The sequence below is a fragment of the Mytilus galloprovincialis genome, chromosome 1, assembly GCF_965363235.1.
Source record: "Mytilus galloprovincialis chromosome 1, xbMytGall1.hap1.1, whole genome shotgun sequence".
Taxonomy (NCBI): Eukaryota; Metazoa; Mollusca; class Bivalvia; order Mytilida; family Mytilidae; genus Mytilus; species Mytilus galloprovincialis.
The window spans coordinates 95,008,173-95,130,111 of NC_134838.1; the positions used below are offsets into that span (position 1 = coordinate 95,008,173).

Consider the following 121,939-nt stretch of genomic DNA (forward strand, 5'->3'; position numbering starts at 1 on the left):
TGGATTGTAAGCTTAAAAAGGGTAATGGTTGATTAAATATATAGGTAGGGTATAAACCAAAGATAGTACATTTGTCATACTTTGTTTTACTGAAAAAGTAACTACATGTACTAGTAACATAATGATTTTTGAAAAACCATAATCAAAAGTCTGTTTACGGATTTTTTATTTTTTCAGCTGTAAGGAGATACTGAATGATAATATGAAGATAAAAGACAAGGAGAAGTTAATATTATGATTCAAAATAAAATGTAGACACACTCTAGTTTTAAAAATTAACAATAAGTCAAAATAGCGGGTAAAATTGTTGGTTACTTTTCTCGTTGATTCTATATAACACTTAGAACAGGTGTATAGTTAACTGTATAATATATTACAAAATGTAATATTTTATCTTATATCCCCTCGTAAATCATTAAAAAAATAACTGCATTTCACTATATATCATACATTAAAACAATGATCATATCGTCATTTGAAAGAAAAATCGTGCATTTTCTTGTCAAAAGTTATTGTAAAATCTGATATATTAACGATTTATGAATGACAATGTTTTTCCCTAGTCCTTAACAAATTTAATTTATTCAGAAAAATCGAAATCTACAAACTTCAGTCCCTTTATGAGAAATAGTGGTCTCTTACATAGCACTAAGTGAAGCATTTATTTCTTCAATTCTATGTACAATATCAGGCTTCCATGAAAGCATTACATGCTGGGGTTTTTTTTTGGGGGGGGGGGGGATGGATTGGGGGTGCAGATTAATGTCTGTTATCATAATGCACTCCCATTTAACTTTGATGCTTAGTCTAACTATTGTATTGTTTAAACACGAGAAAACAATTGCACTGTAAATTCAGTAATAGTATTTTAAAACATGTACATTTTAATTCAATGTTCGCCAACATATACTTAATTATGCATTGGTAGTTGATAATGTAGAAATCCGAAAAATACAAATAGGATTTTCTAGCCCTGTATCTTTAACATTCAATGTTCGCAAGTATAGATTATAAATAATTATGCAGTCAGGTACTAAATATACAGTTTTAGAGGACGACATGAAAAATTGTTCGTTAATTAATTTTTTGATTCATCTATATGGTAAGATTTATTTACCTGATACTGCCTGTCCTGTAACAAAAAAATAGACCAAATGATTAGTTTCAATGATATACAAGGTTATAAAATAGCAAAATACTGATGAATAAAACGGCTTATAACTTATAAAAATGTAGGATAAATGTCAGATATCGTATGGCGCTTCCTTCATTCTCGTGTCTTTTCCAATTAGCTTATTCACACATAAGAAACAAAAACAAACTCGTACTATGTTTCAAGCTTAAAAGAAACAAACAAGAAAGCGTACAAAAACTTAAACATCAGGTATCAAAACAGAATTTTTGTGAACTAAATTGGTTGGGATTATAAATGGTTAAGAGAAATTTATATAACGTATTTGAAGATGTAAAACATATACTGTATGAGTAACTGACAGTGTTCACAACCTGAATACAAATTCAATCCACGAGAGAGAAAACACATGGAACCCCGGATTTTCCAGTTAAGTTCTTACTCAACAATATAGCTATCCGTCCCAGAGAAAATTGGCGGGTTTTACAATTCAGGTTCAAAGGCTCTAAATATTGATTAAATGATATCATTACTGACATTACTCATCGGGTACATACTACATATCAAAATAAACAATTACAGTTTGGTTTTTTTTTCAAATATGATCCAACAGATTATTTTTGTTGTTATGTTCTGTTGTCGGCTCTTTGTCGTGAATCCCAATTCTATTATTATCATCGAAACTATTGTGAGAGAATAACATCACTATCGCGTTATTAAAAATGTTCGCACGTTCAACAATTTAACAACCTTATGAAATTATAAAAAAAACATTCCATTCTTATGATTACATTACTATGTAAAAACCATTCTAACGAGTTAAATCAAGCCCTGTATTGTTTTACATCCGATTTCAATGGGTATGTAGCTAAAGGTAATATCTCTGGTTAGCTTGCTTGCTAGCTGAACCGTGAAGTCGTTGTTAGGTTAGGTAAACTATCCTCCTTTAAGAGTAGACTAGTCCGACATAAAACCAATCTGTCTGTCTGTAGGACTAGGCTTCTTCGAAAGGAGGGTAGTATACCTTTCCTAACAATGACTTCACGGTTCAGCTAACAATCAAGCTAACCAAAGATATTACCTTCAGCAGCTACACATTGAAATCGGCTGTAATGTTGTCACGAAAAGATAGTTATTGATTTAATATTTATACGGAAATAAAAATATTGCATTTCGAATGCATCGGCCAATCAAAATTACGGTATCGTATGAAATTTTAATGAAAGGAAATAAGAAATCTTGGGATGATGTTTTTACCGTTGCTGATATGAAAATAAATTGTAACTTACCAGAAATTAAACAAATAGCCAATATGAGAAAAGATGCAGTTCCGGCCATTGTGGTATATTGATGATTGATCCTGAAAGTATATGATGAAATGGAGAATACTAACTGCATAGTAAGCTTAAAGTTAAAACAAATGGTCAATGAAATCACATTTAACACTGTGAACATGTACAGACTATAGAACAAAAGAAGATGTAGGCCTAACATTCAATAGTACCTACACGTATTATGGATCTGCACATCAAACAAAAAATAAATGACAAATATTCATAATCAATTTCATAATAAGCACAATAAGTACTTCCGCGATGACAATGTTATATCTTCTTGTGATAGTTTTTCAAAGACCATTTGTTTATCAGGAAAAAGGTTCCATTTACCCATTGTAAGATTCAACTGATAGTTCATCCAAGTAAGGCGTTAATGACTATTCTTTCGATTTGGTTCTCTCAAAACTAAACAATTTGCTCAAGCAAGTTGTAGCCTTTTTTAAAGAAATTTACAAATTTAAGCATAACATTGTATTAAATATGTAATGAAAATCATTAATATGCTTCCTCAATATTATTCGTGACTTACCTTTTATTTTGATGGTTTGATAATGTACAAGTAGGTATAGTAAATTGTACCTTTTATACCATTAGTTCCGGTCAAAAGTTCAAAAATTTATTTGGCATAATAATAATAAATCAAAACATTTTCTGTCATAACATGTGACAATAGTTGAAATCATGATTCAAAGTTACTTTTGATTGCTAATTGAAAACAACCTCATACATTGTACATGCTACATGTTAAACATAAACATAAACATATTATCTATACATAACCAAAATACACAAAAAAAAAACAGTGCAATTTATCATCTAGCTTGTGACACGTCCTTCAACTGTTAAAAGTTTATACGGGTAAAAGAAAGAATAACAGAGGAAACTCTATATGGTGAAATGTTCTAAGAATTTTTTCATTGACATTCTGTCATTTCTTTTAACAAAATGATTTAAATGGAGTTAATAATGCTAGTACAAAAACATATTTCAAAGTATTTTTTGGAACTCCGTGCCGTTCTTTTCCCATTTTTTAAATGTTGTCCGTTTGATTCCCAATGCTTAGTAGTCCCAGGCACTCGTGTCATATCTTCCGAATATATTGGAATAATATATTTCCGTTCAAAATGATACCATAATTCGAATATAATCAAAATTGATTTACTTTACCTATGCCTCTCAAACCCGATTTTGTAGAATACTTTATTTTCTTTGGGCTTAACTAAACATATATTCGGAATTTCTTTTGCTGACAATGATAATTTAAAATGAGAAAGGTGCTTCAATGATTCACACAAATAAGACATTAAGTAAAAGTTAAAAAGGTAATGTATTTAGCTTATGAATAATATTAAAACAAAATTGCATGCACTTCATTTTTTGACAATTTTTACCTATAACGTCTGTTTGTTTTATTTACACATTGTTTTAAAAAAAATAATTTCATGTAACTGTCATACAAGTAAGAGTTCTGCATGCTATAAAATCAGATTATTACACCTTTTTTTCTGGATACGAAAATGCCTGTACCAAGTCAGGAATATGACAGTTGTAATCCATTCGTTTGATGTGTTTGAGCGTTTGATTAGTCGTATGAATATGGACTTCCCGTTTTGAATTTTCCTCGGAGTTTGGTATTTTTGTTATTTTGCTTTTTTCAATTATACTGAACTGAAATTTCTATTTAGCTATTATGGGTCTGAATGATATCAGTTATCTAAAACATTAAACATATTCGAACTAATATTAGGTAAATTATATTTTATGAAACGAAATTTTCAGGAGAAACCTAATCACGATTTAAACTCATATTAATTTCCGAATATGCATTTGTAAAGTGCATGTTCAAACAGATGAAATCAACATTTAAAAAAAATATTATTGTCAAAATTAATGTAGTCGTTTGTTTTTATAATAGGTGAAATAGCCACACAAATAAACAAAACTTATTTAAAACAAATTCCTGCAATAACACACAAAATACGAAATACGAGAATAAAATAAAAAAAAAAGTGCAAAATTAAGGAGAAAACTAGAATAGAACTTATACAAATATGCAACCAAGTCAAAGTCTAGTGTGTTTTCCATGGTTGGTGTCCGGCATACATAATATAGCAAACTTGCAAGGAGAGGGTCGATTATTAAAGAAGGCAATTACAGCATTTAGATGTATCCTTTTAGTGTTCAGAAATCAGTAAAAAGCCCATTCAAACTTAATGAAACCGAGACAATTCTTTTACGTTTATAAGACAAGCAACAGTCTACAAAAAACTACACAGAAAAGTAAAGACTGGTCAATACTTACTCGTCAAAAACTTGGATTGGGTCAAAGGAGACCTGATAGGGAAAACAGAATATTATAAGGCACATGTCCTGTTCTACAACGTAAGAACAATTTCTGTGATAACTCCCATTAGTACTGTTACAATCGGGGAATGGTATGATAGGAACGTGGCTACAAAAATTGAAAGAGAAGCGAAAGATACCAGAGGGAAATTCAAATGCATATATAAGGTCTTTGCATCGGAACTAAACACATTTATTCTAAAAACAGTTGTTGGCATGACACGGGTTATGTTCTTCTCATATATGTTATGATGGTATGATACTAAACCCCTAACGGGAAGGATTGTGCCTGATGTTCATATGATGAAATCATAATCTTTCAGTCAGTTTAGTTGAAGTCTGGAGCTGGCATGTCAGTTAACTGCTAGTAGTCTGTTGTTATTTATGTATTATTGTCATTTTGTTTATTTTCTTTTGTTACATCTTCTGACATCAGACTCGGATTTCTCTTGAACTGAATTTTAATGTGCGTATTGTTATGCGTTTACTTTACTACATTGGTTAGAGGTATAGGGGGAGGGTTGAGATCTCACAAACATGTTTAACCCCGCCGCATTTTTGCGCCTGTCCCAAGTCAGGAGCCTCTGGCCTTTGTTAGTCTTGTATTATTTTAATTTTAGTTTCTTGTGTACAATTTGGAAATTAGTATGGTGTTCATTATCACTGGACTAGTATATATTTCTTTAGGGGCCAGCTGAAGGACGCCTCCGGGTGCGGGTATTTCTCGCTACATTGAAGACCTGTTGGTGACCCTCTGCTGTTGTTTTTTATTTGGGCGGGTTGTTGTCTCTTTGACACATTCCCCATTTCCATTCTCAATTTTATAGATAAAAAATAAGCTGACAACGCCATGGCATCAAAAGAAAAAGACAAACAGATAAATAATAATACACAAAACACAAAACAAGACTGGAATAAGAAACATTTCCGTGGTCATTCGTGACGCAGATATTACATAACGGTCTGCAAAATTCATGATGTAAACATTTTGAAGAGACGATTCAATATTACCACAAGGTTTCAATCCACTATTTTCTACAAAAGAAAATATCTGTACCAAGTCAGGAATATGACAGTTGTTATCCATTCGTTTGATGTGTTTGAGCTTTTGATTTTGCCATTTGATTATGGACTTTCCGTTTTGAATTTTCCTCAGAGTTCGGTACTTTTGTGATTTTATTTTTTACACGTGTTTCAGCAACCGTCCATCAATTAAATTCCGATAGATAACACAGATCCACTACATATAAACCGCTTGTCTGAGTTTCATATTAAGGTTGATGACCCTATTCTGTAGCCATGTGAATTACAAAAATTTCAAACTGTTAAAGTATCAAAACACCAAAAATAATGAATGACAGTAAATGGTCATTTTGTAGAGATAGACTCAATGATATAAAGCCGGACATTGGTTTTATCGAGCCTGTAAAACATTTCAAACGAGTAAAATAAAATGGCAGATTTATGTACAAGAAAGGGAACAAAAAACGATTATGAAATACCTCTGAATAGTAGGCTCTTGGTTTAGGACGTTCACCTCCAGAATGTGGCGGAGTTGAACTAGTTTGTTGGTACAAACCCCCTCTCAAAACCTTGGGCAGTGGGGTAACAGTACAGCATCAGAACAATCTATAAAATCAGCTGAAGAGGACTTCAGATCGCTTCAAAGCAGAAAAAAACATGAAATAAAAACACAGACCGGACGTGTCGGAGTTAAAACATCAACACAATTAAATACACAAAGTACAGATATAAATTCGGAGTACAAAATTTGTACTCAATCATCAAATCATGTTTTTGATTGGTTATTTTTATACATTTTTTCATTTTGTAATGTGTAACCCCTTCTCGTCAAGCTGTGTTAGACTTTATTCCAAAGGTGTTGTTTTTCTGTGCTGGAACATATTCTCGCCGGTGTTTTAAGTACAAGTCATAACTGATTTAAGTGCATTGGTAAAAGAGCGTAAGAGAATAAGTCGTTGGACAATTTACCCTCTGTCAAAGAGACAACAACTACACTAAAGAACAAATAACAGCTGAAGGCCACCAAAGGCTCTTCAACGCAGCGAGAAAATCACGCAATCAGAGGTAGGCTCCTGAATATAAAGATGTGTACTAGTTCAGTGAAAATGGACGTAATTATTCTTTTTATATCTACTCCACCTATAAACTATTTTAATAAAAATGCAGGGTTTTTTTTTCGGTCGATGGTTTCTGAAATTTATTTTCTTATTAACGTTTAATATATTTTAGTCTTTTGCAGACGACAGTTCGATTTTACCTGAAATAGCTAAATGAAATCACTCCAGTCCAAAATTATCCATAAAATTAAAAAATATCACATATAAAATTTTGAACAAATTGTTTGATAAGAATCACAAGTTAACACATCAAATTCTGATGATAAAAGGAAGTGACCACAATGCACTTACACGTGAACTCGTGCTGACCCGCAAGATCATTGACCAATAAGAAAGATGAAATCCAATCATGCATTGGTCATAAGTGACATTTCTCTGCACGTGAAAACATGTTATCTAATTTCAACAATTTATCGTTTAATTATTTAGGACATTCTGACCCTTTGACCAGACTAGAGACATCATACATTAAGAGTATTTATAGCTCACTCTTTTATTTAAGTCGGTTAGTAATAACCAATTAAAACAGAATTATCTTCTCTGCTGTCTTAAATTATTTTATTCCGCTTAATTTTCATTTAGACAATATAATTGGTTATAATGCTTTTGGTAAGTGACTCTAACTTAGGATGTGCACATGAATGAAAATACCTGATTTGCAAGTAGTCCAAAAACGTCTAAAAAGAAATGTTTTGAATTTGTTTCCTTATACGAAGGAAAACGTAACATTTTTTTTTATAGAAAAACGGTACACAACTTTATAATTTGGACTAATTTGCAAGGTAGACGATTGTACATTTTAATAAACATTCGTTATAAACCATGGTTAAGCTTACGAGAAAGAAATTACTCGACTTGCGAAATGTATTTTTATTTGGACTAGTTGATCAAGTACTTCGTTATTAAGTGGTTGTATGCAATTGCAGGCGGATTTGACATGATGTCACAGATGCATTGGTTTGTATCATTATTATGCCTTGATATTGTATGTGTTGCTATCGTTATTAATCTCGGCAACTAGCCCAACAGAGCTTATGTTTGTAATGTTCTTGTGATCCCGACTTTAATAAAATTTTCTATTCTATTATATTGTATTCTAAGAAAAAGAAACCATTTGCTAACGAAAGTAGAAGATTCAACATTGTTAGGATTAATTTGAAATGAAGTATTTTTAGTTTGTGGTGTTCACCCTATTTAACCTTTGGTTATATTATGGAGAATATCAAAACATAAGTATCCTTACTACTTTTATATTGAAGTCGATATTGAATTGTGTTTTTTAAATAAATTTCAAAATTTGAAAATTTAAAGGTATCTACATTGCGTTGGGTGTTTTAATTCGTATATCAATACATTAAAAAATATAATGATAACGATCTAGAATGTTTTGTAACTAATGCCTGGCTAATAGAAAGAAACAATCAAAGATCTAACATATTACTGCACGTAAGTGGTTACTAATTTTGTAAAGACAATTGAACCTCTGTGAGATCTTAGCATTATACCTACTATTAACATATTTAAAAAAAAAGTTGAGTAATAAACAAAAATTAAATCAATTTATGGAACGTAGAATGTGTGCTCGTATAAAAGAGGGACGAAATATACCAAAGGGACAGTCAAACTCATAAATCTAAAACAAACTGACAACGACATGGCTAAAAATGAAAGACAAACATACAACAGCACACATGACACAACATAAAAAACTAAAGAATAAACAACACGAACCCCACCAAAAAACTAGGGGTGATCTCAGGTGCTCCGTAAGGGTAAGCAGATCCTGCTCCACATGTGACACACGTCGTGTTGCTTATGTGATAACAAATCCGGTAAATAGTCTAATTCGGTAGATCACATTCATGAAAGGGAAGGGGATTGTAGTTACGACGTAAGGAACATATCCGATATCATTTGTGAAACGGTTATTCCATAACGGTCAACCAACTCGTGATGGCGTCCGTAAAATTTACGAAGGGATGATTTCAACTTCACCATTTGGAACTATAAACTTTTCTAAAATTATATTTTTATTGATCAAAGCTCTTAGTTTACATATTCGTTATAATTTTCAACATTCATTATAAAGTTGTGTTTTTCTCACATTGATAAACACCAACTTTATTCATTAATTTTTACGTGTCTGTTAAAATTGAACTTCGCACAAAATAAAATTATCACCAAGCCATCTTCAAGTAGTGAAGACCTTGGACAATGCATTGACCTTACAGCTCATATACAGTTTTGAACTTAGATGATGAGTTGAAGGACATATGCGTCGAAATCATGAAAATGTCGTGTTAATAATGCCTCAAGATAGTTTACATTAATATCAAATTAGATGTGTCATCGCATACCGTTAGTACTACACTAATTTTCCGTCATTTATTACATTTTCAAGGATAATAACAACAACAACACTTGATATCAATATTGATATAAAAAAAAAATATTCCTGACAAAATCTTCGCCATGTACGTTCAAAGAGCGAACTGTTTTGGAGTAGTGCTTGTAACAGTAAAATTGGTCCAGTAGGAAAATTTGTCCGCCAGACTTTTTTCCCTAGTTAATGAAGTCCATGTCCATGATTTTACTAGGAATATAAGTCCTAGGACAAATTTTCCTAGGAAAATAAGTCCATAGTTAGTAAAATATGTCTGGCACTTATTTTGTTTCTAGGAAAAAAATGTCCAAAGACTTGTATTTCTGTCAGTTTTTATTATATCATAAAAACTATTATAAATGAAAAAAATTATATTAGTTAAGATTGGAAAGTTTCATTGTTTTTTTTTTTTTTCTTGTTAGAATAAGACATGTACGTTATAACCTAGTCCTTTAAAAATTTATATGGGACATAAATTTAACTAAAATATTGATACACAACTGTAAAACAATATTAAAATATAACACTTAGATATACCTTTTTAAATAAAGGGCATGGACATTTTTACTTAGAAATATAAATGACATTGGCATGATTTTCTAGGAAAATTAGTCTGGGGACATGCATTTCATCAAAAATATAATATATGCATCTCTTAAACAATATTTAAACAAATATATATAACATTTAAATTTCCATTGTTTATAAGTATCTGAATGAGTTATAAATAAGATTTTATAAGACATGATTTCCTAGGAAAAAACTAGTCTGGGAACATAATTTACTACTATCAGACTAAATATACTAGTAAATTCTGTAACCATGGACTTTTTATACTAGTAATATTTGTTCGCCCAGACATATTTTACCAGGACAAATGTATCACTCTTGCACGAAAAAGACACAACTAATGCATATAAAAATAAATCAGACTCATCAGTATATGAACATTTTATAATTTTACAGGCTTTAGGCACACGTCTAATCAATTTAATTCGTAAAACGTTTACAATATGACCACCACTGGGTGTAAAACCAGTACCATTTCAGAACGTGTACTACTGTGCGCAACATCATTTTACGTGAAAGGGGATTGATATGTTTCACTCGTGTTCAATATCCTGAAGCTAATGAAACATACCGACCAATGCCTTTTTTATAATGTCTATAACAGAAAATGTTCCATAAATTCCAATTCATATTAACTTATGATATTGTAAATTTCACATGTTTATGAAACATGCAACATCGAAGGAAATACTAAATACAACGATATCGTCTTATTTTCAAATCATCGAATGCGGCTTATCACAAAATTTTAACTTTCATGAGAAAATGATGACTTCCAAATAGGGAACTGCTTACCCCTGCGAGGTACCCAAGTTTTGTGGTCGGGTTCATGTTGCTTAATATTGAGTGTTCTAACTAGTTTTAAATCATTTTGTTACAACTTCGAAGTATGCATATGAGGCTGTGATACCGTATAATCCTGGTACCTTTGATAACTTTTTACACCACTGGGTCGATGCCACTGCTGGTGGACATTTTATCCACGAGGGTATCACCAGCCCAGTAGTCAGCACTTCGGTGTTGACATGAATATCAATTATATGGTCATTTTTATAAATTTCTAGTTTACAAAACTTTGAATTTTTCGAAAAACTAAGGATTTTCTTATCCCAGGAATAGATTACCTTAGCCGTATTTGGCACAAATTTTTGAAATTTTGGGTCCTCAATGCTCTTCAAGTTTGTACTTGTTTGGCTTTATAACCATTTTGATCTGGGCGTCACTGATGAGTATGTAGACGAAACGCGCGTCTGGCGTATTAAATTATAATCCTGGTACCTTAAAGAACTTTTTACACCACTGGGTCGAAGTCACTGCTTGTGGACGATTCGTCCCCGAGGGTATCACCAGCCCAGTACTCAGCACTTCGGTGTTGACAAGAGTATCAATTATATGGTCATTTTAATAAATTTCCTGTTTACAAAACTTTTTTAAAAAAAATTCAAAAAAACTAAGGATTTTCTTATCCCAGGAATAGATTACCTTAGCCGTATTACCACAACTTTTTAGAATTTTGGGTTCTCATACGCTTCAACTTTGCACTTGTTTGGCTTTATAACCTTTTTGATCTAAGCGTCACTGATGAGTCGTATGTAGACGAAACGCGCGTCTGGCGTATTAAATTATAATCTAGGTACCTTTGATAACCTTTAACACCACTGAGTCGATGCAACTGCTAGTGGACGTTTCGTTCCCGAGGGAATCACCAGCCAAGTAGTCAGCACTTCGGTGTTGACATGAATATCAATTATATGATCATTTTTATAAATTTCCTATTTACAAAACTTTGAATTTTTCGAAAAAATAAGGATTTTCTTATCCCAGGAATAGATTACCTAAGACGTATTTGGCAAAACTTTTTGGAATTTTGGGTCCTCAATGCTCTTCAACTTTGCACTTGTTTGGCTTTATAACCTTTTTGATCTGAGCGTCACTGGTGAGTCTTATGTAGACGAAACGCGCGTCTGGCGTATTAAATTATAATCCTGGTACCTTTGATAACTTATTATAGTATAACATTTTTTAATAGTAAGAAGGGTTTTCTGTTTAGGACAAAACTGATGTCTTTAAAAGCTTGGCGTCTCTATATTTGGTAGAGGTGCTGATGTTTGCGATGGTTTGACCGTTTCTCGATTCGGAAGTGGCGTCTCTATATTTGGTAAGAATGAAGAGCTCTGCGAAAGCAAGGTTGTTTCTCGGTTCGGTGAAGAAGTTTCTCGATTTGGTGAGGGTGTTTCTCTATTCGGTGGAGGCGTCTCTACACTTGGTACTGTTGTAGTGACTTGCGAACACAGGTTGCAAGATTTTCTACATCTAGCCAATGAGAATTCAGTATCGTTACAAACTTGAAAATGTTGTATCAGTATTTCACATTCGTTCGAAGTATCTATACATTGGTTAGATGTATGTGTTGTTGCTGAAGTATAAGCATCACATAAACCGCATAATTTTGGACAAACAGTCTTTGCAGTATAAGAATCTGTACATATTGGAAATGTCTGTAAAAGGTGAACACAGTTAGAATGATCAACGCACGTGGCGGAAGTTGTATGAAAGTTTGACGTCATTAACTGCTGGTCAGATGTAGAACTCCCCGTCGTTTTCGTAGGGGTGGTGGTTACATTCATTTCTGGCAATCCTTTAGAGAGAAAAACACACTATTACGTTACAGTATAAACAATAGTGAGATGTGGTATAATTGCTTATGATACAACTATACATAAAGACCAAATGGCATTGAAGTTATCAACAAATAACAGTTCACTGTTCGGACTTATAAAAACCGGAAAAACAACTCTATAATGATTATTTTTATTATATTTTATCATTGACAAATGGAATTAAAGTATTATGAATACAGGCACATACGTAAACACATGTACTCAAATATATTTCAATCTAAATTAAACAATCATACAGCAAAGTTTCGTCAGTGTCAATCCTTTTACGTCAGTTTACGTATATACTTGTGCTAATACCTATATCAGATAAAGGCAACGGATGGGAATTCAAAAGTAGTTGATATTAAAATATAACGGTATAAATTCGAAAATTATCTTAGTATAACCTGCAAAGGGTTTTCGTGTTTTTCCATAGTAAAAAAAGGTTGACGCTGATGAAGGCCGTTTTCAATACAATATTCATCACATGTACACATCACACCAAATATACGTCATTCGGAGTAATATATGATACAATTCAAAAGCAAGCATGTCCTGCAAACATTGCTATTTCTTTATATTCGGGGTCTCCCAATATTAATTTCCATTATATAATTACCTGTTGTAACATTATTTGGATCGATATTACACATGTCTGTATCGCAGCATTGTACTTTTACAGTTGTTAACTGTCTACGTTTTCCAAATATTTTTATAGGTGCGTCTTGTCTTCCTTCGCACACCTAAAATTAATCAAATCTCAAATAGTTTTAAATGAAATAACTATATACATTATCAGATTAAGGTTTTCAAATTTGTCCCTTATTCTTAATCTTCATATCTGCAAAATTCAGTTAAAAACATTTATAAAATATTTGACTGTTTGCTATAAATTCCTAACATAACACTTACATCAGTGGAAATACACCCAGCGTGGTACGTTTTCACTCCATTCATGGAAAATTCATGGATACCACAATGCTGAAATATACAAATTGTATATGCACAATAACAACAGCCGTTCAAAGTAATACAAACTAGTAATTAACATTATATCTTTAAAAGCTCACTTTTAGAAATTGGTTATATATTTTTATTTGCTTGGAAATAATAACTGTTGGTTAAAAATCGTTAATAAACTTAATTACAACGCACAGACAAGACAATGGACGAACTAAAGGATGACAAAGACTACTGATTTTCTGCGCAAACTTTATATACAAAAATCGCCCATCAGACGACACAAGTCTGTGTCCACACTTATCTACCGCAAAAAGAACAGATACATCTACATCAACTCTACATCTTCAAAGTACTTCCATTGACAAATGAGGAAAGATTTACAGGAAAACAAATAATGATGTACATAACCTCATCTTTTGGACATTGTGTTGTAGCTCCACACTTTGTTACATCTTGTGCATAGTAACAAACTCGGCATGTCAGACCTGAAATATAGAAATATTTATTTGGGGTACTATTTATTGCTAAAAAGCTACAAAAGCGCAAAAACAAATAGCAAAAATCGTTAATCCAATAAGGGAGTAGACTGACGAATTTTTCTGGTCTTGCTGATCATTTTTGTCATTTAAAGTTTCTATCGGTGAATTTCTTTCTAACACAAATGGTGCAAACGGATAAGCGCGCACAAGTTTTGCTCATTTGTTTCTAACATACGTTTGCAAAGTTTACATAAACTTTAACAAACTATACACTCGCTTAAAATGCGTCAACAGTTTGACGTTCATCATTGTTAGAACATACGCTACATTTGTTGTTAAACACGTAGGCGATGTTGCTTGACAGGTAATGTCATTGACCATAATTTTAAACTAGATACTCAAATGGTGACTGTGGCCACGTTTTGTAAATTTTTACCCTGTAAATTCAGAGGAGAATATTTTTGAAAGTTTACGGATGACGTACACCACATGAGAAAACGCAATTCGCTTTTTGCGCCAGGGGAGCTAAAAGTGGAATTGTAACGATTAAAAAGTAAAATCACAAAAATACTGAACTCGTTTTGTAAATACACAAGGCTCGGTATCTCTATCATTCTTTTTAAAAACATAAAATGACATTTGTCTTTTTGTAAATATAAAAAATGTATTATTATGAGACTGACTTCATACAGGAACTTCTTAGGATGAAAAATAGCAAAATCCATTAACTGGAATAGAAAATACTAAACCTAAATCGATAAAATAATGTCAAATATCAAAATACAAACGGTAAATTAAATTCTAATATAGGAAAAATATTATAAAAGAATAAAGAATATGAAAAACTCTTTGAAGTAGTCTAACAAACTAAAATATACAATGTTTCAAAATATCTAAAACAATATTGATATGTCATTAGTTGGCATATTTGCCCACAGTTGACTTAAAAATAGTACTGTAATGCATGGTTATATATTACAATGTTTTATTTTTTCACATTACGGGGAAATAAAATAAAATCATTACAGATGCATGAATCAATAAAAGTGTATGCATGATGTTCCGTAATAACTTATTTCGAATGCTAAGTTGGTTATTCGTAGAAAAAAAAATTAAAAAAGCCTGCGTGAATCATATTTGGTTTTCCTTTGTCGTCTTTTTGGATTGTTTTACGATTTGTTGTGTCGGTGCCTTTTCTAGCTTGTGATAAAGGAGTTGATTATTTTTGATGGCCGTACGGTGACCTATAGTTGCTAAATTCTATGTCATTTGGTCGCTTGTGAATAGTTGTCTCATTGGTAGTCATACTACATCTTCTTATTTTTATCAATAATAATTTTATGAGTGGTGTTCCGTTATAACTTAATTATTAATTATTGCGAAGACGAGGTGGTTTAACCTAAAAAAAAAAAGAACAGCATAAAGAAATCACAAAAACAAAATTGAACATTATAAATAACCAAGAATTTATTAAATATGATGAATTTATTTATCCAACAGAAAATTAGCACAATAAAGCAAATAATAACAGTTATTAATATCCATTTTTAGACACGAATGTATCTTGAGAAAATGGGAAAAGGATACAAATTTTTACGACAAAACAGACGATTTCTACTTTGGCATCATACATTTGACTTTTTTGTATGTTTTTAAGTAAATGAAAATAACACTCTTTGAATTTCGTGCGTCCGAAGCGCTTTTCTAGATTTGCGTTCATTAGGAACGATCAAACCCAAACAATTGAAAACCAGAGATGTATAAGTACATAGAAACATAAAGTGCTCTGACCAACCAATTCTAACACTATGTGAATCTCTCACTTTTTGCCTTGCACCTCTATTTTATTCAATCTTGTTATTTTCCCACGCGAATATGTTTGCAATCCTTACCATGTATTTTTTCAAACACAGTAACAAAACATGTATGTACTACTTAACACATAAAGGGATATGCATAAATGGCGATCTGTGTCAACAGTGCCATCCCGTCTAAAGCTGCCTTTTTTTTCATTTTCAAGCCTTTTTGAAAACAGAAAAACTCTTGAGAGGTTCGAAATTATGCCCTTTTTATACATCAGATGAATAACGAAATCACACGACCTGAAATTGTGGGAAAAATTAAGACGACTAATGGACCGATCTTACGAAAATGTTCTTTGTCAAGATTGTCAAGTAATGGGAACGTAATTATTTGCCAATTTTATGAATAAATTATTCCATTGTAAATGTCCCATATTATGGACCTCTTTTAAGACAACTAGTCTTGAACTTTACAAAAATAAAAAAAAAAAAATAGTATGCCTGATAAATAAACAAAAAAATCACGGAATATTTTATTTTACATACTAGTACTGTATACGTATATTAATTAAGTATTTTTTATAATATTCATATGAAGGTCTTTCACAGCTGACTATGCGGTATGGGTTTTGCTCATTGTTGAAGGCCGTTTAGTGACCTATAGTTGTTAATTTCAATGCTGTTTGAGTTGTCCAATTGGCAATTATACCCCATCCTCTTATTTTAATATTAATATTGGTATCAGTACTGTTTAATTTTGTCACTGTGTGGGAGCTTCTGGGAAAATTAGCAATATTGTTTCGAAAATTTCTTACATCAAGTACTTACCAACTGCGAATTCAAATCCATATACGGCGAAGAAAACTGTTGAAATACAAAAAACGGGAACTTTGAGAGTTAAATTTTCAAATCAATAGAAATACAATATAATGATTTTTATTAGCGCAACATTTTCTTACAAAATTGAACAACCGTATGTATAAAACTCTATCAGTCAAACGTTCTTTGTTTTTGACAATCTCGTTTTAAGAGTAAATGGAGACTTTCCCATGATGTTATTATTTGTCAAAGATTTTGAAGTGGCAAAGGCAAACATTATAAAAAAAACTATAACCATGTGTATACGAACATTTTCTGATATAACTTAACTATGATACTGAGAAGATCCTACACACATTTTCTATTTTATGTGGAAATTCCCAAGTAAGAAATGAACACCTCAAAGGAACAAAAATAGAACCATACAAATTTTACATTGATGCAGGTTCTCGGACATCATCTCGCGTACTAAAATCACATCAGAAATGCACCAAATGTGGTCCTCATCTCAGTTTAAGTTTTTACTGCTATCCAAAATCAAATTTTGGAACTTATTTTGTCGGAAACATTTGGCAATCCTTCCAATCTCCCGCTTTTTTTGTTTACGTAAAACTGTCTATCGTTGGAGCACACTGACTAAGCTAGCTGTGTTCCCTCAACGGATCATTTTTTTTTAAATGCATTCACATAGAAGTTATTTCAAAGTTAAAATGTTGAAAGGAAATCATCCAATGTAACGTTACACATGTACAACATTTATTTGCAGAATTTTACATATTATATACACGAAGCACTGATAGTACGTTGGCCAATATGTAGATTTAATATTAAAAGCAATGTCTAGCTAAATAATCTCTATAAATGATCTGTACTGATTTAAAGTAGTGTCTCCTCCATGACAGTCTTGGACATTAAAACTCATATTAAATTAAAAAAAAAAACATTGCTAGTTTCAGTATTTGGTACAGGTTGGCTGTCACTGTGCACAACAGTTCAACATAGAGGCCAAAGGGAAAACCAGAAAACTCTTTATGTCAGAAAACACTGTCAAACATCCAAAAATACTATCCACACTGATCTGTGTCCATACTTGTATTGCATGAAATATTTCCTTGTGGGCGATGCAAACAACAATCGATCAATCAATCAATCATGTGTTATTATTCGTTATCATTGATGTACACACTTATCGTAATAGATTAGAAAAATGGAGACAAATTCAAACGCAGCCTTGTTACTTTGTTGTAATGGACCAAGACGTGTCATTACTCAGTAAAAATCCGTATAAATTCAATTTGATAGATTTTTTTCAATTTATACTTTTTAAAAATTTGCATTCTTAAAGGTTATCAAGTGCATCATTATCGGTTCTAACATTAATTTTATTTTTATTAATTCTTTTAATACATTACTAACATGGCCCTGCGTCCCGTTGTCAGTTATATATTTTTTTTAAATACGTGCTATCCATCATGTATTATCACCTGTGGGCAGGCATCCTGTTAGTACTTATATTTAGGCATTGCAAAAGTTCCATTATTTTTCTCAGACTGATAATGACATTTTTACACTTAATCCGTTGGGGCGTCCTGAATGTGCGCTCTGTCGTTACTTGCATGATTTTTAAAATACGTGCTATCCATCATGTATTATTGTAACAGTAAATTTGGTCCGGTAGTAAAATGTGTCCACCAGACATTTTTTCCTAGTTAAACAAGTCCATGTCCATAATTTTACTAGGAAAAGAAGTCCTAGGATAAATGTTCCTCGGAAAATACGTCCATAGCTAGTAAAATATGTCTGGTACTCATTATCCTAGAAAAAATTGTCCCAAGAATTGTTTTTCTATTAGTTTTCCTGTTTATAAAAATCATTCAAAATGGGGGAAAAAATCATTGTTAAGATTGGAAAGTGTCATTATGTTTCCTATTAAAATAAAGGACATGTACGTTATTATTTAGACATGTTAAGGACATGGACATGATATCCTTCGAAAATTTATCTGGGACATACATTTAAGTTACCTAAAATATTGATACACAACTGTAAAAAAATATATAACATAACAGTTTAATTTACCTTTTAAAATAAAGAGCATGGACATTTTTATGGAATATTAATGACATGGACATGATTTCCTAGGAAAAATAGTCTGGGGACAAAAATTCTATTAAATGTGAATGCACAACTCTTTACCAATATTAAAACATGAATAGTGAGTTTCCATTGTTTATAAAAAGTTCCCTGTTAAAATAAAGGACATGGACATTTTTATCTAGGAATTTTGATAACATTAAAATGATTTCCTAGGAAAAATTATCGGCCCATAATATTTTCATTCTTCTTTTAAAATTAAGAGCATGGACGTTTTTACCTAGGAATATTAATGACATGGATTTAATTTCCTAGGAAAATTAGTCTGGAGACATTAATTTTATCAAGGATATAAATATGCAACTCTTTAAACAACTTAAATTTCCATTGTTTATATGTAATTGAATTTATTATAGAATTTTATAGGACATGATTTCCTAGATAAATTGGTCTGGGGAGGTAGATTACTAACATAGGACTAAATATACTAGTAAATTCTGTAACCATGGACTTTTTATACTAGTAATATTTGTCCGCCCAGACATATTTTACCAGGACAAATTTATCACTTACATTATCACCTGTGGGCAGGCATCCTGTTAGTACTTATATTTAGGCATTGCAAAAGGTCTATTATTTTTCTCAGACTGATAATGACATTTTTACACTTAATCCGTTGGGGGCGTCCTGAACATGCGCTCTGTCGTTACTTATATGATTTTCAAAATACGTGCTATCCGTCATGTATTATCACCTTTGGGCTGGCATCCTGTTGGTACTTAAGTTTTGGCATGGACAAGGCAATTTTATTTTCAGACTGATAATTACTAAATATCCACGCATTGTAGGCGTCCTGATTGTGTCATTTTTGTCATGGATGATCATGGAAAACACGATTATACTAGATGGAATTGAACTTTGAACTATATCTTAGTAATTTGCGAGTACTCTAGCTTAGATTGGTGCTGTGTGTCTTTCGTTTTTATGTTATTTTAATTGTTTTGTGCTAAGTACTTATCTTATAAATTATGAGTCAAGCCCTTCCCAACCGAATGTATATAGCTACCTTGTTCTTGTTTTGTTACACCACAGTCCAAGGTTCTATATCCCAGTCTTAATGTAACTTTCCCGAGCCACTATCCTGAAATGGCTGCATTTGGTTGATATCTGTTTTTCGTTTATTATTGAAGTATACATTTTGTCGTCCTGTTTTATTGGCTTTGTGTACGTTTTGTGTTTTGCTCATAGTATAAGACCGTTTGATGACTTGTGATTGTTTATATCTTTTTCCTTTGGTCTTTAATAATGGATAGTTTGGGGTCTTGTGTGTAAAAGTAGGACGGATGATGCGCACTTGGCGCATCTGTTTTAACTTTATTGTTTATTGTATTTGAAGGGGCATATGTTTCTAATCTTACACAATGTAGGAAGAAAATGATAAATGTGTTTATCCCAATATGATTGTACAATATACAAACAAAGCAAACAAGCTAACCAAAGTCTTCCTCTGCATGCAGTAGAAAATTAGCTGTAATAACTTTTCGAAATTGATTTTGTATTTAAAATCAAATCAGGTGAATGGATATTTAACTTTAAACATGTATCTGCCTTAGAACCAAGTAGTTGTTATCTGTTCCAATGGAAGTTTCATTCTTAAAACTTTGTAATCCGGACCATATGTTTATCTTAATAACAAATATGAATATGCGACAGGAAATGGAAACTTAGAAGTTCAACAGTTACAGTTCTAGAAGCAAGGCATGTCATTTATATGGTCCATACAATCTGCATGTGTTCCCATCCCATACACATCATTTATTGAGCATTTGTTAGGTTCATGCAATGCGTTTGTTTTTCCTACCCATACCTATCATTTATTTTCAATTTTTTAACAATTTTCAAATTATTAATTAATCTGAGAGTTTTTTTTTTAAATATAGTATAAATATAAAAGATATTTGCGATGATGATGTGGTATGATTGCCAAAGAAAGAATTATTCACGAAAGACCACACTAAATGTATGGGCTTTCAATAATAGTTAAGCTCGAAAACCCATATCGTATTGATACGGAGCGCCAAATGAGACTTGAACTTTTTGTAATCAAAATCAATTTTGTCACGGTACACAAAATTCAATTCTGTCATAACAAAATCATTTTTGTCTTTTACAAAACTATGTGATACAGACTTGTTTTATGAGAACTTCAATTTTGTAATGACAAAATTCATTTTTGTAGACAAAATTCATTTTGTCATAGGTATGCAAATATAAACTTATTTGCATACAAAATTGACTTGTGTTCCCTGATATGGAAATTAAAACACAAAAGTCAATTTTGTGCCACGAAAGTCAATTAATTTTGTGCCACAAAAGTCAATTTTGTGTCACAAAAGTCAATTTTGTATGACAAAAGTCATTTTTGTCACAAAAGTCAATTTTTGTCTACACAAAAATAAACACAAAATTGAATTTTGTCTAACACAAATTTTCACTTCTGTTTAACCAAACTAGATTTTCTCTACATAAAAATAAACACAAAATTGAATTTTGTGTCAAAATATCAGTTTTGTATGCAAATTAGTTCACAGAATCCAAACTAAACTAATTTGAATACCAAATTAACTTTTGTCGCCCAATTTTCAAATTAGGTCTGTGTTGCAAAAAATGAATTTTGTCGTGACAAAGGTAACTTTTGTCCACTGAAAGATAATTTTGTATGACAAAATTTAAATTCGTAGTATGCTTCAAATTTTGTTAAACTGAACTCATTTTTGTTGAACAAAACTCACTTTTGTCCGTACAAAATTGAATTTCGAGTAAAAAACCGCAAGAGTCCTATTCGGCGCCCCGTAATTGAAAGCTATAACCGTGCCCGGCATAACTCAAACGAGGAAATCAAACAGTACGTTGTTACAGTTCGTTACGGTATGTAAATACATAAAAAAAATCAAACATTATTACGAAGACATCTTAGTAAAGAAAAAACATAACATTGGAAAAGTCTTCATTATCACATTTAAATCTTGTAATATTCGTTATACATATTCGCCTTACCAAATAAAGACAGCTGAATGTCCATTATCTACCTGTGTTGTGTAATATTACGCTGATAGTACATCTCTTATAGTCTTATAGCCAAGCATAAATATAAGTCAAAACAATTCCACAGTTACAGTCAAAGAACCGGAATCGCTTTATTAATCTGCTTTTAAAAACAAGAACGTGGCCACAATCAGAATTCACCAAAGCACTCCAAGGACAGATGTTAGTTCAATATCAATTCTGAGAAAAGAAACCAATTAAGTATAGTTCTGTGAATGTAGTCCAACTTCCTTTTACAGTTTTACATTTATTTGCAACAGTAGTTGATTAATTAAACCTGATTTACGTATATTTTTTTCGAATATAGTGGAGAAACTACAAAAAATGCATCTTTACATAAAATTAAATTGATACAATCCAAAAAGAATACTTGTGTAGAATGATAACTGTGATTGCCAAATTCGTTTCTATTAGTTTTGATCCGTCTATTTAATTTTTTAAGATAATAGGAAACAAGAGTGCACACGCTAAAATATTTTGTGTGATTTACATATCCTTATTAGAATGATGCTGAAAGTCTGTAATATTATAGTTTGAATAAAAGTATAATATTAACTTAACATTATCAATGATACATGTAAATGAGATCAAGGTAGGGGAAAATCCAACAGACAGACAATCACACCTAATGGTCATACCACACATCACATAGTTATAGCATCTCAGAAACATCGGACAATGAACCATACAAATGAGGTCAAGGTCAGATGAACCCTGCCAGACAACATGTACACCTTATCATTCCAAACACCAAATATAGTTGACCTATTATATATTATCAAATATAATGGCCCTATTGCTTAAAGTATCTGATAAAAAGACCTAACAATATAAACAAAAATGAACCATATAAAAGGTGAAGGTCAGATGAAATCTACCAGTCGGACATTTACACCCTTATAATTATTCCATAAACTAAATATAGTTGACCACATATCCAAGTAAAATTGTTATCCAATATAATACAGCCTGGACTCATTTTCTGCACATATTCGGTCTTATTAGGTAACCTTGACCATGACCTTTATCATAGTAGCATAAAATTCGAAAGGGATCTTTCTCTTATTATAAGTGACAATATTTCTAAGCAAAATTCCAATCATTTATGTTCAATTCAATTAAGCATCCAACAACCTGAACAAATTTTACTTAATTTTTTTAGTAACTATGACCTTGACCTTTGATGCATTGATATTAAATATGATAGGGATCTTTCCCTTGAGATAAGTGACAATATATCCAACTTAGGTTGAAATTTGATATGTATTATTGGATTTTTAATCTGGAAACACATTTTCTTACAAATTTCTGTATATTTTTAGCAACTAACACCGTGATGTTTGCCATGGTGACCTCAAAAGTCAATAGGGATCTTCCTCTCACAATAAGTGACCATATATACAATATTATATAAAGCATTTGAGTTTGCATCCTCAAACGAAAAAGACTGCCAGCTGAATATTTAGGTAAAACTGTATAATCCAGCTAGTTTGTATCAATGGATTAGTAAAGCCAAGTTTCTCCTTTGCCCAATAGCACCTTGAACATATTGGTTAACAAAAGTACCATTTTTGTTAAAGTTGTTAAAGATATATGGATTGAAATCAGTCAAAACATCTTCCGCTAACTAATTAGTTCTTTGTTGATTATATAAGATAGAGTATGGTGAAACATTCCACCAGAAAAAAAATATGTGTGGTTAGGATTAGATATTTGGTTTTATATACTTAGCATTGATATGATAGTTTTTGCACATGTGTAATGAGCGGAAGTACACAAGCCATAATTTCCCACCCGAGCTGATAACCCATATCAGGTGCATCTTGTGCACAAAGCCCGTAATAGTGCCTCTCGTGCGAGTTACTTGCGGTGTTTCCGGTATCGGTTGTTTACTTTTCCATTGTGACGCCTTACACATTTGTGTGAATGGTACTTTTTTGTGTCTTTTTATTTAGCAAAATGTACACATTTGCACCTATTGAGCAGACATTAATTGTAAATTATATATTCAGTTTTAGTATACTAGTAACAGTTTAAGCACATTTAAAAAAAAGACTCGAGCAGAATAAGAAAATATCTCTGAAAAAAGCATGGCAGGTAAAATTAGTAATTTTATGTTCACAAGATTACAGATGGACTTGATCTCGAGAATATTCAAAGAGATCATAGCATCCTTGCAACATGATTCTTTGGATATAATGCCAAGAGTATAATATGTAGCGGCTAGTTATTATTGCATTCTGACTAGATGTTGAGTGTATTATTAATACATCCTGCATAACCAAGGCGGCCCCTACATCATAAAGAGTACACATTTAGGGTCGGAGAAGACGTATCTTCTATACCATGGACATGACAGGGGTATATCAATTGACAAAACTGTTTTCAGAAAATTGTTGGAATAATAATAACAACACTAAAAAGTTTATGTTAAACTTTTTTTTTTTTATGAAATGTTTATTCAATGTTTTTTATAAAATTTATGCAGTTCACACTGTATGTCCAGAATATCACATTTTATAAAGATATATTAATTCCTGAATAAACATCTTTATCTACAATCAAAAACACTACTACCTTGTCATACTAGAATGTAATTTCATGGATAAATCACTGGGTTGTAAATTTCCTTTTTTTCAAAAACTGATGTCATTTTGCTAATTTTTAAATGAGTAAAGTAAGGCTTTTTAATCTTGAAACAGTTACATGCTAAATCAAAATCTGTTTGGCTTTGATAGATTTTCAAATATGGATTAAAATTATTAAGTTTGTTTTATAATAAATTTGTTTGGTAATTATTCACATGCTAACAATTAATTAAAGATATATCACCTTTATAAAAATAAAAAAAGACTCATTATGCTTTTAATTCTAAAAGGTCTTCATTTTTTCAAGATTTAATTATAGTAGATAAATGTACCATATCAAGTACAATTATTCCATTGAAACATCAATGTTATCTACAATATAGCATAGCTGGACTTAAAACAAGATGTCTTGTTACATGTGACAAATCTCATTTGCATTACATATCCTTCATACACAAATCATTAACATCATTGTTTTACCTTTTCCATAACAGGTTTTTAAAAAGATTCAGAGAACTCTATATGATATTGAGTTAAGTACAAGACATCAAGCTGACAAATGATTTACGATTGATACACACATTTAGAACACTAAATACTATTAGGCTAAATATTCAAGATATCTGTTGGGGTCAATCTTTAAAACACTAAATTATTTAAGTCTGTGCCTCAGTTGATCACGCAAAAATGTACATGCAGGGCCATTACAATTTTCTAGTTCAGAATAATTTTGGACAATTAAATATGGTAGTTTAATTGCCTTAAGAGAGTTTACAACCACTAAGTTTGGGTTTTTTAAAATCAGAATTCAATTTATGATATATTCTATAGCAAATTTCATAATAAGAGCACTATGGAATTTTTTGGCATTTGGTCAGTCATTTAAAAAATTGAGGCTGACAGAAAGATTATGACACATGGAGTAAATTTGGAATTGTATATTCGCTATATATAAATTTGGTAAGATCATCTACATTTGAAGCACTGAACAAAACTGCGATCCTATTCTAGCTACTCATTTTGTTGTAAATTTTGAATTCACAAAAAGAAAAACTCAAAAGTTAATGGTTTTTTTTAAATTAATAAAATAACATTATTACATCCCATTTCGTAAAATAATATGCACATCTACATATCTTGTACAACTGTACAAAAATTCAACCATGCCCTACTGATACTTTTTGAGCGTTTCTTAAGTTACTACTACTTGTGTTACCGGTAATCTACACAATACAATACATACATAAATTGTACAACAATAATTATTCCCAGCTTAAACTGAACACAAAAAATAAAGGCAAGCGTTTTCTCCCCTCTTGTAATTTTTCCATGCAAGTCTTCTGCTTTTGTTTCTATCATTCTATAGTAATTGCTTTGGATGCTTCTTAATGTCAACATATCAAGATCAATTAGCCAGTGAGATAATATTTAACAGTTGCATCAGCAGAAAAAATATCAGTTGCTGAGAGAGGAGTCAGCTTTATTTGCATTGATGTATAATTTCCACAAGTTTACCTTCAATGCATTACTTAAATAAAATGAGCACACAAGCAGGAATGTCTACCATACTTACTGATTAAATATTATTGTTGAAAATCTTAAAAACAAGCTTTTTACTACAGGTATCAATAAACTTAACATTATCAATTATGCATAACAATGTGATCAAGGTCAGATAAACCCTGCCAGATAGACATGTCCACATTCACAATCATTACATACACAAATTATAGTTGACATTTTGACTACAGTATCTGAGCAACAGATCTATCCATGAAAAACTTAACTTTGACCAATGAACCATGTATTTGAGGTCAAGTTCAGAACAATCCTGCAAGACTGATGTCTATACCTAGCCATCTGAATAATTCCTTAGACAAATACAAGCGACAAATTGCTTATAGTATCTGAGAAACAGATGATGATCTAATCACAAAAACTAAATGTTGACCAATGAACAATGAAAAGGAGGTCATATTGTATAGAAAAATGGAAGAAAAAAAAACTAAACTTAACATGAAAATGAGGTCAAGGTCAGATAAACCCTGCCAGATTGAATCTTTTCATAGACTTAAGAGATAAAAGTTGAATTATTTAAATTTAAAAAGGAAACTTACCACAAATAGTTTCCATTGGTCACTATTCACAGAAATAAACATTACAAAAAAATACACAGTTGTTTAAAGCAGTTGCTGAACCATGAAAATTGGTCAAGGACAACAGACTTATACCAGATAAAAATTTCTGTACATGAGGCATCTGTATATACTATATGAAGTATCTATATGAAAGATCAAGTTTATACGTCGCCACCAGATTAAAATTTCTACGTCTCTCATTCTGCAACATTTGCCCAACAATAAAACAGTCTATTGCTGAATAAAAATATTTTTGAATACTTATAATAACAATAAAATTACATCATATGTAAGGTATATCCAACTCTGATAAAAAAAGAGCACTTAAAATTTACAAACTATCTTACATGTAATAGGTTTATAATAACCTATATGCTAAGCATCAATAATATACATTAAAAAGATCTTAAAAGTGAGAGTAAGAGTGTCACCAAAACCAAAAAAGAGACCACCTAGTGAAAAGGAACTAGAAACCAGTAGGATAATTTCAAGTTGCTAAACATATAATTAGCAATGTCTAAAAGACAAAAGCAAAAAAAAAAAATCATCTTGAACTTATACCTTCTGATCCTCTTCAAATAAACAACTTTTTTTCTATTACATCAGTCTTTCAGACACAATTAGAAAGAAAGTGAGGGATGTTGTCTTAAATATAGTAAGTGCTTAATATAAATGGCTAATTATTATAAATACAAATTAAAAACTTATTAATAAAACACATGAAAATAAATCACAATTTCCTTTTAGTGCACTTTATAACTTCTTCATCCTTGCTGATAGGCCTAGGTCGTCTAATGGGAGACCATTTAGATTGTACTTTCTGAGGAAGTTGAGGGGTATATACCACTCTGGATTTGGCCTGTAATTAAAAATAATAAGTATCATCTTATGTCTGACAATCAATTGTTTATCACATTTGGAAATTCCCTGATAAAGATTCAATTTGCATAACTTTTTTTTTATGAATGCAAAATAAATATTTTGGTTTAGCTTTAAAAGTGGTAAACAATATCCCCATACTTCTTCTAAAAAACTTCCAATTACACACTCCCACTTTTCACACATTTACTACAAATCTTTAAACTGAGTGTTAATCTTTTACTGACATTTGGCCATGAATTTGTATAGAATGTCTGATCTTATTATTGTAAAACATTGTGTTTACAGTCTTGTTCTCTTATGATACAAAAGTTATGTTTACCTTTTAAAAATAAAAAAATTCTCTGATAAACTTGAAAAAACACATACTATCATTTGTAATCTCCATCTTTTCATTATGACTAGCTATAACAATTATACACTAAAAACTAGCAAAATATAAAAACAAACAAATATATTCTAGGAATCCCTTTTTAAATATTAGACTTCAATGAAAAATGGAGAAAATAAAAACAAATGAATCAATTGATTAGGTAACAAACTTGAAAGCTGAAATGACTTATAATTCATTGAAGAATTTGTTATGTACAACTCAATCAAATTTTATTTTAAAAGATTATTTCAAAAATTTAACGTAACATTCACCTATAACATGCATTGATGAAAATGGAATTCATTGCAAATATACAATAGAAATAAAAATACAAAGACTTTTTTGAAGGTTGAACCGTTTATATACCACTGTTACCAAAATGTTTAAGAAATTATGTTTGATTATGAATAAAGGAAATGTTGTATATGTACATACAATGAGACGACAAACAACCAACATGCAAGCTGTAAGCCTTATTTTCTTAATCTTATAGTATTGACATCTGCAATGGCAACTAGATAAGAATCGTGCATAAATCATAGCTAATTGTGCTACAAAGATATTTATTAAATGTAAGGCTATTTTGCGACTACAAGTATCTGTCATACCTATAGATGCTGGAATGCATAAAACAAATAGATATGCCATAGCCATATACCCCCTGTTGTATAAATGAGGAATTAAATTGAGTGTAAAAATGTGTCAATGTGGTATAAGAGTCAAAATATGGTAAAAATCTGAAAACAAAGGAACATTAGTTACGAGATAATAAAAAAATCAAAATAGGATTTTTTTTTTAGTCCAATCATAAATGCCAGTGAATTAATGAAATAATAAATCACTTTTGACAGCCATTTTGGTTCAATTTTGTCAAAATAAGCTAAGAAACATCTTTGATGACCTATTCACTTGCAAGAGAATACTTTGATCATATTGAATTCATATTCATGTGATACATTTATACATGTTAATCACATATGAGAATTGAAGTCAAATTGGTGAACACGAATTTGACAACTAATTGTCCATTAAAGAATTAACTTTATGTTTTCAACACCAGACACTAGTTATTATATGCCGGTTATAATATAATGTTTGTTTAGTCTTGAGTATAATTGGCATATACATGATATAAGGTTAAATATGAAAATAACCATGCAGAAATGCTGCCTGTCGAAGCATAGTCAAGATTATATCATTCTTACCTGTTAGTGAAATCTGTTCACCTAACACAAAAAAATCCACAAATGAATTTAAGAAAATTATAAAAATAAAAAATAAATCATCAATTCAAAACCCACAGTAAACATTAAAAGAGAAACTCTTCTCCACAATGTCTACTAAGTTAAAGTATTGTTGTTTTCCATTGAAAGCCATTTTAGCTTCCATTTTACATATATGAAGTTTAGCTATGCAAATCTCATACAACTCAAATGGATTGGAACCAAACAATAAAATTGCTTCATAACATGTACTATTGTGCATTTAAGATTTTGTAAGCATGGGACAATTTTACAGTATTACTGTCCTTTGCCTATAGTCACTCTATGTTTTTAAGCTTGCACATAGTCTTAACAAAAATTTGTGTGTAATATTCTACATATAAACTATGGTTAATTACAACCAAACAAAGACTTACTTTCATACTGCTTGGTGACTTGTCATTTATTTCAACCAAGTTTGAGCACTGAAAAAAAAAAACAGAAAAAAATATCATTTCACTGATCAAATATGTGACTGCAAAATGACAGGGAAAGCAGATTTATCATATATTTATTAGTTTCATGTTAATCAGGGGCAATATCTTCTGAAGGGAATAAGTGATATTAATAAAATTCACAAGAAGCAACATATCAAAATTGAAAAAGAATTGGATGAAGCATAATTTATAATAATTATCTAATCAATCATTGACAAAAATTTTGAACAGCAAAAGCGTTTTATTTTTTTTGCGAAAACCTGGTTAATAATGGAATACTATAAATCTTTCATCAATAGACTAAGACACAAAAGATATGACAGTTAAAATTTCAATAAAATACCCAACATTACTGAAAATTATATGCAAAATCCCCAAAAATCTAAATTTCTTGGATAAAAAAAACAAATGGAAATGAATAGCATAACTCAAAATTTTTCAGGGGTTTCCAGTCACACAATAATTTTATTGACAGACCTAGAACATCGCTGTTTCTTATTTCTTATTGTAAGAGGAAACTACAGATTTAAAAAAAAAAAAACAAACATCTAAATCAATCAGACATTTTACAATACCTGTCCTCCATTTTTCTTGGTTGTTGATTTTGACACACTATTGTTAAACACAGGTGATTCTGTTATACTACTGTAGGATGAGAGTTGACTAAGTCGGGATGAATTACCACTCCCACCTCTTCTTGACAAAGGACTGAAATACAAAATGGTAGTTGGTTTAGTCATGACAAAGAGCTCAAATCTCATGAGTCATTTTCTCACTTTTAAAAGAGGGGCGTAAAGGGGGGTAGCTGCACGGAAGAACGCGAAAAAAATATGCCATTTCACGATGAATGAACAATGAACTGATTTCACGAACACGGTGAATAACAAACCTTTTTCACGGCTGTACGTGAAATAAAAATGGCAAAACATGTTCCACCGAAATAACCCTTTACCACCCTCTTAAAAGATTGCTTCTGAAGCTATAAACAAAATACACTTAATTTGATAAAAATCTGTAATTCACGATACAGACCTAGCTGTCATTAATATAGATTGATACATGAGATTTTTTATATATAAACTTGCAACATCCTAAGTCAAAGTCATGATACCGGCCAGGGATCAAACATCCATGTGGGCTAATAAAAGATTTAATATAAAAAAACTGCTATGTTATGATATGTTTATATTGTGTACATGAAGAACAGTATATTACTTATTGCAAGCTATATTTTTTCAACTCTCTAGAAATATAAGAAATATCCTTTAACTTTAGAACTATCCAAGTAATCACATTTAAGTGTTGCAGTCAACATCCCATGTTGTTCAAGATAAAAATAACATGCCAATTACAATACATGTACTAGATTGATAACAATTTTCATACTGTAAAAATGTTAGTTATTTTACGATATGATTACATTTAAAACTTATACTGCTTTATATTCCTTGCTTAATTAAATAACAGCAAATATCAAGTTCAATTCTTTTTTATATAAAATTAAGGAGATGTGATATTATTGCCGGTTAGATAACTATCCACCAAAGTTAAAATGAAGTGGATGTAAGCAATAATAGGCATCCTTATGACCTCAACAACAAGGAAAACCCATATCGTATGGTCAGCTATTAAATGCATGACATGAAAAATATGAAACAGTATAATTGAGAAAACTAACAGTCTAATTTATAACATTTTTTAGGAAAAACAAATATGACAGACATGAACTAACGACAACCACTGAACTACAGGCTCCTGACTTAGCAGGCCATACATGTTTGTAAGCGCTCAACCCTCCCCTAATCTGGGACAGTGGTGTAACAGTATGTTTTTCAGAAGCAGTCGTACCTTTCTGGTACAGATCCAATAGAACCTCTAGATGACTTCTGTGGTGTTGGCAAACAGGATCTCCTTCTGTTAGACAAAGGTGTACTTGTTGAGCTAAAACATAAGTTAAACCTGACATTTAGATGATGATAATTGATGGCTGTTTAACATCCAGTGAAAAATTCAATGCATATTTAGAGTGAGGTTATCAATATGTTAATCATGTTAATGTGATATGAATATGTAACCTGCTGTGTACTAGATTTACACACAGTTTTTATTTCATTTTTAATTTGATAGTCCACAAGGTAACAGTCTGCAAGAATTATTTGTTCTTAATCCTCCCTCTTAGACTGCTTCATGTGACTATTGACAATCCGATATAATTGTCCACTGCTGAAACCAACAACTATGTCATTTCCATAACTCGTTTGTTTACTTTTTTTCCTAAATCTAAATAAGTTTTTACTTATCTGAAATTGACTCATTGAGTCTGTCAGCAATATTAAAAGAAAAGTGGTGTACCAAAGTCAATGCAGTTCAACTTCAATTTACAATACTGCTAAGAAAATGTTAATTAAACCTATATAAGAGCTTATAATAAATTCCTTGTAATTAAGAATATCATAAAATATGATTTTGTTTTGGATATGAGTATTTTAAAAATAAACAGTTGCTCTATCATAATATCCATACCTTGAATTACTTGGTGTCCTAAAATTATTAGCCAATAGTTTAGGTTTGACACATTTGTCCTGTTTAACTGGAGTAGAAATACTGGTATTCATTCTTGTGGTGGCTTTTTTGTCTGAAAAGTAAAATTTAAAAAAAGGTCTGTTGATATAAAAATAAAAAAAGCTCTTCACCATTAATACACCAAAGGGTATATCAAACAGTTTTAAATATTTTATACCAATCAAAAGTTTTCAGACAGAACCAAAACTACATGTTCAAATCACACTTACAGAATACACTTGTAGGAAATTTTAGTTTTAAGTGCATAAACCATTAACACTGAATATTGTGGATTCATTATTATTCGTTGGATACCAATTTTTGTGGGTTTTGTGAGTACAGGTGAACCACAAATTCAAATATCCAAAATATATTCGAAAATTGTTTAACGAATACTATATTTTCATTAGGCTTTGTTTACAGGGATTGGCAAAAGCACAAAATCAAATATCCCTGAAAATTGATACCCACGAAAATAAATGAATCCACAGTATACAAGTATGAAATCCATGTGACCTATCTCACCTGGTTTGCTCTCTACGGGTTTATTTACTATATCCAAAGGTTGCGTAGCTTTCAATGGACCATTACCAGTCACAGTTTTATGGGCCCTCTTTTGCAATTCTCCAGGATTCATTAGACTTTGCTTAGCAAAAGTCCCCTTCAAACTAGGTATTCCAGCCTTTTGTTTACCATCATTCAAACCTTGCTTGGCTTGAAGTCTTGGTGAATTCCTTTTGGGTGGTTCATCTGATTTCTGTTTCTTGTCTACAGATTTTGAAAGTTCAACTTTCTTGACACTAGCTGAGCTGCTGCTTTTAGGTGGTGCTCCAAATTTAGGAGTGACTCCTCTACTTGCTGTATTACTTGCAGACTTTGGAACAGCTAACTGCCTTGTCTTAGGAATGCCCCTTGAAATGTTTGTGGATGTATTGATAGAATTATTCATAGAAGAGTTAAAAGAGCCATTTAATCTACTTCCTGGAGCCTTCAATCTTGATGTTTTAGGAATGCCTGTTTTTCCTATACACTAAAATAAAAGAAAGGAAGAAAAAAAATATTAGAAACAATTATGTAGAGTAAAAGAGGTAGTTGCCTTTATACTAATACATAACTTGAGATTGAGGCTTTATTAATTGATTTGATTGATTGGTGTTTGACACCATTTTCATCACTATTGTGTTATTTTGTGGTGGAAAGTTTTTATTGGTGGAGAAAGCTGGAGTGGCCTTCAATTAGAAAACTAATAATCCTAGTTAATTAAGATTGGTGTCAAACCAACCTAACACAGGGTGGATATATAAGAATTCAAAATCTTAGTGTTGACAGGCTAGTGATACAGTAGTTGGACTACTTATACCCCCCGGTCACCAAGCCCCCTTTGATATCTTTTAAGTACATATATAGAGTTACTACCAAGAAGTAGTTTAATCTTACTATTTTTACTGTAAGGTATATCACTGCAGTCAAGAACTTTTTCATAGCTATAAGGCTGGTAGCCAGGTAAATACCTTATTTTGATGATTTTCACTGTTTGAATTTTAGTCAGGGTTTTTGTAGTATGTTACATAGTTTTGACTATTTAAGCATTTGAATAAACCACAAGAGTCCAAGGCTATAATGCTGATACTGTGTAGTAAGTTACATAATCTGGACTATCTTAGCTGTTGGATACGCCACAAAAATTTGTAGCTATAATGCTGATACTGTGTAGTAAGTTACATAATCTGGACTATCTTAGCTGTTGGATACGCCACAAAAATTTGTAGCTATAATGCTGATACTGTGTAGTAAGTTACATAATCTGGACTATCTTAGCTGTTGGATACGCCACAAAAATTTGTAGCTATAATGCTGATACAGTGTAGTAAGTTACATAATCTGGACTATCTTAGCTGTTGGATACGCCACAAGAATTTTTAGCTATAATGCTGATACAGTGTAGTAAGTTACATAATCTGGACTATCTTAGCTGTTGGATACGCCACAAGAATTTGTAGCTATAATGCTGATACAGTGTAGTAAGTTACATAATCTGGACTATCTTAGCTGTTGGATACGCCACAAGAATTTGTAGCTATAATGCTGATACAGTGTAGTAAGTTACATAATCTGGACTATCTTAGCTGTTGGATACGCCACAAGAATTTGTAGCTATAATGCTGATACTGTGTAGTAAGTTACATAATCTGGACTATCTTAGCTGTTGGATACGCCACAAGAATTTGTAGCTATAATGCTGATACAGTGTCGGCAGCTACTTCATCTGGACTATTCTAGTTGTTGGATATATCACTACAGGGACAGTCTGAGGCTATGTAGCTGAGGCCCAGTCGACAGTTACCTTGCGGTTTGAAGCTTTACAAGATTCTACGTCTACTGCAATTAGTGGGTAGACATTTTGAATTTCGTTATTTTGACTAGTTTTAAAGTTTGGTGCATCAGTATAATCTGAGGCTATACTACAGAGACTGGGTGTACAGTTACCTTATTTTGACTATTTTTGCCAACAGATACATCACTGCAATCTGATGCTATACTACAGTTACTGTCAGATTCATGTCCATTTATCCTATTTTCTTTCCCATCCAAGCTTTCACAACTACTGCCATACTAAGAAGAAAAAGAAAATGATAGCAATTACAATTTTCAACATATACATAATTTCAAACTACAATTGGTATCATATGTTAACTTTATTGATATAATTTTATCATTCCCTTTTTAGCTTAAGAAGTCTAATTTGTAAAATTAAACACTTGTTTTATTACCAATCCTTTTAAAATACAAGTAAACTATGTAAAACATTCAGAGTCAATGAACAATGACTGAAAGGTGCCAGGCGAAATAATTTACTTGGAAAAGAGAAATGTCAATGCTAGTACAAGTGTATACCAATCACAATTGACTTATCATAAGTGGTTCTCTTTGAAAGTTTGAACTTACCTAAATACAAAGTTTAACATGTAAACTATGCAAAAGTTACAAAGTCAATGAACGTGACGCAATGCCATGCATGTTATCTCCATGAAAATGACATGTATGGAATGCTTATGCAACTACATACCAAAAATCATTGACATCATATTAAACTGGTCTAATCACAAACTTTAATATGTAACTTATTTAAATGGAGGTGACCATCATGTGGGGAAGGGCTAAATAATCTCCATGGAAATAGGATGTGTCAATGCTAATACATGATAGGTCACTTGCATACCAAATATCATTGATGGACCACTGGTGTCTCCCCTTAAAATGACCTAATCATAAACTAATAAATTGTTAACACCACCTCTGATGCTGCTGGAAATAGCACACCTAGGACTCTGCCATGGAGAGACTAAAATCTCATAAAATGAAAAAAAAGACTAAGAATTTAACAATGTGAACTATTATCATTATATTTTTTACCTTAAGTGATGGCTTGGCTAATTTTGATGCCTGAAGTTTTGATGGAAGTTGTAATCGGCTGCCACTTGTTTTGTGTTGAGTAGGATTAGCATTTATTTTTATATTTCTATTATCAGTCACTCTACTTTCCCTAACATCAGGATCAACATTTTCTGTGCACTTTTTTACATTATTAACAGCATACTGACTACTATCTGGTAACTTTTTACAAGAATCATCTATTACTGGTAACACTTTCCTTACTTCCTCTGGTAGCAGTTCTAATGGACTCTGACATTTAGTGAAGGTACCAGATCTATTATGTTTTCTTATTGATGGAGATACCTCCCCATCTGTTGAGGAACAAGATTGTTTTGATAAAGATGGTGATGATTCAGATCCTGAACTTGTCTTAGAATTTTTTATTCTATATGCTAAATCTTTAGCTTCTTTCACCATCAAGGCAAACTGTGATGCATTTAGCGGGCTCAATGGAGGTACCTCTACTTCCTGAACGACAGTTTGTTTGAGCCTCTCCGTAAAACAAATTGGTCCAAAAAACACCTCATCCTCCTCCTCGTGTGAAATATTTTCAGGTCTGCAAATAAAAATAATTAATGATAAAAAGCAAAAGGAGCCGAAAGAACATAATCATGCTTAGATAGACTAAAAAATTAAAGAACCTGTAAAGGAAAATCTTTCACACATGGTATTATCTTTCATAAATGCAATGGAACATGCAAGGTCCTTGAGGATACATGTTATGTGTACTATTGTTTGTCTGTTTCATTTTTAGCCATGGTGTTGTAAGTTTATTTTCGATTTATGAATTTGACTGTCCCTCTGGTATCTTTAGTCCCTCTTTTATAAGACAAAGGTATTTTTTTTTAACAAAAGGTTAACATTGTTTATACTAGAAAAATAGCAACAAACCAACAATGGTCCCAATGTTATTTTTTCCCTATTTATCTTATAACGTACTTATATGTTAATACCAAGTTTTTATCTCAACAGCTACCCATCAAGAGAATTTTAATACCAAATGCATCAGTGATTTTCCCATTAGAAAACGTTTCCATAAATGAGTATTGTCAATTATTAAGTATTTTTAACAATAATTTCTCAATGGAAAACCATGAAAATTGATACTACATACATCCAGTTTCTGATACAAATTTTAACACCAGGAAAATCTATATTTTTCAATAGTACATCATATACTTGCCCATGGTTTGTTTGATATTTACCATGGGTATGAATTATCTCCATGTAAAACCTTTAAATTTGTTAAATGTTTGCTAATAAGACCATTCACAAAAACACTTGGTGATTAAACTATTTATGCTGGCTGTTGTTTGTAGGTTATTTAATCATCTAGTATGTCATAGAATATAGATTTGCATTTTTATTTTTAAATTATTGTACTCACCTAACAGCTGGAGATGCAGCCAAATCAAAGTCAAATGTTTCATCATCTATTAATCTGAGACCTGCAATCAAAAAAAAACAAACAAAAATTAGGTTTAAACGCCAAATTCAAAGTGCTGCTGTGACACAATTGCCATACCTAATTGTTTAATGTACATTTCTAGGAAATTTTATGAAAATTAAGTTTACTGGAGGCATACTGGTTCACTGGCATAATTTTCTTTAGCTCTATCATAAAAATTCAGTACCATTATGACAAAGCATGCAGGTTAAAAACTAAATATGAGAACCTATGAACATCTTCAGGCACACTGGTAGACTTCAAATACTAGGTGTTGATATTGGTTTTGCCTATTTTACAAATACTGATAATATATTTTATCTGGCAAAATTATAATCACAGAAAAAAACAGGTGTTTCAGAAATTTAATTTCTCCAATTTCCACAGTACATGTATACATATATACATTTAACTTTGCTGCATTTTGCACCTGTCTTATAAGTCAGAAGCCTCTGGTCTTTGTTAGCCTAGTATGCTTTTTTTTTCAATTTTAGTTAATTTATATGTTTCAGAGTTTAAATAGTGTGACGTCAATTTTCACTGAACTAGTACACTCTTTTGTTAAGGGACTAGCTGAAGTCTGCCTCCAATTTAAAACCTCATTGGTGGCTTTGGGCAGCTTTGTCAGGTTGTTATCTCTATGACACATTCCCCATTTCCATACTGAATTCTATTACAGACTTGCACAGTGTTAGCACTGTTTGACTGTTTTTGCATTATATAAATTATATAAATACAAATCTGTAATAATCAGAATTTCCACTAAATCAGATCAAAAGTTCTTGTAAATTATCAAATAACAGAACTTTATCATTGTTTTTAAAAGTATGCCATGGTTACAACTCTTCCATGTCTTCCATATGATAGAAATATGTCACACACATTTTTATCCCGCCATATTACAGTTTGAATATATGAAGTAGCACATGTCTACCAAGTCAGGAATATGACAGTAGTTATCCATTCGTTTGATGTGTTTGAGCTTTTGATTTTGCCATTTGATTAGAGACTTTCCGTTTTAAAGTTCAGTATTTTTGTGATTTTACTTTTTAGAATATTTTGGTACACCTTTTCTGTCACATATGTATTTTTGATTAACCTCACTGTCACATTTTTGACATCCAAAGTTTAACAGTATACAATGTATTTAACAATACCTGGACTAGCACATTTTTTAGCACTGTTTGGTAATGACTGCTCTGTCACATCACGTAAGATACGATTTTGTATATCATCAGAATTCTTCAACGTTAAACTCAGTTGTCTTTCTGTATCACCACTTCTTTCTATTTCTATTGAATCTAAAATAAATAATTCACTTGTAAGTCTTTTGTCTGATACATGTACTACATGAAATAATGTACCTGTAATTGAAAAATTAAATGTTTTACTTTATGCTTGTATCACATGTATCAATCTTTTTCCAAGTGCTATGATCATTTATAAAATCATAAACTTTGTATTCTAGGATGCATAATGGTGTATAGTTATTAAAAAAACTTTTCTGTGGTGTTAAATAAGGTGTTTCAATACCTCTGATTTTTTGTAATTATTTGTCATGTTCGTGCTGTTCTGTTACTAACTCATTTAATTTGATGCCATCATGCAAATGATTCTTTGTTTTTTATGTTTATTTTTTGGATTGCTGTCTTGTCATTGTATTTCCTTATCTTTTTTATTCTTGTAAGATAAAACTATAAAAAAGGAAAGCCATCTGATAGCAGGCATGACTAAAAATACCTTACAGTACAACAGTCCTTTACATAATTACCAACCACTAAAATCCAACTCCTATGAAAAAGTAAATACAAAAATGAACTCAGAAGAATAATTATAAATTAAGTTTTCAGTAAGGCAATTGATAATTAAAAAAATGTCCATGCTATCTTTTTTGCTAATGATTTTTAAAGAAGTACAAAATAATTGCCATCCTGGAAACAGCTCACATTCAACAAACAGCAAGAAATAAAATCAAACGATGTATTACCTAAAACCTGAAATTTTACGATATAATGAACATTTGGGATTTTTTGGGTTGGTTGTCGTGGTATGTTGTACTGTCCAGTAGTTTTGATAAAATTCCTGTTATCTTTTTCAAGTCATTAGTTTTCAGACAAAAAATAAATATTTTATTGGTGATATATCTGACAATATCTTGTGTCATCAGATGGATAATACCGATACTTCATAAATAATCATGTTATTTTCAAATTTAATGAATAAAATAGTCCCCTTCTCATATACTTTTTTGTTGTTGATATTTATAAGGTTTTTCTAAATAAACTTAAATAAGAGCAAACCTGTCAATGGATTAGCATTTTCTTTATCCTCTTCCTGTGATGAAGTAGAAAATAACTGGGGTGCATTATCCACAAAATTTGTTAAGTCAACCAGTAAGCCTGTTGGACAATCTGTTAACGATATAAAACAAAGATATTAACCTGGATGGCATTCCAGGAAGATCCAACAGGTCAAAAATTTAAGCTTGTTGGATGATCGGTTAAAATTGGCATATTACCACTACCAATATCTGACAAGTCAGCAGAAGTCACAATAATGCTACTGAGAAACAAAAATATACAAATACACTATATTTTATTGTATTTATCTATATCTATAACAATGTAAATTGATTACATGAAGCAATACATTCTCAAAATTTATTTTACAAAATAAGAAAATGAAATAAAATACAATTTTTTTTTCAACTTTTGCTCTGGTTTCTTTTGTACAAGTTCCATGCTATCTAAGGAATATTTAACCACAAACAAAATTAAAATGTTGACGACTCTGACACTGATGAAATGAAGTACAATGTTCACTACCTGTTTGTCTTGCGTCGAATTCATAAAACATAAAAAATAAAATAGGTTACAGTGCTTATTTTTGAAGAATGTCATTATTGTTTTATAAGAGTTTGATTGGCTTTCATTGAAATTATCTGAATAAAAACATAAAAGTATAACCAAGCAAAAAACACTCAAAAAGTTTGGCAAACACTTTATTTTCTCTTTCTTTTTTAATTCATTCGATCTGTAATTTTGTGCACTTTTTAATCAATAAGGTTTGAAGTCTGCAGATAAGATTCTGGTACGGGTTTAACTTCATCATGAACAAAACTAGTAACAGTGGAGCATTGAATGTTTATAATCATGTTAACAATTGTCTCCCCTGAAATTGTATGGCCACACGCTTAAGCTTCATGAATACAGCTGAAAATCTAAAATTTAGTAATAAAAAATTGCTTCTTCAAGCTCTGAAAGGGGCACTTGCTGTCAAATTGATAATAATCTTTACCTTCCATACTTTAACATCTATTTGAAGTTAACTAGGAATTGCACAACAACTGAAAAATAAAACATGAATTTCTATATTAAACTTTAAAAGGAACAAATTTGCTGATTATTCATGAAAATATGTTGCTCAAACTGACAAGATAAAGTTAAGATTGTATAGGTTGCTAGATCATAATTGGAAGTTTCCTCTTACAAGCATAATTATGTCTTTTTTACATTTTACTTGTATTTGTAAAATTTTGTATTTTGAAAATTGTATGCACTTTTGAATTCTCAAAATAGTGGACAAAATTGTGGAATATCTTAATTAGCTATATAGAATTCTATGATATCTAAATTGTTACTGGTTCACCTAAACTCAGTTTTTTCAGGTACACAAATGTATATATGAAATGAAAACATCATTTACAATATCAAGGATAAGGTCTTTCGTCTTTGTAGTAAATACAAGAGAAATAACAACACAAATGAGATGACAACAAGCACATTGCAGAATACTAAGTTGTAAAGACAAAAGATAGGAAGAATTTACCAGTAATCAGGTGAGGATGTGATTGAAAAAAATTGGGTAAAACCCCAAAATTATCTACAGTCAATGCTTGCCAACTGCTTTCTCTTTATAGGGCTTACCTAGTAATTATACAACCTCCCTCCATAGACATTATCGCTATTTCGTGTATTTGTGAATCATTTGTATTAAATATTGACATTATACAACAATCTCTAGTCCTTTGAAAGGTCAGTCATTTTCTATTGTGAAATAAATTTTATGGAAACCTTTGAAAACTAGTAATTGAGGACAAATACTGATAGTGTATTAGCTTAGCTAGTAGAGTACTCCTTTACCTTAGATGGTACAGCAGTGGATTTATGTGCCACAGGATAGGGATTAAATCCAAGATGGTAATTAATATGGTGTATAGTTGTTATATGGGGACGAAGTCCCCAATTATGGTAGAAAAATCAATAAAAAAAAAAAAAAAAAAAAAATAAGGAAAATTTCCTGAATTTTTCATTCTACTAATGAACTCAAAATCGTTAACTTTTTTTTCCAGATCTACTTCCTGTTCCGGTCTTGTTTGCATGAGACTTTGAATAAAATGCATATTTATCAACATATCAACAATTATAGGAAGGAATTCAACACCCAATCATTTTTAATAACTGTTTGATATGAAAAAAACGTTACCTGATAACAGAGTTTCTTTGTTTACATTTAATATGACATCATAACTTAAATAACGTCACAACTAAATCCCTAACAACAGAACCAATATCGGAAATGTTACGGTATTATCGTTTCTTAAAAGACTTTTATCAACATGTTTGAACTAAAACATATTAATTAGTACAGACTTCGTCCCCATTCACAAGTAATGCCTGCCTCATATTAGACTATAAGTATAATGTATTTAAAATGACTTGCTAGGTAGAGGATAATGAAGTCGGAGATTAAACTGACATCAAACAAGCTGGGTCCATAACAGCTGTTTTGCCAAACAAGCTGGGACCGCAATGGTTGTTTTGCCAGACAACACCCCAGCTGTGTTGTCTGGCAAAACAGCTGTTTGAGGTCAGAGTAATCTCGGAATAGGGAATATGTAGCCATGTGTAGGTTTTGCAGCCAAATCAGTGTCACAGGTTATCAGAGTCAGATTAATTTAAGGGTCCCCCTTATGCCAAGTTATGGAGCTGCATTTTTAATCCTGCCATTCCTGGATCCACATCTAGATTACCAATACATATAAGATAATTTTTAGGGTTTCATTAGTGGGATGCGAAGAAATTATTGACAGGCTAAAGTTTTGAAAGTGTGTCGTCATAACATACAGTTAAAATGTACAATTTTGATGTATCCTCAAAGTTTCTGGAAAATCAAATTTCGTTGCAAAATCTAAGAATCTGATTGGTTGACAAATACCGTAAATTGGAATTTGTCAACAAAAAAGTAATTTATCTAATCAATTCAATATTGTTAAAATTCGAATTTCTACCTTGCTCTGATTGTATAGTCATAACTTTTTTTTTAAATATAGTTTACTTATTTTATGTCGTAATTAAAACTAAACACCGAAAGCATTTGTTGACACAACCAAGAACCATAATGAAATATTCGCTTGTTTCCTACATCTTATATCCTAAAGGCTTTTGATATTATTATATATTGTAATGAAAACATGACCTAGTCATCTACTGGCCACATTATTTAAAATATACATATCTTTATTACATAAAACCCAAATTAGATCAGTCGTGGTACGACCTAATACCATTTCTTATTTACAACTATGGCGATAGAGATTGATGAACCAACCTTTGTTGAAACAGTTTTACATTATGGGCTCTTACTTGGGGCTGTTTTTCAGCTAGTTTGTATATTTGCTGTAATATTCATACCCCAAAGTCAGAATGATCAGGTAAACATTATGTCAAACGAACAAGAAAAACTAATATTCGTTTAAACCTGATAAAAGGACCCAAAAATGATCCATATATAAATAATTTCTTCTTCTTCTTCCAGTAAGCGGCCACCGTCAAATGGTTGACTATTCTGCCACATTTATGGAGTGCGCGCATGTATGAAAAAAAAAAATTTTAATTTAACAAAAACAAAAACTAGGTGAATTTTATATACAAGTGCAAATAAAAACATGTCAATTTAATTACTGACGGAGCTGAGCCTTGAAAGATTCAGGACTCGGGGCAGAGACCTTACAGTTGGGCAAGGTGTTCCACTCTCTTATTGTTCTAGGATAGAATGACTCCTTCCGAACTGCCTCAATCCTCAATCTTAAGGCCTGTTGGCACGAATTGTCCCAATGTACGGTTTTACTCTCTGGTGCGTTTTCCTCGATGTATTTTCTTCTCTGTGCTTTAAATTTGGTATGCGCTGGTTAAGATTGGGATTGAGGAACAGCAGTATTAAATCTGCCCGTTCTGTCAATGTAATGTGCCACTGTTTGTAATTTGGCTTTTGTCTCTTCTGTGTTTTCGCCGTCCAGTCTTGTCAGCATAGTAGCTAAATTCAAGTTTCTGACCCCGACCTCTTTGGATATTTGGTGTAGCATATCTTCTCGTTCTTTTTCATAGTAGGGACACTCCAGAAGGAAATGTTGAGGCGTTTCAGGTGCTCCACAGTTGCATGACTCTATGGCGTTGGTTTGGCCTACTCGGTTCTTGTAGTAATTCAGTTCTGTATAGCCAGTTCTTAGTTGGGCGAATATACTGAAATGTCTTTTAGTTGGGAAATCATACATAATTGAGTGTTTTGTAGTTGGTATTTTTTCATAAAGGTCCCTGCCTCTCTCAGATATTTCCCATCTTCTCTGCCATTTATTTCCTGTACTTTTGTATGCTGCTTGTTTGACGTCCTGTAGTGTTATGACGTTATTTTCCGGTGGTTTTGCATGATGGAATTCTGAATGCTTTTTCGTTGTTATTCCTGGAAGGACGTTCGTTTGGTATCAGTTTATTTGATGTATCAATCTTTACATAGTTGTTATTAAGCTTATACATCATTATCAGTCTGCTCTGTTTTCTTCGTTCTTGTAGTGTAGTCCATTCTAGTTGTTCAAGCATGTCACTAACAGATGAAGTGTTGTGGTATCTGTTAGTAACATACCTTGCTGCCCTCCTTTGGACCATTTCCAATCTATAAATATCATTTTGTTGGTACGGGTCCCATACTGAACTAGCATATTCCAATGTTGGTCTGACGAGGGACACATATGCTTTTTCTTTTATAGACTTGTTGGAGATGTTTAAGTTCCTTTTAAGAAAACTGATGGTATTGTTTGCTTTGGAGCAGATGTTGCTAATGTGTTTACCCCATTTGAGATCTGATGCAATGGTACATCCAAGGTATTTTGCTGCTGTGACATGTTCAAGGTTATGGCCATGTAGTGTGTAACTGTATTTAGCTGGTGTTCGCTTTTTGGAGATGGTGAGAACGTTACATTTATCAGGATGAAACTTCATGAGCCATTTTGTTTCCCATACAGCTAGTTTGTCAAGGTCCTTTTGAAGGTTTGCTGAGTCAGCATCGGATGAAATTGTGACATACGCAATTGTGTCATCAGCAAACAGTCGTACAGTTGATTGGATCTCCTGGGGCATGTCATTTATGTAGAATAGGAAAAGACTTGGTCCCAGGACAGATCCTTGGGGTACGCCGGACTCCACAGGTATTGAGGTTGATGTTTCTCCCTCCACCACTACTGATTGTGTTCTGTCACTGAGGAAGTTCTTTATCCACTCATTAGTTTTACCTGATATCCCATAATGATTCAGTTTGTGGATGAGAAGGCTATGACTAACCTTGTCAAATGCCTTTGAGAAGTCCATTATGAGACAATCTGTTTGTTTACCTTGATCTAAGAAGCCAGTTATGTCATCGATGAATTCAATGAGTTGTGACTCACATGATAGTCCCCTCTGGAAGCCATGTTGTAGTGGATACATTATGTTTTGTGCATCAGCATGAGACATAATGTGACTGGTTACAATATGCTCCATTAGTTTGCATGATATACAGGTGAGTGAAACTGGTCTATAATTAATTGGATCATATTTCTTCCCTTTCTTATACACTGGACAGATGTTAGCTGATTTCCAAATACTTGGCACATCCCCTGTAAGATATGAGCGGCGGAATATAATTTTTCAACTTCAAGCTAAAATTTCAAATTAGTATTTATTGATCATTATCACAGTGGCTTGTTAATGGGTCAAACGAAATTTTTCTGTCAATGGCGGTCGCTATCCTATATAAAGTTTATATTCATGATATTTAGATGTATTATATAAATTTTGTCAGTCCATTTCTGGTAACACGAATGACCGAATAACACTGTTATTATCCAAATAACACTTTTAATGACCGAAAAACCTTGAAATTTTAATATTTAAGGAATGACTGTAATATTTTTTCTGTCTATGAAGAAATAACATATAAAATGTGGTGCACACTGGATAACGCGCATAGCGGGTTATTTAACAGTGTGCACCACATTTTTTATGTAATTTCGAATAGACAGAAAAATATTGCAGTCATTTCTTATAATTTAATTCTAAATTCCATTTTAAACCCTAGAAAACCATGAAAAAACGTTGATGACGTCACGGTCACATGATATAGTTATGTCTATGGGCTGATTACAAAATAACGTCAGCCAATCAGAGATGCGTTACATCCTAAATTAAATTATTAGCACATATTGGTGACTTTTAAACATAAATTATTAAATAATAATCTATTATCGATGTATTTTATAAGTTAAAAATGATGTACAGAAAGCAGATAAATTCATAAAGATCATTTTAAATTTAGTGTGTACATCGAACATGGAGGCCATTGTGATTTCCATGGTCACCATATTAGATGTACACACTAAATTTAAAAAGTTTTTTAATGAACTTATCTGCTTTCTGTAAATCATTTATTTTATAAGTTCTAAAATACATCGATGATACACTATAATTTAATAATCAATGTTTAAAAGTCACCAATATGTGCTAATATTAAAATTTCAAGTGTTATTTGGTCTTTACAAGTGTTATTCGGATATCAATAGTGTTATACGGTCATTTGAGGTACCGGTCCATATCAGTTTCATGTCAGTTCAGGGTCCGTTTTATCGGTTAACCTCTGTTCGATCTGGTGGAAAATTTTAAAGAATGTTCAACAAATGAAGTTTCTGTTAGGTGTCCTTTTTTTACAATGCTTGTCCATTCCATTTCTGTTTTGTATTTGTAACTTGCCCTTTATACAATAATTGGAGGTCCAGTAGACTAATTCACCAACAGACTTCTACTGGACATATAACAGATAAAACAGACATGAACAGAAGAATAACGGTTATAACCAAATGTAAAACGGATAAATGGCTATTAAAATTATTGGTATGTCAGATTGCTTGAGTGCCATTAATGTTTTCAGTTGCATCATATTTTGATTTTGACTTCTGCATCATAGTCAGGCTGCGTTATTGACATTTTTCTCTGACATTTTATTCCTCTCCCTTTTCCACCGCATTTTGAATAATAAGTATTTATCCACTTGATTTCAAATAAAATGGATTTAATCAATTATAGGCTAATGTAGGACTACTGGCACATATTTTTTTCAGTCCATATTTATCAATAAAATCATTAATATTACCTTTGAGAATATCTGAAAGATTTTACCATTCTCTCTTAGTTTATTTTGACACCTTTTGTTGTTATACTTTTAGTACTGGGTAATATGTTCTTTTTATATTAAATCTATTTATATTTTGTAGGAAAGAACAGTCGAAGAGCCAAGATCTTCATCTAACTCAAACTGCTCAAACCAACCACAGCCATTACAGCCACATAGCAAAAAAAATAAGAAAGAGAAAAAGAAATTTCGATGACAAGTAGATTTTTAAATGCAAATTAGGAAGGTAAAAATGATATATAAAATAGTTGCAATTGTATTGTTTATGTTTACAGTGACTTGACTGTTAGTGTTGCTCTCCAGCAATTGCAACTCCTTCAAAATGTTGACCAAATTGCAATTTGTTTTATTAAACCAAATTGTTCAACTGGTCAGAATATTGAACAAATTGTTCAGCCAAAATATGAAAGTGCAAGGTAATAAAATAAAACATACTTACAATCCTAAAAGACTTTAACTCCACTTTAATGATGATGTGACAAAATTAGTCTATCTGTTTGTATAAGTATATTATAGTCATTTCCATGCTGAAAGAACAGTTATTATTTTGAATTGCTATAAAAATGTCCAAACTAAGCTTTCATATAGTTTTTCTTTCTAAAAGTATTCTATATTCATAAGAATCAGATATCATTTTTAAATAAAACATCATTATATTCAGTAAAATATGTGTGAAATAACAATATGCTACTGATAAGTTTCCATGGGGAGATAACTTAAAATATTATTCTTTTGAATAAAGACTTTTTGAAAGTAAAAAATATTATCTCCCCATGGACACTTCCTACAAACATATTGCAATTTTACACTATTTTACTGAATATGAAATGTTTTAATCCACATAATGTCTGATTCTAAAAATATAGAATACTTTTAGATAGAAAAACTATATGAAAGCTTAGTTTGGACATTTTAATAGCAATTCAAAATAATAACAGTTCCTTCAGCATGGAAATGACTATTATATACCTATACAAACTGATAGACTGATTTTGTCACAACATCATTAATGTGGAGTTAAAGTCTTATAGGATTGTAAGTATGTTTTATTATATCACCTTGCACTTTCACTACTTGACTGTGGATTTCTACAGCAGTTAGTTCAAATTTCTGACCAGTTGAACAATTTGATTTTATAAAACAAATTGCAATTTGGTCTGAATTTTGAATAAGTTGCAGTTAGTGGAGAGCAACACTAACAGTCAAGTCACTGTAATAACATATGAAATGACCAAGTCATTTTTTAGAATTATGTTTTCTGAAGTTTATAGTTAACTTTACTTCTATTATTATTAGATAATCTGCAGTATAGAATTAACCCTTTCACCGATTGCTGCCCAGACAGAAGCTACTCTGAGACGATGGCTTCCCTGGCTACTATATCTCAAGTGGGAGATCTTCATAATAAATGTCAATAAAAACTTGTTTGTAGTTATTTGTGTATTTATTTCATTCACTAACACCATGTTCACAGTTTTGTTCATGTTTTGATAATTTTTTCTTCATAAAATATTCAAATTTTCAAATTTTCAACATTATCTAGGTGAAATTCTCAAAATTCTGCTCTTTGACCCGAAATCTTAATATTTTAACCCAAAACGGCAAAATTTTGAAAAATTTTATGAGGCTGTACAAATTCCTTACACTGAACGATGTCCATTCCAAGTGTTTTGTACATAAAACGACATTTTATGTCAAAAAAGTATACTAGTTTGACTTCAATTCTTCCACTTTCTTTCAAAAAAAATGTTCCTTCATTTCAAATTTTCGTAAATTCCATAAATTTCCTCTGATTTTGACACGGTTTTCAACAAACGGAAGCGCCATGTTTACACTTTCATCCTGGTATTCACCAAAGAAAGATAACTCATGTTTGCACTGTTTTTAGCGGGAAATATAAAAGAGGTATTCCGATCCCGGTAGAACGGGACTCATCGTCAGCTGTCTGAAGCGTGAATCCCGCTAAACCGGGACTCATCGGCGAAAGGGTTAATGTAGTCTAAATATAAAAATAAGGAGATGGTGGTATGATTGTCAATGAGACAACTATCCATCAAAGTTCAAATGAGACAGATGTAAACAAGTATAGGCTACCAATGAGAAAAAACCTAAAGGGTATAGTTGACTACTAACAGCCATGACATGCAAAATATGAAACAATTTAATTGAGAAAATGAATGGCCTAATTAATAACAAATCAGTTTATGAAAAAAAACAAATATGACAGACATATGAACCAACAAAAACCACTGAACTACAGATTCTTGGCTTTGGTCATGCACATAAAGAATGTGATAGAGGGCTAATCATTTTTCGAAGGCCCAATCCCTCTATGAAAAGGTAATCTCATAATATTTTCTTTAATATTGAAATGGTTATGGTCTATGAAAGAAAATAAGAAATACAAATTTATCTTTAGACCTCTCAATCTTGGTACTTTATAGAGATTCATTGTATGGCTCAGCTGGTCAGTATGAAGTTTTGAATTATACAGAAAAGTAATTTTCAGTTCACATAACTTCTTTATCTGTATATTTTTAAAATGGTATTCAGATAAAGTTTGCTGATAGTGTACTTGCCTTATCTATGAGGTTAGAGGATGAATTTTTATCATTACCAATAATGTTACTGAAAGTTCATTGCTCAGGCTTGTATGGTGATGTGGGCTCTATTTTCCCTGATACTATTGACAATGCAGGAAAAGGGTATTGGAAAAAAAGAAACCAATCTGAAAATGTGAAACATGAGATTAAAGTTATTTCCAACCAACCATCAAAATGCAGTAAAACTACTAGAATGGAATGCATTCTAATTATAAAGAAAACTTTTTCAAAACTATGTTACAATAGTTCTAAATGATGACTATCAAGATATTTGACCAAGGGAGATGATAAAACAAAAAGACATAAAAAACACACATTTTAGCGGCATTAACATAATCCTTTAGACATTTGATTGATGACATTAATTACCTTTCTAAACAATCCTTTTCACCTGAATGCAGTAGAAAAATATATCTTTAGGATAAAATTCTGTTGTTTGATGAATAAATTTGTTTTTAATTTTATTTCAGGTTCTAACATTCCACTTTAAAGATGCCATTCCATGCTTATCTGCCAAGACATAGTAGTGATAAATACATTCCATGTTTATATTCCAAGAAATTGCACTTGCTTTTATTTGTAGTGTAGGTTTAGGGTAGTAAATTAAACAAATGCTTGTACACAGGGATTTAGTGTGATAACAATTTAACTGTACATGGGATTTAATTTTTTTTATATTGATAATTTTGCTTCTATTGAATTTGTGTTGATAAATATATTGTCTGTATGCATATTTGGCAAGGTCAATTATCTAGTCCAAAAACTGAGTGTGTATATACTTTGCATGACATCATGATACAACTTTGATTATGTTCAGTTTTTATGTGAATATTTTTTTAGAAAGAACCATCTTTCATGACAATGTTGTTTAAAATATATTTTGACAAAGACATTTAACATGTTTAATGCAATGTTTCCTCGATTAAATTAGAGATTGCTGGTTAACTGGATTATTCTTTTCTAATGTATGTACAATTTAATCAGTTTTTAGAATGATTTCTGAAATGCAATTAAGTATATATATTTTTCTATCATTATTGTAATATTCATAAGTCATGAAATATAACCTTTGTTTGTTATACATTGTAACTTCTACAAATTTATTAAAGATATTAATTTTAATTCACTTACTAGTATTGGGGAATAGAAGTTATGACCTGAGAAGAATTACTTTTGATAGTTGGCAGCTGTAAAATGTTTTTTAGAACAATTTATCCCATAAGGAGTCATTAAGATTTATGTTTAAATCTTTTGTTGCTTATTATTCAATCTTTTGACAGTTACTGTCTTTTTATCTAGATTTTTTTTCACAAAATAAGCAAAAATGTTTAGATTGTTAAAAACCTTCATTTTTAAAGGGCAATAACTTCTGTAAGACTTAATGCTATAAAAATGAATTTGATAGAAAGGACATGGCCTCTTGTTGGCAACTTTCAAAATGTCTGCCCTATCATTTTTCAATGGAACACAGATGTGGTCATTCTGAACACTGGCCCAAATAGATTTTCTATTATAGTCTTCATAATATCAGACTATTACTTGGATATTTTTTACTTTTAATATCTTTAGCTATGCTTTTATGTTTGTTAATGAACAACAACATAATGGCTAACTCATCAATCATGTCAAAGTTTTGAGTATAGTAATAGAGTCTGGATGCAACTCCTCTGAGACAATATGACAGAAAGCTCTCATACTTGGTTGGATTGTTTGCCATTATGTGTATTTAACCATATTATTCAGTCATTTTGATATGACAATTTTCATGTGAGTTTTGGAATTTTAACCATAGTTTAACTATCGTACCACAATGACACACAATCTGATTTCTCATATATGCTGGGCAGGGATATTTTGCTATGGCATTGCAATCTATATGTGCCTGTCAGGATCGTGTAATTTAGGGGTTGTCGTTGATATTTCTTTGTTCTAATGTTTATTGTTTTGTTTAGTTTGTGTTCTTTTTCATGCCGATGCACCATTGTCCCAGGTTAGAGGAGGGTTGGCACCTTTAAACTAGTTGAACCCAGCCACATTTTGTATATGCCGGTCAAAAGTCAGATGCCTGTAGTTTAGTGGTTGTCATTGGTTCATGTCTCATATTTATTTTTTTTTAATTTTGGTTATAAATTAGGCCGTTAGTTTTCTCAATTTAATTGTGTCATGTTTTCTTGTCAGATCCTTTTATATCTGACTATAAAGTATAGGATTTTCTTATTGTTGAAGGCCATACAGTTGCATCCATCTTATTTGAACTTTGGCGGATAGTTGTCTCATTGGCAAACATACCAAATCTCTTTTTTATACCCCACTTTAAAAGAGTATACTGTTTAACCATCCGTCGATCCTTGAGTCCATCCATTCCTCATCCCTTGGATATTTTTCATAGCATCTTTTTCAGGAATTTCATTTATATATACAGTGTGAAGTGTTTTCAGATTCACCACTAACCAACTTTCTTTTTAAATGAACACTTACATCAATTTACACATGACATCCAAGTTGAAAATGTTCGTAACATTTTTCTTGAGAACTACCTGTGCCTACCTTGCAAGGTCCTCATGCCCGTCAGACAGTTTTCACTTGATCTTGACCTCATTTCATGGACCAGTGAACAAGGTTAACTTTTGGTTGTCAAGTCCATATCTCAGATACTATAAGCAATAGGTCTAGTATATTAGGTATATGGAAAGACTAAGGTGTACATGTCCAACTGGCAGGTGTCATCTGACCTTGACCTCATTTTCATGGTACAGTGGTAATAGTTAAGATTTTTTGTTTTGGTCTGTGTTTCTTATAGGGGTAAATTCAGTAAAAAATCTCCCATTGACTTTAATGCTAATCTATGTGTGGAAATAAATTTATACCTGATTTACCTTTAGAAATTAAAATCTTTCATATATCATTCATGAAAGTACAAATGTAGACCTATCTTTTCCAACAATAAAAACATAGGGTCATGCGGCATTTTTGGGCATTCACATGGCCTTGTTTACAAACAATGTAGATTCGCACTGAATTCCTATACTGACCCCCATTACTTTTCAACCCTGAAGGGGAAAAAATTAGTACATTCAGCATATATTTTTTATTTTTTTTCAACTCTAGTTTTGATCCATCTACCAAAAAATATTTATTACAAACATTATCTGCCAATCAGAAGAGCATATAACTTCAGTGTTATACAGAAAGCTCTTCCCTAAATGGGCGGTCCCTGATGACGTATATTTATTTACTGAATTTACCCCTATAAGGGACTTTTTTACTTCTTTTCCAACTTTTTTTGTAATAAACATGTAATGTATCCAATTTTCAAGTTCCAGTTTCAATACAACCTTCATAAATGCTGAATTTGTAAAGATAGAGCAAAATTTATACTACAGCCCATACTGCGGCCAATGTATATTTGGTATATAAAGTTGCGCATTGACTGTTTTTAAAAGAATGGTGTAAAATACTATGTTTAATAAATATGAATTGTTTTCTGTGTTTGCTTTGACTAGTATTGCAAGTACATCTAGAAACTAAAGTCTTGGTGTACTCTTAGTTAGTTTTTTCCTTATATGGAAGTTTTTGGTTAAATACCATGAAAAGACCACAAAAAGACTTTTCAAAGGCTTTTTTAAGCAGTTTCATACCAAATAAAACAACAATTATGTTTCATTATACTAAATCTGTGTTTTAATTACTTGTAAATTTCACAAAATGTCATTGACAATCACTCTGCAGAAATTCCTGTTACCCCAACATCAGGATGGGTTCTTCGCCAAAACTAGACAGCTAGAACTGAAGTAGAAAAAAGTGCCAAATATAAAAAAATAAGATTAGGTATGACCAAACTTTACATTTGGGAGACTGAAGTAACAATTTAGAATATTTAAAAGCAAATTATCTAACATAAAAATCCAATTACAAACATTTCAACACTTGCTTCATGGATGAAGGACCTGTAATCATGAAAACTTGTCTAGTATATTCTTTCAATAAAGAAACGCAAGATGTTGTGTAAAAATAAATGAATACCTTCATGCGGTCAGATTATTCGAGTGTTAAAATACTAGAAAAGTGCTTATTTACCACTTGTTCTACAACTTAACATGGGGAACACAGCTAAAAAAAAAACCACTATGTCAAAGGGAGGTAATCCATTTTTTTCATATGATTTTATACATTATGAGGAGAAATATGTACAAAATGTGATGTAAATGGGGATAATATTTATGCCTTTCATTGATATCATAACTCTCAAGTGTAATTTCTATTATTTATTTCAATCTGGACACAAAAACTGATTTTTACAACACACTTCATGCTTCTCTCACAGTACACTGAGTGCATCCTGGATAGCCGCAGTTAAAGATAGAAATTTGTGTAAAAAACAGCTTTAAATGGTTCCAAAATCCTTCCATTACATTAACATTTACAGGAAATGAGTTTTGTGATTATTGTGTGGCCTTGGACAAGTACAGTGAAAAAGTGCATATTTTCCTATAGGGGTAAATTCAGTAAAAAATCTCCCATTGACTTTAATGCTAATCTATGTGTGGAAATAAATTTATACCTGATTTACCTTTAGAAATTAAAATCTTTCATATATCATTCATGAAAGTACAAATGTAGACCTATCTTTTCCAACAATAAAAACATAGGGTCATGCGGCATTTTTGGGCATTCACATGGCCTTGTTTACAAACAATGTAGATTCGCACTGAATTCCTATACTGACCCCCATTACTTTTCAACCCTGAAGGGGAAAAAATTAGTACATTCAGCATATATTTTTTATTTTTTTTCAACTCTAGTTTTGATCCATCTACCAAAAAATATTTATTACAAACATTATCTGCCAATCAGAAGAGCATATAACTTCAGTGTTATACAGAAAGCTCTCCCCTAAATGGGCGGTCCCTGATGACGTATATTTATTTACTGAATTTACCCCTATACTGTATGCAATAGGTCTTCTATATATGGTGTATGGAATGATTGTAAGGTGTACATGTCTAGCTGGCAGGTGTCATCTGACCTTGACCTCATTTTTATTGTTCAGTGGTCAAAGTTAAGTTTTTAAGTTTTGGTCTTCATTTATAATACTATATGTAATAGGTCAACTATATTTGGTGTATGGAAATATTTTATGATCTATGTGTCAGTCGCACAGGTTTTTATTTGACCTTGACCTCATTTTCATGGTTAATTGGTCAATGTCTAGTTTCTTGGTTAATGTTAATTTTATGTGACAGTTGTAATAAAGCTTTAGAGTAAGGACTATCAACATAATATCAATGATTAGTAAAGAAGGCGAGACATGTTAGTGTGTGAACTCTTGTTTATATTTTTAAAATTTATCTGCATCATATACCCAGGTAATTTTGTGCAGTACAAAAAGTTGTTGTAAGGGTTCTTAAAGGTGTTGAAAGTGTGACTTTTACCCTACACAAGGCATTGGTTACAACATTTACATTCTAACTTGATGTGCTAACTACATGTAATACCTCCTTCTTAATGATAGGTTTTACTCCACACTAACTTGAAAGTATTTGAAATATTGGTATTTCATAACAACCAATTAATAACATGGTAAATACCTTCTTTCCCATATTTTTGCATGGTTTGATTTTAGATGTTTGTCTATTCTCAAAACATAATTTCCCGTGGCATTTCATGGTTAAATTTTGATGGTTGCTTTTATTATCATGTCACTTATCCATGCAACTTTAAGAAATTACCAAAAATGTTCATCGTGTAAATATTCAAGTTTGTTGCCCATTTTGGATATTTGGGTATTTTTAGTCATTTTAAAGATTTATTGCAACTTCTCAGACTCCTTGCAAATGCAAACTGGTCATATTGTATAGGCACTTGCCTATTGGTGAAGATTGTGTGTTAATTTTAAGTTATGTTTTTTTTTTTATTGATGCACCAGGTAACTGTCTCATTAATGTGTTGTTTGTTGTAGCATTGAGGTATTTGTGTGGCATTGAGTTCCTGTCTCATTGAGGTGTTTGTTTGTTGTTGAATTTAGTTTCTGTCTCATTCAGGTGTTTGTTGTGGCATTGAAATACTGTCTCATTCAGGCGTTTGTTTGTTGTAGCATTGAAGTGTTTGTTTGTTGTGGCATTGAGTAACTGTTTCATTGAGGTGTTTGTTTGTTGTGGCATTGAGTTTCTGTCTCATTGATGTGTTTTTTTGTTGTGGCATGGAGTTTCTATCACGTTGAAGTGTTTGTTTGTTGTGGCATTGAGTTACTGTCTAATTCAGGCATTTGTTTGTTGTGGCATTGAGCTACTGTTTCATAGAAATGGTTGTTTGTTGTGGCATAGAGTAACTGTTTTATTGAGGTGTTTGTTTGTTGTGGCATTGAGTAACTGTCTCATTTAGGTGTTTGTTTGTTGTGGCATTGAGTTACTATCTCATTGAGGTGTTTGTTTGTTGTGGCATTGAGTCACTGTCTCATTGATGTGTCTGTTTGTTGTGGCATGGAGTTTCTGTCTCATTGAGGTGTTTGTTTGTTGTGGCATTGAGATACTGTCTCATTGAGGTGTTTGTTTGTTGTGGCATTGAGTTACTGTCTCATTTAGGTGTTTGTTTGTTGTGGCATTGAGTTTCTGTCTCATTGAGGTTTTTGTCTGTTGTGGCATGGAGTAACTATCTCATTTAGGTGTTTGTTTGTTGTGGCAATGAGTTTCTGTCTCAATGAGGTGTTTGTTTGTTGTGGCATTGAGTTACTGTCACACTGAGGTCTTTTTTTGTTGTGGCATTGAGGTGTTTGTTTGTTGTGGCATTGAGTTACTGTCACATTGAAGTGTTTGTTTAATGTGGCATTTAGTTACTATCTCATTGAGGTGTTTGTTTGTTTTGGCATTAAGTTGCTGTCTCATTGAGGTGTTTGTTTGTTGTGGCATTGAGGTGTTTGTTTATTGTGGCATTTTGTTACTATCTCATTGAGGTGTTTGTTTATTGTGGCATTGAGTTATGGTCTCATTGAGATGTTTGTTTATTATGGCATTGAGATACTATCTCATTGAGGTGTTTGTTTGTTGTGGCATTGAGTCACTATCTCATTGAGGTGTTTGTTTGTTGTGGCATTGAGTTACTGTCACATTGAGGTGTTTTTTTGTTGTGGCATTGAGTCACTATCTCATTGAGGTGTTTGTTTGTTGTAGCATTGAGTTACTATCTCATTGAGGTGTTTGTTTGTTGTGGCATTGAGTGATTGTCTCATTGAGGTGTTTGTTTGTTGTGGCATTGAGTTATGGTCTCATTGAGGTGTTTGTTTGTTACAGCATTGAATTTCTGTCTCATTGAGCTGTTTGTATGGTGTGGCATTGAGTAACTGTCTCTTTGAGGTGTTTATTAGTCTCCTACTGACAAAGTCAAAGGGTACTTTAGGTTTGCACTCTGTCCGTCTGTCTGTCCATCAGTCAGTCCAGCAAATCAGTTTTTTCATTGTATTTGAAGATATTGATTTGATATTTGGTATATTGTTTTATCATGACAAGGTAGCAACATTCCGGCAGCACCTGCATACGGGGTATACATCTCCCAATTGATACGATATTCCCGTGCTTGCATTTCCTATCATGATTTTCTTGATAGAGGTTTGCTGCTCAGAAGGAAGCTATTAAACCAAAAGGTCCAAATGGTGAAGTTGAAATCATCCCTTCGTAAATTTTACGGACGCCATCACGAGTTGGTTGACCGTTATGGAATAACCGTTTCACAAATGACATCGGATATGTTCCTTACGTCGTAACTACAATCCCCTCCCCTTTCATGAATGTGACCTACCGAATTAGACTATTTACCGGATTTGTAATCATATAAGCAACACGACGGGTGCCACATGTGGAGCAGGATCTGCTTACCCTTCCGGAGCACCTGAGATCACCCCTAGTTTTTGTTGGGGTTCGTGTTGTTTATTCTTTAGTTTTCTATGTTGTGTCATGTGTGCTTTTGTTTTTCTGTTTGTCGTTTTCTTTTTTAGCCATGGCGTTGTCGGTTTGTTTTAGATTTGTGAGTTTGACTGTCCCTTTGGTATCTTTCGTCCCTCTTTTACAGATCAAGTTCAAATTTTGTTCCGGTCTGATAATTTTGTGTAGTTATGGTCCTTGGACTTAGAAAACTAACTCAAATATTCAGTTTTCCCCACTTTTACGTCATGCTTGAATATATTGATTAGATAATTGGTACATTGTTATATCATAACAAGTTACAATCAATTCCAATTGTGTTTAGTTCAGATTATTTTTTGCAGAGTTACGGTCCTTTGGCTTAGAAAATTCACTGAAATAATAAGTGTTCCACACTTTTATTTCTGTCAAGCTTGAAGATATTGGTTTGATATTTGGTACATGTATATAGTTTTAAAATGACAAGTTACAAACCAAGTTTTTGAATTTGTTTCTGTCTGATGATTTTTTGCATAGTTCTGGTCCTTAAACTTGGAAAATTCACTTCAATAAACAGTTGTCAACACTTTTTTTGTAAAACTTAATGCCCTCTCTGCTATGGCTGGGGCATAAAAAAGGTTTAAGCAAATTATATCATTTATATTTATTAACAAAAGAATGTTCAAGTTTCCAAAATTTACAGTCATTTTGATTCAATAAAAAAAACCAAAGCAAGGAAGTGCAAAGCATAAACCTACTCACTATAAAACATTGACAAAAATTCAAGACTTGTAAGGGTATAAAAAAAAATCAAAGTTTTGTCAAACAAAAATGGATTCCCAGCAGATTTAAAATTTGCTCACACCAAACAACCAAAGTTTCTCTGTAGGTGGGAAAATTGTTAAATACTTGGAATAGTTTGGAAATTTTCTAATATGTAATAAGTTTATAAGATCTTTTACATCTTATTTTGCTGACTTTAAAAGGACATGTCAAATCATTCTCATTTTGTTGAACTGATAAGACATTTCTGTGTTCAGTGAACTGCAAAATCTTGATCAAAATCCTAATTTTAACATATTTCTTTATCACCCTGTACTAAGTTTAAAGATGATATGGCCACTAGTTATGGTTAACTAATTTAACTTAATAATTTAAAGCTGGATGGACTAACAGATAGAGGTAATAAATCAAGATTGAAACACAGAAAAGACAACATAATTACAAGTACTACTGTAAGCAGGGCATGCACATTCTCATTTCACTAAACTGAGAGGACATGTCAAATTAAACTAATATTGCTGAACAGAAAAGACATGTAAAATTACAGTCATGTTGCTGTACAGAAAGTACATGTAAAATTACAGTCATGTTGTGAACAGAAAGTACATGTAAAATAACACTCATGTTGTGTACAGAAAGTACATATAAAATAACACTCATGTTGTGAACAGAAAGTACATATAAAATGTACAATACAATCATGTTGTTGAACAGAAAGTAAATGTAAAATTACACTCATGTTGCTGTGGGTGCAATAAACAGTTTCGTATAAAAAACTAGGGGTTATTCCCCCAACTAAAAATAACCATGGAGGGAAACCCCTGTTTATTTACTCAATTGGTGAAAAAGTATCATGTTTTTTGTATTTGATTGTAAAAATTAGTTAATTAGCTTTCAGTTAAAACAGGTTGAATGATTGAAATAATTTTAAAAATTATATTAACTTTACATATTTTGAGGGGAGACAACACTGTAAACATCCTGTTTTTTTGGCAGTGAAAATTGAAAACTTATTTGCAGCCACTGTAGCTCTTTTCGGAGCAGGAAACTGCACCCTGAAACAAGATTTTTTTGAAAGGCCAGGTAAAAACCTACAAATTTCATACAGTATTAATTATGTAAAATGTGCATGGATCATGTCTTCATGGGTGTGCACATGACCTGGTTTCAAGTTTTTTATGTTCAAATTAGACCTATTTTCCCCATGTTCATTGGATGGAATATTTTTAATATATTAAAAGTATACATTATTTTTATTTCATTATAAACTAGAGAACATTCTGATTCCAGTGATATCTAGTTTTATACAAGTATCTTTATTAATCAGTCCACCACTAAGGGTCTATTATGCATGGTCCCTCAAAATGTGACGTCATAGAAAAAAACTGTTAATTGCACCCTGTACAGATAGTACATGTAAAATTACACTCATGTTGCTGTATAGAAAGTACATGTAAAATTACACTCATGTTGCTGTACAGATAGTACATGTAAAATTACAGTCATGTTGTTGAACAGAAAATACATGTAAAATAACACTCATGTTGTGTACAGAAAGTACCCATACATGTAAAATAACAATCATGTTGTGTACAGAAAGTACTTGTAAAATAACAATCATGTTGTGTACAGAAAGTACTTGTAAAATAACAATCATGTTGCTGTACAGAAAGAACATGTAAAATGTACAATACAATCATGTTGTTGAACAGAAAGTACATGTAAAATTACATTCATGTTGCTTTACAGAAAGTACATGTAAAATTACACTCATGTTGCTGTACAGAAAGTACATGTAAAATTACAGTCATGTTGTTGAACAGAGCTTTCTTTGATTAATTAAAGTAAATTTATTAATAATTGAAACTGTACTTAAAGCAAAACAAAGACTTCACTAAACTTTAAGGATATTTGCTGATCATGTTTTGGAATTTTTGTCAGATTTTTCGAAATCCTCTAGTTTTATCCATTTGAATGCCTTAAAATATTTTGCCCAAGGACCCCCATTTTTCTTTTAATGAATCTTTTGCATGTATAATTATTATAAGTCATTTGTAAAAATTTTGTGAAATCTTATTTATTTTTTTAATAGTTTTTGAAACCTTTGACCGGTCAATGATAAAGCTATGAAAAATCATGAGAGAAGATTTTCTCGCCAAAATTCAAATGATATCTCGAAAACAAGCACATTGACCCCTATATTTTTTTTGCTTTTTTGATTCCTCAATTAATCCCCTATCAATATATATTAGTGTTATGGAAAGCTATTTATTTTGAAACTGAGCAGCGAACTTCCTTAAGTTCATTAAAAATAAGTAAAAAAATGGATTTTCTGATCTTTTGTTACTTATAAAACATTTTTGTACTGAATAACAGATAGACAAAAAACAAATATACACAAACATACTTCACAAAATAAAATCTTAAAAGTATCTGTAAGAATCAGTCTGCGGTCTTTGTTGTTGAGGACCTAATGGTCCAGCACCTTGTGAATTAGGTGGTGGTCCAGGCCATGGTCCTCTTGTACCATGCCCAGCTTGCTGTCCAAACTGAGGCTTTGAAGTACTATCATCAAAATGTCCATGAGGAGATGGAAATCTTTGGGGAGGAGCAGCACTTCCTGCCATTGATAAATGTTGTGGCGGTGGACCACCAGGATGCATTATTGGTGGTGGCTGCGACATAGATAGATTTAGTCCAGATGTTGTCATGATGGTTGGAGGGGATGAAAATCTTGCTAAAGGCCCAAGATTTAATTGAGGAGCAGTGTATGAGCAAGGAGGTCCTTGATGCATTGCAGATGATTGGGAAAACATTGGTGGCGGCATGCCAGGAGGTGGCAATGATGTTTGAAATGTCACAGCTGGCATTCCCATTGGTGCATTCAAGTAATTCTGCCTCCTATAGTCTGTGTCCTCATGTATAGGTATAGAAATTAGGTTACTTCGTCCTTGTTGCATCATTGCTATATTAGCCTGATAACCTTCAATCTGTGATTGTGTAGGTGGCTGTTGTAAAGGCTGTGAAATAAGAGGAGGTTGGTGAATACCTCCCATTGTCTGTGGCAGAGTAGGAGGAGGAAAATGTGTAGGTACTACTAGGGGCTGGCTTGGGCCTCTAACTTCCTCGGACCTACGTGGGTATGACTCTCCTTGAAGAGGGGGTCTAGCGCTAGCATCTCCATCATTTCTAACTGATGAATACATTTCATGCTGAGATGAAGTCTTAACTGATGATTTCACAGATTCTTTAGGTGTGGATGCTTTTGCATTTTCTGCTGCTTCCTTCAAATGGCGATGGTTAACATGAGCCTGTAAGTCTCGCTGTGATAGGTAAGTTCTACGACATCCTTCTGCTCCATGTTTGGCTCCTCCATAACTACAGACATACACAGTCCCTAAGGCTGACTGTTCAATTCTTTGGACTGGTTCATCACATCTGTAATTGATGTATCAATATAAAACATTTGTTAATAATTCAGCATTGGTTGCCTAATACTGTATAGCGGGTTATTTTGGTGGGTGTAAAATTTCAAGATTTTCATTGAAAAGGTTTATGAAATATTTTGCGGTTATTATTTTGGCGGATTCAAAACTTTTATCAATACCTTTTGCATACCGATATGCACTTTAAAATTGGGGATTTTGCTCTATACATGAAAATATGTGAAAATTAACCCACTATACAGTAGTATATCTATTTTTTTTTAACTCAACTCTTCATAAGAGTGTTCTTGTCTAAGTTGGTCGATAATACTTGTCCATGTTCTTGTTCTTCTGTTGTACTGTTACACCACTGTCGCAGGTTAGGGGAGGGTTGTGATCCACCTTACATGTTTAACCCTGCCACATTCTCTATGTACATGCCTGCCCAGGTCAGGAGCCTGTAATTTAATGGTTGTCGATTGTTGATGTGTTACATATTTGTTTTTCGTTTATTTTTGTACATAAATTTGGCCGTCGGTTTTTCTCATTTGAATTGTTTTTCATTCGTCATTTCAGGGCCTTTTATAGCTGACTATGTGGTATGGATTTTGCTCATTGTTGAAGGCCATACAGTTGATAATTTCTGTGTCATTTGGTCTCTTGTGGAAGGTTGTCTCATTGGCAATCATACCACATCTTCTTTTTTAATATCTAGAAATTGTTAATATCATTACCCTTTTATGCATAGTAAAACATAACATCATAAAGCTTCAACAATTGATGTAGTTTGCATTTGCTACAAGCGGATTTATTAACTGTCTTGATTATTTTTACTCACTTGCTGCACATTTTATCTGTCTTTCGTGCACAGTCTAGACAGAATACATGCTTGCATGGAATCTACAAAACAGATCTTTCTTACATAAATAAATTTTCCTGGGTTTTTTTCCCACCACAATCTATGTGGAAAACATGCTGATATAGTTTTTTTTAAGACAAATCATTCTTATAAATGTTAATCAGGGCAGAAAACATGCTTGTGACTGTTTAAAATGTTCCAAGAGGTTAACAGTTTGTATTGACATCTTATCTATAAATATGTTTCTCTATATTTTTTTTATTTTTTTATTTAAAATGATATCCATATCTTATTAGCCTGCCTATAATAATTTTAATAAAACTAACACACTGAACACTACTTTTTATACTAAGCAAATTTCTAAAAAAAAACATATCTGTAAAACTGTTTTTTTCTTTAAAATGGCCTGACTATTTTAAATACTTTCTGTCACAAATACTGCCAATTTCAACTTTACTTTACAATGATACTTATGATATCAGTTAATTACACGGTGCAACTTTTTTATTGAGTGATTTTTGTTTTGCAACATATAATCTTGAAAGGCAAAAGGGGTGGAATTGTGGACAGATAAAACTAATTTAACACCACCCCAATTTAATATCTGTACCATGTCAGGCTCTCTAGACCATGTCTTGCATGTTAATTGTTTGGGGTTTTTCAGTGGAGTCAGATGCTGGTGGTTGATGTTGTGTATTACACTGTCCTGTATTTTTGTCAATAATGAATTCCTGTTTCATGCACTATAACAGCAATCCCTATTTTCTAAAAGTGTTTAAATTTTCATCATCATCATAAACCAATTATCTATACACTGAGGTGTCAACATTCGTATGAATATCTTAACTGGGAACAAATCTGAACTGAAATATAGTGGAAATATGTAACTATTAATTTTAATGTTTGGTTTTTATTGAAACTAGTCTAGACCCAATTGGTCACTAAATAATAACAAGAATGTGTCCAAAGTACATGGATGTCCCACTCACACTATCATTTTCCATGTTCAGTGGACCGTGAAATTGGGGTCAAAACTTTAATTTGGCATTAAAATTAAAAAAGATCATATCATGGGGAACATGTGTACTAAGTTTCAAGTTGATTGGACTTCAACTTCATCAAAAACTTTAACCTGGAGTGGGACGAACAGACGCACAGAAGAACAAACGGACGAACAAATGAACGGAGGCATAGACCAGAAAACATAATGCCCCTCTACTATCGTAGGTGGGTAGGTGGGGCATAAAAACAACAAATTCTTACCATCCTTCCATACAAAAGTATTGGGACATGACAAAGTTCACAGCAGTGAATCAATGGATCAACTACTTTTTCACCAATCAGGTTTACCTGGAAAATAAATTCAACCATATCATTATATCAGATAAATAATTATAAGTTTTTGTGAACAAATTATTACAAGAAAACTTTTGGATATAATGTGTATTACCTAGACATGCATTAGAAACTGAAAAAAAAAACGAATTAAAATAAATATCACAAAGAATTAAATGTTTTGTTGTCAGATAACAGATAATTTTGAAATGACTCTGATTTCTAAAATGTTATGAAGGATTTTTATGCTACTATTTAATTTCATGACTTCCAAAGTTTTCTTTATATCTCCTCACAAAAATAATAACATGAATCCCATTTTTCAGTTTAAAAATTATAATATATTTTTGTAAGGTTAAAATTACTTTGCTATTCCACTTGAGATGACCATTCTGGTGCAATGGTTCTCCTGGTCCTTGTTTGAATATTGGGGGTTCTATCAGGTCATCGTCTCCTGAAATAACAACGATATGTACATTAATCAAGTGTTGTGATTCCATGGGTGTTGGACAGACTGTCGCTTAATGTTAGAAGATATATCTGCTCTTATCTTTCTAAACATAAATATGTAGTATTTATGAAACAAAATCTTTTACATGAATTATATAATAGTTCTTGAAAAACTGGTCATTATCGTGATATATGGACTGCCCATAGGACAGTGGTATTGACTAAGATAGTGATAATGACTGAGCCAAAGGCGAGGTCATTATCGCTGTCGCAGTCAATACCACTGTCCTACGGGCAGTCCATGTATCACGATAATGACCAGTTTTTCAAGAACTATTATGTTTATTTCATTGAGAAACCATGTTTTGGAAAATTCTCGTAAATTCAAAATGCATAAAGCGAACTCGGGTAGTTGTACGATTTTTATGACAAAGAGTGAAGACCAGTCGTAGTAATACTGTCATTCATTTTAGTGCAATTTTTTAGTATATAAATACTTAATCAAGTTATCTTTAATTTTATATTTAACGAAAACATATAATAAACAATTCGACAACTTAAATATGATATTAAAATCAGGAACATGTTTCATAAAAGGTAAATCTATCTAAACAGAGAAGCCACGCCCCAGCGGTCATTATCAGACGGAAACCACGCCTCAACGGTCATTATCAGACGGAAACCACGCCCCACCGGTCATTATCATGTAAAAGTTCGTTAACGACCGGTTTTCTGGTCCGTTTTTTCTGTTAATGACCGATGGAATTTATTACTGAAGAATAATGAATGCCATGTGACCCCTTTTTATCCAATAAGAGAATCTTATTCTCAACCGATATGAAATAATAACTATTAACAACAGTTTAAACAATTTAGGTGTATCTGTTTAATATAGTGTAGAACAGTTCATATACAATATAAAAGGTTTACTACATAATATTCAGACCATGTAAGTATATTAATCTGAAACTAGATGTGTTGGAACTTGGAACCAGAGGCATAGTCCTGATTGCTAAAAAAAGCTTGAGGCTATTTATAGGAGCGGAAAATTTTAAAAGTTCAAAGCCTGTAATAAAAAGTGAGTCCAATTATTAGTAAAATATGGAATTTTTTTCTTCTGTTGCTTTTTCTTGGTCTCCAAGATTAGCTTTTGTCCAAGATTCATAACAATGCAGATTTTACAGGAACTGAATATGAAGGATATTCCTATAAATTTTACTTGCTATCACTATGCTAGAGTGTTTTCTCAAGGTGTTTCTAAATGGCAGCTGGTGACAACTTTTTTCAGATGTCAACTTTATTCAAGTTCAGTATTGTCATTGTGTTGTGAAATGTTGTTATATCAAATACCAACCAAATTCTTCTTTTTCTTCCACAACTTGGACTTTTTTCTGTTTAGGCGGTGCTGATGTTTTCCTTGGACGACCTCTGGGTCTTGATGGCTGCTTTAGTTTTATTGCTATATTTTTCTTCACACTCCTTCCTCCAAGACCAGTACAACTGTCCCCTTCTGAGTCAAGTTCTAATTCTAAAATAAAGAATACTGTGTTAATAACTTGGTTGTATTTTGTCTACTGGTCTCTGAACTTTGACTGTACCAAATTGTTTTGAGAAAATACAATGTAGAAGGTGGTTAAGTTAAATTTCACTCTTGTTGGTGTAGACTGAATCAATGTAAAATAGGGTGATTGCTGGTAAATTTGAAAATATGTGAACATTTATACTGTATTAGTCCAGTCAAACTAAGTTTGAACCTCATTAGCATTAGCACTAGCATTAGGTTCCAAATATACACAGAAAAAAGTCCCAGAAAATCTAACTTGAGGAAAACTCAAATTTTGCTTTTTCAATTTCTAAATGGAACTAAAACATTGGAAAGGGAGATAAGTCTGCAAAAAATAGATTTTTTTTTGTCAGTTTTGGGTTGATTTTCTTAAAATTCATGTAAAATATGATACTTTGATGGGGTTTTAACTTTGTATATATAATCGTATTTAACTATATTATATAATCTTCTGCTCATGAAATGTACAAAACCAAAGTGTTGTTGGTATTTTTATTTTTTTTTGCCACACTCTTCATAAAGAAATTGCAAATTTATGACTTTGTGACCATTTTGAAAAAATAATGTGAATACTTTGTATTGGGTATTGTTTATATACATGAAATATATGCAGTGTTCTGGTCAGGTTGCCATTTGTATATGTCAGGCATTTTTTTTTAAACTAAGGGGTGTTCATGCTACAGATAAAGAAAAATTGTCATATTTTGTATAGATTTTGCATGGAAAACCCAATTTTGTGGGAGAAAAAGAAAACTACACAATAGATTTTCAAGATGAGGAGATAGCCCTAATAATATGCTTTAGGATATAAAAAAAAAAGAAAAAAATATGGAGTCACCAGACTTGCTTCTTGTTACATACATGTATTAAGTAAATTCACACCACATTCTATACTTTATCTGATATATCTCCCGTTTTGTGGCAAAGATGAAAAAAAATCAATATTTTGACCAACTCTGCCTCTGCATGAGAAGTAATGCATACATTGGAGACGCTTACTCTTGTCTAATTTCTTTACAAATCTTTCAGTTTTATTTAGTTTGTATTAATGTAAAAAAGGACATGTTTTCAGCTGTGTATCACCTTCACTGGTGATTCAAAGAATGGATCTGTCATAGAGTTGTCAATTGTCAGTTGTTTGATTATCAAAATAATTAATTCTTTGACTGTATCTTGTGAACCTTTACAAAAGATATTTAGTTAATCTGCAATCTATTCCATCTTCATGCCTTATATAAAAGAGGGACAAAAGATACCAAAGGGACAGTCAAACTCATAAATCTAAAACAAACTGTCAACGCCATGGCTAAAAATGAAAAAGACAAACAGAAAAACTATAGTACACATGACACAACATAGAAAACTAAAGAATAAACAACACGAACCCCACCAATAACTAGGGGTGATCTCAGGTGCTCCGGAAGGGTAAGTATATCTTATGTACTGTATTATACAACTGTACATATAGATTCTACTGACGAGGAAAGGTAACACTAAGGCCTAAATTAAAATATTGTTTGTTTGCCCTTTTCCGACCCTATTTTTTGAAACAGGGTAGGTAGGTAGGTAAAATATTTTCTTTTTCTTTCCCAAAAAATAACTTGGCTCGGTACATTTTTTGTCATGGGTAGGCAGGTAAGTATAATATTTGATTTTATAGATACAAAATCTGCATGATATTATATTTGTCTGTATTGGTTTTGTTTAAGTATGATTTTACTGATCTTTACTATTATTAAAGTTTCTGGGAATAGTCCCAGGAAGTTATGAAAAAAAATTATCATGTAGAATGGGAAGTTTTAATTCACGAGTGTGATAAGCACTACTATTTTGTTTTCAAATATCAAAATATAGGGCTGTGCGGCATATTTTCAACGTTTATATGCCTGAAACTTTTAATAGTTTTAACTTGCACAAATATTCTGTACTACATACATGTACCTTATACGCTTAACTCGACCACAAGGTTTATTAATAGCATGTTTTATTCTGACAATCTAACAATTTTATCAAAATATTAACTTAAATTATTAGAGATGATATCTGTGAAATAAAAAGAATATTTGACTAGAATATAAAGACTACCCGGCAGTGCATTTCCCATCATCATCGTCATGCAACCATTTAAAAGAGCTAAAACAAAGCATTTGTCTTATTTTACTTACAACCCTATAGAGACTGAGTGTTTAGATTTCCATGTGTCCTGGTGTTATCAGTAAAAATCTACAAGACTTGGAACTTAATTATCACGTATTTTACATCACATTTATAAATGGTCTGTAAGGAAAACTTGGCGATTTTACTGCCAATTATTCTCCAATTTACAGGACTTTGGTTCATGTCAAATATAAATAAAATGTCAAAGCTGGTCATAGGCACCGTTACCATAATCATCCTGATCTACGGATCACCAAAGGTCATCCCTACATAGGATACAATGTCTGTTAACAAATTATTTTGTACGCACTTTGACCATGTTGATAATTTTGTATTGGACAAATTTTTTGAATGAACCCTGCTCTTCAAGTTTAAGGACACAGGGCAACGTTCGTCATATTATGATTTCAAAACTTTCAACATCGATTTCAATCAAATTAATGCTTTGAATCTGTAACGTGCGTCTGGTGTATATATAAAATTTGAATCCATGTATCTATGATGAGTTAATTATCTAAAAGTGTTCATGCCAAATGCTCACGTGATACCAAAGGGATTTAACCTTATACAGGGAAGATAAAAACCCAAGGATTCCGGTACAAAAGTTTTGAGCGGGAAATAAAAATAGAAGATTTTCGGTAGGAACGAAAAAAAAAGAAAAAAAATATTGCTGGTAAATACAAATTAAAGATTTTCAGTCGGAACGAATTTATAGGGTCGGTCGGTAAAGGGCAAACAAACAATATTTTAATTAAAGCCTAAACTCTAAGCGGCCCAAAGGCAAAGCTGAATTATTAGTTCAGTCAAGGTGGCCAAGTGGTCTAGAGGAATGACTGGATGGACATAGTGCAGGCTGTGTTGTCTCGATATCCCAATAGCATGAGTCTGAATCCAAGCAAGGGAAGAACAAAAATTTGCGGATTGTTGTGCTGATACATTTGTATTTTAAGCATAATAGTTATATATTTCAGCCGTGTATGATTCTACCTTTTAGTGACTGCTTTCAACAAATTGAAGATTATGTCACAGGAGGAAACTTACAAGACATAGATTGAAAAATGTACAATTTTTAAAAAAAATACGAAAAGTTAAAAAATAAAATGTTTTGTATAATAAAGTAAGATGTTATAATTGGGTTAATATTGATGCTTTGAAATTGAAGATTTGAAAGAGTCTACTGAAGTGCAATTTACAATGTTATCCGGTAGTTTGTTCCAGTCGGTAATAGTTCTTGGAAAATAGGATTCTTTTCTGTACTGTGTTTTGCAGGATGGAATTTGGAAGCTTTTCAAATTAGAATGTCTTGTTTGTCTTGTTTGTGGAATTAATTTATTATTTTTAGGTATTGCAACCTTTTCATGTTCAATTTTGTAAAGCATTACATGTACCAATCTGGAGTCTTTTCTTCTGTCAGAGAGACTGCGTCATTCAAGATGTTGTAACATGTTACCAACGCTTGAGGTGTTTCTGTATTTGTTGGTAACAAAACGTGCAGCCCTCCTTTGAACTTTTTCAATGCTATCTATGTCTTGTTATAAGTATGGATCCCAAACAGAGCAAGTATACTCTAGTGATGGTCTTACTAGGGACTTGTATGCTTGCTCTTTAATGGATGTTGAACTTATGTTAAAATGATAATACATGTACATTTATCACCATCACTGATTGAATGGATGGATCTGCCGCAGAGTTGTCTATTTATAGAGGTAGTTATACATATATTATACATTGTGCCTGTAAGAGTCTATATTATATATATATATATATATATATATGTAACACTCAGAAACGTGTCCTTCCCCTCAAACAATCAGATACCTCGTGTAGGGAGAATGTCCCATTCACTGCGCAATTCTAACTAAAGATAAACAAAAATTGTTTTTACTCTCCCTTAATTATTTTAGATTAAAATCTTAACTAGTGTTGATCACGAATAACCGTAAAAATTTAAGCCCAATCCTCAATTCCCGGTATGATAATAGAACCCTTGTAGATTTCCTAAAAGAGCAGGCTAATGCCGCTACAAGGCAGCACTCGCACCCCCAGAGTGGAAAGGGATTAATATAAGTTGCAAAACTTGTTTCCCAATCCACTATAATTAAATATGTTTAAACTAAATAAAATGATAAAAAAGAAGACGTGGTATGATTGTCAATGAGATAACTCTCCATTAAAGACCACATGACACAGAAATTAACAACTTGTCACCGTACGGACTTCAAAAATGAGTAAAGTCCATACCGTTTTAAAAGCTATAAAAGACACCGAAAGGACAAATGTATTTTTGCTAACATTATATCGTTTAAATAATGCATGAAATATTTCACTTGTCTCTTAAGTGTGTGTCTTTAGTGATGCTCGAAACATAAAATTTATTAAAAAAAAACCTGATAACCAGCATTTGACCAGTTTATGATTTGAAAAGCTTTTAAAATACCAGACTGAGAATTGAAAAAGGAAATCAAATATGCTGAAAGCCTGTTGTGCAATATTCAGATTAATTTACAAGCATCATTGGAGTTTATTAGTACAAACTGTAGTTCAACTGTACAAGAATTATTTGTATGTTCGCTCAAAATGAGCATGAAATACTTGCAACTGGCCAATAAACAGATACAGTCTAAAGTTAATGCATATGTTACAGAGTGAACTTACAATTATGATAATCTTTAATTACGTTTATTTGCTTTTATAGTGAAAGACAACTGTGAATACCGCGTGGTATCCACCCGCTATTACCCAACCGCACGATAACCACTTCAGGTGTTGGTTCATCATTTTTCAAGTTGAAGTTTACTTTTTTACTGTGAACCCCTGCATCCGAGAGGATCCACCTTTGCCAAACTAGCATTGTACCTAACAACCACACAGCATGAACGAAATACCGGACCATTTAAAGAGTTCTCGATCCGTTGCTGAAAATTACCAGATACGGAGAAAAAATAAGGAGAGATTTGGAAACAGAAGCAACCACAGAAACATACAAAGAAGAAGAATCCATCACTGAAGATTTACATACCATACATAAGTACACAAAGTCAAAGAAATTCGGAATACCAGGCATTTTACTTAGGGAAAAAAGGAAGGAACCGGAACCAAGATGAACCACATAAACCACAAACCATATTTATAAAGAAAAGCTTCATCCACGGACATTTTATTAGCAAAGTTAATTTTTATGAACACATCTACCAAGATTTACAATTCCCAAAATTGCGGCGATCACACACTTCACCTTTTACTAACTCAATGGAAGCAGTACCTCCCTCGGAGCGAAGCCAGTTGAATTGGTACGGGATGGCCAATGGGGTGTTGTCCAATTTGGAAATGAACTGACATTTTATGAGCTACTTCCATCATTTCTACATTATTACCACTAGAAACTTCTATGAGGACCACTACACAGACGTGCAAGAATAGGAGATAACCACATCGTTAATAACTTTATTGACTAACTTTCTCTTTGAACTGTACTAGATTCTTATTTTACTTTCACTTTCACTTTCTATTTATATCTATAACGTCGTCATAACAACCTCTATTGTTAAGGCAAACCGCACAACCGCAAAATTTGTACTTCACTGTTTGATTTCATGTATAATATTGTCCTGAAGACGCCACGCTTGTTGGCGAAACATGTCGACCACAATAAATTAATCACCATGCGGTAATTGATCGGTGTTGTTGTCTTTAATTACGTTTAATTACGATAATCGTTAATAACCTGCATTGAACAAACTAATGCTAATAAATGACCACAATATCAACAGTGTCCGCAATTAAAGAATAGTCGTTAAACATTATTGATTTCATTTAGGAGTCCTCAATTAGGACATACATGTATTTGCGCTAAAAGACGTGAGACGTTCCTGCATGTTATAGTGGACTCGTTTTGGCGAATAACAATTATTGGACACGTTTTGGGGTCATAGAACAATGTAGAATCGGGCACTTTTCACATTCGGGGAATATTGAATATTACGGACACGTTTGGGAGAATAGACATGTTTGGGGGAAGGACACGTTTAGGAATGTCACATATAAATTATTAATCAATTTTAAACTCTCAAATTATCTCAGATTATTTCAACCAGGTTTTGTTATCATTTGTTTGACAATGATTTTGTATTTGCGAAATGACCTATTGTTATTCGTGTCAGAGGGAATTTTTCAGAGTATCATGTCATAAAATTTCTGTCTATCTCTTTAATGCATGTTAATGTTACATCGCTTTTTTAGTAAAAAGTGCATGCCAGTTTACCTTCATCTGCCATTTTCCTTAATAAACCGAAAGTAAAAACAGACAAGCATTTCCATTGGTTGATTAGGGTCTCACTAATTAGCGACAACACGCGTCAACAAGCGACAACAAGAATTATTTATATATATTGCACGAAAAGAGTTTTAAAAAACAAATTATAAGATAAATAATATGTTCTAAAACACAAGGAAAAGTAATCTCATAATACAATAATTAAACGTAATACTGGCTGTTAAATACATAATAGATGATATAATATTATGTAAATTATTGTTTCATTTTTTTCTATCAATTTTAACTTTCTTGTCGCTAAAATTATTTTCTTTTGCATATTCTTTTAATATTTATTGCAATAATTAATTTTAATTAAAAAAAATATGTTTTCTTGTCGCTTCTTGTCGCTAAAATAATTCTTGTTGTCGCTTGTTGACGCTTCTTGTCGCTAAAATTCTTGTTGTCGCTAATTAGTGAGACCGGTTGATTAGATTTGGAAAATATAACGAGAGCTTTGATTCGCTCTTAAACTGTCGGCATGTAGTAGTTGGGTTCTGTAAATTATCAGCTGAAAAATAAAATTTTATTAAATGTTCCAAAACTGGACACTAAAATTTTAGACGATACCTCCAAAATAGAGCAAAGTCCAAAGAAGAGAAAGCACACAGGCGAAGTGTGCGCAGAAGAACAACACAAGAGACAAAAGACACTTGATGTCCAGGAGACAAAAGAAATGTCAACAAAGATGAGAGAAATGTCTGATGAAAAGCAAGGTTCAACAGCCAGAGCGAATTTCAAAAGTACATCTCATTCCTTTGCACTTATTAAACAACCATTCACTTATAAATTACTGGGCAAAATGTCAAATTCGGTTCAATACGCATAAGTCATTGTTAGTGCTTCTTTTTCTATACAAACAATGTCAATCATGTCATATCAACATCAATACACCTTATTGTTATATGGAAATCTGTACCAGTTGACCTGAGAATCAGCACTGCTTGAACGACTGACATCATCCAACAATCACTTTTCCATTATGGCATCAGATAATTCTTTTGTGACGTCAAAACTTTACTAGAACTGAACCTTTTGGTAGTCCAACATTGGCAGATAAATAGCGATAAGGTGTATATGATGAGATATATAAGCACATACATGTATATCTTTGGGATTTATAAGTGCCTTACCTTCCAATTGGTAGATATTTTCCTTTGCTCAATCTCTCATTTTTGAAGAAAAGAATATATATATATACATCATGTATCCTTAGTTATGACACGATTGACTAAGTCTTGTATTCAGGCATTCCAAGGGTGCCCAATCAACCCTCTGAACAGACTAGTCCAGTTTAGATTTATGTTTTACTGTTAAGAAGCAGTTATTATTGGAATCCGGGTCTGTTCGTGCCCATTCACGTTCGCGCCCATTCTCGTTTGCACCCTTTCACTTTTGCACCTACACATTCCCAATTCACGTTTGTGCCCAATTTTTTATTGGTTTTGTGTTTAATGACTTTGTAATCAAGTTTTGGCAAAAAAATAAATTGAGACAACATTTTTTTTTTGTGTTGAATAAATCTAAACATGTTTTGGATTGTATATTGTTAAAACAAATAAATAATCAGTTTCTAAATAAAGTGAGATTCTGTCAACGTTTTTTTTTGTTGTTGTGTTGAATAACTCTTAATCATATTTTGGTTAGTGTATTGCTATAATGTTATTTCAAAATAAAGTGAGATTCTGACGTTTTTTTATTCAAGCTGTCACAGTAAAAACAATTATCTTTTGTGTTTTTCATTTAAAATCTTCATTTTTTTTAATCATACCAAGCTTAATTCATGCAGTACTAGTATTTACATCAAAGCAATTTAAACAACAATCATGATTTTCTAATTATTCAACTAGAATTTACTTTAAAATTGGGTGCGAATGTGCGAGGTGCGAAAGTGTATTGGGCGCGAACGGACCTGATACCTTATTATTGCCAAATAAGTCCAAATGATATCCATATAAAGCCTTCCAAGTTCAACAATAAGGAAAGCTCATACCCCAATACTATATAGTCACCTATAAATGACTGACATTGCAAAATTTTAAACAATTGAAATAAAACTAAAAACAGCATTAATGACAAATCAATAAATGACAAACAAAAATGACAATTTTTGTGACAGACAGTAACCAACAACAACTACTCAGCTTTCAATAAGATTCAATCGATAAGTTTGTTTTCCCTGACGAATGGAAAAGCTTATTGACTACAGGCTAAGCTAAGCTGCAGTTCAGTGTAAAAGGATTTCTTTTAATGGTGAGATGTTATATTTTTTTTACAGCTATGTTTTGATTGGTACATATACTGTCATTTTGACTGTCATGACTGTTATTAAAATAAATTTTCATTTTAATATTCAAATTTATTTTCATAGAACTTTCATATACCTGGAAACAGTCTGAAGATGAACTCATTATGGTATTTGATCAAGAAGGTTTAACACCTAATCAGAAAGATTTGGATATATCTTTTGGTGATCAGTATGTCCTGATAAAGTTTCCAGGTAGGATATTTTCAATATTTGTTTTTTTCATCACTTTCATACCAAAAAAATACTGGCGTAGTGCACAATATTCTGAGCCCAGCAATCATCTGACTTTTTAGACTAGTAAAATATGTCCATTTTAATAAAAATATAAAAGAAAGGTTTAAAAATTGATTTTGAGATGTTATTTCAAATAAAAAAAACATTCATGGTAAGGATGAATATCAACAAATTCATGGTAAGGACGAATATCAACAAATTCAAGTAAAAGATCTTAATGCTCAAGACAAGACCAACAATTTTAAGCTGAAATACATGTAGATTGACATAAAACAAACAGTATTAGTAGATAAAGACTTTGTATAACACATGCAACTAGATTTTAGAGTGTGTAATGCCTTTGAAGATAAAGACAAGACATCTGCACTTGTTCTCTGTTCACATAAAATGTATCATAAACTTGTAAATTAAAATGCTGACTAATACAGTTTATACTGGGTTGTTTCAGATGGAAAGCAGACATGGTCTTTAATATTTGCTAAAAATATTGATAGAGAAAATACTAAAGTACAATGGAAGAAGAAAAAATTACATATAACGATGAAGAAAAAATGTCCTCAGATTTGGTCATCATTAGAGGTAAGCAATATATTTAGCTCACTTACATGTGACCAGAGGTTTTGTAATAGCTAAGTGTGTCATGTATTCTTTGTTTCTGTACAGGAAACATGGACACAATGACATTCCAAATTTATTTATTTCCCAGTGACATTATATGTTAATAAGCTGATATATAAAGATGACATATTAGCCTAAACAGTTATTTACTGTTTAAAAAAGTATTTATAGTGTAAACCATTTTATATATGAGTTGCATGTTATTAGGTATAGTATTATTAAAGCTTCATTTAAAAATATATAATTTTTATCTTCTTTAGAGAGTTCTGAAAAAGCTTCAATCCGAACCCAGTTCTGAAGATATATCAGAGGCCAAGAAGACTGATCTAAGTTCTGTGTCTTCTACTGAAGTTATGACCTCTGGTCAGGCATCAGGTGACACACCTTCCCCAGACCAAATGAGTACCAGCGAGGCTACTGGAGATGATTCAGGACAGGGAGATACTCAAACATCAGATGAATATTGTGTTGATAAGGACAAAGAAGAAGGTACACCTCAGACTTTTTCTTAAAACACTGCATCTTTTTGTTGGGAAGCAGAAAACAAGACATAGATATGTCTTTACATTGTATTAATGTTCCTTCCTAGATATGATGGATATATACATATAGATTTATTCTCCCGTGTGCATACATATCCAAATTGAATTTCCAATGCTCATTTGAGTAAGACTTCTTAAAAAATCATTTATAATGTGGAAATGTAGATAGGGACTTCCAGAAAGAAGTTGACCAATTTGGCTTTTGTCTTACCACATGAATGTACATTTTGTACCTAAAACTGAAAATAGCAAAATGTTTGGTTTTCTATTGCATTGTCTGGCTAGCTATATTTAAAATTCCTCTCTACCTGTGGTCTTGATACACAATAATATACATGGGTAACATTGCAGTTTGTTGAACATTCTTTCAGCGATCCTGCTTTTGGGCAACTAGGGCAAATAACATTACTTTTTCATCAGTCACATTGCTTTCCCAACTGCCAAAAATCAATATCATATTGTCCTATTGTTAAAAAAAAAGATATTTTACAATTTCAGGTAACAACATTTTTTTTTCGTTTATTAAGAAATAAATTTAAATACATAGACAATTAAGTTTTGAATTGGAAGCAGGTTGTAGACTGATTGTATTTTTATTCGAAAGAACATTGTTTCATGAAAGCTCTAAGCAGAAAGTTCTACAGAAAAGGGACAGTGAAGGCTTAATATCTAGGACAAGGTTACTAATTTGATTTATATGATTTTTTTGCCCCACCTACAATAGTAGAGGGGCATTATGTGTTCTAGTCCATTCGTCCGTCTGTTCGTTGTTCGTCTGTACCGCTTCAGGTTAAAGTTTTTGATGAAGCTTGCAGTCCAATCAACTTGAAACTTAGTACACATGTTCCTTATGATAAGATCTTTCTAATTTTAAGGCTAAATTAGACTTTTTACCCCAATTTCATGGTCCACTGAACATAGAAAATGAAAGTGCATGTTTCAGGTTAAAGTTTTTGGTCAAGGTAGTTTTTGATGAAGTTGAAGTCCAATCAACTTGAAACTTAGTACACATGTTCCCTATGGTATGATCTTTATAATTTTAATGCCAAATTAGATTTTTTACCCAATTTCACGGTCCATTGAACATGAAAAATGATAGTGCAAGTGGGGCATCCGTGTACTTTGGACACATTCTTGTTTAGTTTCCATTTGATTTCCTACTCTCATATTTTTTAGAACCAGTTTACCAACTCGAGCATGTAAAAAACAGCTTCTTGGAAAAGGTAATTGTTATATTAATAGAATGTAGCTCTATATTTTTCAATGAATACTAGAATTATTGCTGATATTTTTTAATACAAGGTCAGATACTTGAGAACAGTAATTCCCTGAAATTTTAAGCACTTGATTACAAAGTAGCAATTCTGAAATGGTTATTGTTTGTACCGATCAATATATAAAAGAAGAACAGTAAGAGTACCAAAAAAAAAATTCAAAAGTTCCTTAAAAGTCTTTTTAAAAAATATTAAATATAAAAACTTAGATTCTTTAATGTTAATAGTTGAGAAGATGTATCATGGAAAATAACCATAACAAATGTAAATAAATGCACTGACATGCACGCATACAGGACATAAATTTCTGAATTAATAGAACTGTTCTACCAGTGTCTAGTTAAGTTTCATTTAAGAACCAAGACCAGCATGTTGGTCTTGTACAAACCAGGGTTCATATACATATCACATTAACATGTTCTCTTCTCGAATTTGTATTTAAATTGTCACTGGGTGTTTAACAGTCATCCATCAACATTATTATCTTGTTTAGTTACTCAGAAATTGTTGATTTAACTCCTTTTATCTCTTAACTACACATGTCTATGCTGTTGCTACCTGTACTTGTGCTTACCTTAAAATTTCCTTAAAAAGTATTCACTGAACTTTTAATCTATCCCTAATTTGTGTCCCGATTATCTCAAAATAGATTTTTGTGGAAAGCAACTTTATGAAGAATGCTGTTGAATTTTTATGGCCCCGCAACGAAGTTATCGGTGCCATATAGTTTTACCCTTGTCCGAAATTCCGATATTCCGTAATTCCGTCATTTCGCAACAAACCATTATACAGAGTTTTTTTCTAAATGCCTTCAGATATTGGGCTGATTTTTGGTATGTGAGTTAATCATGATGAGTTACAGATCAAGTTTAAGTTTAGTTCCCCTCCACTAAGGTTTGCGGAAATTAAGAGCTTTGGACGTTGAAAAATTGTTGAAAATCACAGTTATACAGACTTTTTTTCCAAACGCCTTCAGATATTAGGCTGATTTTTGATATGTGAGTTAACCATTATGAGTTACAGATCAAGGTTAAGTTTCGTTTCACTCCACTAATTTTTGCTGAAATTACGGTCTTTGGACTTTGAGAAATTGTTGAAAATCACAGTTATAGACCTATTTCTAAACGCCTTCAGATATTGGGGTGATTTTTGCTATGTGAGTTAACCATTATGAGTTACAGATCAAGTTTAAGTTTAGTTCCGATCCACTAATATATGCCGAAATTACTGGCTTTGGACTTTGAGAATTTGTTAAAAATCACAGTTATACGGTCTTTTTTTTAAACGCCTTCAGATATTGCGCTGATTTTTGATATGTGAGTTAACCATGATGAGTTACAGGTCAAGTTAAAGTTTATTTGTGCACCGCTAATTTTTGCTGAAATTACGGGCTTTGGACTTTGATAAATTATTGAAAATCACAGTTATACAGAATTTTTTTTTTATCCGCCTCCCGATTTTGAGCTTTCGTTTGATATGTGAGACTACCATCATGTTTGTGTCCACATGTGTTTATATTGAAATTGCAGATTTTTCAACTTTTTGAGACAGCGCCATCCGTGTTGCTTTGACACATCTAGTTAAATTCAGTTTTGGTTTGGCATACATCTTATCCTAACTATACAGTAACAGTTTGATAATGGAGTAAACATATAGAAATGCCATTTATTATCATTATTATCTTTGTTTTAGGATGACACCATGACAGTACAGATCTATGTTAAGGAAGTAAAAAAAGATACAGTAGAAGTCAATATGACAGACCAAACATTCTCTGTCAAATTCTCAACAATGTATGTTATCAACCTATCATACAGATTATATTACAATATTATAAATCCTGTCTGAGTTAGGACAAAAAAAATCTTACAATAATGTAGAACCTGTTTACAGTTAAAGGGGCATTACTGTTAAATTCATGTTCATTGCTATGAGTCAATTCTCATATTGGGATTTATAACATTCTCAAATGTATTTCCAAAAGTGACTTAACAGGAAGTCTCTCTTTGTGTAAAAATAAGGAGATGTGGAATGAATGACAATGAGAGAACTATCCACCAAAATTCAAGTGTCAGATGTAGATATTTAGTTGTCACTTGTTTATTACCAACAAAAATGAAAACACTGATGATCAACATAAAAAATTACATGCTGAAGCAAAGCTGATTCAAGATAACATTTTTTAATGGAAGTAATTGTCCCTAGCCTGCATATGACACTCATAAAACAATACACCACAAAAAAAAAGTACTGAAAAAGTAAAATTATTTTGCCAAGCAGTCCTTCATTAATTTCACATATATATCTCCTATTTAGAATCATGATGACTTTTTAATCATTCCTTAATTACATTGATTTAACTAAATGGTAATTATTTTTTTCAGGAATCCTCAGTTTTTGAACCTGCACAAAGATACAACCAGTGATACAATATTTAACTGGGAAGTAAAACTCAAGTAAGAATTCTGTTATTGACATTTTAATTGCATTTATGTAATATTTTGATGAATTGAAGTTTTGGGTTTCTAAATTGATACAGTCGATTCCACTTAATTGCATACCGCTTAATAGCATAATTCTGTTAATTGCATAGTTTTTTCCTGCACAAAACCTTTTCCCATTCATGTAATGTTAAATTGTCCTGTTACATGCATAGCTCTACAAGTGGCCTTTCGGTTTATTGCATAGAAAATTATTGCCGTCTAGATATGCTTAGTTAAAACTGACGAGATTTCTGACCGGAAATGGCAATTTGGTTAATATAATTTTCCTTGTTTTCAAAATTCCAATAGGGAACATACTTTTTATGCCCCACCTACGATAGTAGAGGGGCATTATGTTTTCTGGTCTGTGCGTCCGTTCGTCCGTCCGTCCGTTCGTCCGTCCGTCTGTTCGTCCGTCTGTCCCGCTTCAGGTTAAAGTTTTTGGTCAAGGTAGTTTTTGATGAAGTTGAAGTCCAATCGACTCAAACTTTGTACACATGTTCCCTATGATATGATCTTTTAAATTTTAATGCCAAATTAGAGTTTTTACCCCAATTTCACGGTCCATTAAACATAGAAAATGATAGTGCGAGTGGGGCATTCGTGTACTGAGGACACATTCTTATTATAATTGTATAAATAAACCAATTATCAAGACGTTTCGGCCATTGGCCTTCTTCAGTTCTTTATTTTTCCTCTCAACTACATGGCTGACATGAATATCACGGCCCAGGCCATGTGTAAATTTACAACAAATCTATGGCTTCCATGAATTATTTCGATTCTAATAAGACAAATACGATCATTAAAAAACTGAAGAGATGATGGGTATACCGTGTGTGTGGCTGTTCTATTTTACCCACTGTTCGGTAAATGTAAAACAAATCTAATAAACCTGCATGAATGATTTCTTAACTAACCGCTAGAAAAAAATGTGATTACTTTTTTTACTTCTCTGTAAACCCAACATTTGCAATTTTAGATTTGTATTTTTTATCGTAAGCTACCGTCAAATTCACTGTTGACATGTTGTAACCAAGGAGCCGCCATGTTGACTTGCTGAAATCAGTAAATGTGCGAATATTGCAATAGAACAGAAAACAAGCAACACCTACCTCAATACTTTATTTTAATGCAATTGTATCCGAGTTTAGAAGGTAAACGCAATCGAAAAACCTTCAGCTTTGACGTTTTCATTCGTATGACGTCATGTTTTGAAATGACGTTAATGCGCAAAAATCACTACTGGAATTTCGTGGAATTTTAATTTGTTTTGTTTTTGTCCATTTTTCCGTTCTCTAATGTGTAAATTCTTTTTGTTATGCATCAGAATCAGAATAAATGTTCTGTAGGGTTTTATTCAATTGTAATTGTGAACACAGCGAAATCCACAACCGTTTACAGATAGGTTACAATACATGTAGACTTACGTGGGAGGCATATTTAAACAGACATTTGTGTACATCTTGGAGTCTGCGCTAAGTATAGATATATCGAGAATTTTATCATGGTGGTGTTTACAAAGCGAAAGAAGCACGTCATATTAGAATGTTAAATATTATAGGGCATTTATAAATGGTTAAAGAATTTTATGCATCAATCATTTATTTTTAATGTTTTATGAAAAGAGCATTTACTTTTAATTATTATATTTTCTCACTTTCAACACTTGTTTCCAGCAAATAACCCGTACAGGGCCCCATTACTGCTTTGCAGATACGAAACTAACGAGGTGTTTCTTCACTGTCCAACTGCATATATCAAAGGCAATTCATTACACATCTATTGTTAAAATAATTATAAACTGTGAAGTATTGTTTAAAAGTTTATTTTATTCAAAGCATAACAATGTACATTGTACATATGGGTCATAGAAACAAATCTATTTTTAGAACAGTTTATTTTCGTATCCCAGGTAAAGGAAAGTCGGAACGCAAATAAACTAAACTAAAACAAAATGTGTTTATAATCTTTATTTAAAGAAACAAAATAAAATAACACATATGACACTAGACAGATAATTTTTATTAGAATAAATCAACATTCATTAATATTGTTGTATATGGATTACAGATGTTCATCTTTCTTCCTGGATTTCTTTTACTGATCTGTTCTATCGATGTTATTTGACTCTGTCATTTGGCATTTCGGATATAAGCATACTCCGCTTTATTGCATAATTTTGTCTGACAAATAAGCTATGCAAATAACCGGAATCTACTGTATTACATTTGCATGCATTCTTTTATAAAATGTAAAGCAATATTTGAACTCTTGATATTTTTGATAATTGTATTTGCTTTAAAGTCATTGAAATTAATGAATGTCTGGATACTTTTGGACAATTTTCACTTCCGTGAGTCACTGAGCTTATAGGTTTTAATTGTTATTAGTCTCACAAAAACTAGTTTCTGATCAAACAATCTGTTATTTTTCCAAATGCTTCACAATTTGAATGCTAGGGAAGGCATATTATTTTCTGAGCACAGCTGTTTATGGTGGTGTTGTTTTTTATTTAAAGACATGAAATTGTACCAGAAAAATGCAGATACAAATTAACTCCATCAGTACTGGAGATAACACTTTCCAAGGAAGTCAGTAGAAGATGGGGTGCATTAGAGGCACCACAAAGGAAAGGTGAGACTTGTTTTATTCCTGATTTACCTCTAGCTTAGATGGGAAACAGTTTAGACATTCTCAAACATGGAAATGGGGCTCCTGTATGTAGAAAAATAGGTTACTACTTTAAGGGTAAAAAATCAATTGAATGGACTTCCATTTTTAGCTCACCTGGCCCGAAGGGCCAGGTGAGCTTTTCTCACCACTTGGCGTCCGTTGTCCGTCGTCGTTAACAATTTACATTTTGAACTTCTTCTAGAGAACCACTGAATGGAATGGAACCAAACATGGCATGAATGTTCCTTATGAGGTGCTGACCAAGTGTTGTTACTTTGTAGCCGATCCATCATCCAAGATGGCCGCCAGCGGGGGACTTAGTTTAACATAGGACGCTATGGGAAATGCATACAAATGACTTCTTTTAGAGAACCATTGAATGGAATGAAACCAAACATGGCATGAATGTTCCTTATGAGGTGCTGACCAAGTGTTGTTACTTTGTTGCCGACCCATCTAAGATGGCCGCCAGCCGGGGACTTAGTTTAACATAGGACCCTATGGGAAATGCATACAAATGACTTCTTTTAGAGAACCACTGAATGGAATAAAACCAAACATAGCATGAATTATCCTAATGGGGTGCTGACCAAGTGTTGTTACTTTGTAGCCGATCCATCATCCAAGATGGCCGCCAGCGGGGGACTTAGTTTAACATAGGACCCTATAGGAAATGCATACAAACGACTTCTTCTAGAGAACCACTGAATGGAATGAAACCAAACATAGCATGAATGTTCCTTATGGAGTGCTGACCAAGTGTTGTTACTTTGTAGCCGATCCATTATCCAAGATGGCCACCAGCGGGGACTTAGTTTAACATAGGACCCTATTGGAAATGCATACAAATGACTTCTTCTAGTGAACCACTGAATGGAATGAAACCAAACATGGCATGAATGTTCCTTATGTGGTGCTGACCAAGTGTTGTTACTTTGTAGCCGATCCGTCATCCAAGATGGCCGCCAGCCGGGGACTTAGTTTAACATAGGACCCTATGGGAAATGCATACAAATGACTTCTTTTAGAGAACCACTGAATGGAATAAAACCAAACATAGCATGAATGTTCCTTATGGGGTGCTGACCAAGTGTTGTTACTTTGTAGCCGATCCATCATCCAAGATGGCCGCCAGCGGGGGACTTAGTTTAACATAGGACCCTATGGGAAATGCATACAAATGACTTCTTTTAGAGAACCACTGAATGGAATAAAACCAAACATAGCATGAATGTTCCTTATGGGATGCTGACCAAGTGTTGTTACTTTGTAGCCGATCCATCATCCAAGATGGCTGCCAGCGGGGGACTTAGTTTAACATAGGACCCTATGGGAAATGCATACAAATGACTTCTTCTAGAGACCCACTAAATGGAATTAAACCAAACATAGCATGAATGTTCCTTATGGAGTGCTGACCAAGTGTTGTTACTTTGTAGCTGATCCATTATCCAAGAAGGCCGCCAGCGGGGAACTTAGTTTAACATAGGACCCTATTGGAAATGCATACAAATGACTTCTTCTAGTGAACCACTGAATGGAATGAAACCAAACATGGCATGAATGTTCCTTATGTGGTGCTGACCAAGTGTTGTTACTTTGTAGCCGATCCATCATCCAAGATGGCCGCCAGCCGGGGACTTAGTTTAACATAGGACCCTATGGGAAATGCATACAAATGACTTCTTTTAGAGAACCACTGAATGGAATAAAACCAAACATAGCATGAATGTTCCTTATGGGGTGCTGACCAAGTGTTGTTACTTTGTAGCCGATCCATCATCCAAGATGGCCGCCAGCGGGGGACTTAGTTTAACACAGGACCCTATGGGAAATGCATACAAATGACTTCTTTTAGAGAACCACTGAATGGAATAAAACCAAACATTGCATGAATGTTCCTTATGAGGTGCTGACCAAGTGTTGTTACTTTGTTGCTGATCCATCATCCAAGATGGCCGCCAGCCGGGGACTTAGTTTAACATAGGACCCTATGGGAAATGCATACAAATGACTTCTTTTAGAGAACCACTGAATGGAATAAAACCAAACATAGCATGAATGTTCCTTATGGGATGCTGACCAAGTGTTGTTACTTTGTAGCCGATCCATCATCCAAGATGGCCGCCAGCGGGGGACTTAGTTTAACATAGGACCCTATGGGAAATGCATACAAATGACTTCTTCTAGAGAACCACTAAATGGAATGAAACCAAACATAGCATGAATGTTCCTTATGGAGTGCTGACCAAGTGTTGTTACTTTGTAGCTGATCCATTATCCAAGAAGGCCGCCAGCGGGGAACTTAGTTTAACATAGGACCCTATTGGAAATGCATACAAATCACTTCTTCTAGTGAAGCACTGAATGGAATGAAACCAAACATGGCATGAATGTTCCTTATGTGGTGCTGACCAAGTGTTGTTACTTTGTAGCTGATCCATCATCCAAGATGGCCGCCAGCATGGGACTTAGTTTAACATAGGACCCTATGGGAAATGCATACAAATGACTTCTTTTAGAGAACCACTGAATGGAATGAAATCAAACATGGCATGAATGTTCCTAATGTGGTGCTGACCAAGTTTTGTTACTTTGTAGCCGATCCATTATCCAAGATTGTCGCCAGCGGGGGACTTAGTTTAACATAGGACCCTATAGGAAATGCATACAAATGACTTCTTTTAGAGAACCACTGAATGGAATAAAACCAAACATGGCATGAATGTTCCTTATGAGGTGCTGACCAAGTGTTGTTACTTTGTAGCCGATCCATCATCCAAGATGGCCGCCAGCGGGGGACTTAGTTTAACATAGGACCCTATGGGAAATGCATACAAATGACTTCTTCTAGAGAACCACTAAATGGAATGAAACCAAACATAGCATGAATGTTCCTTATGGAGTGCTGACCAAGTGTTGTTACTTTGTAGCTGATCCATTATCCAAGAAGGCCGCCAGCGGGGAACTTAGTTTAACATAGGACCCTATTGGAAATGCATACAAATCACTTCTTCTAGTGAAGCACTGAATGGAATGAAACCAAACATGGCATGAATGTTCCTTATGTGGTGCTGACCAAGTGTTGTTACTTTGTAGCTGATCCATCATTTAAGATGGCCGCCAGCATGGGACTTAGTTTAACATAGGACCCTATGGGAAATGCATACAAATGACTTCTTTTAGAGAACCACTGAATGGAATGAAATCAAACATGGCATGAATGTTCCTAATGTGGTGCTGACCAAGTTTTGTTACTTTGTAGCCGATCCATTATCCAAGATTGTCGCCAGCGGGGGACTTAGTTTAACATAGGACCCTATGGGAAATGCATACAAATGACTTCTTTTATAGAACCACTGAATGGAATAAAACCAAACATTGCATGAATGTTCCTTATGAGGTGCTGACCAAGTGTTGTTACTTTGTAGCCGATCCATCATCCAAGATGGCTGCCAGCAGGGGACTTAGTTTAACATAGGACCCTATGGGAAATGCATACAAATGACTTCTTTTAGAGAACCACTGAATGGAATAAAACCAAACATGGCATGAATGTTCCTTATGAGGTGCTGACCAAGTGTTGTTACTTTGTAGCCGATCCGTCATCCAAGATGGCCACCAGTGGGGGACTTTTGAATGAAATTAAACATGTTCCTTTCCTTATAAATCAGGTTGTGTTGTCACTTTTAGCCAAATTTTATATTTTTTTATATGATTTCAAAAACCCAAGTAGAATCAGGTGAGCGATACAGGCTCTTGAGAGCCTCTAGTTATGCCCTACCTGTGGGGCATTATGTTTTTCAGTCTATGCCTTCGTTCGTCTGTCCATCTTTCCCACTTCAGGTTAAAGTTTTTGGTTACAGTAGTTTTTTCTGAAGTTGAAGTCCTGTCAACTTAAAACTTAGTACACACCCTATGCCATGTATGCTATGATCTTTCTAATTTTAATGCCAATTAGAGTTTTTACCCCATATTAAGGTCCACTGAAAATAGTAATGATAGTGCAAGTGGGGCATCCATGTACTATGGACGAAAGCAAGTTAACTCGTACCACAGAAAATTCGTACCACGTTAACTCGTACCAAAAAAGTTAACTCTTACCACTGGGAAGTTGAACCATTCAAAACTCGTACCACTGTAAACTCGTACCATTAAAAATATATTAAAAAATACGTATGTTTTATGTTGTTTTTTTTTGTAAACTTAATAAAAAGTTCTCCGCATGTCGTTTTAGCGCCGCGGTTTTCATCGCTATTTCAATTTCCCGCTGTCCTATTGCACTTAACGCAGCGCTATCCCACTCAACCCCGTCGCTATATTTTTTTTTTTATTTTTTCAAATTTCCTGCTTATTTTTCTCTTCGGATCACATGATTGACTGGTTAACGATTTTTGAATGAATTATTTCCGTTGTATTAAAGTAACTCCGCTGGACCAGTCTAATAAATTTTACAAAATGGCGTCTTTGAAAGATCAAAATAAACAAAGATTTCAACATTGACATCTATTTTTTTCAATTAAAGAATATATAGAGGCATATATGAATAAAATGAGATGAAATGAATTGACCGCATTTCCAAACGACATTCACAAACTTGTTTTATGAACTTTGAACAAACAATGATTTTAACAACGATCAAATTGGCTTCAATGAGCAAGTCTTTTAAGTATTAATTATCACCCAATCGAACTAATAACTGTTTAATCAGCAATTCTACAGTAATGAATTTAACCATTTGAAAACAATTAAGAGGATATGATTAGAAAAACAAACCCCAAGTTGATACTAGACTTGAGAAATTCACTTTAATAGTTAAAGATAGCTTGCTACGACATGCCAAGACAAAGATGCACATAGAAGCTACCGATCTTGAGGCCCACTCCATTTTTGCAGGCAAAGGCCAGAGTATTCAGTCAGCTGTAGAACATCACACCTCCTTAGAAAAGACAGCCCTGATTGGTGCCTTCAAGATAATGTACTGGTTAGCCAAAGAAGAGATTCCACACACAACTCATTTTGCTTCACTTCTAGACTTAGCCAAGAACCTTGGATGTGACTATCTCAACTTACTGCAGAAAGGTGAAAGTGTCAACTACACCAGCCAGCGTATTATGCCAGAGATTTTACACAGCATTAGTCTACAGATTTCTACACCCATTATAGACGCCATTCAGCAGAGCACCTACTACTCATTACTAGTTGATGAGACAACAGATGTGTCCGTGCTAAAACAGTTGACAGTTATGGCCAGATACTTCAACCAGGACTTAGAGGTAATATTTCCCTTTTTTTACAAACTGTACATGTATATTGATTATTGGGTTAATGTTTATGAGACAAATGACGAAAAATATAATTTTTATCTTTTTTGAAATAATAAAAAAATGAACTTAGTACACAGCTGCTACCAAACTGGAAGCTGATTGAACATACTGGAACAGCATATTATTATTGATATATTTAAAAACTAATGATGACTCCCATATTATATTATTTTCTTTTTTTACAGTTGAAGACATCATTCCTGACACTCATTGACGTTCCAGATGGTAAAGCAGACACCTTAGTCGCAGCACTCAAGCAGTTCATGACAGAAAACCAGTTGCCTGCACACTCGTTTATTGGTCTGGGTTCAGATGGTGCTGCAGTAATGGTTGGCAAGAAGACAGGGGTAAGATTTATTGAATTTGTATTTATAAGAATAAGATATTATAAAATAATAATACGGTAGTAGTATAAAAAATCCTGAGATGTGGTATGTTTGCCAATGACTAGATTAAGCTATAGTAGTAAAAACATTTCATAAGATGTGGTATGAATGCCAATGATACAACTGTTGAGAGATACAACTTGAAATGAAATGAAAAATTAAAATAAAAGGCTTTTATGCTGAAACTTTATTACTTCAGAACAAATTGCATTGTCATATTTATTATACGACCTCAAAAATATTTTGGGATCGTATAATGGTATGATGTCGTCGTCTGCGTCGTCGTCGTCCGGAGACACATTGGTTTCCGGATAATAACTTTAGTTTAAGTGAATAGATCTTTATGAAATTTTTTCAGAAGGTCCAATACCACAAAATGTAGGTTGGGATTAATTTTGAGGATGATGGTCCCAACCGTTTAGGAATTAGGGGCCCAAAAGGGGCCCAAAACAAGCATTTTTCTAGTTTCAGGATAATAACTTGTGTACAAGTATTTAATTGCTCTGAAATTATATCACAATATTTAAAATCACAAGTAGAAGGTTTGGATTCATTTTCAGGGTTATGGGGCCAAAGTTGAGGAATTAAGGGCCAAAACAAGCATGTTTCTAGTTTCCAGACAATAACTTGTGTGTAATTGTATGGATCTCTCTGAAATTGTACCACAACGTACCATATAACAAAGGGGAGGCTGGGATTAAGTTTTGGGTTAATTGCCCAAAATATGTAGGATTTAGGGGCCTAAAAAGGGCCAAAAAGAAGCGTGTTTCTAGTTTCCAAACAATCATGACGATAACTTGTGTTTAAGTGTATGGATCTCTCTGAAATTGTACTACAAGGTTCAATACTACAAAAGAAAGCATGGGAATGAGTTTAAGGGTTATTGCTCCAATGTGGGTTTCAAAAAGTGGGGGGGGGATTTTTTGTTTACCATTTTTAAAGGGATTCCTTTTTTTTCAAAAATTTTCAAATTTCAAATTTTGAAAAGTTTCAAGAAGAAATATTCAATTGCACAGTATTGTGCAATAGATTTGTTAGATCTTTGACCACATTAATTTTGTGACAAAAACCCATATTATGTAAAAAATTTGATCACAATCCAAATTCAGACAGTATCAAGCTTGAATATTGTGACCAAATTCTCCCCCACTGTTCAGGGTTCGACCATTGGGGTCGTATATAGCTGCGCCCTGCAGAGCACCTGGTTATATATTGCATTGGTTAATATATTATGACTTTTTCAGGTTGCTACACAGTTGAAAGCAGACCTAAATAGTGAACTGATCAACATACACTGCATTGCACACATGTTGGCCTTGGCAGCAGCACAAGCTTCAAACAACATACCCTATCTCCAGAAATTCAAGTCTATACTGGGGCAGCTCTTCTACTATTACCAGAACTCAGCAGTCCGAATGAGTGTTTTAAAGCAGTTAGAGGTATATTAACATTTAGTAATTTAAGCAATTTGTCAGCATGATTCATGAAATTAGGTTAATTTTAATGTGACATTAATGAAAATATCAACTATAAGAAAATGTGATGTAATTGTCAATGAGAAAACTATCATAATTATAAAATACTAAAATTATATTTTTTATGTGTATATTGACTTTATTTGAAAATTGAAATCTTATATATATTTCTTTTTTGCAGCACATTCTTGGTGACCCTGCCATCAAACTGAAAGAGGTCGGTGATTCTCGCTGGTTGTCACATGAAACGGCAGTCCGTGCTGTTAGCCAGTGCCTTCCTTCGCTTATAACCAGCCTTGAGTGTGAAGCATCAGAACGTCATGACGCAACTGCAGCAGGTCTAGCTACTTTCGTTAAGAGTCCTTCCTTTGTTTGTACCCTTGCCATGCTTGGTGATGTCCTACCTCATCTAAACAGATTATCCAAGCTCTTCCAGAAGACATCAGTTGACTTCACCTTAGTGGATCCCTTGGTTTCCTCAACACAGATGACACTTCTACGTCTACTTGAGTACCCTGCTGAAAACATGACCAACCTACCAACCAGATTCGAGCAACTTGAAGAGTACGGTGTAAAAGGGTCAGAGACCGACATCACATCATTCAAAGAAAGGGTAAATATTTAAATAAATCATTAGGACTGCACCAAAGTTTTAGCTGGTATATTGCACTTTGTTTCATAAACCAATTCGGCATATTTTTAAAGTGAAATAATAGACAATCATCAGATAAACAAATTTTGTCATATTTTTAACTTGAAATTTCTATTCCAGATTTACCACCAGTACATCAACAATTTGGTTGAGAATCTTCACCAGAGGTTTCCAGACACCAACATTCTTGATGCCTTGTCAGTTTTTGATCCAGAACTTATTGATAAAGAAGACCCCTCACTCCATGAGTGGCTCCAACATCAAAAGCTGAAGGTAAATAATGTTACTCAATAATCTGTACCTTTTGAAATTGAAATACTTTATTTTTAAGTACTAAAACACAGAAAAAAATTAATGTTACTGGAGCAAATAAATACAAAGAAAAACGTTACATTGATGTTGGTATATATTTCTTGTTTCACTGCTGGTTTTGAATTTGAGTCGGTACATAAATAAGGAGATGTGGTATGATTGACAATGAGACACTTATCCACAATAGTTCAAGTCAAGAAGACACTGCCTATTCTGAGTTGTTATTACTTGTTAGACTGTTTAATGTAATTCATTTTTATATTAATTTTTTAGACCCTGTCAGATCACTTCACTTCAGTTGGATCCTTTGAGATGGTAAAAACAGAATTCCACTCTCTTAGACAACTTATTGCAGTCAACATGAAAGATCATTCACTGAGAGATGCCATGCTTAAAGTTATACAGTTGGGTGACATGTATCCTGCTCTTGTCAAGTACTGCATGATTGCTCTTGTTTTGCCAGTATCAACAGCTGACTGTGAGAGGTCCTTCTCCACCATGGCTAGGATTAAGTCTGTTCTCAGGAACCTCCTCAGCCAAAGAGTTCTGAACCAGCTAATGTGTATTTCTATTGAAGGCCCATCATCAAGTGACTTTAACTTTCCATCATGTGTGTCAGCCTTTGGTTAGATCAGAAAAAGAAAGCTAACTACTGATTAACTTTGTGTTCTTTAATGACTTTTATAGATAGATATAGACATTTAGTTCAGCTAATTTATTTTATCAATGTGTTTAATTTAGTGCTTAAGTAAAGAACAAAATAGTAACTGTTTGGTCCGAGACCACAATTGTCGTCCCTTGGATTTCGTTGTTCACAAATATATTCCCTAGTGTTGGCAGTAGGTTACTTGTTATTAATTTTTATACCCCTTCCAAATTTATTTCTTCATGTTTAATGCCTTAAATTGCAAGTAATAATATACACTGTAAAAAAATTGGGTCCTGAATTTTAAAGGAAAGTAGTGATTTGGTCCAGGTGAAAAAAGTTAAAAATGGCACTTCAGAAGCTGTCAAAAGGTTTCAAGACACCCTAAAGATAAAATTGTCCATATTTTGAGTTAGAGACGATGAAGTTTTCTATAATTTTGATATAATTTTTCCCAAAAGTAGTACAACATACTGTAAAAGTTTCTTTGAGAAAGCGCAGGTGGGATTTTTTTTATTTTCATTTATGTTCTAAAAGAAATGCACTACGAAATAATTGTGGTCTCGAACCTGAGAGGTGAAATCTGTAAACATAGAATCTGTACTTTGGCAACTTCCCTAAATGATTTGATGGTGTCAATCTGTCAAATAGCATGAAACTAAAGAATTTAAACTTTTATTTTATAGAATTTCTGCAAAAATGACCAATTTTGGCATTTTATATTTTATGGTCAAAATAGGCATTTATAGCTTTTTCAATATTGATGCATAAATGGCATCCTGACTTTCTATCTGACAGGTTTTCATGTGTCAATAATTGTGTTTCTATGCCTTTATCTAGTTCTTTTACTTATTTATGAACTCTGAATCTACAGAAAAGAAAATTATCTCAGACAATATGTGCAAAATGTGTTGTATAAATGACCCTTGTATAACGCCCTGTTTGGATGAAGTCAAAAGTGGGGAGCTTGGTACATAAAATTTGAAGTCCATAATAAAGACCTCACTAAATTTGTACGAAATATTGTGGTCTCGACCGTTTGAGTTTATGCTTTAAATTATTGAAAGATCAGATATTTGTTATTGTTTAAATATTATGTTTTGTTGTTATGTGATGTATGCTACAGTTAAATCATGACAATGAATAAAATTTATTTTTGTATTTTGTGTTTGATTATAAGAATTTTACAACAGAGATAAAAAAAAAAAAAAGACTCTTCATCTATATCAAAACAATAACATTGATAAACAAAGGAGTAACTGCCATAAGAACATCATTACAAGAGAAAACATCAATAGCATATTAAAAAAAACCACAACATATCAATTACAAACAAATCGCGCTGCAACAAAGTTTACTGAGAATTGTCGAAAATTACGGGCTTACCACAGCGCTATCCAAAAATCCTAGGGAGAACATTGAACTGATATAAAACAATAAGATTAATAGGTATATGCAGAAGACTTAATTGTTTTATAATGAACAAGAAAGAATTTTTAGCAAAGGTCAAAATCTAGAACGTCAAATGGATATTTTTGAATATCAAGAAGAGATTTTATGTGAATAAGTTAAATATACTTGCCTGATACATTTACATTAAAGAATATGTTCCGCGTATTAGAATACTCTCATCGCAAACACCCGGGTGATCCGGAATTTAAAATACGGTATCCGCTTCCGGGTGTAAACCCCACAAACTAACCTGAGTAGAAATCACCAGGTAAGAATTAGTTTTAATTTTTGCGTTGAATTGAAGGGATGCTCTCATTCAATTCTTAAAATTAGTAATAGTTTCTAACTTCGTCGATATTCATTCGACTTTTGGGCTGTGTCTGTTGTTATTACATATTTATATATCGTCGTTATGGATGGCGATGACGACAAGGTTATAGGTCAGTGATCTCAAATCAAGAGACCCCAGGTCAATCACCTGTGTGGTTGTGGAGAAATACTGATTTCAAATACAAAAGAGGAGAAAACTCCTATAAGGGTTAACCAAAACTGTTTGACTTAAATAGTTTGAAGTTGTGCCTTTTTGTAAACAGTTATTTGGCAAACACATCATACCATTTACTGTAACAATTTCTTTTGAATAACGATAACAAGCAAAATTTAAAATTTATAACATGACCTTGACCTTGACCTCAATTTCCTTCAAATGGACCAAGGACTTCATATCAAAAGACTGTAGGCCTCTACGACTTATAACATATGAATTTATCCAACAAATCGCCTATCATAAATTTTTAAAGGGAAATAACTCCCTTAAGATGTCTTCTGATCACTCAAGTCAAAATTAACCAAATCATTCTTTTAAAAGAGTAGACGAACAATTTGGTAAAACAGTTTGCTAAAATCTTTTACGGTTTTAGAGATATAGCGATAACAAGAAAAAGGGGACGCTGGGAGATAACTCCCATAAGAATAAGTGTCACAAAGGGTGAGTTTTAAAATCCCCATTACTGTACAACATCATTGGCCAAAAATCCATTCGATATGTTGTAAGACAAAAAATAAAATAATCAGAAGAAAAACAAAAGGTCTTTCCACGAAAAGTGGAAAGACCTAAAAATAAAAAAAAATAAAATAATCAGAAGAAAAACAAAGGGTCTTTCCACAAAAAGTGGAAAGACCTAATTACTTGAATTTTATACTGGATTTCAATGAAAACTTAGACAAAAATAGCGAATGTTTTTTTAAGCTTTATTTTTTAGACTGATCTTTCAAACTAGTTTTAATCCAGAAGAAAGTTAAAACATTGCTTTAACTGTACCTTAAGTTGAATATCTATATCCAAATTAAAGTAATTAAAGCTGTAATCCATGATCACAAATTGAATGCTATGTTTACAATTGTTGAAAGCCATGTGCTTTTTGGCGGAAAAATTCGGGAACCCCTTAACAGGAAACAGTTACATTTCATTGTTATTTATAGACAGTAAGAATTTAATTTTGGAAATCATTTTGATTAACTGCTAAGATTTATTCATGAAAAATTAATATTTTCTTTGGGTGAAACTGATAATACTTTAATAATCTACATCTGCCATGGTATTTTCTATCCAATAGACAAGGAACATTAGCTACAAATTGGTCATTGTACTTTCAAGTTATATACAATTTACAGACTTAAGAGGTATTGAGTGAAAGTAAATTATATATTCACCATTAAACACCATTTAAATGTATTTAAATAAGTTGGTACGAGTTAGCAGTTGTACAAGTTTTTTTTAGTGGTACGAGTTGACGTTGGTACGAGTTTACAATGGTACGGGACAAATGGTACGGGATAACTCTAACTCCTATGGACACATTCTTGTTAACCATATTTTCAGATGGAAATATGTGGTATTTATTTGGGATAGTATTATATGCAGGTGGCTCCCCGTTATATCTTTGCAATACCTTTGACCACTGCTTGTCAAATTTTGATCTGTTGCTGAGGACTAAAATTTGTGTCAAGTTTGATATTGTGAATCTTCATATCTGCCTTTCAAGATTAGTGGTCTTTGATTGATTTGAAAATAACACTTTTCGTCAAACAGAGGGAAAGATTGGTAATGATTTTTATATTTGCCATTAAGGCCTTGGGGCCCTAAATTAGTTTACTTAATCACACTTATAACTGAAAGAATAAAACAAATATCAGTATCCTATTTATTGTTTGCACTATCATAATACCGATTTCTTGCATTTCAGAGACTGCCCCAGCACCTAAATCTGACGAGTGGTTACCCACAACATCATCATCCTCGTCCTCAGAAAACAAATCTAGTTCTGCCAAACCTAAAATTGTACAGTTTGATGAGTTAGAGGATCCTGTTATCACTAAGAAACAGGAGAGAGATGAAGACAACAGGGCCATGGCAGATTCTATGAAAGGGGCTACTGGTACTTCAGCATCATCTCAGGTATATTTGAATGCCAAGTACTTTAAAGTTTAGGATTTGAGCAACAGCTGTTCGGTTGAAATTTACATAGTAAAATATCATTTTGACATGCTATTTTATTCATGAGTGTATATCAAAATGGATTTTGTCACAAAATAGCAAGGAAATTCAGAATATGCCTCAATGGTAAAACTTGAAGATTATTGTACAAATTTATTTTACTTTTACTGATTTGACTAAAGAAAATAATCAGATATACTTTCAATATTTTGAAAATCTTTTCATAAATGTTAAAAATGATACATTCTGACAAAATCACTACAGTATGACAAGTCTGACATGAAGTTGGTTTAATTTTCTTGTAAATTTTGGTTTTGCATCCAGGTCTTTTTAAATGAATGCATACTAACATACATTATTTAGATACTAAATTAAACTTACACAAATGAAGGAAATAAAAACGTAAAAATAAATTATTTAACCCTGGTTCCATGTTTTAATAATAAAAGCTAATTGCTATGCTTTATAGTTTTAATTTTAAATTTAGATTATGACATCAGCAGTTAAAAGATTGTATGGGTTTTTCAGAATTTGTTATCTTTTATATCTTAATCTCTTTTTCAGAAACCTACATGTAAAGTATCACCCCTTAATAAGAACATGGACTTAGAACAGAATGTTAGATCAGGATTTACTGGACTAGATAACTTGGGGAATACATGCTTTATGAATAGTGTCTTGCAGTGTTTGTCTAATACCAGAGAGTTCAGGGATTATTTTCTCAGTGAGTACAGTACCCTTTAAGATTTGAATATACTGTGAAAGTACTTTTATTCGTGGGGTACCAATTTTCGTGGTTTTCGTGGATGACTTTATCCACGAATTTAAGTGTCCAACGAAATAAAACAACCTTTGTCCAAATCAAGACATGGAAGTTTAACTACTGATATGATCTAGAGAATATATTGAATAACCTCCAATCTGAGAATACTTTAATAGCCGTCACAGAACTACAACATCATGCAGAATTATACCAATTTAATCTTTAATAACCTAAACTGTACAACTTCTGATCTTTTGATTCTCATAAAAATATTTTTTCGATGAGTCAGATTTCCAGTATTGATATGCTAGTATGATAAAGTGTTCATTTTATATCCTCATAGTTCTCGTACATATGGAAAATGATAATTTCATGCTGGGCTTGATTTTGATAAGAATTATTTGACAATTCAATATACGTTTATAGCATTTGTTTATGATACGGATTTCTTTAGGTGACATGTTTATGGCCTAAATAACTCCTTTGATGGTCCTTAATCTGTTGATCACTTTATTTTGGGTTAAAGTGTTGTCACTACGATTTACACAGGTCAATGTTTACTTTTTAATTTCCTTCAATCCAGACTATTTGTAACCTTCGTTTCTAAAAGCGTTAATTTTTCAAATTTTTTTTTTAGAAAACTAAAATCCACGAATTTAAAAACCTACGAACATGTAAATTTTGCTCAAACCACGAAAATTGATACCCACGAATTAAAGTACTTTCACAGTACTTCTTTACAAGGGTAACAAACATAGGATGATCAAAAATCAAGTTGATATACAGCAAAGTAGATTTCATTTCTATTTTTAGGAAACAATGAAGCTGATTTTGCCAATTTAGATCAGAACTAAATGCATTTAGTAATGCATGTGCGTAATTAAAGCTGCTTAAGTTTAAGTTTTACACCCACTTTGTACAATAAAGATGTGCAGGTCACATTAATGTAGACATGATAGATATGTTTTCGATAATCTTTATGCCCCTGTCGTAGCAGAGCGGACATCAAGTTTTAGCCTTGTCTGTCCATACATCTCAAATTATTTTCCATTCTCTAACTTTAATTTGCTTCAACCAAATATCAATAAACTTATACACAGTGCTTATTACCACAAAACTCTGTTTATGTACAAATTTATAATGTTATATGCAAGCAGGGACATCATTGGTGTCCACTTAACACATTCCTCATTTGTTTCAACTTGTTTTATAATAGGAAGTTTATTTTTAGCTCACCTTTGGGTCCGTTGTCTGTCACCGTCATCGTCAGTCGTCGTTAACTTTTACAAAAAATCTTCTCCCCTGAAACTACTGGGCCAAATTAAACCAAACTTGGCCACAATCATCATTGGGGTATCTAGTTTAAGAAATGTGTCTGGTGTTTCGGCCAACCAACCAAGGCCATGGCTAAAAATAAAACTTAGGGGTAAAATGTAGATTTTGGCTTATATCTCTGAAACCAAAGCATATATAGCAAATCTGACATGGGGGTAAAATTGTTTATAAGGTCAAGATCTATCTGCTCTGAAATTTTCAGATGAATCAGAGAACCCGTTGTTGGGTTGCTGCCCCTAAATTAGTAATTTTAAGGAAATTTTGCCGTTTTTGGTTATTATCATGAACATTATTATAGATAGGGGTAAACTGTGAACAGCAATAATGTTCAGTAAAGTAAGATCTACAAATTAGTCAACATGATCAAAATGGTCAATTGACCCCTTAAGGAGTTATTGCCCTTTGTAGTAAATTTTTAATAATTTTTTCGTAAATTTTTGTAATCTTTTACAATAATCTTCTCCTAAAACTACTGAGGCAAATTTAACCAAGTTTGTCCACAATCATCATTAGGGTATGTAGTTTTAAAAATGCATCCGTTGACCTGGACAGCCAACCAAGATGGCTGCCATTGCTAAAAATAGAACATGGGGGGTAAAATATATATTTTGGCTTATAACTCTTAAGCCCCTGAGTCAGTAATTTTATGGAAATTTTGCAGTTTTTTGCTTTTATCTTAGATATTATTATAGTATCTAATGATATCTTATACTATAAATTATGATTTTAACCTTAATTTACATGATTTCCAAAGCATCAGTAAATACAGGTGAGCGACACAGGCTCTTTAGAGCCTTTTGTTTGTTATCCAAATCCTAGTTTCGATTTCAGGTATTAGAAAATTAGCAATTTATTCAAATGGTGTCCTTATCTTGAACAACTTGCTTCTGTTCAGTATTACAAAATAAAAAATGCTTATCAAAATTAAAATTTCTATGCAAGTATTGCAGTATTTTCAAGCATTTCCTGTTATTTCTAAGAGCAAATTATAAAAGTAATAGCTAATTTGATGTTTTTTTATTTCTAGGTAGTAAATTCCAGGATGATATTAATACAGACAATCCATTAGGATTTGGAGGGAAGTTAGCAATCTCATTTGCCACACTTCTCAAAGTTTTATGGGCTGGAACTCATTACTCCTATGCACCTTCAAAATTAAAGGTATGGGTTAATATTAAGATATTAACATTGATATTTTCAATCCATATAGTTATAATATACTTTCTTTATAATTCTTTATATTTAAAGTTGTTAAATATGTTAGGTTGTTGTCTAAAAATATTGTACTCTGGTGGACTATGTTCTCAACTTCTGCATAAATTGATAATATATTTGTTGTTTATAGTTAAAACAATATCCAATGCTTTTCGGTCAGTCCAGTGTATTATAATATTTAACATGTTTTATTATGACCTCAACTGTAAAATGCTGACTAAGCTTGATGAGGGAAGTTCCTCATTGTTGTCATATCAGCAAATGTCACATAATGTGAAACAGGGCTGCTAATCAGAGCACAACAGCATATATTTTGTACCTTTATATCAATCTGTCTTCATTTTTACAGTTCACTGATCAATATCAATTTTTGTTATAGCTGAGTCAGAACTTTCCTCATAAACTTCTGAGTCTTTCAAAATGTCTTCTCTGTGTGCATGTTTTCATATTTTTCCTTTCTTTCAGTATCTTATATCCATGAAGGCCAGCCAGTTCACAGGATTTGCTCAACATGACGCTCAGGAATTCATGGCTTTCTTGTTAGATGGACTTCATGAGGTAACGTTTGTTTTCATATTCAGAAGAGTTGCATTTTTTTTTGCAAACACTAGTCACTTCTCTAACAGTGCCAAGATATCAACCATGTCAATTTGTGATTACAAAAATATTATAACATTGCCTGTTAGAGGAGCTGTAGGACTTTTGAGTGTTTACCATACCCAAATATGAACTTATCCATCTCTGCTTAAATCAGTTGGCTAACCCGCAACTCTTTAAAAAAAAAAAAAATTAAAAATTACAGAATTCCACGAAATATGCACAGATTTTTCTTTAGGACATGAAGTTATGCAGCTGCAATTAACTTTTGATTAGATATATATAAGGGGCTTCCTGTACCAAAATATGGACTGTTTGTGTTACTTGGAGACAGCAAGGGACAATACTCAAATAATTTCTTTGAATACTATCTTTGCAGACATTGGAAATACAAATTATGCTTGATTGGTTATACTCATTTAAAATCTCCAGAAAATTAAGAAAATATATCTTCCTTTTATTTTGGAAAAACAAATTATATGTTGATTACTAACTGACGCTATTAATTTGAAATGAGAAAGCTATTTATATTTATATTTTTTACTAAACTAGTAAATCACTTCAATTTAAAGATTTTGTTATGACTTTTAGGATTTAAATCGAGTGAGAAAAAAGCCTTATACAGGGACAGTGGACTCAGATGGGCGACCTGACCATGTAAGTTGATATACTAACTATTTTGATAAGCTAGGAATAAGCCAGTCTAAAATGCTGTTACAGTATTGTATTTGCTATATAAATACTTTTATTAGATTTAAGCCAGAAAAATTGAATTGAACTGACATTAGTTCCTTGATTTTCTGGTATTTGTTCCTTCCATAAACAGTTATTCTGAACTTGGTACAATATATCTAAAGAGTTGACTGTGGTATAGAAATATGGTCATCCCTTGCTCTTTCCAATAGCACGAAAATTCTTGCCAAATTGGGTGTTTATTTGGAACTGCTGAATGTATAATTTTTCTATGTCGGGTAAAATGCATTATGTGTATAAATTATTATATAATTACATGTACTAGAGTGAACATTTTACCATTACAAGTGATAAATGTAGTATTTCCTGACATTTGACAACTAATTGGTTGGTGAAACTACAACGAGTGGGAAATATTCCAGCTTTTAAACTTTTATGATTTTGATCTTTTTAGTTTCATATCTGACTGCATGGGTTTATGTTTTGTAGGTTGTTGCAGATGAAGCCTGGGAAGTGTACAAGAAAAGGAACAACTCATTTATTGTTGACCTGTTTCAGGGACAATACAAATCTAAACTTGTATGTCCTGTTTGTGGCAAAGTATGATTATTATAGCTTGTAGCTTGCAACTTGAAACTTTTTATTGAATTCCATCATTAAATGGCAAAATATGAGGCAGAAAAATTTATGAAAGCAACGATGCTTTGATTTTTTTACATGTTTAGTTCTGTTATAAACCATTGCTGTAAAAAGAAGCAGAAAAGAAATTATTAAGTTTACTGGATTATGCTTTTTAAAAAAATAATTTCATTTGGTACTGCTTAAATTCCAGATCATTTCTGACATTCACAAGTTTGTCTTCTTTATTTGATTTAAGGTGAAGCAGTATTAATGATTATTTATGTAGAATGTTAATATTAGATACATGAACTTTTCTTTGAAATTTATCCAATGAATATGTTTTTATTTCTAGGTGTCGATAACATTTGATCCATTCCTGTATTTACAAGTACCATTACCTAAGAAAAAAAGATTAATACCTGTCATATTTATGTGGAAAGATCCTTACAAAAAACCAGTACAGGTATGAAACTTTAACTTTCTTGTAACCAACTGTATCACTGTTAATTGGTTTCATGCATCTGTTTTAACCTAATAGTACATATCTGTGACTTATCATAAGTAATTCTTGAACTTGGTCTTAGAGACCAATTATGGAACACATTACTAATTTCTGGATACCTGTAAAAATTCTAACTGTAGAAAGCTGGTATGGTAAAGATAGATCATTTTGAAGCCCATTTCTTTTCTGTTTTTTAGTTAATACTACGACTGCCTAAAGAAAGTACAACTCAGATGTTAAAAGATGCAGTATATAAAAAGACTGGTGTTAGTCCAAGAAATGTAAGTGTTTGTAATGTTTTTTTTATCAAATTCTGAAGTAGAAGACAAACAATTGTATGATAATGCTGTTGTATAAAGAGCAATGTTAATGTTCCAAAGTCCTTACATAAAAAAAATTATACTATGTGCATTGTTTTTTGTTAGATTTTATTGTGATATATTCTTTTGAGTGCTTTTAACATAGTATAAGATGGCCTTATATCTATTGCACTGCATGAAGAAATATTTCTTGAATCATACTGAATGGATTGCATTTGAATAGGCTTTAAATTTTAATGGCATCAACTTTAATTTGATATGAAATTACAGAACATTTCCTTTAGCTATTTATTTGGACATTGATGTCGGACTAGGAAAGGTCACGACTGATCCACTTTTTGAGGAAATGATTTGTTTATATCTATTTTGAAAATGTGTCTGCATTATGATTTACTTCATTATTTGTAGAGGATGAAATAAAGAAAACATAAATTTTTCAAGTGAAGGTTTCTAAAAGGCCTGTGTTTCAGCTGATGATGTGTTACAAAAAAGCCCACACAAAGACAATATTTCCCAAAAGAGAAATAATGGGAAATGGATATAGCTTGATGTCAACTAGTTTAATTATAACAATAAACTTGCCAAAAGCTTGTTAATTATTATATTGAAATTTATAGATAATTTAAGGGCATACGATACAGTTACAGGGGAGGTTATGACGTTGCTAACGTAAAATGTTATTTTCGCGGCGTCAAACTGTGAAATATCAGGAAAAGATGCATTTTTCGACTGATTTTTCTCATTCAAACAGATTTGATTTGAAAACGAGTGCATGGACCCCTACTTTTTAAAACGACATTTTGTTTCATTTTGCAGGGAGATTATGTTGACCAAATTTTATAAAACTGTAAATAGTTTAATAAATAAACAGTAAAAAATGACGTTTTTTTCTCAATTCATGACCACTTGATAAATATGAGTTATTTCTGAATAAAACATGCATAAAGTTTTAGGATACTTTTAAAGTACAGAAATTACAAATAATTAAACAAAAAACAATTTGTGTTTATCTTTTAAAACAAAAAAGTTATGTCTTTCTATTGAAAGGGAAAATACGGGCACAAATCAGAATTTTGAGCAAATATACCAAATTTCGACCTCATTTAACTCAAAAAGTAGCACATGAAGGTATATTTTTTATTACATATTTGATTAAATCGGGCAAAAAAATAGCCTATATGGAAATTTTCATCAACTTGTAAATACAGGATCAAAACTGTATCGTATGCCCTTAAGTTCATATTGAGTTCATATGGAGTTATTACAATTCACACTGGGTATAGAAATATGAAGAAAATAATGAAATCGACATTGAAATTAAGCATAAAAAATCTTACATTGACTGATCAATAATGAAACAGTTTTCTTTTCAAATGCAGTTTTTCTTTACCTGAGTACTCATAATATTATTTGCTTATTTCATTATTTACAGATGCGAGTGTTTGAATCATACAAGAGCAAATTTTACAAGTTTTTCCAGAATGGTGATGATTTAAGTTCAATCCAGGCCAACGATACTATCATTGTGTGAGTTGTATAAGAATTTAAAGCAAATATAGTAATTTTTGTCAAGCCTTCGACTATTATTGAAAAAGTGAGACATAGCGATCCTACATTCCATCAGTGGCGGCGTCCACAAATTTTCACTCTGTGGTTAAAATTTCAAAAATTTTTAATAACGTTCTTAAACTATCCTGGATTTCTACCAAACTACGACAGAAGCTTGTTTATGATCATAAGATAATATCCAGAAGTATATTTTGTAAAAAAAAAAATCTGTTTTTCTGTATTTTACTTATAAATGGATTTAGTTTTTCTGCCAGCTAACATTACATTCTCTCTGTGGTTAAAGTATTTAAAAATTTTAACAAACTTTCTTAATCTATCCTTGATCTGTACAAAACTTGGACAGAAACTTGTTTATTATCAAAAGCTAGTATCTAGAAGGAGACTTTGTTAAAATTTTGTTCCTGTTTTTTTCATATATAACTTATAAATGGACTTAATATTTCTTCCAGTTAACATTACATACAGTCTGAAGTTAAAGTTTTTTAAACATTTATTAGATTCATAACTATCCTGGATTCTTACAAAACTTGGACAATCAAAAGATAGTATCAAGAGGAATAATTTATTTTTTTTCTCATTTTTTTTACCCTGTGATTAACAGCAAAAGTAGGAGAGACACTGGGTTCCACAGAACCCTTACAAATTTTTATATAAAATACCAGTTTATTAGTCTTGTTGTTATGCCCTCATTGTAGGCAAAGGCTTTATTAAGTGTTACCCTTGACTGTCAGTCTTTCGTCTCCCATGTTCATTTCCGCACTCTAACATTAGTTTGTCTCTTGCTAATTATATGAAACTCATTCACAATGTAAGAAGAACAACATGCAGACAGAGTTAGAATTTGGGTTTTTAGTCATTTACTATTTTGCATATATGCCCCTTTTTAACTTGGAAAATTGCAAAGCTTTAGCTGATTCATGTCCTTGGAAACATTCGTCTTTAATTTTAAAGTTTTCTTTTTACCAATTTTGTATGAAAATTTAGGACATCATCATTATTGTTGTTTCAGGAGTGAAGTTTTATCAGCTGAAGTTGCTGGAGAAAATGTATATGAAGTTTACATTTTACAGGTTAGTTTCTAATACTCTTAAGATAATTATCAAATACAGCACCTTCATCTTACACGTTAGGTTTTCATACTCAAGTATTATAAACTAATGCTCTACTTTACACATTAGCTTTGTAATATGGGGACGAAGTCCCCTATTACAGTAGAGAATTCAATAAAAAAAAAAAACAAAAAAACAAAAAAAATCGGGAAAATTTCCCGAATTTTTCATTGTACTAATGAACTCAAAATCGTTCAATTTTTTTTTTGTCGCGTTTTTTAATTTCCGGATCTGCGCAGAACACATAACTCTACTTCCTTCTTCCGGTCTTGTTGTCGTGAGACTTTGATTAGTCTAGTAAAATATAGGAACTCAAGGAACACAATACCAATATTTCATTTTTAATCTTTCTTTGTCTTTGGTATGAATAAACGTTACCTGATGCATTGCGTTTCTTTGTTTACATTGAAAATGACGTCATAACTTAAATAACGTCACAAGTAACAACAGAACCAAAATCGGAAACGTTACGGTTTTTTCCGTTTCTTTTTTTAACAAATATTTAAGTTACAAAAAAATTAATTTAAACAAACTTCGTCCCCATTCACAGGTAATGCCTACCTCATATTAAATGTCAAGATCATAGTCGAATACACATTTTTGTGATACTGACTCCAGGTCTTAACATTATACAATTTATCTTTTTATACTCTCAAAATCATGAAAATCATAATGTTTAAGTTATTCAGTATTCAGCAGCTGAAGTATAGAAAACATCTAAAACAATGAAAAAATGTTCTTAAATTTGTCTTAATGTTTAAGCCCATTTACTGTAACTTGACCTTAAGGCACAAGAATTGTTATTATAAAAGTCTAAGAAACATTTTCCTGTTGCTGACATTGTGCACCATTGTTTTAAATGTCCTGAGTACATTATATTTAAGTATAAAAGTTAAAAAATAGATAATCATGGGTAGGCAACACAAAAATATTGCTACTATCAATACTTGTCATTGAGACAACTTTATTTTTCATTTTCAAAACTTTTTAATAAATAGGGCTTCCTGGTGTGAAAGTTGTGGCAGATGGCACAAAATTGTTTCTCATAATTATTTTGACACATGTAATAGGGTTGTCATGGCTATGTAATTAAAAATATGGATATGACAATAAACAGATGTTATGCTTCCAAAGTTATTAGAGAATATTTATTTATATACAGAGAACAGTCCTTCCAAGTCAGCTTCCAAACAGATGTGCTTCTTGTCGAAGTTTATGTCCGGAGGGCAGTAAACTTAAACGATGCATGAAATGTTATAAAGCAGGATATTGTGATCAGTAAGTACTTACATTGTACAAAGGACAGAAGGCTGAAGGCAGTTAATTGAATTGGTCATGAAAAGTTTACAAACCAAAATATTGTGAACAGTAGGAATTTACGGGTATGGCGTCAACAATGTATTAGTTTGTGGTAAGGTCTTGTTTATGGTGAACTACAAGTGGTAGGTCAATCATAATTGGTATGCAGTTGTATAAGCATTTGCACATTTCATTTCCATGGAGATTATTTGACTCCGCCCCTTCAGTCATAGTCTATTGACTTCAAAACTTTTGCTTATTATACATGTATTAGTTTGTGATTAGGTCAGTTTATGGGGAACCACAAGTGGCAGGTCTATGATAATTGGTATGCAGTTGTATAGGCATTGGCATATATCATTTACATGGAGATAATTTGACTCTGCCCCCTTAGTCATGGTCTATTGACTTTGAAATTTTTTCAAAGTTATCATGTATAAGTTTGTGATTAGGTCAGTCCAAGGGGAACCATTAGTGGAAGGCCAATGTTAATTGGTATTCAGTTGTATAAGCATTGGCACATTACATTTCCATGGAGAATATTTGGCCTCGCCCCTCAGTCAGTCTAATGACTTTGAAACTTATCTTAGTTTACATGTATTAGTTTGTGATTAGATCAGTTTAAGACGAACAGCTAATGTTAAGTCAATGAAATTTAGTATGCATATTTATTGGTATTTGCAAGTATCATTTCCATGGAGATTATATAGCCCCACCCCCTCTTCATGCTTCATTGACTTTGAAACTTTTACATAGTTTACAAATTAATGTTTGTATTTAGGTTTGGGAACGACTTATATAAGTCAATGGTAATTGGTATGCAATTGTATTAGCTTTGGCACATCTCATTTACATGGAGATTGTTGAGCCATGTTACTCAGTCATGGTTCATTGACTTTGAATATTTGCATAACTTGTGTAAGATGTTAAAGTATTGCTATTTTGATTTCAACATTTGCATAATCAAAATTACAAAAAGGCGAGACATATCTCTGTGATAACAGTTTATAAATAAAAGAGTAGAAGGCAGTCTAATTTCTTTTCAATTTCTTGAATCAATTTAATCATTTGCCTTATTGATATTGTTTGTCATTTCAGACAGTGTCAGAAAAACCACTGGCCATTACACAAGATGCACTGTAAACAATCACCTGAACCTGTGGGTTTTCCTTTTGTTATCAGCATCTCTGAATCAAGGGCTACATTCTCCAGGATCTGTAAACTCATGGAGGCATATGCAAGGTAAAAGTTACTTTAATTCTATAGTGGTAACATACATATTAAGACTTATTCAAAATGTCATTAGAGTACATTTCACTCGGAAATCAACCAATCAAAAAACTTGATTTTGTGTTTCAGGTACAAATTTTGTGCTCTGGCTACTAAGTAAAGTTTTATGACCTATGGTCATGTAACTATCTATCAAAATTCAAACTTTGCACAATAATTGCAAATATATTGATGATGATGTGTTCCTCCTAATCTAAGATACTTAAATTTAGATATTTTATTTACAAGTTATGAATAGTTCGAAATTTATTTATTATGTGTTTCATGAAGTTTTTCTTGTAGATATTCAGTTGAGATCTTCCAACCACCTGTGAAAACTGACAGCAGAATGTCTTGTCAACCTTCACCTTCAAATTTAAGTAACAGTAGCCAATCAAGTGGAAGTATGAGTAGTTTAGACAGCCAATCATCTTGCAGCAGCTCATGTACTATAACAGCAGACCAGGAACATGTAGGTGAAGGTGAGGCAGACATTGGTGAGATTAGCAGCTCTGGATCAAGTCTTGTAGCTAATGTTGGCAGTGGACTTGATGTGACAGATACAGGAAGTGCTAATAGAAGTGCCACAAATATTCCATCCTGTATTGTAAACTCAGATTTGCAGCTTAGTGATGATGCTGATGATGAATCAGAGGAAAGGAATCTCCCAGAATACACTTCTTTCAAACTTCCTGTTGATGACAATGCACAAGATAATGTTATTAGTCTTGACCCACCAGTAGAGACTGACAAGCCCAAGGTCATTCCAACAAAACCTGTTTTAGGTATACAATCTATGGAAGCTGAGCGACAATCACAGCTGTTCTATGTTAAACCTGTCAATCAAGAAGGAGTGAGTCTAAAAGGACCTGATGGAGAAAGAATAGAAGATAAAGGGGATGTTCCAATTGATCTGACATATAGACAATTTTTGTCTATGGACTGGAAGAACAATGACAAATTAGATTCTTATGTGTTGGTCCAAACTAAAGAGATTGTAAGTTGTTTTTATACAACTGCAAAAATTGAAAATTTTTTGGTCGTATATTGGTATGACGTTGGCGTTGTTGTCGTTGTTGTCGTCGTCAGAAGACATTTGGTTTTCGCACTTGACTTTAGTATAAGTAAATAGAAATCTATGAAATTTAAACACAGGTTTATGACCATAAAAGAAAGGTTGGGATTGATTTTGGGAGTTTTGGTCCCAACAGTTAAGGAATTAGGGGCCAAAAAGGGCCCAAATAAGCATTTTTCTTGGTTTTCGCTTAATAACTTTAGTATAAGTAAACAGAAATCTATGAAATTTTAACATAAGGTTTATGACCACAAAAGGAAGGTTGGGATTGATTTTGGGAGTTTTGGTCCCAACAGTTTAGGAATTAGGGGCCAAAAAAAGGTCCCAAATAAGCATTTTTCTTGGTTTTTGCACAATGACTTTAGTATAAGTAAATACATGTAGAAATCTATGAAATTTAACACAAGGTTTGTGACCACAAAAGTAGGTTGGGATTGATTTTGGGAGTTTTGGTCTCAACAGTTTAGGAATTAGGGGCCAAAAGGGTCCAAAATTAAACCTTGTTTGATTTTTATCAAAAAATGAATTATTGGGGTTCTTTGATATGCCAAATCTAACTGTGTAGTTAGATTCCTAATTTTTGGTCCTGTTTTCAAATTGGTCTACATTAAGGTCCAAAGGGTCCAAAATTAAACTTAGTTTGATTTTAACAAAAATTGAAATCTTAGGGTTCTTTGATATGCTGAATCTAAACATGTACATGTACTTAGATTTTTGATTATGGGCCCAGTTTTCAAGTTGGTCCAAATTGGGGTCCAAAATTAAACTTTGTTTCATTTCAACAAAAATTGAATATATGGGGTTCTTCAATATGCTGAATCTAACCATGTATTTAGATTTTTGATATTTGGGCCCGCTTATCAAATTGGTCCACATTGAGGTCTAAAGGGTCTAAAATTGAACATTATTTGATTTCATCAAAAATTGAATTTTTGGGGTTCTATGATATGCTGAATCTACCCATGTATTCAGATTTTGGATATTGGACCATAATAGGTGAATGTCCAATTTAAAATTTTTAAGTTTTTAAGTTTAAGTTCTTAGACCACATTCATTCTGTGTCAGAAACCTATGTTGTGTCAACAATTTAATCACAATCCAAATTCAAAGCTGTATCAAGCTTAAATGTTGTGTCCATACTTGCCCCAACTGTTCAGGGTTCAACCTCTGGGGTCATATAAAGCTGCGCCCTGCGGAGCATCTGGTTTTAAAATGGAAACACAGAAGAAAAGGTTAAATTATAATATATAATGAGACTGAACAACTAATAAGGACATTATTTCAAATGAGAAATAGGTTTTGATTATCGTAATTGCTTTTGAAATATATATAATTGATAAGAAGAATTAAAACAAACCAATGTACCACGTTTATCCCAAACTTGGTCAAACCAGCAATTCTACAAATCTATCTTATTGGTTTGTAATCTAAAGCTATGATAATTAGTCAAGAGGGAGGAGAAGTTTTCAAATCAGCAACAAAGATTGTTTTATTCCTTTGCTTTTGCATTTTATTTAATGGAAGCTTTTTTATGCTATGGTTTTTAACTTCAACGTATTAAACTTGTGAATATATTTGTAGGATTATGAAGAGGACTCCACATTTAACAGATCAACTGATGATGGTAATTATGACTGTAACCTCATTTAATTATTGCGATGTTTTTATTATTACGAAAATGAGAGTGTTATAATCGCAATAATTTAAACTTGCATTGTGATTTTTTCTTATATATATGAATTAAACAGATTTTTTCTCAATATCGCAAAAAATAAAATCGCATTTAAGTCTAAAATGACAAAATCGCAATAATAAATGCATGCAATAATTTCTGAATTTACAGTATTCAAATCATTAATATTTATCAGTAAAAGACTCATTAGATATAGATCCATGTATCACTCGTTTATAACAACTTGTCAAAATTTTAGATTGACCATTATCATCATAGAATATATCCATTTTGTTGTAAAGATTTATTCTTAACTGACCCTCATTGTGATTTTTAACTGAATGAAAATCTAATTTACAGTTCAATAAAACAAATAGATTTAGCTTAATAGACTGTTTACAAATTACATGACTTTTTACAAAAGTGAGATGTTTTGAAATATGATTGAAATGTGAAACAGCAATTTTATTGATTTCCAGTTAAATTTCTATGTCTCTTTTTATTTTCCAGAAAGTAATAGTATTACATTAGAGCAATGTTTGGACTTGTTCACAGAACCAGAAATTTTGAACCCAGATGAAGCTTGGTGAGTATTGTTTTACAAAATTGTGTCAAACAGTCACTGTTCAACACAGTTTAAAGATGTACTTAGTTGAAATTTAAAAATCTAGAGTTTAGAATTGATACTCTAAGTCAGAAGAGCATCAGTTAAGGCTCACTCAAGGGTTGTTCATAGTATCTTTAAATGAAATGTCTATTTACTAAAACCAACCAAGATGCAGATTTCTGAGTATTATCTTTAGAAAAGCTACTTTGGCAAATTTAGAAAGTCTCATACCATAAAATCCTTTCATTTTCTGGTAATATACTGTTTCGACAGAAAGAATTTTAAATTTTGTATTCAGATGAAGCTGCATAAATATATTATTGAGTGGACAATAGACTAAAAGCATACAACATTGCCTAATCAACTAATTTTAAAAGTAGGCAAACTAGAGCAAGTGATTATTTACCAACGAAAAATACTTTAGATAACTGGTTAAACAAAACATTCTCAACCAAGACAGCTTTGTAATAATTTTAGTGCTATAAGTAAAATAACTGAACATACAGAGCCAGAAGTTCTCAACAAAGACCGAGCTTTGTGATTATTATAGTCCTTTATAGAAAGTGGTAAGACGTACAGAATCTAAGATTTTTATCTAAGGCTTAACAATTATTTTGATAAACTGACTGAACTATGATTGTCATTTAAGATATAAAGGTTTATAACTGCTTGGGATAATTAAAGGATGGGTCAAAGTGTTTTAGTGACATGTCATTATTCCATTGTTGTTTTAGGTACTGTCCAAAATGTAAACAACACAGAGAAGCTACAAAACAAATGTCTATATGGCGACTTCCTCATACTGTGATAATACAACTGAAAAGATTTTCCTTCAGAAACTTTATATGGAGAGATAAGATTGATAAAATGGTGGAATTTCCAACAAGGTTTGTACTTAAAAGACAATGTTCACTGCTGTCTAAATATGGTCTTAAATTTCAACATGGATAATATATAATTATGGTCATGATTTGGTTGTTACATAGGTTTATTTCAAAAGCCTTAATTACTACTTGGTTAAACAAATCTTTTACAACGTGTACATTATAGGTTCCAAAGTCAGCACATTTTGGATAAAAAGTAAAATTGTGATCATTTTGTGCAATTTTCAGATCTAAAAGCTTAAGGAAAACTTTGGTCACAATATGTCAAAAATGTAACCAAAAGATGCAAATGATGATATTGAATACCTAGATACAAACAAATTCTGGATCAGCGAATACACAATGCTTATTTCCACCAAGCTGAGGCCAAGTTTGAGCTTGTGTGGCGTCATTTTCACCATTCTTGAGTTGTGTTCCTTTATAAATGTAAAAATAGGAATTTGCTGTTTCCACACTCTAACTTTACTTTGCTTCAACCAAATGTTTTGAAACTTATAAACAATGCTTATTACTACCAAACACAAATCACTTTGGAATTCAGGAGTTGTCACTATTCTTGTGTTGTGCCTCTTTATAAATGAAAAATAATAAAATTGGCTGATTTGAACATTCAAACCTCTGAGCAATCAAATGACAACATGCAAAAATAAATGTCAGAAATTTCAAAGAAAGCAATATGTAAATGGGTTTGTGTAAATAGGTTTGAAATAATACATTGAATCTTTAATAAATACAACCTGTGGGCATCTGTCCAATGGATAATTACTTTTTTATGCCGTGGAGGGGGGCATTAAGTTTTACCCTTGTCCATCTGTACTTCCATACATACTAAATTTGGTTTCTGCTTTCTGACTTTAGTTTGCCTCAACCAAATGCTATGAAACTTAAACACAATGCTTATTACCACAAAATACAGATCAAGTTTGAATTTTGGTGGTGACACTTGAGCCATTCTGGAGTTATGCATGTTTACAAATGGAAAAATATTTATTATTTAAAACTTAATCATTAACAGATATATAATTTTATTTACAGAGGTTTAAATTTGTCACCCTATCTGATTGGTAAAGGTCATGACGGTGGTCCTCCACCATTATATGATTTATATGCAGTTGTGAATCATTATGGTGGCATACTGGGTGGACACTATACATCATTTGTGCGATGTTCTGATACCATAGACCCAAAGAAAAATGAAATTGGTAGGTGTTTACCGTTAAAAGGCTTGTATAGTTCTAGGTTTTATTCTCCAAAATTGGCCCTGCCAGCAGGGGTGACTATAGAGAACAATAAGCAAGAAATAAGAGCCAAAAATCAAATTTCGTGAGGTTGTTTGTACCCTTCCGCCATGTTTGTTATTGATATTGTAGAGGGCGCTCTTATCATTTTTGTTGAGTCTGCAACTTTTGTTGCAGAAAGCTCAACATAGGGATAGTGCATTAGCTCACTTCTTAAAAGCTTTATATTTTAGAAGGTGGAAGACCTGGATGCTTCATACTTTGTATATAGATGCTTCATGTTACGAAGTTTCCGTCAGTCACATGTCCAATGTCCTTGACCTCATTTTCATGGTTCAGTGACCACTTGAAAAAAAAGTTCAGATTTTTTGTAATGTTGAATTCTCTCTTATTATAAGTAATAGGATAACTATATTTGATATGTGCGTACCTTGCAAGGTCCTCATGTCTGTCTGACAGTTTTCACTTGACCTCGACCTCATTTCATGGATCAGTGAACAAGGTTAAGTTTTGGTGGTCAAGTCCATATCTCAGATACTATAAGCAATAGGGCTAGTATATTCGGTGTATGGAAGGACTGTAAGGTGTACATATCTAACTGGCAGGTGTCATCTGACCTTGACCTCATTTTCATGGTTCAGTGGTTATAGTTAAATTTTTGTGTATTGGTCTGTTTTTCTCATACTATATGCAATAGGTCTACTATATTTGTTGTATGGAATGATTGTAAGGTGTACGTGTCTAGTGGGCAGATGTCATGTGACCTTGACCTCATTTTCATGGTTCAGTGGTCAAAGTTTTTTTTGGGGGTTTTGGTCTTTTTATCTAATACTATATGCCATAGGTCAACTATATTTGGTGTATGGAAATATTTTATGATCTTTATGTCAGTCGCGCAGGTTTTATTTGACGGTGACCTCATTTTCACAGTTCATTGCACAGTGTTAAGTTTTTGTGTTTTGGTCTATTTTTCTTAAACTATAAGTAATAGGTCAACTATATATGTTGTATAGAAGTATTGTTAGCTGTACATGTCTGCCTGGCATGGTTCATCTGACCTTGACCTCATTTTCAAGGTTCGTTGGTCTTTGTTTAGTTATCTTGGTTAATGTTAAGTTTATGTGACAGTTGTAATAAAGCTTAGCTTTATACTTAGGACTATCAACATAATATCAATGATTAGTATAGAAGGCGAGACATTTCAGTGTGTGCACTCTTGTTCAAACTAATATTTATACCTAATCCATATTCATAAGTTATTATTATTCAATATCAAATTAATATTGATAAATTTAAAGATTAAACGCTTCATAACAAATTTCTTGTTTCTTTTAAATGCATTGTTTATAAAAAAGACAACCGTAAACCAGCTTTACGTCCTGTAAATAATAAAACGTAATCGGTTATACATTTTGTTTTTCGTGTTCCGTACTGACTAATATGTATTTATTAGCTTAAAACCCTTCAAACATTAATGTGATAGATATATTAAACACTATTTTACATCAGGATGGAACTGTTTTACTTTCAAAGTTGTATAATATTGATATCTGGTATGTACGGATTTCAACTCTCACGGTTTTTTCTCTTCTTTTACACGTGCTTTTGAAACTTCCGGTTTAATCATAAACAAGTTTTTCTAAATTGTTTTTTGTTTGATTTAGACTTATTTTAACAATTGTGAATGGTTTTCAAATCATTTACAGGCAGTTTCAGCTTCTGTTTGATGGTGGACAATATTTTTTTCAAGAAACTACCGCATACGACCACACACAATTTGAAATTACCGGAGTTTCATTAGACCTTTTCTAATAGTTACAAAAAGTTTTTTTAACAAAAATTTCGTGGGGAGAAAGGGGTTCGGACTATGTACCAGTGCGAACTATACAAGCCTGATTACGGTACACAGTTTTGAAATGTTCTGATATGTTACAAAAGAAAGTTAAAAAGAGTTCATGAGGTTGTGGGTGTATTTATACTACAATGTATTTACTTATTCATATCATTTATACATTATTGTGAATTGAAAGAAAGTGTAACTTGGTTTTAAGGCAAAAGGAGTATTCCACCATTATTTTAAAGGCATTGTTCAATGTTCTGATGTGATAAAAAAAATCCCTAAATGTCCTTTTCCTAAGATGTAAGGAGGTTGAAAAATTGACCTGTAGTCAGATGTCCAAATGGTCCTAGCATCCATTTTTACAAATTTCTATCTTTTTTGTGAATATGTAAGAAAGAACAGCAATTAAGCTTCTGTGATGCAACACAGTAAGGTCTTTGTAAACTTTGTGAAGGATGAAAACACTAGGGTTTGATTTTTTGTCAATTTTATATTATCACTTTCCTTTTTAAAAAACGTATTTCTAGATGCTTTTTAATTTGGTGCATATATTTTTTGTCCATTTTGCTTTCTTTTCAAATATATTATTCTGTGCATGATGAAAGACTATATCTTTTGAATTTCTTATGTTCATATATTTATTTATGTATGTGTATTTTAGATTGGAGACTTTGTGATGACAGCAGAGTGTCTTCAATAGGCCATGAAAAGAATGCTGTCTCACGTGGTGCCTATCTTCTGTTCTATCGCTGTCGTACACCCTTTAGTCCCCCACCACAAATAGACTTGTATGATGACGAGGATGAAGAAGGTCCTAGTAAGGAAGGTTCAACATTAAATGACTCAAGCTCAGAACCTAAAGAAGACTCAACTAAAGATAGTGACTCTTTATTATATATGGGTGAAGATTTTCCTGACATGGGAGACAACTCTGAAAAATTAACTGATGACTTTGGTGAAATGTCTCAGGCTCAGGCTGGGGTCAAAACTTTTATAAAGATTGAATCAGGGCATAATAAAACACTGGGACTACAAGTTGGATCCAGTATTGGTTTAATGGACCAGGCTAGCGACAATAGCTCTATCAGTGATACAGAGGAAACTCATCCACAGGGTTACACAGATATGGAAGCAGTAGACTAGCTTATGTGGCAAAGTTGTTTTGTATCAGCCATTATTATTCTTGTATACTTTAGATCTTAAAAAAAAGGTATACAAAGGAGACATGACATCATTGATATGGAACTATTTTTATTCATGTTTACCAAGTTTTGTGTTTTGTAGAAAAATGTTGGTTTAATATGTTCTTGAATTTTTCATTTTTATATTTGCTAAATTGGTACTCTCAAGAAAAAAAAGACCTTGTACAGAATTGTCAAATTTAGAAAATTAGAAGTGCTGGTCTAAATTCATACGAAAGTATTTTTGATGTAATGGGTACTTTTGAATATTTAAATATAGACCAACCTCAACTTCTTAGATTGGAACAAGTGAAGACCTAGAAACTTTTTGTAGGATAATAAATGCTGCCTCTTATATTGAAATTAATTGAATTTAGAAAAAGTAAAATTCACACAATTAAAAAAAAACTCTTGTCAAAGATTGTTGCATCTGATTTTGTGAATGAAGCTACAGAAGTAAAATAAGGAGTTGATGTGTTGTAACTTAGTAGCTACAGACTATCTTGTGTGTAGTATTAAATACTGGTAGTATGTATGGTTTTCTGAATCCCCAAATTATGTCACAGTTTAAGTCTACATGTGAACAAAAATAATGGCTCAAGGTAGAGCCATAAAATACCCATTTCATGAAACACAAGGGGTTGGTAGAAATCATGACCTTTTTTTGTCAGAAGTTTGGCATATGGTATAGACATACGGCTGTTGTTGAGTTGATGTCTTATTGCAAAATAACATATTTCTGTTCATCAATGTTACATTTGAATTTAAATGGGCAGAGAATCATTAGAACTGTTCAATTTTAATTTCTTGTACATGATGTCACAAAAATCTTTCATCAATATTTAATAATTTTTTAGTAAGTGTTTTGTTGAATAGATCTGTTAGGGCCTAGCCAAAGTTTTTTATTGTGAGAAAATATTAAGTCATCTAAAGATAAAAATATTCATTTAACTGTTACATCTCATAAATTTATACAAGTACAATTATACATAACACAGTAAGATTAGGGAAATATTGATTGTCAATACTAAATTCATAATTTGACACTCAGTTCATAGAAACACTTTCTGTTTGCAGAAGTTAAGGGGTAAATAGTTGTGTACTTCTTGGATTTTTGGACCAAAATTTGATGAGTTTTGTCATTTTGAAGGTCTTTAGAACAAGATAAAAATTGACGTGTAATTTCTTTTGCCTAGAAAAAAGGGCACTCTATAATTGAAAATTATACAGTAAAGGCAGAAAATGGACTTGTCAGATTGTCCAATAAAAAACACTTGTAACGTTGGTTTTTTAATGAAGCAAAGTTATTCAAATATGTGTACTTGATAGTAATGTATAAAATATTGTTTACTTGCTTGTTAGAAATTTGTAAGTACAGATAAGGAAAAACATGTCATTCACGAACATTTTTTTTTCAATCCTATTATTTTTCAGTGTTTCAAAATTTATTGCATGGGTAACCAAACAAACCAGCAATCTTATGATAAAGTAAAACTTTATCTGTTCAAATAATAAAAGTGCTTGATATGAACAACTCCTCCTTACTACTGTTATCAATATATATTATGTTGGATTTTGTACTAATTTTGTGTTTACACAGTCATGTTTACATCTGTGATAATCTATGTATCAATATGCTATATTTTGAATTTTGTTGACCTTTTTGAGATTGTTTTTTTGTGTTTTGTGATAAAGTAAAAACTTTGATCTCATTTTAGTATTGTTTATTTTTAAGAACTGTTAGTTTTAGAAATAAGAACGTGTGGTATGAATACCAATGAGACAACTCTCCATCGAAGTCACAATGTGTAAAAAGTAAAAAATTATAGGTCAAAGTACGACTTTCAACATGGAGCCTTGGCTCACACCAAACAGCAAGCTATAAAAGCCCCAAAGTTTCAAGTGTAAATCATTTCAATCAGGAAAACCAACAGCCTGGTCTATATAAAAAAAAAGCAAGATAACTGACTTAGGACAGGTGCAAACAAATACATCGGGTTTAAACATTTAACAGACCTCAACCTTCACCCTTATCTGAAACATCGTAGAAAGACGCACTATGATATATCAATTAAATTGGCTAACTCAATCAAAAAGACATATTAAGTACCATTCCACCTAAGAATCATGCAATATGAAGAGAAAGTGATTTACCCTATGTAATCAATATGCTTGATATTTCGTTATGTGACATAATTTGAGTAAAAAATAACATATTTTTAACCATAATTGTTAATGCCTACTATTTATGTCATTTATACCTTGATAAAAATTCAGATGGGCATGTTTTTCTCACTATATAACTATTGGAAATAGGATGGATGCTATAACATATATCTGCTGTGAACAGGCGAGTTGTAGTAAACCATTTAGCATTTCAGAAAATATGGAATCTCCCTAACAACATATCAAAAAATTATATTTGTAGCATATTATCAGTAAATAGTTATTTTCTTTTTAAATTAACCGCTTTTTCTTACTATTTCAAGATAGACAACTCTTGTTGAACTTCAAAACAAGTAAAAAAAATAATTTCATAGATTATTCTGCAGTTTTTATACAACTGCAATTAACAGTGTTAAGAAATTGATAATTTAGTAAAGATTCAGTGTTTATTACGTTCAATTGGTTAGATAAATTATTTTTACTGATGATTTTTGTTCAGTGCATCGTGTCTTGTAAACAATTTATCACTTCCGGTTATGCTGCACTACATGTGGAGGCAAATTTACGATGTTGTTTATCATACAATATGCAGCTGTCATCAAAGAAATTCTAGTGTGTTCTTTACTAATGTTACTCTAAAGACACAGCCAAAGCTAAGTTTGCGTCACAGAGATGTAAAATTTCATTTAAAATTAGCTTTTGGGCCGAAAGTATCCGCTCCGTACAAATTATATTTACCACAGAAGAAATTCAACTGAACATCTGAAGAAAGCAGACTTGTTTATAGTGTTATCCCACAGAGAATGGATGTTTACTACTTATTTTTACTCAGAGTTTATACACCACACTGTTACAAACTTGGTAAAGAGTTTCATCAGGGTAATTAAAAGTTACAAATGGAAACTTGAAGTTTATATGTCAATATGAGTATGAAGACCAAAATACAGACATTCAGAGGCCTTTTCAGAGCCAAAGGAGGCTGAAGGAATACAAAATACTTCTCCCAGTTGAAAGTGGTAGGTTTGACAACATGATTACTTTTTTTTTCTTAAATGTGGAATAAAAGAACATTCTTAAAACAGGATGTTTTTTTTATTTTTTGGAAAGGGGGAGGGGCAATGACTCAGTTTAGTATATATGTTCGAGTGTTTACTGGGCCTAAAATAAAATATTGTTTGTTTCCCCAATCCCGACCGACCCTGCAAAAACAGTGCTACTCATAAAATTTTATTGTCAAAACTAAGTCAAATATTATTTTATTCATTTCCAATTTCCTGGCTTGCCGGATTGTACGATATTATTCAAGCTTTTTGGAAAAATAAATTATTTCCCTACCTACCTACATGTACCAACACCTGGCTTGGCAGGGTCGACGTTGGGATAGGGAAAACAAACAATATATTAATTTAGGCCAAGGGTTCCATGTGCATTGCAACAGTGAAATGCTAGACAATACTAAGACATGAAGTCATGACAGTTAAGGCAGCAACCATTTGATTTTCTGGGGGGGGGGGGGGGGGGGGCTATGGTTTTTTTTGGAAAAAAGAGTTGGTTTCCAGTTTTTGGTGAAAAAAATAATTTGTTTTGGACCCTCAGCTGCCACTATATGTAATGCTAAAATTGAAAGAAAAAAATTGTTTTCTGTTTGTCGCTAAAAAAATAGATTGTTCTTCGCCGAAGAAAAAAGTTTGTACAGAAAAAAAAACCATAGCCCCCCCAGAAAATCAAATGGTTGCTGCCTAACCTGTTAAGTTACATTATTTATTTTAATTTTATTATTTTATTAATATTAAATAAACCTAAATATTTGAATTGAAATATCCAAATAGGAAGATCTGGATTAATAGTCGTTCACCCTGATTCACGTTCGCCCTAGTATCTGTTCGCCCAGGGTCCATTCGTTTGTCTGATTTTCAATATTTTTTTCCAAAAGGTTTTCTAGTTTCTTTGTTTTTCATGTTTATTTTGTGAACAGAATGTGTTGAAAGTCTGTTGAAAAATTACCCTAATATTTGTCATTGTTTGTATAGCCGAAACCAATTTATTTTTTTTCCTTTGATTTGCCATGTTTGTTATGTCATTGATTAATAATTGATCCAAAACAAGCCATCAGCTTTGACATATTTTCATTATACAGTTTTCATAAATTTAAAGAATAAAAATATCTTTTTTCAACTTCAATGCCCTCATGTCAATATTATTTTTTTTAGTAGGACAAACAGACTCTATGGGCGAATAACCCAGGGTGAACATGTTATTAGGGTGAAAGGACCCAATAGCAATCATGGCAATGAAAGCATTCTTTATAACCATTACCATGATAATTATATATAACAGGTAGACATGCTAGAGATCAATTGACAGTCTGTCACAGTCACATACTTTCTATGTTACTGTCATTAAACACTATCATGACTATACGTCCTTTAACAATGAGTTAATCCATACTGTCATTGACTTTAACATACATGTATAAACATGTACAAAATGTAGTAAGATCTAAATAACCCAGAAATAACAAATGTAAAGCATTCCAAACAGAAAACTATTAAACAGTCTGATTTATATCAATTTTTTTTATACAAAAAAAAAATGCTTGTATGATATACATGTTGTATATATATATATACACATGAGACGCCTCACGGTACTGGAATTTCTTGTCATTGAAGACCTGTTCAGTGTTGGTGACCTTCTGCTGTTGTCTGCCCTATGGTCGGGTTGTTGTCTCTATGGCACATTCCCCATTTCCATTCTAAATTTTATGATATATATTATATATACAACATTTAGTTAGTACATGTACATGTACATAAACAAAGGACAACCACATGCACTGAATTATATATGTATAACAGACTTTTAAGGCTGGTTTTAAAGGTCAATGTGAGTGTGTAATTTGTGTGCTTTCTTGTTATCTTTTATGTAATATTTTTTTGCCATTTACATGTACATGTAGTTGAAAAGGTTAACTGACATAAAGTCACAAATTTGATAGGACATAAAGTCGCAAATAATTTGTTGACTATAATTGTTTTAATAAACAAGAGAGAGATCTTGAAATGTTTTCTTTTTATACAACCGCAAAAAATGATTTTTTTTGGGCGTATATTGGTATCACATTGGGGTCGTTGTCGTCTGAAGACAATTGGTTTTTGCACTCTAACTTTAGGAATTAGGGGCCAAAAAGGGCCAAAATAAGCATTTTTTTGGTTTTCGCACAATAATTTTAGTATAAGTTAACAGAAATCTATGAAATTTTAACATAGGTTTATGACAACAAAAAGGAAGGTTTGGATTAATTTTTTTTGAGTTTTGGTCCAAACAAATTAGGGGCCAAAAGCAGCCAAAATTAAACTTTGTTTGATTTCATCAAAAAATGAATTATTGGGGCTCTTTGATATGCCAAATGATTTAATCTAACCGTGTATTCAGATTCTTAATTTTTGGTCCTGTTTTCAAATTGGTCTACATTAAGGTCCAAAGGGTCCAAAATTTAATATACTTAGCTTGATTTTTTAACAAAAATTGAATTCTTGGGGTTCTTTGAGATGCTGAATCTAAACATATACTTAAATTTTATCATGGGGCCCAGTTTTCAAGTTGGTCCAAATCGGGGTCCAAAATTGTTATATTACATGTAAGTATTGTGCAATAGCAAGAAATTTTCAATTGCACAGTATTGTGCAATAGCAGGAAATCTTCAATTGCACAGTATTGTGTCAAAGAGACAACAACCCGACCATAGACACATGATAGAACAGACAGAAGGTCACCAGTAGGTCTTCAATGCACCCAGAGGTGTCCTTCAACTGGCCATAAACAAATATTTATACTAGTTCAGTGATAATGAAAGCCATACTAAACTCTATAAATCTATATTTATGTTTTTTGTTTAGCCTAAATCTAATGTCTATTTATTATCAATCTTTTTTTTAGGTACCTTCTACAAGTCATCCAGTGTCATTTAAAGTTACTAGAGCAGAAATTTAAACTATGAAGAAAGTGATACATTGTACAAATGTTGTATACATGGTAATTTTTTTTTTTAGATATTATTTTATATTGGACACCTAATGCCTAAGTGGACAAAACAAATAGAGAGCTGTTAGTATATATATATTGTTACTCTATATCATACATTGTATTTGTATAAGGTGAATAAATTTGCTTGTAACTTTGGATAGAGTCTCATGAAATGGTGAAAATCACTGTATCCCGGTACACAGGTACACAGGGTTATCAAGAAATGAAAACATAAAATTAGCAGAATTTATAATACATGTACTAATACATACATGTATTACAAAAACACTTAAAGAGTCATTTTTTTGTTGATGAAAACTTATATCAGATAAATATAGAAAAGTATATTTACTATTTATTAAATCTTTTCATAACTGCTGACTGTCTTCTTTCACTTTTTCCTCTCCCAAAGCAATTCAACAAAATTTAACGGTTTCAAGTTTTGACGTCACATGCTTGTTGAGTAAACAGGTGTTTATAAGGATGACATTTGATTTCTATTATTTTTATTCTTACAATTATTTAAAACATGATCATACGTACATGTACCATTCATAATTTTCATGTATTATAATTTTTCACTTCTGTTTTGTAGATTTTCTAGAGGAACTGTACATATTGAGTATTAACATACCAGGCATAGAGCTATCACAGTCACATATAATGTCTTGGAAGCAGCATTTTATAAGATATCAATAAGACAGTGGACATACTACATTGAACACTTTTGGATGAATTATAGCCAGAAGAAGTTTTGATCTGACATTAAGGACTGGGCCATACAATTTTTGCCCTTATCCTTCAAGTGGTTTGTTTAGAAGGGACTGAATTGGCTTGTGTGAGTCTGCATCTTTGAAGGAAAAAACTGGATCGACAATTTGTAAAAACAAAAATTTTATAGAATTATAAAGAAAAATAATGCTTACTGATTTTTGTATTGCCTGTGAAAATAGAGATCTATATATATATATATATATATATATATGAGTCTGAAAGATTGTGTAACAATACCGATAAATAGATGGAAAACAAAACACTAAAAAGTGTTGAATATCATTGCACAAAGATGGAAAAACTGAACAGATGATATAAATTATACAATAATTGCAAATATTTCGGCTCAACAAATGGCCTTCTTCGGTGACAGAAGTTTTAACAATAATGAGATATAATGTATATATCTCATTATTGTTAAAACTTCTGTCACCGAAGAAGGCCATTTGTTGAGCCGAAATATTTGCAATTATTGTAT

General features: G+C 32.3%; 4 protein-coding genes and 1 long non-coding RNA gene across 6 annotated transcripts; 2 read left to right on the plus strand and 3 right to left on the minus strand.

Moving 5' to 3' along the window:
* Positions 1–11,908: 11,908 nt before the first annotated feature.
* Positions 11,909–21,902, minus strand: LOC143045595 (uncharacterized). Its single transcript, XM_076218203.1, has 6 exons — positions 21,781–21,902; positions 16,639–16,674; positions 13,938–14,014; positions 13,479–13,547; positions 13,186–13,309; positions 11,909–12,544 (listed from the first exon to the last, which is right to left on the minus strand). The coding sequence occupies exons 1-6, from the start codon at positions 21,803–21,805 to the stop codon at positions 11,973–11,975; spliced, it is 903 nt and encodes a 300-aa protein (XP_076074318.1). The 5' UTR covers positions 21,806–21,902; the 3' UTR covers positions 11,909–11,972.
* Positions 21,903–24,252: 2,350 nt separating this feature from the next.
* Positions 24,253–42,160, minus strand: LOC143045610 (uncharacterized). 2 transcript variants are annotated; one of them, XM_076218236.1, is made up of 14 exons: positions 42,076–42,160; positions 40,247–40,295; positions 39,250–39,360; positions 38,107–38,250; positions 36,890–36,950; positions 35,482–36,058; positions 34,555–34,680; positions 32,593–33,097; positions 32,029–32,140; positions 31,354–31,446; positions 30,081–30,213; positions 29,446–29,493; positions 29,012–29,032; positions 27,291–27,413 (listed from the first exon to the last, which is right to left on the minus strand). In XM_076218236.1, the coding sequence occupies exons 2-13, from the start codon at positions 40,251–40,253 to the stop codon at positions 29,015–29,017; spliced, it is 1,935 nt and encodes a 644-aa protein (XP_076074351.1). In that variant the 5' UTR covers positions 40,254–40,295; positions 42,076–42,160; the 3' UTR covers positions 27,291–27,413; positions 29,012–29,014. The 2 variants fall into 2 exon arrangements, with proteins under 2 accessions (XP_076074344.1, XP_076074351.1); XM_076218229.1 differs by lacking the exon at positions 29,012–29,032 and having other exon boundaries at positions 24,253–27,413.
* Positions 42,161–57,588: 15,428 nt separating this feature from the next.
* LOC143045622 (uncharacterized) lies at positions 57,589–71,834 on the minus strand. The gene is made up of 6 exons (XM_076218247.1): positions 71,774–71,834; positions 65,146–65,319; positions 63,707–63,795; positions 63,270–63,356; positions 61,986–62,047; positions 57,589–61,160 (listed from the first exon to the last, which is right to left on the minus strand). Exons 1-6 carry the CDS (start codon positions 71,784–71,786, stop codon positions 60,146–60,148), a joined length of 1,440 nt encoding a protein of 479 aa, XP_076074362.1. The 5' UTR covers positions 71,787–71,834; the 3' UTR covers positions 57,589–60,145.
* A 469-nt stretch (positions 71,835–72,303) lies between these two features.
* On the plus strand, positions 72,304–116,207 carry LOC143045603 (ubiquitin carboxyl-terminal hydrolase 19-like). Its single transcript, XM_076218215.1, has 26 exons — positions 72,304–72,567; positions 74,196–74,324; positions 74,815–74,945; positions 75,245–75,473; positions 76,703–76,749; positions 78,493–78,593; positions 79,185–79,256; positions 81,805–81,920; positions 94,456–94,667; positions 95,271–95,430; positions 97,832–97,965; positions 98,485–98,577; positions 99,208–99,273; positions 99,799–99,909; positions 100,283–100,393; positions 100,630–100,713; positions 102,185–102,279; positions 103,331–103,391; positions 104,593–104,708; positions 105,828–105,971; positions 106,302–106,995; positions 108,655–108,697; positions 109,256–109,331; positions 110,087–110,239; positions 111,272–111,438; positions 113,976–116,207. Exons 1-26 carry the CDS (start codon positions 72,501–72,503, stop codon positions 114,455–114,457), a joined length of 3,894 nt encoding a protein of 1,297 aa, XP_076074330.1. The 5' UTR covers positions 72,304–72,500; the 3' UTR covers positions 114,458–116,207.
* Positions 116,208–117,183: 976 nt separating this feature from the next.
* On the plus strand, positions 117,184–121,612 carry LOC143045630 (uncharacterized). The gene is made up of 3 exons (XR_012968986.1): positions 117,184–117,677; positions 120,601–120,696; positions 121,283–121,612. It is a non-coding gene; the product is annotated as an uncharacterized LOC143045630 (long non-coding RNA).
* Positions 121,613–121,939: the final 327 nt, after the last annotated feature.

Excerpts from the sequence above, each read along its gene's own strand:
- LOC143045595 (XM_076218203.1), bottom strand. The coding sequence starts at position 21,805 with ATGGACATTCAGCTGTCTTTATTTG. Across the intron at positions 14,015-16,638 it reads TGGATTTGAATTCGCAGTTG|GTCTGACATGCCGAGTTTGT; the intron begins GTAAGTACTTGA and ends TCTATATTTCAG. Across the intron at positions 13,310-13,478 it reads CTGGGTGTATTTCCACTGAT|GTGTGCGAAGGAAGACAAGA; the intron begins GTAAGTGTTATG and ends GATTAATTTTAG.
- LOC143045610 (XM_076218229.1), bottom strand. Across the intron at positions 36,059-36,889 it reads GCTGCATCTCCAGCTGTTAG|ACCTGAAAATATTTCACACG; the intron begins GTGAGTACAATA and ends TTTTATTTGCAG. Across the intron at positions 33,098-34,554 it reads GCAAAAATAGTCAAAATAAG|TGTATAGGAAAAACAGGCAT; the intron begins GTAACTGTACAC and ends CTTTTATTTTAG.
- LOC143045622 (XM_076218247.1), bottom strand. Across the intron at positions 63,796-65,145 it reads GGAAGAAAAAGAAGAATTTG|GAGACGATGACCTGATAGAA; the intron begins GTTGGTATTTGA and ends TTGTTATTTCAG. Across the intron at positions 63,357-63,706 it reads ATCTCAAGTGGAATAGCAAA|GTAAACCTGATTGGTGAAAA; the intron begins GTAATTTTAACC and ends TTTATTTTCCAG.
- LOC143045603 (XM_076218215.1), top strand. The coding sequence starts at position 72,501 with ATGTCAACAAAGATGAGAGAAATGTCTGATGAAAAGCAAGGTTCAACA. Across the intron at positions 102,280-103,330 it reads GCCAACGATACTATCATTGT|GAGTGAAGTTTTATCAGCTG; the intron begins GTGAGTTGTATA and ends TTGTTGTTTCAG. Across the intron at positions 109,332-110,086 it reads TTGAACCCAGATGAAGCTTG|GTACTGTCCAAAATGTAAAC; the intron begins GTGAGTATTGTT and ends TTGTTGTTTTAG.